General features: G+C 36.1%; 2 protein-coding genes across 5 annotated transcripts; one reads left to right on the forward strand and one right to left on the reverse strand.

The window, feature by feature from the left end:
- Positions 1 to 6,726: 6,726 nt before the first annotated feature.
- Positions 6,727 to 98,781, reverse strand: LOC145284415 (uncharacterized). 4 transcript variants are annotated; one of them, XR_013868822.1, is made up of 3 exons: positions 98,443 to 98,781; positions 90,059 to 90,234; positions 6,727 to 10,596 (listed from the first exon to the last, which is right to left on the reverse strand). XR_013868822.1 is itself a non-coding variant. In XM_080133175.1 (3 exons), the coding sequence occupies exon 3, from the start codon at positions 82,562 to 82,564 to the stop codon at positions 82,013 to 82,015; it is 552 nt and encodes a 183-aa protein (XP_079989301.1). In that variant the 5' UTR covers positions 82,565 to 82,619; positions 90,059 to 90,234; positions 98,443 to 98,781; the 3' UTR covers positions 81,860 to 82,012. The 4 variants fall into 4 exon arrangements, 1 of the variants encoding a protein (XP_079989301.1); XR_013868821.1 differs by lacking the exon at positions 6,727 to 10,596 and adding an exon at positions 41,352 to 45,247; XR_013868820.1 differs by lacking the exon at positions 6,727 to 10,596 and adding an exon at positions 75,178 to 79,008.
- Positions 98,782 to 101,060: 2,279 nt separating this feature from the next.
- LOC145285003 (uncharacterized) lies at positions 101,061 to 101,534 on the forward strand. The gene has a single exon (XM_080134092.1). It carries the CDS (start codon positions 101,061 to 101,063, stop codon positions 101,532 to 101,534), a length of 474 nt encoding a protein of 157 aa, XP_079990218.1.
- Positions 101,535 to 111,075: the final 9,541 nt, after the last annotated feature.

Consider the following 111,075-nt stretch of genomic DNA (forward strand, 5'->3'; position numbering starts at 1 on the left):
AACGCATTCCTTGACCCAAATGCGGAGATGTTGAATGGGTATGAATAAAAAAATAAATAAAAATTATTTCTCTATTAAAAATTTCCACAAGAGTTCATGGTTAGAAATTACCAGTCTTTTTACGAAGAATTAAAAGTCCACCGCTTACTTAGTGGAGAGATAGAAAAGGGTGGAAAAATGTAAGTCCATTAGGGTTGCAAGTCCGTGTCCACGTGGAGGAATTAAATATTGTGGCGCGTGCATGTTTAATGTCCAAACGTGGACGGGTCGATGTTGATGTTTACGCCATGGTGTTCAAATGTCGACTCCTCCCTGTGGGCGAAAAATGCCCTTTTTATACTTGTCCGACCGGCTCCAGGGAGGCATTCAGAAAAAAACATTTTTTTTAATTTGTTTTTCCCTGTAATCTGATTTGATGAAAAGAATAATTTTCTTATGACGTAAGATGCTTTAACTTATGGCCTCATGGTTTTATAAAAAGGATTAGAGGTGGAAAAGGATACCATAGAGGTCACAACAAAGAATACATGAAATGAACAACGTTGGAAGTGTGTAGGTTCTGACTCCATATACTTAAAGACAGACGAATATTGAAGGTTGAGAACCGATTTTATTTACTACCAACAATTTGTATTAGGAGAGGCAAAGTGTTCGTAGGATAGAATGTGATTTAACAAAGGAGATGAATGTTCGTAAAATGTTTGTAGGTATGTATGAATTGACAAGGAATGACTGTTCGTAAAATATTTGTAGGTATGTATGAATTGACAAGGAATGACTGTTCGTAAAATGTTTGTAGGTATGTATGAATTGACGAGGAATGTTCGTAAAATGTAACTTGTCTTTTGGACGATGGAGATGGTTAGGGTAGGTCGGTCATCCTGCTATCGGTGATGCGTGTCCTGGCTTGTAACTAGAAAGTGGGTGACTTTTTCATCAGCAGCTAGCAGCCCTGCGTCTTCATCTTCTTTTTCCTCCTCTCTTCTTTGGTTTGTGTGAATTAAGCAGTGTTTAGGATTGAAGGTGTTTGGGCCATAACATGAGATCGTAATCGGCTGCAGTTCACTGGTGCCTTAGTTCTTTTTCTTCTTCATTATGTCTCTTCAGGTTTGGTGACAGAATCCGTCCATACGTTCACTGATGCAGCGGGGCGAGTTCTCTTCTCTTCATCTCTTTAGGTCGGGTGGGAGAATCTGTCTGTGCGTTCACTGACGCAACAGGGCGAATCTCCTCTTCCCTATTTTTGGTTCCCTCAAATCCCTCGTTTTATAGTAGCACACCGACTCCCAGAGACTGTGATATTTGAGGTGTTTATTTTACGCGTGGGGCTCTGCCATTGGTCGATAATTATTTTGTGGTTATCTTATTTTTTTCTTTCCAGGTGGAAGCGATGCGTGGAGCCATGTGCAAAAGACGATTTTTCATTTTGTCTCTCATAGTGGATGCATTAACATCCGGTTCGTTGCTAATTCTCATCATATTCCTACAAACTGACGTCCGCACGAATAACTGAAATTTCGTTTAAGGAATACCGAATTTGCGTGGGTGGGTAAAGAAAATGTACGCTCAGCTGAAACGATGTTTATACATCCACGCGTGCGCAACTGGGTTTTACTGTTGAGGCAGCACGCCATTATTTTGTTTTGGAGTAGATACGACGCGCATGCGTCGGGGCTACGACAAAAATTTTAAGACATTTCAAAATGGGGGGGGTGAATTTACAAAAAAATATTTATCTAAAATATTATATTCGGCTTATTGGAAAGAGCATAAAATTTCACATTGACCCTGAAAATATCGTAAAAAATTAACCAATAGAAAAATTTTGATAGATTTTTAAAGTTTAAAAATTGAAAAAAAATTAACTCGTAAAATTCATTTGATTTCATTACGTAAAAAAATGGCTGCATGAAGGCGCGCCGGCACTTTGTAAACACTGTTTTTAAAAAAATAAAAAATAATATTTCTATTATTTTTTAAACAACTTTAATAGTTTATGTTGGAAGTAAATTCCATAAAGAAAATAACCCATTTTTAACAGAGAAATTACGAGTTTTTTTTTTATATTTTATTCGCAGTTTCGTGTTAGGGGTGTCAAAAATTCACCCAAAATTCTGATACACCTAGTGTTTCTCCTCATATTTTTTAGGAGTTAATTATAAAGAATGAAGGCAATATATAGTAGCTGGAAAACACGCATCAAATATAGACATGAAGCAAAAGACCCAGTTTTTCTTTTGCTATGCTATTGTAGACGGGAAAAATTGTTTCCATTTTATTAGTATAGAGAAGAGAAGATCGAGAAAGAGAATAGAGATCATACTTTTTAAAGGTTGTTCCTATTTACAATGCCTCCCAACAGGACAGAGTTAGACACCAGGGTCGTTTTTTCATGTGGAGAAAAGGAACAAAAATAAAAATTGTCTCAGTCGTGAAGGATTTCTTCTCTACTTACAGAGAACAAGAAATTGAAGTGCAGCATCTGAAGAACAGATATTACACTTTGATCTTGTCTCGAAGGCCAAGGTTGTTGTGCAAATAGTAAATCTAACTAAAAGTATCACAATAAATATTGGTTACAGAACAAATGTATGAAAGAAAAAAAAAATAAACGAATTAATTTATAAATAAAAAAAATCTTTCCTATGCACTTTGGGCATATTATTTTATTTCTGTTGGAAGATATTATTTGGAGAAACAAAGTTAATAGTTATTGCCCAACAGAGACATGGTAACGCTATTGGGAGTTTTGTAAAGGCTACCTGACAACACGTACCTAATAATCATATTTTATTCTCATTAAATGAAAGTCGATTTCTGATAGTTATGTACAAAATACATTTTAAAACTTTTTTGAAACATTTCTTTACATGTTTTTTTTTTATTTTAAAAAAGATTTTTTGGGATTACATTAATATTAATATTGGGAAATCTGTACTTAATCTTGTGTTTGCTCATATCTCAAATGTGGTCAAATGGCAGTATTTCTCTGAAAAAATATATTTTAACAAATATAAATTCCCTACAGCTTGAGTCCACGTGTGTCAATATATTGTATTTAACTTATATGTAGGACCAAATAATTCACAAAAACATTTCTTTTATAAAATTTGCCCATCTTTTTGCCGATTATGGGGCATCATATTTGGCTAAATAGTGCCATATTTTCACCTGCTATTTCAGAAACTCGGTGGCATCATTTTAGGATTAAACAGATTACATTTGATTCTTGTATTTGATGCATAGGGTATATTGCCAGGTAATTTATTAATTTTTTTTTTTATGGTCCTAGTTATTCAAATGATTACTTCAATTAACACCTGTATGTGTCGATATGTATTACAACTAATTTAGTTCTTGTATAGAGGAATAAGACAAATACTTAACAATAATATGGTGTTTCCTCATTATAGTTTTAAGTGAAAAAGAGCAACATATTTCACGTTCATGGACGCTTTTGTATGAACTGTATGGTTTCTCTTTAGCATCAACATACTGGATTTGTCTAAAAAATAAAAATTTGTCTAAAAATAAAGAACAAACTTTCTATGAAGTAGTTATTAGAATATTCTTTAGCATACTGTATCTATGTAAGAGGTCATAGCGATATTCTGCACAAGAATATTGTTTTACTTACAGTACATGTTCATATGTAACGTATGCTTCGCATCGAAGCACAGAAATTAGGAACCCCGGGAGTTCTGGAAAATCTACAACTGTAGTAAATAATGGGCAATCAACAATTCCCCCACTACCCAACAATCATGAGGCTGTTTGCTCAGCAACTGAGAAGGCTAACATGCTTGCCAGACGGTTTGCCTCCACACTGGACTCTCCTAACCTTCCCCTCCCTTACTTTCCTTTGCAGACAGACGCCACGCTAGACGATCTGAAAACCACCCCTGGTCAGGTGCATGCTATCATAAGAAAGCTTGACACTGTGAAAGCATGTGGACCTGATCGCATCCCAGCTGTACTATTAAAAACGCGCACCGCCAAAGTAGCTCCAGTTCTCTCCAAACTTTACAACAAATGCTTTAATGAATCTTGCTTTTCTGCCTGCTGGAAAACTGCTTCTGTAATGCCAGTTTTCAAGAGTTCTGGCGAAAGAACTGACCCAGTAAATTATCGCCTCATTAGCCTCCTCCCACTTTTTGCAAAAATATTTGAAACCATAATTAACCAAGTTCTAGTCCATCACCTTACAAATGCTAAACTTCTGACTGACCAATAATATGGATTTAGGCAAGCCCCTTTCAACAGCAAACATCCTAACTGTAATCTCAAAACGTATATACCAGTCACTGGACAAAGTGGGAGAGGGTAGAGCGGTAGCTCTAGATATATCTAAGGCTTTTGACAGGGTATGGCATGAGGGTTTTCTCAAGAAAATCAGATAATACGGTATCACTGGAAGAATACATAGATCTTAGATACGAGAAAAATCCGAGTTCTCCTTGATAAATGCGGGAGTGCCTCAGGGGTCTATCCTTGGACCTCTGTTATTCCTAATATTCATAAATGACCACCCTGATTAAAAATTATGTGAGATGGGTATGTATGCTGATGACACTATACTCTATAACAGGCACGACAGGAAGACGAATGAACACATATCTAAAGAAATGGCAGAAACACTAGAGGAAGACCTCCGATCCGTAGTGGAATGGGGACAAAAATGGATGGTCACCTTCAATGCTGCCAAGACTAAACTTGTTTCCTTCAATAATTACAAGAAACCTTCCCTACCGCCAATAGCAATGGCCAATGACTCTTTATCTGAGAGTACATCTTTTAAACTCCTCGGCCTAACGTTCACAGGAAACATGAGTTGGAACAATTACATTGAGAACATTGCCAGGACCGCTGCGAAGAAGGTGGGTTCTCTCTACCGTGCTAGAAAGCTATTAACGCCTGAAAGTATCCTATACCTCTATAAGGCCATCATTCGCCCATGTATGGAGTATTGTTGTCATATTTGGGCTGGTGCATCTGCCACTAGTCTCTCGCTCCTAGACAAAGTTCAAAAGAGAGTCACCAATCTGATAGGTCCTGAACTGTCAGCTAAACTTCAGCCTCTATCACATCGACAAAATGTTGCATCCCTCTGCCTATTCTACAAGTACTTTAATGGTGAATGCTCTGACGAACTGCAAGCACTTGTGTCCCCTCAACGTAAATACCCACGACAAACCCGACAAGCAGCTAAATCCCACCCACTCACAGTAGAGATCCCTAGATGCAAGAGAGCCTTCTACTCCAGTAGGTTCTTTCCCAGAATAGCTAGACTTTGGAATTTCCTTCCGGGTCTCTGCTTCCCCGACTGTACTGACATGTAGAAGTTTAATTGCAACGTGAACCAACATCTTGCTGCCCAACTTCCTACATAGTATCCCTGATGTTTATGTCCCTGATAGTAGCCCCTACACCAAAGTGGCAATGTGCCTTGTTTGGAGTGAAAAAAAAAAATTTTTTAAATATTGGATTTCTTTGCAAAAAAGACACTAATACTTAACAGAATATGTGAGATTTTATTAGTACAATTTATTTCTCTATATTTTCCATATTATGATTTTGTGTTAGTGTGGTCAGAAGCTAAGAAAAACAGAAGTGGGTGTGCAGCGAGTAAGTTCAGGCCAAGAAAAGGAAAAACAAAGATGGTGGCCAGCATTTTATTACGTGCACTCGCAAAATTTTGTGTGCGCGTGAAGCTGGAAACTACAAAACGAGCTTCATTTTTCGGTGCTGGAGAGATTCCAGATCTGGCAGGAGAGTAGGTGCAACGGGAGTGGAGATTCTACTTTCTTGGATTTATTCCCTTTTGTGTGTTTGAGGTGAACCCCCACCCTCGGGAGGCGCAGTTAGAAATTTTTGAATTAAACATTCACAAATTTTGCTTAAATCTTTTCTTTATTTAAAAGTTACTAGATCATTGAAAGTTGTCTTGAGTAGTGTTTTCTTATAATTAAAAAACATTAATAATTTCTGTGTAAGGAATAGGGGCATATTTCACAATAATATGGAGTTTCTTCAACATAAGTTTAACTGAAAAACAGCAACATACTTCACATTTCGGTTTCCATCAAGAACACTTTTATATACTTGATCTCTGAATATTTCTTGACTCTCATCGTATGCTGTAATATAGTGAATTTCTCTGAAAAAGACAAGTCGTGTATTTCACGAGAATATTGTCTGTGAATTTATTCATGTGTTATGTATCATACTTAATTTTTCTGTATATAAAATGAAGACTTCTCAATGATAGTCTCCAGCTAGCATGTATTTTCAAATGCAGCAGCATGCAAGACTTTTGCATAAATGAACCACATACGTCAATATAATTTTGTTTCACTCATGTATGTGTTCAACTGTGTTGTAAGATATGTTTTAATCAAAATACTTTATGAGAATATGGTTTGTCTTAAGCATCAGCCTAGTTAATTTGTTAGAAATAGAACAGATGCATACTTTATAGTAAGATAGCGTCTATGTAGTACATGCTGGAGATTCTTTAACCAAGTGCATCTGTGCAAAGAGGTAAAGCCATTATGCTTAAAAATATGGTTTTGTTTGCAGTATCTGTGAACATACACTATATTAGATTTTTCTAAAAAAGAATATGCAAATACTTAAGAAGAATATGTTTTCTCACCAGTAATCATTTTTATGTCGCAACATATTTTGTCCCTGAGAAAAAAGTTATGTACTTTAAAAGAATATGGGTTTTCTTTTTTTTATTTTCTCATCCTTTTGTCGAAGCTGGGAATGGAGCACCCTACAGAATGCCAGAAATGTATCCATTAGCTGATAGAATCCAACCAAGAAATCTTTTAAGGTTCTAACCGTCTTTTTAAGTGCAATTTTTGTTCTTCTCATGACCGTGGTTCAACGGGTATATTTGTCAGGATTTCAGAAATGATTGAGATCTTTTTTTCGAGTTTCTTTTCATGCTGTACATAATTTCGTGCATTCTAATATGTTGCAACAAAGATCTTTTCTATAACAAAATGTGATCAACACAGTTAACAAGAATGTGGTTTCTCTCTTTTTCTTCTATTTTCCATCAGTTAAAATTCTTAGAAATCAAGGAGCCTCTTTCTAGGGTTAACACTTTATCTCTATATGAGATACATAGATATTTGAAAATTTCATTAAAATTCTCCCTAACCTCACAGACACTGAGTTAGTAAAAGGAGTTGGTAACATATTTTTCTCTCAAAAAAAAAGAACATTAATGATTTCTGTGTAAGGAATAGGGGCATATTTCGCAATAATATGGAGTTTCTTCAACATAAGTTTAACTGGAAAACAGCAACATACTTCACATTTCTGTTTCCATCAAGTACACTTTTATATACTTGATCTCTGAATATTTCTTGACTCTCATCGTATGCTGTAATATAGTGAATTTCTCTGAAAAAGACAAGTCATGTATTTCACGAGAATATTGTCTGTGAATTTATTCATGTGTTATGTATCATACTTAATTTTTCTGTATATACAGTTGATCATTTAATTATGGTATAATATATCTGTCTTGTGGTATCTTGGTCTTACTGGATTCCAGGATAAGAATACATCTAGTCTGGTAAATGCCAGTGTATGTTGGCCACACTGAGATCTTATTTTGGGTTGTAAATACTGTTATGTTTACTATTTAGTCAGGGTTTATTGAAGGGAAACGTATCCTCATGGTAGGCTGCTTTAACAAACCTTCATATAAAGAGACAGACACTCGAGGATAGTATCTAGTAGGTATTCAAGTTCTCTCCAGTATGGGTTCACATATGTCAAAACATATGTGATTTCTAAGTAAAAGAGTCGCATATTTCATAAGAATATGGTCTCTCCATTAAATGTTTATGTTTTGCATGATATCATTTCCTTGCAAAAAATTATCCACATATTTCACAAAATATTGTTTTTCTACCGTGTGCGAACATGTTACAATGGATATGTTGGTGTAATAGATTCAAATACTTCACAAGAATATGATTCCTATTGAGTATGTGTTTTCATATGTCGTAACATAATTCTTCTTTGTGAAAAAGCAGAGGCACACACTTCACAAGAATATGGTTTCTCTCCAGTATGTGTTCGCATGTGTTCGACCATATATTGTTTTCTTGCAAAAGAAGATCCACATACTTCACAAGAATGCGGCTTCTCTCCAGTATGTGTTCGCTTATGTTCCATCATGTAATGTTTAGTTCTAAAAGAAGACCCACATACTTCACAAGAATATGGTTTCTCTCCAGTATGTGTTCGCATATGATCAACCATGTATTGTTTCCTTGTGAAAGAAGAGCCACATACTTCACAAGAATACGGTTTTTCTCCAGTATGTATTCGCATATGCTCTATCATATGTTGTTTAGCTTTAAACGAAGAGCCACATACTTCACAAGAGTATGGTTTCTGTCCAGTATGTGTTAGTATATGATAAGCTATATATTGTTTTGTTGTGAAAGAAAATCCACATATTTCACAAGAATATGGTTTCTCTTTAGTATGTGTTCGCACATGTCGCAATAAATGAGACTTTCTTGTAAAAGAAGAGCCACATTCTTTACAAGTGTATGGTTTCTCTCCAGTATGTGTTCGTATATGTTGCAAAAGACTATAATTTAGTGAAAAAGAAGAACCGCATATTTCACAAGAATATGGTTTCTCTCCAGTATGTATTTGCATATGTCGCAACATACTTTGCTTCTCTGAAAAAGAGGAGCCACACACTTCACAAGAGTATGGTTTCTCTCCAGTATGTGTTCGCATATGAATTACAAATTTGTGTTTTCTTGGAAAAGAAGAGCCACATACTGTACAAGAATATAATTTCTCTCCAGTATGCATTCGCATATGTTCCACCATATATTGTTTCCTTGCAAAAGAAGATTTACATACTTCACAAAAATATGGTTTTTCTCCAGTATGTGTTCGTATATGTTGCAACAGATTTTGTTTTTGTGTAAAAGAAGAGCCGCATATTTCACAAGAATATGGTTTTTCTCCAGTATGTGTTCGGACATGACGCAACATACTTGATTTTCTTGTAAAAGAAGAGCTACATTCTTTACAAGAGTATGTTTTTTCTCTTTTCTTTTGAATTTTCTGATCAATTTGTTCAAGCTGTGGATCAGCCATCTTACCAGATCACAAACATTCACCTGCTATCATATATATTCCAAACAAAATTTTTGTTTTTTTAATTCTGCCTGTCCCTATAAGTGCAATTGTTCAAACAATCTCTCTTGCACTTGATTTACTGGGAATATTTGCCAGATAATTTTTGAAATTCTTTTTTATGCGTCCAGTCGCTTCTATAATTACTGAAACAATAGAGATTTTAAGATTTCGGTTAATTTTAATGTCATACATGAAACCATGGAATTTCATTCTTTTTTCTTTTAACGCTTTTTTAACCCAGCATAATTGGGGATATTAACTTCTACTAATGTTACTTCTTTCTTCTTTTTGTCCTATATCACTTTGTCAGGTTTTATGCGTTTGTTTTTAAGGGATGTATCTGTAGAGATTGTGTAATGATAGTGGATGGTGTATGACATATTTCCAAATGTTCTCTCTGGTAAACATGTTCCCAGGACTAATTGCTGCATTCGATATTCAGCTTTTTACAGATCGTCCAGCCAAGATATTTACACACTCCATTGTGTTGTGTCATATACTAACCGTTCCCAAGCAGAACCTTACAGTTGTGTATCAGGTGGCTCACATTCTTTAACTCTATGTGACAGAACTTGCACTTGTTGTCAATGCTGAAACCACTCAATAGTATGCTTGCACGTGAATAAAAACCTGTTTACTTGTAAACGAAAAGCTACATATTCTACGAAAATACAGTTTCTCTCCAGTAGCACATTCATGTTCATTTTTGAGGTTTTGGATTGTTTCTCTGTATTTTCCATATTGAGATTTTGTAGTTCATTTTTGAAGTTTTTGACTTGTTTTTCTGTTTTCTATATTGTGAGTTTGTGGAAGAAACATAACTAATTATTAATCATTTACATTTTTTGTTTCCAACTTTTCTAAATTGAAATTTACGAGATTGGTGCAGTTGTGACTAATATTTTTCTCATGAATAAAAACATAAATTGTATTTAACTGTGAACTATAATATATATTAATATGAAGCAGCGACTCACTATTAGATCTATAGTCTTGAAATTAATGATTTTGTATTATACAGATACTTTTAGCAGTATGTGTTTTTTTAAAGTATTTTGATAACTGAATTTGTTTGTTGTTAAGTGATTCATGAATGCATTCGTCAGGTGCATCCCATTTGTGACAAATATTACAGTTAAGATTCTATTTTATAAAACCAAGAAGAGAAATACATATAAATTTGACAAGAAAATCTTTTACCAATATATTATTAAAAAAGTTTGATTTGATGAAACAAAAATTGGTGTTGTTCATAATAGTATAATCTCATTTCATGCTTTTAACTCTGGCAATGTACATCCAAACATTTCAAAACATCTTTCCATGTCATGTGCATATTTCAAGTCACAAAGCCATGTTGATCAATTACAATCCAAGAATACTGTTTTCTTTGTAATGTTGAATATTCTGCAAATATAAGAAAAATTGAAGGATAATTTTCAAGGAAAAGATAACTGAATGTAAATAATAATCCATTCGTTTTTTATTATTGCAATTTCTGCAATTAAGAAAATAAAAACACTTTAAGAAAAGATATTTTTAGACGTTCTTATACTGAATAAATATATATTGCTGAATAAGATTTGGAAAAAATCAAAATAGAATAAAACGTTATTTGAAGAAACAATAAAACGACAAATTTTTACAGTAAAAAACACAATTTTTACAGTAATTCGAAACATTGTGCACTGATTAGAAAACCAAAGAGCTATACTTGATTTTCTGTGAGCTGGCAGACCTCGAAATGGTATCACAAATAAAAATGAGGAAAGAGTGCAAGAGAGTGTGGAGCAACATCCTGAAACATCGATTCGACAACGTTCCAAACAACTTGGGATATGTCGAAGCTCAGTTCACAATATTCTGCACAGTTTAAAACTCTTTCCTTATAAAGTGCAGCATGTTCAAAACTTTAAGCATGAAGAGTTTTAAACAAGGGTTTAATATACAGTTCAAATGCAAGAAATTGTCCGAAATAACCCCAATTCTTTGCAAAAGTTGATTCTGGCAGATGTAGCTCATGCTTATTTGAATGGGTTCATTAAAAAAAAATTCAGATTTTTGGGCTCTGAAAATCCAAGGGCAACTCATCAAAAGCAGTTGAATCCCATAAAGTGAACTGTATGGGGTGCAGTAATGGAGGAGAAGATTACTGAACCGTATTTTTTTGAAGATCAAAATGAAAATGCTGTCACTGTTACTGGAGATAGATACTGGACCATGATTACAGACTTCCTGTGCTCACAAATTCGAAATAGGCACGGATTATGATTCCAACAAGATGGGGCAATGGCACATATGGCAAGAGACATCATGGAGTGTCTCAGGCAATGCTTTGGCGACAACATTATCTTTTGCTATCACAATGTCAAATGGTCACCACGTTTCCCAGACTTGACTAACACTGACTTTTTCTTGTGGGGATATCTAAAAGAAAAAGTCTATGTTAACAAACTCTAAACCCTGTAAGAATTGAAGGAGAGGATTAGGAACGAAATAAGGGAGTTAAATTGCAATCCAGAGATTCTGCAATCTGTCATGAAAGAGCACAAATATGCAGAACTGAAAATGGGCAACATTTAAAATACATTATTTTTCATAAATAAAGATTATTTGAATTTTGCATTTTTTAAAATAATTTCTTAATGTCTTTGTCAGATTGTGTTAAATTTACAGAAAGATATCAAAAATAAAGAATCTATTTCAGTCCAAAACTCTTCAGTGACTTTTTGGACACACTCTATCATCTAGCCACTGTCTCATCAATGAAAAGATTGCATCCCTCTGTCTGTTTTACAAGTATTTTAATTGTAGAGGCTCTGATGAACTACGAGCCCTCGTGCGGCCTCAATGGAAATACACCAAACAGATTCGACAAGCAGCAAAATCCAACCCATACACAGTAGAAATCAGTCGGTGCCAGAAAGTCTTCTCCTTTAATAGTTTCTTCCATAGACCTGCTAGACTTTGGAATTCCCTCCCGGGTTTCTGCTTCCCTGATTGTACTGACATGCAGAAGTTCAAGTGTAATGTAAAGACATCTTGCTGCTCAACTCCCTACTTATTACCTCTAAAAATTATGCCCCAGATAGTAGCCCCCTACATCAAAGTGGCACTGCTCCTTGTTTGAGATGAAAATGCAACAAAAAAGTAATGCAGTTAATGTGGTACTGATTTGAACCCAATTTGTGCTGGGTAGGTGCAGAAAAGTCAAGGAGTTGCCTATGACACATCAAACTCAGTGACTTCCATAGACAGAACATGCACCCGCATACTGGAAAGTGGGTTAGTGCATTTTGGGTATAAGTCAGTTAATGGGGGAGGGGGGCGTTACAACCCCCACAAATATACCCTGATATAAATAGAAACGCACATGGAATTTTGGAGTAGACAGTCAATTGGAGTCGAAGTTTAGTAGACAGTCAGACTTGAGTTAGTTTCAAGACCATGAGGATCAAAGAAAAGATGCATCAACAGAAATACAAGAAAGGTATGCAAAGGATCCGAGTTCACTCACAGATAAAATAAAGAAATCCTTGCCAGAAAATCAGCATCATGTTTTCGTCTTGAATGCTTTTTACAGATCATCGACCAGTGACAGGAAGAACCATATCCCAGAAGACAAGAGATAACAAAAAAAATTATGGTGAAGTCTTAACATGTATCTATGCACAATTAAGAACTACAGCAAATAGACACACAACTTAAGGGTCCTTAAAGGAATTCCCCATAATGTATACACACTGTATAAATGTATTTAAACTGTATATAAGACTTGTATATGGAAATAGATGCATGCGGACGAGTTAGAAGAGGTGATCACATGGACGCCATATTAGAACACACCCACACCCACATTAGAGCAAAATGTAGAGACACAGGTATATAAGGCGAGATGCAACATATCAATATTATTCCTTTGTTCTCATCATATATATTAGTTTAATTTTGTATTTTATTAGGTTGATGACAAAATTAATGTTTTTTAATGTTCAACTTCAAAATATCGTAACTCTTTTCATAAGAAATTTTATTAATTGAAATATAAAACCATTAGAATTGACACATTTTTGCCAACAAGAAACAATTTTATTTAACCCATTAGCATAGAAATCCAGAGTTCTGTAAGTGATGAAGTGATTGAAGTCCAATTCGGCATCATCTCTGCTTTTGAAGCATTTTCCGCACAGGAAGTTGTTCAGATGCTTGAATAAGTGATAATTGGTGGGTGAGAGGTCTGGTGAATATGGCGGATAAGGCAGTCTCATAGCCTAATTTGTTCAGCTTCTGCAGGGTTAGTCGAGCAACATGCTGGCAAGCATTGTCATGGAAGAGAATTGGTCAATCTCAGGCACATACGTTGGAGCTTCTGGTGTATTTTGTCAATTTATCGGCAGTAGTTCCTGGGCTAAACGCATCATAGATATCACAAGTTGTTTTGGCAGCTTTTCGGCTTAATTTGAACTGAAACAAGAAAATCATGCGGATTTGAATTTTGTCCATGCTGTCGAAAAACCTGCAAAGGAATGAATGAAGAGATTGAGAACGGTAACGAATAACATGATTCGATAGAGTGAAAAACGTGCTTCAAAATGATATATAACATGGCTATATATATCAATGAATTAATTCAAAAATCATATATAAAAGTAGCATATGTGTGAAAACGATATTGTTTTTGCACCAACCTAATATTTTCAAGAAGAATGTAAGCTTACATTACATAAATTTTGAATGTACAAGTAGAATATTATTTTCTTTTAAATTGTAATTTTTGTTTTTAGGCAGTTAATTCTCAAATATTCTCCCTTTTATTTCAAGTTTTTATTTTGATATTTCTTTTCTAAAGCGTATAAAAGTTCTAAAATAGTTTCTAATCATAAATTGTTACTTTCTTATATTTTCATTTTAAAACATTTTAAAAGGACCTGTGGTGCAAATAATAAACTACTAAGTAAAATTCAGCCCTAAGTGATGCTTTTCTGCAGGTTTGCAGTTAAATAGGCTCGTAAACAGCAAAACTAAATAAAATAAATACAATCAGCTAAAGTTCAGTTAGAATTCGTCACTGTCAATTTTCTCAACTTCCAGCACGTGTTCTCCCGACCACCTCTGCCAACAGGTGCTTTATTAGAAAACTGACCCCATTCCATTTGCATAGTGTGAAGTGGAAAATGAGATCTTGTGAGATTCCATGAGACTACAACTTATAAATCCATGGCTGCCATCTTTAATTTCTCTCTCTCTCAGATCCCATCCAAAGGTAAGTTATATAACTGCACAATACACACACACACACACACACACACACACACACACACACACGAGTGCTTTCTTCTTTGATTATTACATTCAACTCTACACTCCCACCTGGTCTCCAGACCACACATGTGGCATGGTAGACGTGGTCGTTTGTTACGGGCACTCCTGCAAAGGGGGATTGGCTGGACTACTTCATTGGAGCTCTCAAAAGAGGCGTCAGAACCATTACAGTCATACATAAAAAATATATCAGAAAGCAAAGCAGTTTTAGTTTAGTTTTTTGTTACTAGTATAGATTTCCATAGTTTAAAAACGTTTAGAATTCAAGATGGTATCTCTTAATTAGCTTATTGACTTGTCATAAAAAATGGAATTATTCGAAATTAAGGTATTAATATTTTATTATTTTTTTGCATATTCTTATAGCAAATCATCCTAAATCTTATTTAGACAAAAAAATTTAAAAGTTTATTTTTTTAAATCTTATTTAGACACCCTAACATTAGTTTTATTAATTTTTTAAAAATATTTAAGTTTTGTTCAATGTTTATTTTTTCAGTGAAAAATTTGATATTTAACCTTTTTTTAATTTATAATTTAAACTACTATTAAAAATTATGGAAAAAATATATTATTCTGCTTTTAATATGATAAAATTCAAGATTTTATCTTTCTTGAAAAATGAAAGTTCATTCAGAAATATTGGATTTTAATTTGTTAAAAAAAATGAAGTCAACTTGATTTTTTGTCCCTGTTTTACAGTTTGTCACTGTGCAGAGGAAGACAACTCTCATTTACTAAGAGATTTGTTCAGTTTTCTTCATCTCATAATTTCATATAATGAAACTATTGTGGGTTCATTCGTTTTCTCTTAATAGGCGCGTAAAGACTACCTTTTGTATTATTAATGTTATCAATTTTGTTACATTAAAAAAATTCGCTGCAGCTTTCTGTTTTTAATGTTTTGAGTTTAAAAAATATTGTGTCCTAAATTATGAGATGAAAAAATGAATGAATCTCTTAGTAAACGAGCTGTCTCCCTCTGCACAGTGGCAAATTGTAAAACAGCACATGGCCTACTATATTATTATAGTAGGCCATGAACAGCACCAATTTTTCTTTCAGTGTTTTTACCATGTCTACTTTTTTATGTACTTTTGGTCTGTGAGAGTTTTGATTAAAGGACTGTTATATTTCCGTTCAAGTAAAAGTTTCTATGGCACATGATTTTGCACATGTTCCTTTTCCTTTTTAAAAGGGCTGAGTTTTTTTTTTCAACATTTCGTTACTAACAGTTTCTGCGTTTACTGCTGCTACCTGCTCTTACGTTTACTATTTGCTCTTACGTTTATTATTGGCTGTGAAATTAGTTCGGTAAAGCCTAGTAAAGAGGTTTTGGTCTGTCTTCCGTTCTACGATAAAACACCACAATTTACCGAACTAATTTTTTATTTTCCTCATGGAGAAGATAATTTGTCTGGATAAATTTGATATTTCCTCGGCAGACCCTCAGGCCAACAAGTTTTGGAAATTATGGTTCCGCAACTTTAAAAAAAATTTTTTTATTACATTTTCATCCCAAACAAGGCAAATTGCCACTTTGGTGTAGGGGGCTACTATCAGGGGCAACAACTACTAGGATACTATGTAGGGATTTGGGCAGCAAGATGTCGGTTCACATTACACTTCAACTTCTGCATGTCAGTACTGTTGGGGAAGCAGGGACCTGGAATGGAATTCCAGAGTCTAGCGGTTCTGGGGAAGAAACTATTGGAGTAAAAAGATCTTTTACATCTAGGGATCTCTACAGTGTGAGGGTGGGATTTAGTAGCCTGTCGGGTTTGTCGAGGGTGCTCACGTCGTGGGGCACAAGTGATTGCAGTTCGTCAGAGCATTCACCACTAAAATACTTGTAGAAAAGGCAGAGGGATGCAACATTTTGTCGATGGGACAGCGGCTGAAACTTAGATGCCAGTTTAGGGCCTATCAGTTTTGCGACTCTCTTTTGAACCTTGTCAAGGAGCGAGAGACTAGTAGCAGATGCACCAGCCCAGATGTGACAGCAATACTACATACATGGGCGAATGGTGGCCTTATAGAGGTACAGGATACTTTCGGGTGTTAGTAGTTGTCTAGCACGGTAGAGAGAGCCCACCTTTCTTGCAGCAGCCCTAGCAATGCCTTCAATGTAATTGTTCCAACTCATGTTTCCTGTGAACGTTAGGCCAAGGAGTTTGAAAGATGTACTCTCAGATAAAGAGTCGTTTTCCATTGCTATAGGTGGTAGAGAGGGTTTCTTGTAATTATTGAATGAAACTAGTTTAGTCTTGGCAGCATTGAACGTGACCAACCAATTTTGTCCCCATTCCACCACAGATAGGAGGTCTTCCTCTAGAGTTTCTGCCATTTCTTTAGAAATGTATTCATTCGTCTTCCTGTCGTGCCTGCCATAGAGTGTAGTGTCATCAGTATATATACCCATCTCAGAGGCAATTTTGTCGGGGAGGTCATTTATGAATATCAATAGAGGTCCAAGGATAGAACCCTACTTATCAACTACTTATCAACTATCGGTTCGTTAAACCCTAATAAGCTTAGAAGTTCTCTATTTAAACATTGGTCCCTCTGTTGCTGACGTTATCGAAGTTTGCTCTGGTTTTGAACATGCCGTGGAATTATTGAAAGGCGTTTACAACAAGTCTCCAAGCATTATTCATGCTAGACATCTGCTTTCCACGCGTTTGCAACAAGAAATCGCGTCTGTTGACCAATACCTTCAGGCCTTGAATCGACTTGCCGCTGACTGCTGTTTTAAAGACGTAACGGCTACCATTTACAGGGATGAATCTGTCCGTGATGCATTCATTCGTGGTCTCTGGTCCTCATTGATAAGTGCAAGGCTCCTTGAAACAGGCACTCTAATTCTCACCGAAGCTACTCAATGTGCTAGAGCTTTAGAACAAGCTCACTTTCGCGCGGAATCATATGCCTCTCAGATTCTACTACAAGGACTAAAAATGTGCTGGTCGATTTTGCTGCGGAGGCCACTTGTATTTCTAACAATACACTTAATGCAGAAAATATAGAGAACTCGCAGAGATCGGCCAGTCCTTCGAATATTGAACTGCTTCCACGCTGGTCTAGCCGAATCCGTAAACCAGTCCAGCGACTGTACTTATAAATAAAATACATCGCCACTTTCAAAGATAACTTTCTACTTAGAAAAAAAAATCTACATCTTGCAATCTCTCTTACTAATGGGGGTGGGGAGATTGTTATATTTCCGTTAAAGTAAAAGTTTCTATGGCACGTGATTTTGTACACATTCCTTTTTAAAAGGGCTGAGGGTTTTTTTTTTCAACATTTTGTTACTAACAGTTCCTGCGTTTACTGCTGCTACCTGCTCTTACGTTTACTATTTGCTCTTACGTTTATTATTGGCTGTGAAATTAGTTCGGTAAAGCCTAATAAAGATGTCTTGGTCTGTCTTCCGTTCTACGATAAAACACCACAAGGACATTAATAACTAAACAACGTATTTGCAATGTTTTAATATCAAAATCGTTTGTAGGACACTCGCAAAAATAAAAATAAAATATCAGATTTGTGAGAATTTTACGATTTGTATTAACATCCAATGACACACAAAAAAGTGGTCAAAGAGTAATATATGTTAACGTGACATATATTGGTTGGGTTTCTAATAGTATTTTGTATATATTTTTGGGGGGTTGTATTACTGTACACATAGATTCGCAAAAGTTGTCACAAAACAAATATAGAACAAATAAATGTTATCAAAGGCAAGATGTTACTTTTCTACCTAACTGGATATATTTTTAGTGTTTATATTTAATGTAACATGTTTATTCAGCTCGAAAAACATACAGTGTTTATCGATGTATTGGAAAATTTTAAATGGCGGCCGACTCTCTCTTTGAGGCGGTAAGTTTGGGAAAGGGAGTTATAAATAAAAAACCAGTCAAAATACTGTTAGAAACTCGCCCAATATATGTTACCGTCACATAGGCTGACATATATTCGGCGGGTTTTTAACAGTATTTTGACTGGTTTTTTATTTATAACTTATTTTCCCAATCTTACCGTCTCAGAGAAAGAGTCGCCCGCCATTTTAAATTTTCCAATACATTGGTAAACACTGTATGTTTTTCGAGCTGAATAAACGTTACATTGAATGAAAACACTAAAAACATATCCAGTTAGGTAGAAAAGTAACTTATCTTGCTTTTGATAACATTTATTTGTTCTATATTTGTTTTGTGACAACTTTTTCGAATCTATGTGTATAGTAAAACAAACCCGAAAATTTAAACAGGCGCCCGACTCTCTCTCTTTCACACGGTAATTTTGGGAAAAGGAGCTATAAATAAAAAAAAAACCTAGACAAAATACTGTTAGATATATATATGATACCGTGACATAGGCTGACATATATTCGGTGGGTTTTAACAGTATTTTGTATATTTTCTTATTTTTAACTCATTTTCCCAAACTTACCGTGTTTTCGAGCTGAATAAACATGTTACATTAAATAAAACCACAAGAAAATTATCCAGCTAGGTAGAAAAGTAACTTATCTTGCCTTTGATAACATTTTTTTTTTGTTATATATTTGTTTTTTGACAACTTTTTCGAATCTATGTGTACAGTAATACAAACCAATTTTTTTTAAATTTTAATTCATTTTATCCAAACTTCACGTATTTAACAGTCAGCTGCCATCATTTACTTTTTTCACATTTCGTGAAAATAGTGAATAATTCCACCCCATCTTTCCAAGCTTATAACTCCTCGAAAAATGTAATTCAAGCCCTAATTTTTTTTTCAATTAAAGGAGTAAGGACCAAGGTTTTATTTAAAAAAAAAACAAAACAAAACAATGTGTTTTTTTTTTTTTAAAAAGGTTTTAAACTTCGGACTTTACAGGTAAATTTCTAAAAAACTGATTTTTTTTTGTTTTAAATTTGAATATATTATTTATTGACCTTTTCTCTTCAATTTGTGATATATAAAACTATTAAACATAAATTAATTATTTACTTTTTAATAGACATTTCAAAATGAGAGGCGTAAATTATTCGACCCCCTATCTTTCTAAGCTTATAACTCCTCGAAAAATGTAATTCAAGCCCTAATTTTTTTTTCAATTAAAGGAGCAAGGACCAAGGTTTCATTAAAAAAAAAAAAAAAAAGACAAACAGAAAAAATGTGTTCTTATAAAATAAGGTTTTAAACTTCGGACTTTACAGGTAAATTTCTAAAAAACTGATTTTTTCTTTTTTTGTTTTAAATTTGAATATATTATTTATTGACCTTTTCTCTTCAATTTGTGATATATAAAACTATTAAACATAAATTAATTATTTACTTTTTAAGAGAAAGTTGAAAATGGGGGGGGCGTGAAAATGGGGGGGCGTGAAAATGGGGGGGCGTGAATTTAAAAAAAACGTTTGTCTAAAATATTATATTCGGTTTATTGGAAAGAACATAAAATTTCACATTGACCCTGAAAATATCGTAAAAATAGAATCAATAGAAAAATTTTGATAGATTTTTAAAATTTAAAAATATTGAGTTTAAAAATTGAAAAATATTGAGTTCGGAAAATTCATTACTGTTTTAAAAAAAAATAAAAATATTTTTATTACTTTTAAAACAACTGTAATAGTTTATTTTGGAAGTATAATCCATAAAGAAAATAAATAACCCACTTTTAACAGAGAAATTACGAGATTTTTATATTGTATTCGCAGTTTCGTGTTAGGGGTGTCAAAAATTCCTACAAAAATTCTGATACTGCTAACTAATAACACTGTATGATTTTCACATCGAACCGATTAAACGTTTTAAAGTGAGTAAAACCACTACAAACTTTTCCCGATAGGTAAAAAACATTAACTTATCTTGCCTTTGATAACATTTATTTGTTATATATTTTTTTAATTTTTGACCACTTTTTCGTACATCTGTGGATTGTAATACAAGCTAGAATTTTATAATATTACCGTTCTTTTTTTTTATGTAGACAAAAACATGAAAGGTTGACTCATTTCTAGATGCAAACTAAAAAGAACCATAAAAGTCTGGTCGTGCCTCTGTAGTAAATAAATAAAATAATTAAAGTCAAATAATACGTACAGTTTGTTTTGCAATCTGCTTTCAACAACGACAAAGAAAAAAACATTATATAATGTGCTAATTAAAACGAGATGCGTTTGTGATGTGGAAATTGATATGTAAAATAACGACTAAAAAAGCAAATTCGCAGAAAATTAAAAGAATTATTTTCATTTATTGTGCTTTCAAGGTTGGTTTTTACTTATTTATTTATTTTTCTTATGGTATTAAATACAAATTTATGATTTTATAGTTAGCCACAAGTTTCGTATGTCTTTTTGTTTTTGTTTGCTTCCGGTTTCTGCTGGCCGTTCTGGTTAATGGTAAAATCCTCTGGAAAATCCCTGTTTATTAATGTTTTTGTTAAACTATAGATAAGCCTTTTCCAATTTTGATCAGAGTCTCTGAAATCAATATGGATGTCCAGAAGTTGTATAATATCTGGTCGGATACAGGGTTTTAGTTGAACGTTTACAAACTTTTATAAAAAATACATTTTAAAAGGAGTTTAGATAAAACGTCTGTATCTGAAAAATGTATTGATTTTATAAAAACTAAACACCGTAAAAATATCTTCTTTTTTATCATAATAATCTTTTTTTTAATCAAACATAATAAAAAATGTATTTTACAAACATAAATAATAAAGATCATAAGATATCTTTATCATAAAGATCTTTCTTTTTTGTTTTTCAACATCAAACAAGAGATGGGTTTGCTGACACACTAGCAGTATCAGAATTTTGGGGGAATTTTTGACACCCCTAACAGAAAACTGCGAATAAAATATAGAAAACTCGTAATTTCTCTTTCTAAAGTGGGTTATTTATTTTCTTTATAGAATATGCTTCCAAAATAAACTATTTAAGTTGTTTAAAAAATAATAGAAATATTATTTTTCATTGTTTAAAAAACAGTGTTTACAAAGTGCGTGCGTGCGCTCTGGGAGCCATTTTGTTACGTAATGAAATCAATTGATTTTTATGAGATGAATATTTCAATTTTTAAACTTTGAAAATCTATCAAAATTTTCCTATTCGTTCAATTGTTACGTTTTTTCCAGGGTGAATGTAAAATTTTATGCTCTTTCCGATAAACTAAATATAATATTTTAGACAAACGTTGTTTTATAAATTCACCCCCCCCATTTTGGAATGTCTATAAGAATTTTAATAATTAATTGGGTTGGCACGTTTTATATATCACAAATTGAAGATAAAACATGAATAAATAAAATACTCAAATTTAAAACAACAAAAAAATATCACTTATCTGTAAATTTACCGGTAAAGTCCAAAATGTAAATCCTTCTTTTTTCGATAACCACGTGTTTTTTTTTTTTTTTTTTTTTTTTACGTGGAAGCTTAATTTTTGTTTAGAATTTTCCAGTCATTAATGGTCGGTCAGTGTATATTTTTATATTTAATTCCTGGTTTCCTTTTTTTCGATATATAAAAAAAAAAAGAGACGAAACCCGATAATGCAGATTTATAGTATAATAAATAAAAGATTCAGGTATTTCTTTAAGATATTAAAAAAAAAAAATAACATTGCATATCTTCGTCATTTCGTAATCCGCGTAAATGCAAAAAATGAAAAATCCCAGTTTTCATGTACGATCGCGTAAAGGCGCAAAAATAAAAAAAAAAGGACAAGTTATCTTCCTTTATTCATATAGGGTCAATATGAAGCCACCCTCGAAAATTCCTTTAAAATTACGGCCAAATCTGTTCATTGCAATGTGGCCATAAAGTGGGTGCCCATTTGACGTCACATCATTATAGAAAAGTGACCCCCCACTTTGTGACCATTTGTATCTTGGAAACTACTAGTTTCGTTTGCCGTATATATAAATGGTTATTTCCGTTTTCAGCGCCTCCAAAAACCTTTAAAAGTGGAAAATTTGAAGGAATATAATCCAATATCGAGATTATTAAGGTTTCTGAATTAGTGTTTTTTTTACACTTATAGGCTTCCGTACATAAGTAAGTTATAATTTTCACTTCCGGTGTCTTTACAACTTTCTTGAAAGACACGCGTTGTCGCGATGTGTGTTGGAAAAATCCTTCCATTTAAAAAATACATGGATTATAATATATAAATATGAATAAATTCTCATACAGGAAGATTAAAAGAAAGCATATCTTACTCATTAACCAGGTAAGTTCTTTATTTTGCCGTTAAAATAATTATCGTAAGATTCAAGTAATATGTTAATCGACAATCCGTGTAATGTTAAGTGAAGAAATCGAAGGAAAAATAAATAAAATTGTTTATTTCTCTATTAAAGCTTTTATGATATTAAAATTTGGTCTGTGCTCGTTTTATTGAAATAAAATTTACGGGTTTAAATTACGTTTTCATATTATTAAAATCTGATAGAAATATAGGTGTCTATTCAAAATGGCGACTCGGCTGAAAATTCCCCCAAAATTCTGATAATGCTAACACTACACTCTACAACAGGCACGAGGGGAAAATAAATGAATGCATATCCAAGGCAATGGCGAAAACCCTAGAGGAAGACCTCCAGTCTGTAGTGGAATCGGGTCAAAAATGGGTGTTAATGTTCAGTGCTTCCAAGATTAAGCTCATTTCCTTTAATAATTACAAGAAACCTTCTCAACCAACAATAGCTATGGCTAAAGATACATTACCTGGAAGTACTTCGTTCAAACTCCTCTGCTTAACGTTTATAGGGAACAGGAGTTGGAACAGATACATCAAAAGCATTGCCATGGCTGATGCTGCAAAGGTGGGCTCTCTCTACCATGCTAGAGGGTTATTTATGCCTGAAAGTATCCTGTACCTCTACAAGGCCACCATTCACCCATGTATGGAGAATTGGTGTCACATATGGGCTGGTGCATCTGCTGCTAGTCTTTCCTTCCTCGACAGAGTACAAAAGAGAGTCACCAACCTGATATGTCCTGAACTATCATCTAATCTTCAACCCATCGACGAAATGTTGCATCCCTTTGCCTGTTTTACAAGTATTTTGATGCTAGGCGCTCCAAAGAACTACAAGCCCTTGTGCCCCTTTGATGTAAATACCCGCAACAAACCAGACAAGCAGCAAAGTCCCACCCGTACACAGTAGAGATCTTTAGATGCCAAGAAAAAAATGGCAATTAATGGAATCAGGCCTTTCAGGGGGACCAAGCCCTTCCACAGGATAGGGAAGTAGCCATCCATTGCTCAACCACACTTCAATTTACAGCAGTACTCCTGTCGAATTTGGTCAGACATTGAATACTCTGGTACTTTGTTGGTAAGTCCATTGGGTGGTTGATTACTTGACCATTTCCACAACATCGTTCAAGTTTTGGTTTTCTCATTGAACTCAGCACTAAAGTCTGGTTCCTCTATTCTGATGACAGTACAGGCACAAAGCTCCATTTTAGTAAAAGTGGCATTGCCAAATTGGTTTATGCGAACTCAACCCAACATTTAGATTATGTCCATTCCGATTAGCATATCGAAGCCCAACAGCAGTGTCCATGACCAGAACATCAACTTTCATGGGGCTTGCATCTTCTATTGCCAATGTGATAGTCCCAACACATTGCTGTAGAGGATTTCATCGTCGTAAAGACCTCTCATGCTGACTGACTCCAGAAGTCACACACATATCCAGTCACGAGGAACCGAGAGCATCCAGAATTTACAAGCGCCACAGGCTTCTTGTCATTAACAACGATTTCCATCATGGGGAGCGCCCTTTTTATTTTAAATGGGGAGAGAGTAGCACTGACACTGCGCGAGCCTTTTCTAGTCTCACACAAAAACACGGGTTCACATTTCAAGCTATATTACTTGTCATATACATACACGCACACAAACATATGCGCCCACGTCCACACACGTACATATATTCATGTTCGCGTACATACACTCACATTCACATGTATAGACACACACGCTAACGCACACACATGTACGTGCACACGTATGCACACATGGGCAACATCACTTCTCCTTTGAAGGAAATCCACGCATGCGCAAAAGACCACCACAAGTATAAAAGCAAGAGCAATAAGCTGCTTCTCCCTTTTCCAACTCGCCTTCCGAGTGAGTGGTCTACGAACCAGCCGTCTCTGTTTCGGCAGGCGCACTGCCTTGCATGCCTCACACCACTTGCTACTATATGGGGGCAAAAAGCTAACAAACAGTACGTACACTTTATATCCTTTCTATCTCCATAACCTGGATTGACTTTCTCTTTCTCTCTATCTGTTGCATATAGCTAAACCCCCACCACTGCCCCCACCTGCACTTGCTATGAACTCTCCGAAAAAGGAGGAAGACTGTCTGTATGAAAAAACATGGCGCTCAATAAAGCTGCTATTACATCCTAACTCTGTGTCGTTTTCACTCTGATATTAACCCATGGACGTAACATGGTGGCAGCGGTGTTTATGGAATTAATGACATCCAAGGAGACCGACAAATCATCAAAGAACGTGTAAGCAGTATTACTTTTGGTTTTAACTTCTGCTATGTTTTTCTTTTATTAGTCGGTCGCTCCAGTAATGGCTCCTTGTGGTCCCGGCAGTCTGTTATTTTTACGATTGTTATTATTGATATCGAGTTGCTGTCGCAAGTGATTCTTGCCAAAACCTTTTTTTTTCTGCCTCTTTGCATTAATTAACGTTCAAATCAAAACACTTCTGCTTGACGGTGATATCCGCCGAAGAGAATATGACTGCTGCAAATGATACCGTGTCATTGACTAACGATATGTCCGGCTTACACATAAGGCCACCAGAGCGACTCGTATTTAGTGGGAATAAGGCTGACTCATGGAAAATATTCCATAAACGATGGTCCAACTACTCGTTATTGACACGTCTGGACCATAAACCACGAGAAATTCAGATTTCCCTTCTGGAGAACTGTTTGGGCGATGACGCCATGAAAAAGTAAGGGCTATCACTGACATGCCAGCACCAGGAAACATTGGGACTTTCTGCAGATTCCTAGGTATGGCGAACTACATAGGGAAGTGTTTTCCTAATCTGGCAACAGTGACAAAACCACTCCAGAACCTGACTAAAAAGATGTTCCATGGTCATGGTCAGATTCCCAACAAGCAGCTTTCGACACTGTCAAAGAAGCAATTGTGAACTCACCCGTCCTTACATACTACAACCCCCAAAAGGAGCTGATTCTTGAGAATGATGCATGTGAGTACGGGTTAGGAGCAGCGCCAATGCAGGTGGACAAACCAATTGCATTTGCAAGTAGATCACTATCAGATGCCGAACAAAGATATGTGTTGCATATCGGGGGTTTCATTTTAAGAGTCTTAGGAAGAGTTATTAAGAGTCTTTGTCTTGAGAGAGATGCTTTTTCTTAGTGAGAGAGAGAGGCTTAGAGAGATTGTTCATGTTATAATTCTTATATATTAAAATGTTCTTTCTTAGATCTTGCTGATGGAAGAAGGAGAAAGCTCTTAGAGTGAAGGGATATAGTGTTCAGACAGTTCGGACATTGTGTAGACATGATGATGTTGAGACGTGTATGTAAATACATATAACACAAACATATAATACAATTGGACTTTACCTTTGTATAAGAAACATAAAACACAAGACGAGCTTTACAAAAAACACTTGATGGTTTAATCTTCACACGGCCGTGATTCCATCATCAAGAATTCAAAGTCTCACATTTTTTTCTTGAAGTGACGTCTCGCTTCTAGACGTCGGACTGTCCCTCTCCGAGTTTTCTCACTGACTGTCTTCTAACTAAAGTTTTTCTCTATCCCTCGAACTTTCTATTTTCCGTGACGTCATACACATGTTAAAACATGTGCATTCTTTCACGTGTCCTGGACATACGTGTCCAAAACTTTTCCTATTTCTACAAAAGGAATTTTAACCTATATTCAATATGTTAAAACATTATCTTATAAGCTGCATTCTTTCAATTTAAAATTTCATAATAAACTTGACAGCTCACATTCTTTTCTTGAATATTTATCTATATTCTAAACAAATGTTTCGTTTTACATTTTTAAATTCTCACACGTAATCTATTTCTAAACCAAGATTACAAGGTTCGAATTTTTCTATTGCCATCTCATTTCCATTTTAAACTAAATTCTCCATTTTTATACTTACATGAAAAGGGGACAGCCCTTATCATGTAACATATGCACAAATTGAGAAGGAGATGCTGGCAGTTGTATACGGCTTAGAGAAATTTCACCATTACATACATGGAAGAGAAGTAGTAGTTTTTACTGACCACAAGCCGCTTGTCTCAATCAGCAAAAAGCCCTTATCGAAGGCACCAAAACGGCTGCAGAACTTCCTGCTACTGGCGCAGCAATACAACTACACACTACGATATAAACCAGGGAAAGATATCCCATTAGCAGATATGCTGTCGCGAGCACCAACAAGCAAGCCAGAGTTGGAAGAAATAATGTCAGTGAATAATCTGACAATGCAGCCGATACAAGACCACAGGCTCGCAGAGATTCGCCAAAAGACAGTTGAGGACTCCACCATGAGAGCACTGGCAGAAGTAATCGCTAAGGGGTGGCCACATAATAAGGAAAGCTTACCCAACTCTGTCAAACTGTTCTTTGATTACAGAGATGAACTCACGGTACAAGATGGGCTAGTACTGCGAGGACAAAGAATAGTTATACCACATGCTATGCGGAGTGAGATGAAACAAAAACCACATGCCGGCCACCTAAGCATAAATACATGTCTATGACGAGCGAGGGACCTCATATTTTGGCCAGGAATGTCTAAAGAGATTAGACAATACATCGAAGCCTGTGGCACCTGTGCAACCTATGCAGACCGCCAGCCAGCAGAAGCACAGATCATAGCACCAGTTCCGGAAAGACCTTGGCAACAAGTAGCAGCATACCTTCTATCATGGGGAGGGAACAACTATCTGATCACAGTAGACAGACATAGCAATTTCTTTGAAATTGACAAACTGGATACGCCAACATCAGAAGCCATGATTGAATGCATGAAAGCGCATTTTGCACGCCATGGAATTCCAGAGGTGCTGACATCTGACAATGGTCCTCAATTTTCGTCGTATGGATTCTGAAGGTTTGCAAGTAAATGGCTATTCATACACGAGACAATATCGCCAGGCAACAGCCAAGCAAATGGTGCTGCCGAAGCAGCAGTAAAAATCACCAAACGCCTCTTCCGAAAAAGCAAAGCATTAGGAGAAGATCCATTCCTGGGACTGTTGAACATACGCAACACACCAACTGAAGGACTAAGTACCAGCCCAGCACAAAGACTCTTTGGTAGAAGGACAAGATCAACAGTACCAGCTGTCGAGTTAAAGCTCAAGCCACTTTACCCACATTCAACTGAGGAAGCATGGAGGAAACAGGAAAGGAGGATTAGGCACCAGAAGACGGGGAAAGAGCTACAAGGCCTGAACGTGGGGGATAATGTTCGAGTCCAGCCACCCAGTCCCTACACAAGAGAGTGGAGGGAAGCAACGGTCCAAAAACGAATGACTGGTAGATCCTATGAAGTGGAAGCAAGAGACGGACAACGAAACAGACGATTCCTGCGCAAAACACCTGAGTCAAAACATTCCTTCCCAGGACACCATCAAACAACGCACACAGCTGATGATCACCCTCAGTCTCAAATACAGCCTGACAATCCCATATCACAAAGAGAAAGGATTGCACAGGAAAATGAGCCGACTGAAGAAAACGTTTGTGTAAGGAATGACAGCCAACAAGTGACCACGCACTCAGGACGCATTATTCGAAAACCTGCACGCTACAACAAATGAACAATTCACCCTCCCCCATGTGGCCATTTAAAACCCTGTCCCTATCCCTTCCCCCTTAGAGGAAAACAAAATAAACAAACACCCTCCCCAACGGGGGGAGATGTTGCGTATAGCTAAACCCTTACCACTGCCCCCACCTGCACTTGCTATGAACTCTCCGAAAAAGGAGGAAGACTGTCTGTATGAAAAAACATGGCGCTCAATAAAGCTGCTATTACATCCTAACTCTGTGTTGTCTTCACTCTGATATTAACCCGTGGACGTAATACTATCTACAATTTGTGCCTGAGAACACCTCTTAATCACAAGAGGTCAACAGAAGAAGTCTCTGAGTATTCCAGTTGCTTACTCAGTGAAGGAACTAAGGTGTAGTATAACAGCGGTAGCAGAGCAGCGATCAAAAAAAAAAAATAGCCCAAGCACATGTATTCACTGATAGGGCGCCTCCACCTTTTGATAAAGAGAAGGATGATTACCAAAAATGGATGAAGAAATTTAATATTCAGAAATCAATTACAGATTTCGACAAAAAGAAACATGGTGGATTGCTGATTTTATGCCTAGATGAAGCGACTCGAGAGAAAGTCTTAGAAGCACTAGAAAATACTGATATTACTACAGATACAGGTTCAGATAAAGTTATTTTAGAATTGTCTAAACTCTTTGAAAAAAAAAAACTATCAGCGCTTTTGAAGCGTATGAAAATTTTGAACTCTACAAAAGACCACAGTCTCTTACTATTCCAAATTATATAACAGAATTTGAACTTAGATGGAATAAGGCAAAAACACATTGCATGACTATGTCAGAAAATGATAGAAAAAGTGTACAATATAAAGATAGCTATAACAAATTCAAGTTTGGTGATAGCAACTGGATTCGTGCTTCGAAGACTGCCTATATACCGGTCACTATTGGCAAGATTGAAACCTCTATCATCACTGATATTATAGATGCAGACATTCCCCTTTTGCTGGCTCAAGATGAGTTGAAATCTACAAAAGCAAAAATTGATTGTGAAGATGATACTGCTATAATTATGGGACAAAAACTTTGGCTATCTTTAGCTAGTAGTGGTCACTACTGTCTTCCTTTGTCTAAACAAAAGCAAATTCTTGTTCAAGCAAGTAGGAATCCAAAGGTCCAGGTTACACTTTGTAATAAGCATTTGTCTCAAAAGGATGCTGCCCTGAAACTGCATCGTCAGTTTTCTCACTGTCCTTCGAGGAAAATCATTGAACTGCTACATAGTGAGGGAAATGATAATCAAGAAATTATTAATGAAATCTATAAGATATCGAAGAATTGTAATATCTGCAAAGAATATCGAAGAGCCCCTCCAAGGTCAATTGTTGGCTTACCCATGGCAACTAGGTTCAATAAGTGTATAGCTGTGGACCTCAAACAATTTAGGAAGGTTTATCTGTTGCATCTGGTTGACCATGCTATCAGATTTTCTGGAGAAACAGTAATAAGAAATAAATCTCCATCTACAGTTGTCATAGCTCTTCAAAGTTTGGATTTCAATTTATGGTACTCCCTGTAGTTTACTTACTGACAGTGGAGGGGAATTTGCAAATGCAGAAGTTTTAGAGTTCTACAAACAACTGAATATTAACGTAAAAACAACAGCGGCTGAATCTGCCTGGTCAAATGGCTTAGTAGAAAGACACAATCGTATCATGGGGGAAATGATTCGGAAAACAGTTGCTGATTCTGACTGTTCACTTGAATTTGCTGTTATGTGGTGTCTCTGTGCAAAGAACAGTCTGATAAATGTTCATGGTTTCAGCCCATACCAGCTTGTTTTTTCTCGGAATCCTACACTACCATCTCTATTAACAAATAAACCCCCTGCGCTGAACGCAGAGGTTTCCAGTGGTATCATTAGAGAGAATTTAAATGCATTGCATTCAGCTCGGAAAGCATTTATTGCTATGGAAAATTCAGAAAAAACAAAAGAGCGCTTAGACACAATGTTAGAACTTCAGGAGACATCAAGTACTTCAATGGTGACATTGTATATTATAAACGTTTGGACAGAAGAAGGTGGAGGGGGCCAGCTACTGTTTTGGGTCAGGATGGTCAGCAAATTTTGGTGAAACATGGTAGCACATATGTCAGAGTACATCCTTCTCGCCTTCGACTAGAAAAGCCCACAAAATCGATGATAAGCAGAGTGAACTCAGCAACTTTGAAACATGAATCTACTACAGATGAAAAATCTAAAAACTCTCATTTTCAGGTAACAGAAAATAAAACATCATTTGAAGATATATCAGACGATGATTCACTGAGTGACAGCAATAGTGAAGAAAGCAAACAGTGTATCAATAATAATACTGCTCCAGCAGCAAGCATCAACAAAAATGAAAGCTCTGGCAATAATCTACAACTCCAAGATAAATCATTAAACGGTGCTGTGAACAAAACAATAACTTCCACCTCTCCAACACTTAAGAAGAATATGGAATTAAACATCAAAAAGAATAATTCTGAGTCGTGGGAAGCTATAAAATTAGTATCACGATCTGGAAAAGTAAGTGGAAAATATGGAAATGAGTGGAATGCTATAAACAAGGATGGTCAGAATATGGTTATTGACTTTGATAGCGACATTCAAGATTGGAAAATGGATGTCACAGAAGAAGTCAAAAGAGGAGGTTGGTAATGAAATTGGTGATGAAATCTTAATGTGCTATACTTATATTACTGAAGCTAAAGAAGAAATTCTATCAGCAAAACAGAAAGAACTAGACAGTTGGAAATCAAATAATGTTTACGACGAAGTTGATAATACAGGTCAAACCCTTATATCAGTAAAATGGATTTTAAAAACAAAAATTATAGATGACAGACACCTTGTTAAAGCACGGTATTCACTAGGGGCTTTGAAGAAAATGCCACCTTTAGAATAGACAGCCCTACCTGCCTAAAGAGGAGTGTAAGAGTTGCGTTATGTATCATTTCTTCTAAGGGTTGGAAATTGCATTTCCTTGATTACAAAACTGCCTTCCTTCAGAATCAAAAGCTTGAAAGAAAGATTTTTGTCCTACCACCTAAAGAAGCAAAAACATCAAAAGTTTGGCGCTTGAACAAGTCTGTGTATGGTCTTCAAGATGCACCTTGCGAGTGGTACCTTATCTTAAGAAGAGCTGTTCTTGACGTTGGATGTAGGAAGAGTTCGGATGATTCAGGTGTGTTCTTCTGGCATAATAATGACAATCTGGAAGGATTATTAGTCACTTGTGGGGTGGTACACAGCAATTTGAAAAGGAAGTTATTGAAAAGCTGAGGTCGTTGTTTGTGGTGGGTGTTGAAAACACTAGTGCCTTTATGTATGTTGGAATAGAGTTAACTCAATATGCTGATAAGTCAATCTGTATCAATCAGAATAAGTATGGCCAAAGTTTGTCTGAAATTGCTATAGTAAAAGACAGATCTGCAGATAAATCTTCTCCATTAAATACAGAAGAGATCAAAATACTCAGATCCACAATAGGTAAAATTAATTGGCTTGCAAACACATCAAGACCTGATCTAAGTTTCAAGCAAGTATTTCTCAAAAAGCACCAACTATAGAAAACATAAAAAACCTAAATAAATTAGTAAGAGAAATTAAGTCAAGGCCTTCCTCAATATTATTTCCAAGGTTTGAAACTCTGTCAAACTTGACGCTGAAGGTATATTCAGATGCAAGTTTTAACTGTACAAAAGGCGGTGGTAGTCAGGCTGCATACATTTTATTTTTAACAAATGGTGAATTATCATGCCCCATTGTCTGGTGTTCTTCGAAAACAAAAAGAGTAGTAAAATCTGTACTAGCAGCTGAAACCTTGGCTCTTGCTGAAGGTGCTGATCATGCATATTTATGGTCCAAACTAATTGCCGAAATCATATTTGGCGAAAAGGATGTCTCTCTACCCATCACTTGCTTAACGGATAACAAATCTTTATACGATGCTGCTCATTCATGCAACCATCTCGAGAATAGACGTCTTCAATTCGAAATCTGAGCATACGAGAATCCATAGACAAACAGGAAATTGATGTTTAGTGGATTGAGAGTGAAAACCAACTTAGTAATGTGTTAACAAAATTTGGAGCCAATAGCTCCAAGTTATGTGAAGTGCTCCAAAAAGGACATTTCTAACGAGCTATATCGATCAATCACTTAAGCAAGCTTGTGTAAAAAAAAAAAAAAATTTTTAAATAAATAAAAGAGTCAATATAAAGGAAAGGCTACTATGTTTAAGTTTTAGTAAACTAAATTTTTGTTTGGTGATGGAGCTACTTTACAAAGTGATCGGTGTGTAGGAGGATTTAATTTTTTAGTTTCACTGATAACTATTTGTTTCGGGAAAGATGTATGCAGGTGATATGAGTGAGGGGTAATGTGTGTTGCTCTTGGGAGCCTTTTGGAACGGACCAATCTGATGGGTAGCAAACAGAGAGAGAGAGGCCAGATTGTTAAAGTGTCTCTAATTCTCTCTTTTGTTGCAGATGCTTTGTGTGTAGAAGCACAGGTGGGCCTCTTCCAAGACATAACTTAATCACAAGAGGTTAACAGAAGAAGTCTCCGAGCAACAGAGACTATTCCAGTTGCTTACTCAGTGAAGGAACTAAGGTGTATAACAACCAGCACCTTGTACATGTTGATCCCGAACTTGCATGAAAAGGTAGTGATGTCCCTAGACTCCGGATTCAGTTCTATTTATTGATAATAGTAATTCAGATCGATTTTTGAGAAAATGTTTGCGTTGCCGATTTCACTCAATCGCTGTTCAACTTTTAGTATTTGATAGTGAGTGCGTTTCACTGCTTTGTTTGCTAAGCGTGGGTTTGCACCTATTCTAATTTCACCATTTGGTTTTGGCACTGCTACTAATGGTGAGACACACAGAGTGGGAGCTTCCACTCGTTCAATAATATCATTCTCTAGCATTTCCCTTATTTTCCCTCTACTGCTTGTTGGATATGAAATGGTGTCCGTCTTGGTGGTTGTGCTACCAGTGTAACGTTATCATTTATTCTAATTTTAAGTTGGAAGTTTTTCATCTTTCCTAATGCTTCTAGTGAGGGCAGGTGTTGCTCGAAAATTTCTATTGTTGATTTTGGGATATTTTTTCAGTAATTGATTTCACCTGTGGAGTGCTAATAAACCCTAGTTCGATGCTGGTCCATTTGCTTAATATGTTACCACCTTGATATGCCTTTGTAACGTATATTTCGTGGGCCATTCTTTTGGGACCGTTTGTTAGCATTGCAAAAAATTCTCCTTTTAGTGGTATTGGACATGTTCCCATAGTCTTTTCGTGTATAACTTGTTTCTTTTAATGTCAGTTTTGGCTGTAATTTATGGATTCCTTTAAATGTTTTTCTGTCAATGAGGTTGATGTTTGTCAGATTTTGGTTTCGTTGATATTGGTTGGACGTAGTTGTATATGTCTGACATGTTTGCTTTTCCTTTACTGTTGTTCTTTTTCTTCAGGCATGTTTTTTCAAAGTGATTTATTGCTCCACAGTAATTGCATTTCTTTCCAAATGCTGGGCATTTTGTTTGACCGTGTATGTGGTCTGAGCCATTACAACAGTAGCATTTTGTGACTGATTTCAAAGTGTTCCTGTTGTGTCTGGGTGGTTTTCTATACCCACTGTTAAGTTGTTGTTGTTTGTAGTTGGTTTTAATTTGGTGGATATCTGAGAGCCCTCTCTCATTCCCTTCTATATGCTCAGCCCGTGTTTCAGTGGATTCAAATATAAATGCTCTTCGAAGTGCTTCCTCTGCAGTTTCTTTCAAATATGCACAACGTCATTTGCTTGAGGTGCATTTTTCTATTAATTGGTCCACTATAGCCTTGACCAGGTTGTATTCGCCAAAGTTGCATTTTGCTTTTTGTATGCATAGATAGGTGACGTAATCGTGTGATGACTCCCCATTTTCTTGACTAAGTATCCAGAATTTATGACGCTCGAAGACCGAATTTGTTTTCTGTATAAAATATTCATCTAGGGCTATCTTTGTTGTTTAGTATATAAGCTCTACTTGGCCTGGTGGTATCTCCAGTGTTAAGGTTTGAATGATGTCTTTGTTTTTTTCCCCTGTAAAATAAAAGGAGTTGTTGCAGGACTGCGTATCGGTGTTAGCCCCGCAAACTCAAGAAATTTTTTTTAAATGAATTGAACAACCAAAATAAAGATGACCAAAGCAGACATTAAATTTCATATAAAATTTATTTCCTCCAAATTTAAAATAAATGGGAAAAGCCAGAAAGTTTCCTCTTAATTGATAGTATCTTCCTGCGACTGAGGTAATAAATGTTCTTTAGGAAAAGAGGAATATATTATGAGTTAAAATTCTAAGCAGTTCTTTTCAGAAATAATTAAAAACATAAAATTTAACAAGAAAGTCATCTTGGCTGGTGAGGTAATTTTTAAATGAAATTAAAACAATTAGAATTCAATTGTTTACTTCAGAAAAACATTAGATAAGGGTAAAATCTTTTTCTATGTGGAGAGTTAAATGACAGGTGCGCACGAGTTTAATGTCACAAGGACGGAGTTCATGTTGTTTGTCTACAGTATACTGGGCTGGCCTAAACTGCCTATTTTTGTCACATGGTTAGTTAATAAGGGTGCTGTCATGTGGAGATAGTCAGTATATTATTTAAAAACATACATTTCTTCAGAGCCACGATTGGACGAAAAGTCAACAACGCTGTCACGTGGGGTGGTTTCAACAACTTCTGCAATAATTACCAAGTTTTGCTATTTATGGTATATTATTTGTGCAGGTGTAGAAAGGCAAATGTGCGTGTAACCAAAATGTCCTTTATACAGCTGTGTGCACGCAACTAGGTTTTATGCATTTCGTCTAGAGGAGTCGAGGTGTCAACAATCGGTTGGCAGCAGACATACGTTACACACTGCCATTGTTTTAGTTGAGTAGTCTTTGCCGTTGTTTGCTAGGGTGATGGTGAGACTACGAAAGAGTGATAGCTGTCGTTCATTGTCTGTTATTTTGAATGCTGTAAATGAGTCTTTTAAGTGTTCACTCTATTCTCTTCATGCTTGCTTCAGGTTGGTGTCTTCCCAGTCTAGGAGTTCTATCGCATAGAGAGAGCCATTGTTTGAAATAATTATTCTTTCGTAATTTTCAACTTTTAAAATTGTGTTGCTTTTCTATTGACTTTGAGAACTTTTTTTGGAGGGGGAGGGTAGTGACTCGTTGCTGTTGACTTCAGGTACTTTCATTTTTTCTGTTCATGTTTGTTGTTTGGAGTTTTGTGACTCATTGCTGTTGACTTTGAGTACTTTTCCTTTTTTCTATTCGTGTTTGTTGTTTGTCGTAACATGAAATGTTTTGTAGTCATCCTTTGGACGATCGCATATATAGATATTAATAACAGACATGAGTCGGGATATATTTTAAGACACCGCCATGTTGGCATGCTTTATTTTATAAAAAGTGGTGGGGGCAAGGGTTCCTACTAATCTTTATTTTACTTAGTAGAGAGGGAAGATCAAAGGGAAATAACTCATAATATGACATCCCTCTTTTCCTAAAAAAAAAAAACAAAAAAACTACGACACATTAGGAATCTGGATGTCCTTTGAGCTTTATGATAAGTGTTAGGTGTTTTGAGGGGTGTATCTGGAACAGGTCTACCATCTGCAGTGGTGGGGCTGGTTTGTTCCACGGGTGCGCGACCCATTGCTATGCCAACTGTTGATCCTTCATTGGATTCTGAGGATGCAGATGCTTCTGGGTTCAGCCTTGCTGCAGACTTAACTTTTCTCTAGTGTTTGCGGTTTTGGTGAAGCGACTTTCCAGATGAAGTCTGCACCATGTAGGATCTGGGTTCCACACATTTCTGAGTGACAACTGCAGGGGACCATTTACTGGATTCCAGGACATATACACGAATGTGTTGTCCTTCTTGTATTTCCAGTAAATCTCTGGTGTGCTGGTTGTATTGAGACTTCTGTTACGACTGCCTTCGATATATGCGAGTTGCAGTATTCTTTTGTTGGGTCGAATTGTTGAAACACTTTACTGGTAAGTTTTCTACAAACTTTCGGTTTAATAGTAATTCACCAGGTGATGGAATTATATGGTCGATAGGGGTTGACCATAAACATAGCAATACCCTGTCTATGTCATGATTGCTTGAGGTAACCTTTTGAATAGCAGATTTGATGGCTTGCATGCATGTGGTTAGGCCATTTGATTGAGGGTATCTAGGGGATGATGTATAGTGTTCAAATCCCCACTTCCTTGCAAATTGCTTAAACAGGCTATAATGAGGACCACTGTCACTGATGACTCTCTCCGGGATCCCTTGTTCTCCAAATATTTGTTTAGTCAGTTTGATTACTTCTTGACTGGAGAATTCTTTTAATTTCCTCACGAAAGGTATGTGGAATAGAAGTCCACCATTAGTATGTAATTGTGACCTTCACTATGGAAAAGGTCTGTGGCCACTATTTGCCATGGCCTCACAGAAATCTTATGTGGCATCAGAGGTTCTGCACTCTGTGCCTTCCAGTGGTGTTGACATAGATGACATCATACAACAATGTGCCCAATGTCCTTATTTATGTTGTGCCAAAATACACAACTTTTGGCTCGGAGCTTACATTTTTCGATTCTCTATTCGATTCTGTAATGGATTTTTTGTATAATTTCCGGCTGCATCACTTTGGGTATAATCACTTGACCACCCTTCATTAAAATACCATTTTCAATGGCCAGCTCGTCCTGATATGACCAATATGGCCGTAGGTTTTTGCTAATTTCCCTGGCTGTGTTGAATGGTTTCCTTAAGCTCACAGTGTATAGGATCAGCTTTTGTTCCTAGTCTTATCTGTGTTACTTTTTATATGGAAAATTGAACAAAATCCACTCTTATATTGAGGTTGATCTTTTCCTTGTTTTTTCCGTTAGGTAAACAAGAAAATCCATCTGCCAGGGTCATCTCTTTGCCTGGGCGATATATGATTCTGAAGTCGTACCCTTGTAGACGTAACAGCATGTGTTGCAAATGTAGTGGAGCCGTGATTAAATTCTTTACGCTGATCATTTCTAATGGCTTATGATCGCTTTCTACTTGGAATTTACATCCATATAGGTAGGTTTGGAATCGCTCACAGCCAAAAACTATGGATAGAAATTCTTGCTCTATGTTGGCATATCTTTGCTCCATCTCCATTAGTACTTTTAACGCAAATGCAATTGGTTTCCCTTCTTGAAGGAGTACTGCGCCTAAACTTTTGTTTGATGCATCCACTTGTAGGCTTGTTTCTTTAGATGGATCAAAGTATGTGAGGGACATTTCCTTGCAAGTCAAATCCTTGATGTTTTTATGCAGTCCATTAGTAATCTGAATTTTTCTTTAGTAGGTCTCTCATAGGTGCAGTTAAATCTGAAATATGTGGAATAAAGGGAGCTAAGTAGGTGATAATTCCTAACACCTTTTGCAATTCTGTGACGTTACTAGGGCTGGATAGTTGTTTTATTGCATCCACCTTGCTTGGATCTGGTTTTACACCATTCTTACCAAAAAAACTGATCTGCTTTTGATCAATAGCACATTTTTCACTGTTAAAACATAATCCTTCAGCTTGTGCTATTTTCATTAACCTGCTCATGCTCCTGTTTAGTCTTCCCATAGACAATGACATCATCAATTAGTCCAATTGTACCTGGGCATTTTTCCAGTAACATGTCCATTCTCTGCATGACTACATCCTGTGAAAGGGCATTCTTTGAAAACAGTATCTCCCAAACAGTGAGTGGAAGGTTGTTAATAATTGTGATTCTGTGTCAAGTGGTATGGACCAATATCAATTTTTAGCATCCGACTTGGAAAAGTGTTGAGATTCTGACAGATTGTAGGAGTCTTATAATGGCATCTCATGATCACTCGATTAAGATCCTTTGGGTCAAGACATGGGCAAAGTTTTCCATTCTTTTTCCAAATGTACACTATGCTGCTAACCCATTCGGTTGGTTCACTAACCTTTCTAATAATGCCTTGTGATTCAATAGACATTAATTCTCCCTTAATTTCATCTTTCAAATGGATTGGACATTTTCTGGGTGCATGGATCACTAGTTGATGATCAGGCTTTAGGACTATGTGGTATTTGCTTTTGAAATGTCCTATGAATTTGATTTGGGTATGACTCCTCTAATTCAACAATGGAATTAATAGGTTCCTGGTTTTCTCTAATTGTGCAGTGGAGGCTTATTAGCTCCAAACTTCTGAGTGAAGGCAGTCCTATTATTGTAGGACCCTCTGTTGTAACCACAAAGAATTTAAGCGTGATCCATTTATTTTTGTGTGCTCATTGTATAAAAATCGAACCATGCTGCATTATACTTGAGCCATTATATGCAGTTAGTATGGTGTGCTCCTTTTTTGTTGAACCTGGGATAGGCTGTCCCCGATTATTTTTTTCTGGGAACATCTTCCAAAAATTTTGCAGGGGAAGTGTATTTCCTTTTGCACCTGTGTCCACTTTGGTCTTTAATAGATGGGTGTCTTGTCTATAAGGGAGCTTTATTCTCAGTTCAGTGAAGACTTCAGTATGCTGATCTTTTTGCTGTTGAATTGTGTTCAAATTTTCTATAAACTTCCCTGGGCTCTGATTTCAATGAACATATCCAGTTATTCCGTTTTTGTTTTTATTTTCGTGCCGTTGTTTACGGTCCTGCATGGTTCTGGTTTGGGTGAATCTTCTTGTGCATTCCTTTTTGTTTTTGCTCATTTTAGCCCGATGATTCTTTTTCCCACACACTGAGCATGTGGTGCTCCAGGCTGGGCATTTTTCTTTTTGATATGAGTTTCCACATCAGCCACACTGGCTCTGATTGAGTCTATTTCCCAACAATCACTTTCTTGAATCTCGGTCATCTGTCTCATGTAAGTTAGGAACGCTTCGTGTGTTCACCCACTGTTTATGGCTTCTTTAAGTGTCAGCTCCATGCCTTTAGATAGCAGGAGTTTCTGTAATTCTGGGTGTCTTGTGCTGGTAATTATTTATTCTATGAGATGTTCTTCAGTTTCCAGGTTATCTCTGAACCTAAATTTGTTTACTTGTAACCTGCACATTGCAATAAAATCATCAATGTTTTCTGTATTTTTTGTTTGTATTGACGAAGGTAGAAATGTGCAATACAGAAATTAACTTGAGGCTCGAACCGCTCCTCAAATTTTTGCCAAATAATCTCTGGACTCGTTCAGTCTGAATCGTTTTCGAATGTCTAGGCATTGTACCTTCTAAGTCCTTCCTCGTCAGACAATAGTAAACTGTAATCTACCTGTTTTTCGACGGATTTATTTTTTACAGAAAAATATAGCGAACAACGCTGTTTGAAAAATCTGAATGCATCGACCAGATTTTCTGAGTGCCAGTGCATAATCGGTTCGCTTGCGGTTGTATGCATTATAATTAATTTATTTTTTTAGCAACAAACAAAAATAAAATAAAACATCAGAAAATTATATTGATAATTTAAAATTGATGTACTTACTTTACGCTCTGTTCGCCATGACGATTTATTGTATACGCCTTTTTTTTTATATGGCATTCACGATTCCCATGTGCACCTCGGAAACATGAAGACTGACCACTTGAATTCATTTAGTTTGTTCGTCTCTGCATATTTTTGATGTTTTTCTTTTTTTTCAAAAAGAATCCCGTTCGCTGCCACCATGTCGTAACATGAAATGTTTTCTTGTCATCCTTTGGACGATCGCATATATAGATATTAATAACAGAGACGTGAATCGGGATATATTTTATGACATAGTTTAGTAACTCGCTGCTGTTAACTTTGAGTACTTTTCCTGTTCTTTTTTCCCTTTTTTTTGCTCTTCCTTGTCATCAGATTTGCTGTTTGTTGAAGAGTCCCGAACTTCCTCCAGTGAGTTAGTTCATCTCGATAAGGCCAATAAGGTCTCATATTTTTGTCTACTTGTTTGATTGTGTCGGGCCAAACTCTTAGAATAATGTCCCTCAATCCACATAATGTGGCATCCTCATTTGTTGCACAAAAACAAGTTCTGCTAGCAATAACATAGTTTCAAATCTAAAACACTAAGTAATATTCCCTCTAGTTTTTTGTCCACTGATTTGTCATTTTTAAAATCAAATATGTCATTAAATTTTACACATCTAACTTTTTTTATGCCATTTCGATCTGGAAAATAGATTAAGTAAGCCGGATTTGCTTCTCGTCCTTCACTCCCACCATCAAACGATCATATATGTGTTCATTTACCTTTTCTTCAAAGTTGTATCATGCTCCGGCATTTTTTGTAATGTGGCCACATATTCACTGATGGTGGACTCGCTTTCTCATTTGTCCCTCATGTTGAACAAAAAACGTTCTTTTATCTCATTGGGAGCTGACTCGATGTGTCTCTAGTTTTAAGGAGCATGATTAGTCCCATTAGAATAAGTGGTGTAAGGAAAGTAACTCTGCCCAATATATTACAGTTTATGAAGTGTTTTTTCCAATAGTAAAATGAAATGAGATTTTTTCTCATTATATATAAAGTAGAACCCTGAGATATAGTGGTTCTAGTATACATTTTTTTCAGGTTATGATGTAAAATACAATGATTTTCCGCACCCTGGTTATGGTATTTGCCTCGGTTTACAGTATTATTTATAATGTTATTTGATTATATACATGTGCCTTCAAAATGTAATGTATTTTGTTACTAATTTTTAATGTCATATCCTGGGGTTCTACTGTATAGGTAATGTTGACAAGATGTTACCAATTAATGTGAGTGCCAATCAAAGACAATCTTTTTAAAAATATTCTTTATTGGATACGTGTTTTTATGATTTTTTTATTTGAAAAAAAAAACACATTGCATAAATGTACTTTCATTATAAAAGTTCTATTTTTATGTTTTATTATTTATAAAAATTGCCAACACATGATGTTTGAAATATATATTTTATTATAAAAGTTTTATTTTTATGTCGTTTGAAAAACAGTTCATAATATATTATAAAAGTTCAACTTGTATGCTTAAAAGAAAATATATATTTAAAAAAAAAACAGTTCATAAATATTTTGTTTATAAAAGTTCTATTTTTATGTTTAGTGTAAAAAATACCAACACCTCTAATGTTTGAAAAAGCAGTTCATAATATATTTTTATTATGAAAGTAAAAAAAAAGTTCATAAACATTTTTATTATAAAGGTCATAGTTTTGTTATAAAAGTTCAAATAAAGTCTGTTTGAATAAAACTTCTATTTTTATATTCGCATTAGAAAGATATATTATATACAGTTTGAGTCATCCATACCTAAAAGTTTTTCTGATGTTACTTCTGCCAGATGACTTTGTAAAAAAACGGATGCGATATTTAATTAGATTCATATATATATATATATTAGTCATCCACAGACAGTGTTCTGCTGTATCACACCTCTTCAGTGTGGCTAAACTGTGAAGAAAAAAAATTGGATTACTTATGTTGGTGGTGTCAGCTTCAGGGGGAATAATCCAACTGATTGGAAAATGACAAATGAATATATTGACTAGGAGGAGGAGGCATGTTCCTTTTGTTATAAAAGACTGTGTGAAAGAGGTTGTAGACAAAAGAGCATCACCTACTAGGTTTCAAAGCCGGTTTTGAACACTATCAAGGCTGGATAGGACGCACCAAGCAGTTCCTGTCCAGATGTGGCAACAGTGCTTTATTTTAGGGTGTGCCTGGCTCTTATAGAGCTAGTTACATTACAAATATTAATAACAATCATAATAATAATTGTCGACCAGCACACTTTTCAGCATTGCCCGACCAATATCTTACATTTGGAGTTAAGGTCGCACCTACTATATTCCAGCAGGTGTTGACATCATACTAGGTTGTATAAACTTTGTGTGTGCCTTCCTGGATGAATCTATTGAGAAAAATTGCAAACAGAATACAAAAATTATTTATGCACCAACCTAATATTTCTGACACTTCAATGCCCAATTAGGTATCATTATAGCCTGTGATGCTAGCTCGACATCTTATGTCAGACAAAGCAAAAAAAAAAAACACCCATGCATAGAGCCAAATTGAAAAAACTCTCAGTATGCTATTCGCATTAAAAAATGTTTATAGATATTTGCATGGAAGGTTTTCCAATTTGCAGATTATAATATTTGGATTGAAAAATGATTACCAGATTATATATCAGATTTCTGAGACAGGCTATCATCATTCTGAACTATAATTTTAAATTGAACTATTTACCAAGAAATGCCATGCAGATGGGCTATCCTCATTAATCAATAATCAGATCTAACTTCTGGAAGACTCAGTAATATCAGCTCTTGGGCTAAACTGTTATCTTCTTTGGTCAGATATAGCGTTGATAGACACTGATTTCTGTACATTACTCTATACAGTATCATCATTTTCTTTTCATAGTATCTTTCTTTCTTTTTTCTTATTATTTTGTCTAGCTGAAGATGTGGCATCGGACTGGATACCATATACCAGGCATTTACCCACTATCTTACATATTCCAACCCAGAGATGCCTTTAAGGTTCTAATTATGCCCTTAAGTGCAACTGTTTGAATCTCTATTGTACTTAGTTCACTGGGTATATTTGCCAGGTTGTTTTGGAAATTATTTTTAATGAATTTTGTTACTTTTATAATTACTGGAATGCTAGGGTTCCAGTTTCTTTTTATGCCGTACATAAGAGCTTGCTATTTTGTTATTCTTTTCCTCTCAGCTCTGTTTAAACAAACATTGATGATACTAACGTTCCTTCTTTTCTTCTTCTTGTCAGATTTCACTCTATCAAGTTTAATAGCTCAGTTTTCTCGCTATGTAGTTGCAGGAATTGCAGTCAGAGAGGATGGTGTATGATTTATATCCAACTGTCCTTTCTGGCATATGTTCCCATGAGTTGCTGCTGCATTCAATATAAATCTTTTTACAGATTGTCTAGTGTAGATACACAATCCATTGTGTTGCACTGTATAGTGACCATCCCCCAGCAGAATCTTACAGTTGGATGACAGGTGGTTCACACACTTAAGTGTGTGCTTGTATATGTCGATTCAAATTACTTTTATATGAAAATGATATATTACATATTTCACAAACATATGGCTTTTCTCCAGTGTGTGTAATTAAGTGACGTCTTAACTTAGGTTTGGTAATAAAAGATTTACTACATACTTCACAAGCAAATGGTTTCTCCCCACTGTGAATTCGGAGATGCACATTTAAATGACTTGTACATGTAAAACATTTACTACATATTTCACAAATATATTTTCTCTCATCAGTGTGTATTTTAACATGAAGTATTAACTTACGTTTAGTAGTAAATGATTTACTACATATTTCACAAGGAAAACACTTCTCCGTCCTATGTGTTGTCAGGTGCATCTTTAAATAACTGTTCTGTGAAAAGGATTTACTACATATTTCACAAGCATATGGTTTCTCTCCACTGTGTATTTTTGCATGATGTTTTAATATATTTTTTGTATAAAATGAAAGGCCACATATTTCACAAAAAAATGGTTTCTCACCAGCATGTATTCGTAGATGATGAGTTAAACCATTTCTATATCGAAATGATTTATTACATATTTCACAAACATATGGCCTTTCTCCACTGTGAACTCTGAGATGATCTTTTAAGTTCTTTTTAGCAGAAAATGAACTGTTGCATATTTCACAACTAAATGGTTTCTCTCCACTATGTGTTTTCATATGTTGATTTAATTTTCCTTTTTCTGCAAATGATGAACCACATTGTTTACAAGCATATGGCTTCTCCCCACTGTGTTTTCTGATATGTAGTATTAAATTTTTTTTCTCTGAAAATGAAAAACCACATTCTTCACAAGCATATGGCGTCTCTCCAGTGTGTAAGCGTACATGAGTTGTCAAGCTTGATGTTTTTGTAAATGAAGAACCACATACTTCGCAGGAATATGGTTTCTTGCTACTAGGTTTACTCACTTGAATTTTGAAGTCTGACTTTTCTGTAAAAGTAGTTTCAGACATTTCACCAAAATGTAACTTCCCTTATCTCTGTTATTGGATTTTTTGTTCTATAGCTGAGGGAGATAATGGAAATTATAGTTGAAGTTAGTTGTGTGAAAGCAGGAGTTCGAACAAATAATTTTTGCATTTATCCGTTTTTTGATATGTCTAATTAAATGACTTTCCTGAGAAAATGACCTTCTATATATCTCACAAGGAAATGTTCTCCCCTCAATCTTTGCTTTCACATGAATCTTCAATTTTGACAGTTGAGCAGAATTTGGGTTCTTTTGTGAGAACAAGCAGATTTCTAGCTAAAGTATATATTTTAGTGTAAATATAAATGATTTAAAAAGCGATCATCTGTACACAACACAATACAACCTTTGTCCAAATTGTATTGGTATATACCAATTAAGTTTAATTTTCTAGTTAGAAAATCAATTAGCAGAGATATAATAATCAAATCATTAAATCATTCAATGGTCAAACTCTATATAAATAATATGCTGCAAAGTTGCCATATGACTTTGTAAAAACCTTATAGACATGCATTTCATCAACGTTATTTCCTGTGTTTCGTCAGTCAAGTGTGATCTGCTATAAAATCTTAATATTAAGAAAACCCGCAGATGACTAAATCACGATTTCCAAATCAATTTTTTAAAGTATTTTTTGAAACTGAATCATTATTCTTTTTACATTAAAAAGTTTTTGAATATTCCAGTCTGTGATATTCTTCATTTTCTACTTGTATCAGTAAGAAATCAATATCCATTTAATTGTTGAAAAAAAAAAAACAGTATCTTGCTAACTCGATTATCTGTAAAAAAAAATAAACATTATGATAGTGAGTTTTCAATGTTAATAAGATTATCTAAATTCAAATTAGAATTTCATTTTGTGATAATTTTACTATTAAGAAATATTTTGTATACATTTTTAATCAAAATGCACAAAATTTGACACTTATAAAATTGCCTGCTCTACTTTTTGTAATGAAAATGATATTTTGTATTTGTAATATATAATTTAGTAGTGAATATTCTTAATGTAATGAGTATTTGTAAAAATACACTTTTTGTTTTTATAATATATACAAATATTACATGTCGCTACACGAGGGAGAGATCGTCAGAAAAAAATGTATATATATATATATATATATGTTTTCACATGTGACGGCATGGTCCTTAACAAATTAGTCAACACAATTCTGAATACCACTGCTGAATCGACATGCCATGCCATGAACAAATACCGTTGAATAGACATACACATTCCCAAGCAGAACCGAACAATCTTGCCAAATTGACACGTCACAATATGAAAATCCAATAACGCGAGACAAGTTATAAAGTGTATTTCAAAACTCGCAAATCACTTATCGGCTTGTTCGTTTCACAGCCGTTGAGCAAAATCAAATCGTCACTTTGGGGTAAGATGGGGGTAGTTCATTAGTGAACTTGATTTGTAATCAAAAGTCTCGGGTTTGCTTTTCACCCCAGGTAGGCCCGACTCATATGCTTGTATGCTTTCGCACATGCTCGGCACATCAAATCAGTAGAAAAGGTCAAAATAATTGCAGTACAATGTTTTTGTGCTATGCATTCCTATGAGGTATCTATGTGGACATTTTTAAAATCTAGAATAATAAAAATCGACTAATGTGAAATATAAAAATATTACAATTATTTATCCTGAATTTGATCATGAAAATCAAAGTGAAGAAGACTTACAAGTGAACTATGTAACAGAGACGTCTGCCACCATTCAAGAAAGAGGTTAAGCAGAAAGTTGAATAACATCCACTAAAAGTACCTGCATAACTAATTAGTAATCAAACTATGATGGTAGATAATGAATCTATATATAAAATGGTGTGTCAATGACTTAGGCCTGCCTATGGCAAAAATGTTCATCCAAGGGCTATACAAAGCTGATGCCAGAGTCCTTCAGCAAGTGATCGCTTAGGTTGCTTTGGTACCATATCATTTTTGATCATGTCAGGTCATTTTGACAATGAAATTGTGCCAGACAGAGAACCTAGATCTGTCAAACATATTGGCACACACTCTTGACATTTTGAAGAACTGCACTAGAGTTATAGAGCAGGCTGCAGTTGATGGATACTTCCCTGCAGATATAATGTAATGAATCCAATGATAGGGCAAGCAATTATCTAAGGGATGGTAAGATAATCAAAGGTGCTGGTGTCAAGCCCCAGAGAAATAACATGTGTTACTGATGTCAGCGGTATGGGCACATTGCTTGATTTTGTCTGAGAAACCAACAGGGAGGGACTAACAATTCAGCACTTATTTCATCCCCCAAACTTGTAAATGGTGCATTGCCGGGTGTAACTGTTCGCTTCAATGTAATACCATGTACAGCTTTAATTGATACCAGATGCATGCAGCCTCTAGTCCACAATACGTGTTGTAAGCAATAAATGAGGAGAGTGATCTCTGTGTCACAGACAGAAGCACACATAATTGCTGTGGAATAGGAGTGATGCAAGTTAACATTGGTGCAAAACTGAGCCCAATTTCACTGTAGTGTATGAAAAGAATACCCAGAAATGGACCGGATCTTGGCAATGGGCTGGTGACCAACCTTAAATTACATTGAAAAATAAACTTGCAGAATATCTAGTCCTAACACAAAACTATGAAGAATATGATGGTGACCTGCAAATGTGGATCAATAATGGCTAGCTACCAATATCCGGAGGACGAACTTGGTCCCCCCCCCCCAAAGAGACTAATTCTCCTCATCGCAGTTGTCCAGGAAAACAAATAGAAAGTTAAATGAGTAGGTGGGCATGCATACGGCCAACACAGATGTTTGCTTGCAAAAATTAAGGGAATAGCAACAGCAAGGACCAAACATTGCAGTGCTAGACGTACACTGAGCCTATTTGCAAGTACATGTTGATAAGTCTCTTTGGTTGTTCCAAACAGTGGAGACCAAGGGACAACAATATTGTCTTACCTGCCTCAGATTTGGGCTCAATGTCACCCCTTTAATAAGGCAGGCCATTGGTAACACTGTCCACAGCCAGAATACGATCATAAACATGACTATGTATGCTTATATTAACATTTTTCAAAAGAGAGTGTGTGCATTCTGCAACCCATGTCAAGGAACATTTGGAAAAGTTTGGTCTGGCAAGCAGGATCCCAGAACAGCTGAGGTTTCAATTATGTGTCCAGGAGGAGCAAGGAAAACTGTTATGGCAGTGTGGGATTGATCTTCCAGTCGTCCCTGATATACTTACCTGTCGAATAGTATTTTCAGTGTACAGATGATCGAAGACATTTGTTTGATGGTGGCCAGTAAGATCCAGTGTAAGGTGACTGTTGTATCTGTGGACAAGAGGTTACTGCTCCGTTGCCACCAGTGTGGTTGTGGAAAGCAATGGTTCTGTGGCAGAAAATGCAAACTAGTTTTGAGTGGTGCATAATGACAAGTATATGAACTTGGCTGAGCTTGATGCTGTGCTGTAAGGTTCTGACCATAAATGTCAGTGGAAAGCCAAAACCATTTACGAATGGACTCTACATGTGTATATCAGTTGATAACTGACACATTGTCTGGACAGATGAGAGTGCACACTAAAATAACCTCTGAAATTTTAATTAGGCGCCTGTCCATACTCCAAGAGTTGACCATAGTATATGTGGCGAAAATGGCTTACCATACAAACGTCCTCAGGTTTGTCTGTCCTGTGAGTCGCACGCGTCGAGGAAGAAAGAAAGAGTCCATCAGGGCGGGCGTGACATTTTGTAGTGAACGAAGTCTCGCGGGATCACGTGTGCATGCCTCATAAAAACAAGTCATTTGTGGGTGGGAGAGGAAGGAGAAATCATTTGACATTTAAGAAGCGGCAAAGTCAGTTGGAAGAATTTGTGTGAGCAGTGATTTTTGCCTGTTGATTGACTGCAGTATATGCACTGAAGATTGATGTAAGGCTTTTAAAGTTTCATAATAACCAAGCTGACAAACTTACATAGGTACAACAGTGATGGTAAAATGAAATTTGTAAAATCACAGAAACCAGAGAACCTATGTGCCAAAGCCCCTAAATACCTCAAGTACATGCAATTCATCAGTCCAGCAGACATCCCGGTGTGAAGAGGACATTGTACTTTGTAAAGTTAATCAACCTAGAAATAAATGAAGCTGAGATGCAGATGGAAGTTGGAGATTGTAAAAACTGCCAATCCATAGAACAGCTCTAGTGCATTAGAAGCCAGGTAGGCTTGATGTCACAAAACTGTAGCAGGGATGCTATGGATATAACCAATTTCGGCCCTAAACTGTACCTGACGTTGGTAGACTATGGCCCTAGCCAATTTGGCCATCTGAAAGCAGTTGCCCCGACAAGACTCTGCTTGCATCATCAAGCAGTAGAAAATTGTGTTCTGTGAAAAGGGGTCACCAATTAAGTTGCTTGCTGATAATGGAGTCGTATTTTGGGGAAGAAGATTACATGGATCAAGGAGATTACTGCGTTTACATGGATGTGGGACGTGCATATACAATTTTGGTGCGCCTATCTGATACCATCTGGAATTGGAATAATTGAGAGATTCCATCACACAATAAAATACTGTCAAGATTACATGCACAAACTTGGCTGCAGTTTACTGACATCCCACTATGCCTAAGGACATCAAGACAGCTACAATTGTACCTGCGAACATAATATACACCTATAGGACCTGTGTAAAGGGTATCGATGAAGAGGTGGTGTCTGATAATGAAGTTGCTAGTCTGTACAAGGAGAGAGATGCGGTTTGGATGAAAAATCTGCAGGGAAGATGTAAAACGCAGTTCAGTATGGATACAGTGAGGAAAATCTATAGCAAACAGTCTCAGTTAATGAAATACCATGCCACATAAAATATATGCATACACTGTACCAAAATAATTGCTCCATCCATGACGACATTACCTCCTCAGATGATAAAGCCCCATTGCTATACAAACGCCCACATGACAAAAGCTCCTCAGAGATTGATGCAGTCAAGAATCTAGAGCAGGAGGAGTTCCTGAACCTGTACCGCTAAAATGAAGTACCAGGAAAACTAGGCTACCTTACATTGCCATTTCTTTGGTCTCAACATAAGGGAGGAGTGTGATGAGCATGTGCGGAAGTGCTCAGGAATGGTGTGTCAATGTCTTAGTCAGGTTTACCTAGAGTGAAAATGGGTTCATGCAAGGATTATAAAAAGCCAACACTTGAGTCGTTCAGCGAGTGACTGCGGAGGATGCTAGAAATGAACAGCCAACGTCAGTTGCAGGAAGTAACCTACATCCAAAAGGAAAATGTCAGTGGACTAGACAGGAGACTGGCTAGATGAAATAAGGCAATGGTCAATAGGTAAAGACCAACTATAGAAAAATTAATAAGGGTTTCGACCTTTTTCTTAGCTAACTGAGGGTGTGGAAAATCTAACGATCATGCGAACAGGAAATAGGATTGGTGTGTAGACAAATGTATGTCATACATTTGTGATAAAATAAAATCAAAGGAGTGTTATGTTGGTAGTCCACCAGAAAACACCGGAAACTATTAAAATGGTCAATTATTATGCTGAAATTATAATAGTCAATTAGTATGATCATTGTAATATTTGTAAAAATAGAATGTTATCATAGCAAAATGAATATTTACAGAGAAAATTGTTACGATGTTTAGTAAATTAAGAAATGTAGAACATAAACAACAATTTATTATAGATTGACCTTTAGAATCTGACGACTTCTACGGAGAAGTCATTTTAAAGTGACGTGGACTTTAGGTAGAGTTTTGGGAAAAGATACGATGATTTGACAGACGAGATCGGAAACGAGAGAAAATTATTTATGTTAAGATGTTTAATAAATTAAGAAATGTAGAACATCAACAACAATTTATTATAGATTGACCTCTAGAGTTTGATGACTCTTACATAGAGGTCATTATAAAGTGACGTGGATTTTAGTGAGAGTTTTAGAAAAAGATACAATGATTTGATGAATCCGAGATTGGAAGCGAAAGGGAGCAGATGCAGAAGGATCATGAGTGAGAGAGAGCAGATCAAGTCGGATGGTGATGGCTCCCAGTAGAAAGGTAAGAATGTGTTAGTTTAGGACCAGCAGCAGTTTTCCAATGGGGAAACATCGGAAATAAAAGTTGTAGAAAAGACAACTCAATATTTGTTGATTCATTGGGATTGAACCTTCTTTTTAGCTGTTCCCGAGGATCCATCAAACAAGATCAGGATTGGACCAGGTATGTTTCTCTGATTGGTTTGAGGTTATTCTAGGGAACTGTTATTTTTTATTTTTTTTTACATGGAAGTCACCACTTATCCAGGCCCGGAAGCCACTCGGGGATAAGGGTTATTGCATGTACAGTAATCAATGGGATAATATCATAGTGATTGTTAGTAATGGAGCTTTGATAAAGTGTCTTACTTAAGGGGGCGGTTTATCAGGAATTTGTTTATGTTGGAATTGAAGACATCCAAAAGTTAGTCAGGTGGGAAACAAGCAAACGGAAGAGAGTTCCACAGGCATGCACTTCTAAGAAAGAAGCTTTGTTCATGGAATCTACATTTTGATTTTGACACCGATAAAGAGTGGGGAAAATTATTAAAAGTGGTTTCAACTAGACGGGTGTTTATCATGAAAGATTGGCGAGGGGGGACCAGAGATTGGAGCTCAGATGAGCACTTGCCATGGAAATAATGATAAAACAAAGACAGGCTCGCAAGGTCTCTTCTTATTTGTCACTTTTGTTACATGCCTACTGTTAAAATGTATCATAATGTTTATACCACTAGACATTACACAAGTTAGACACACGTACGTAATATATCCATGTCCCATCCACGTCATACAGAACCCCTAACAATACATATTCCTTCTGGTGCTGTATAAATACGGTCATATAGATCCCCCCTTCAACATAACACTGGTACCATGTTGTTTCAACTGAGTCATTTGGGATCGTGTTCAATTACTTCAGTGGAGTTCAGGATCATGTTGGGTTGTTTCAGCAGATTGGTTCAAGACCATGCTAGATGGTGTGGATGAAAGTGTTTGGTAGTATGATGGTATTTCAGCTCTTACATCATATCTTTACAGCTTTTACAAACTCATTAGAACAAAAGAAATGAAAGCTATATTATGTCATTAAATCTAATTGTGGTCAATTAATGAAGAATATGACAATAGTATTTAAAATAAGCTAAACTTTATCAGCATAATAGTACTGATTAGTGGGATCTTTCCTTTCCGTGACTCCATATTTCCAAAGTTTTCAAGTGACCTTTTATCGTAGTATATAGCTATTATATAAATGAAAGTCAGATGTTTTGTGTATGCATTTGTAAACATACTAACAATCTTAATCTTAGTAATTGTCTGTATTTTTGAGATAAGGTGTTTTCATTGATTGAGATTGTCGGACTGACAAGATGAGGAAGTCAGTCCGACAATCTCAATCAATGAATCTTAATCTTATTCATTTTTAAACATTGTAGGTTATATCTAAAAAATAATTTAATATCCCTATACTAACAGAACCCAGATTTATGCAAGAAATAATCTATAGTGATAAAAAAGGTTCATTTCATTTTTACTGTTACATTCAAAAGTAATATTTTAAGTGAAATTTGTTGACTGACTATGGCGAGAGGGAGAGATAAGGAGTGTGTGGACTATGTTCTTATTCTTTTTTTTTTCTAATTCAACGTCTGCATTAAATCATATTTCTTTTTGCAACTTTATACATGAGTGAAATAGTAAGAAAGAAGATTGAGCAAGAACAATGACTTAGAGAGACAAGGTTAAGGAATAAAAACGAAAGAGAAATAATTCGTATATATTTACTTATTATTAGAGTGATGAAAAACAGCTGTCCAGAAAGCAGCACTGAAGAGTACATCAATATCTGTATCGACCCTCCATGCTCATTATGAACAAGGCAGCTTCATAGCTGAGGCAATAAACTCATCCGCTTAAATAAAATAGGAGGCCTGTAGTACAAAAAATTTCCTAAAAAAGAAGCAACAAAGTTGATTCACCTAATGAATAAGAAAATTATTAAACCTATCCTTTACATGGAGGTGGGGGCGGGTGAGTTATTGAACCTAGTTTTTAGTTAAGGACAAAATGGAAAAGTTTTTTCAGTCAATATAGGTGCTAATTGATTATTTGGTGACATCTGGGCCAAATCCTATCTGTTCCATAAATTGCAATCAAAAATGTTCAGAGCAATTTGGATCTCCAACTATAGAAGTACCAAACTATATATAAAAATTGAATAAGTACAGGTTGAGAAGAAAATTCTTGGCAAATTTTTAATTTTGATTTCAAATATTTATTATTATGCATTTTCCACTACGTGTTCGTTAGAATACCTTTACTTTATATATAATTTTAATTTTTCACTCTAATTGTTTAAATTACAATCGTTTTGAAACAATTGTTTTCTTTTCAGAACATTGATTACAAGATAGGAAAACACAAATTTGCACAATTTTCTTATTTCAACTTAGGCTAGGTTGAAAAGCTGCTGATACAGGTCATGATATCAACGAAGCATTTGGCCCAGGAACTACTGAACACACAGCACAATGGTGGTTTTAAAAAAATTTGTGACAGCAACAAGAGTCTTCAAGATAATGAGCATCATGGTTGACAATGATCAATTAAGAGCTCTAGTCAAAGTTAATATGAAAAGTAGGTTCTTTACAACAACCAGTGATGCTCAGTTCAGTGGTTAGATGCAGACGAAGCTCTATGACAGTTCCTGAAGCCAGAGTTGCACCAAAAGAAGGTCATGCTGACTGTTTGATAGTTTGTGACTGATCTGATCCATTAGTTTATTGAATGCAAGCAAACCCATTAGAGTTGAAAACTGCAGTCAACAAATGGATGAAATGCATCAGAAACTTTGACAGCATCAAGCATTAGTCAACAGAAAAGGCCCAATTCTCCTCCATGACAATGCCCAACTGCACATTGCTAAACCAACCCTGCAGAAATTGAACGAATTGGACTATGAAACTCTGCCTTATCCACCATACTCTCCAAACCTCTCACCTACTGACTACCACTTTTTCAAGCATCTTGCCAACTTTCTGCATGAAAAATGCTTAAATTTTTTTTTAGCAATATCAAAAACGCCTTCAGCAACTTCATCGCCACCAGAACGCAAGATTTTTACATTACTGACATAAATACACTTGTTTCGCATTGGTAGAAGTGTGTTGATTCTGATGGTGCTTATTTTGATAATTTTTTGTCGAGATAGCTCATCTGAATTTAAAACTGCAAGAACTTTCTTGTCAACCTGATAACTAGCACACTCCCTAACTCTGGGGTGGATATAAAAATGAAAATAGATGTTCGTTTTTGAGGCAAAAAACAAAATTTAAAACATATGCAGAAAAAAAAGGAATAATGTAAAAAAGCTTTTTCAGGAGAAATAAAATTAAAAAAAAATATAGGGAAAATGTATTGAAGGATGATGCATGATTATAGACTCTTACTGTACTGAGCACTCTGTGCAGGAGTAAGTTTATGGCAGTATGAAATTCACAAGTGGTGCACATGTATAAATGTATAGAATTTTACCTAAACATGAAATAAACTGGTGATTTTTTTTTATACTTGTGCATTTAACGACCTGTTTTTCTATTAATATGTCTCAGCATAACCCGGTAACTTTTGTTACCCATTAGAATATGACAAATCACTCAGGCCATGAAAAATAAAATTCTCAGGAATATGAAAAATAACATTCTCAGGAATATTCCCTTAGGAATCCCTGGTAAATCAGAGATCCCGGCTACACATTTGAAATTGACAAATTAGTTTTCAACAGGAAGAAACAATGTTGAAAGGCTCTTTGAACCACTCTTGGGGTTTGGAGTATTCGACTCCATCAAGGATGGTTTCTTAGTGACAATACCAAATCATGATGCTGGAACTCTAACCCTTACCATAAAAAAAGTACATGAAAGCCTATGAAAAAGGTTACTAAAAATTATGTGGAAGGGATGGGGAAGGAGGCAAAGCAATGCAACAAGAATGCAGAACTAGCCAGAAGCTACTCAATAGCTACTTATTAGAATTTATTCAGATACAAAAACTTATTTGTCTCTGTAGGGAAAATTGTGGAAGTCAAGAAAATGTTATGCTAAGGAGAGGAGAGCTAGTGCTTGAAAGCTGTGTAGCAGTAGGAGGATGAACTAGACCATGACCAGGTAGCCAATGTCTATTGTTAAAAGCAGACATCAGGATGTGAAGCGAACTCTGTACTTCACCAGATTAACCTACCTGCAAGTGTCCAAAGAGAATGTGAAATCGGTTGTAAAAGTGTACAAAATCTGCCAGTCGATCGATCCAGCACCTGTTCAACTGGAAAAGAAATTGAGTGCAAAAGACAACTGGAACAGCCTGACAATGGATATAACTAATCACAATGGTGAGAAGTTTTTTACGCTTATTGATTGCAGTTCATCTAGGTTTGCAGTATGCCGGTTGCTGCATTGGCAAGATGCAACCGCCATCTTCCTTGAGTGAGGACCACTATTTGAAATACTGACCAACAATGGCACTGTGTTTATGAGTGAGGTGTTCAAGAGATTACGTTTATGAGCGAGGTGTTCAAGAGATTTATGGATAATTAGAACATGTATCTGTGTGTAAGTAGGAACAGAATCATCAAATGAAACCACAGAACCAGCCAGGAAGGACTGTACAGTGTATTAGGCAGTCGACTGATACAATGTCACTCCAAAAAATGCTTCCACAGCATTAGCCGAAGCATTGCATAAGTACCATGTCAGAATGATGGGCATTGAAGCCAACCCACTGGCTGAACTGGAAGTGACCAGAGAAAAGTTTGAGACGTCGTTTGGATAAAAAATCTGCGCACCAGGTGTACGACAAGATATGGTACCAGATGCGTCACTGAGGTAACCAGCATGCTATCAGTGCAGGTTGATGGTGTGTCCCCTCACATTAAAGACCCATAGCCAGCAACACAATCACAACCACCATTGGATGATGAAAGCAAATCAAATTCTGAGACCAGTGAGCCACTGCTCTGGGTTACACCAGCTTTATCAGGCAGAAGTTTGGATCAGCCTCCCTGTGGACACTGTGATTCTTGACCCTAAGACTGCAGACAGAAAGTACACATGAGGTTGAAACCTCTTCAAAGGAGTGCTCAGTGAAGACCATCACCTCCTGTCTATGATCATGAAATCAATGGGGAGTGTAGAGAAAATTGTGAAAACCAAGAAAACGGCTTACCATATCATCCGCGTGCGTCTGTCGAGGGGGGAGAGAGAATCAAGATTGTCATGCCCACAACTTTTATAACAAGCAATCTCATAATGTGACAAAAAATTTCACTGCCCGTGTGCAAAATTTTGCTGCTCGACTAAATAAAATGAGGCTGCGGGGAAAACGCAGAGACTGTTATAAGAATCCTTTTACCTTTATTTCAATTTTCTTTTTTTCATCCATTTTTTGTATTACAGTTTCCATAACAAATTACATAAAAACTCCTAACAAAAAATAAATAACATACCCCCCCCCAAAAAAAATAAAGGATTTTTCAAAAAACTTTTCTCACAAAAAAGGAACTATTCTTATAAAAAAATGTTTTTATTTGTTGCTGTTTTTGAAAACTTTTCTTAAAAAAAAAAACAATCTTTTCTACCCCATCCCACTTTTCTAACAAAAAACAACTTTTCTTACAAACAAATGTATTTTTGGCAGATGTGTATAATGAACCTCTCCCTTATAACTTTTTTCTTTTCACTTTTTGCCAAGTTTTTCAGCGGATTATTATCGGTTGGACACTAATCTACCAGATTCTAACAAACAAAAAGAAAAAAGTTTATATTTTGACATTTAAAAGGGTGGTCAGTTTTTAATTACAATGCTCTAGTAAAGCAATCCCCCATATTAGAAACATTCGACAAGAACACATCATGTGGGAGAGTTATTTTTATTTCTTCATTTGCTAAAACTTAATGAAAATTATTTTTGAAGACAGCGGGTGCTGTTTGGGTTTTTTTTTCAGAGGTGGTGTCCACTATTGGAGAGTTCCATCTGTGCAAGTTTTTCTTTTATTTTTAGATGGGGGGGGGGCGTCATTTTTATTTCTCACTTTTTTAAGTGGGGAGATCATATCTAACTTTTATGCTCTGATTTATAATTTAATTTTTTGGGCCGTCACTCCTCTCCCCACATTTACCGCAATAAGTTAAATTATAAGTGAAAGAAAAAATGGTAGACAGGAATCCCCTCCCCTAAAAATGTTGCCAACTCAAAGAAAAAAATAATCGTTTTTTGAAAGCTCACGGTATCGTCTATGCATAAGTACCAGTTTTGTTTTAGTTTTTCACAATTCAAAATAATTTTTAATAATAATAAAAAAAAATTTGAAACATTTTGTTTTCTCATTGAGTGTCTCTAATATGGGGAATCGATTTACTATAATGTTGTAATTAAAAACTGATCCCCCCCTTCTAAATATTGACTTTTTTGCTTTTGGTTTTTGATAATCTGGTTAGATTAGTGTCCAATTGACAATAATCTGCTGAAAGATTTACATAAAAAACGAAAGCAATTATAAGAGGGTGCACATTGTACATGTCCACTGTATTTTCATTTAAACAGAAAATATTTATTCATGAAACTTATGTAGATTGATGTTATGTATTTATTGTATTTCCATTTATTTTCATCAAAATGACTATGCAATAATAGTTTCTTTTTGCTTGTTTGGTTTTTTTTTAGTTTTAAAATTTTATCATTACTCTGCATATTCCTGTGGTTTATGTAAACTGTCAGGATATACTGAGGCAACATCATGGAAAAGCGGTTCATTAAATGCTTAAGTACAGTTTTTTAATGATAAAAAAATAAATAAAAATAAGCGGGGCAAGATCAGCAAAGCTACCCTCCTCCTGCAGGACAACGCTCCGGTCACAACTCGCATGTCGCCAGATCAGAAGCACAGGGGGTGCAGTTATGAAATCCTTCCCCATCCTCCCTACTCTCCTGACCTTGCACCCTCTGATTTTCACCTCTTCCCAGCCATGAAGTTGTTTTTGAAAGGAAAGCGTTTCCCAGATGATGCAACCTTGATTTCTGTAGTCGCATCGTGGTTGGAGGACCAACCTGTGGTGTTCTACAAAAACGATCTCCAGAGCTGCATCAAACGATGGGAGAAATGCATAACTCTGTGTGGTTCCCATGTAGAGAAAGACTAATAACTGTGCCAAGTATTGTTGCTTTACTTCTATGGGAAGTGGGTAGGGGCATAACTTATTGCATGTCCCTCGTAGACACTTGAGGCACTCCCACATTTATATCATATTGTTTAGATTTACAACCGTCGAGGACAACCTGGATTTTTCTCTTATCTAAGGATTTAATTATGTTAAGTATTCTTCCAGTGATTCCGTATGATCTGATTTTCTTGAGAAGACCTTCATGCCATACCCTGTCCAAAGCCTTAGATATTTCTAGAACTACCGCTCTACCCTCCCCTGCTTTGTCAAGTGAATGGTATATATGCTCAGAGATTACAGTTAGGATGTCTGCTGTGAAACAGGCTTGCCTAAATCCATATTGTTCGTCAGTAAGAAGTTTAGCATCTGTAAGGTGATGGACTCAAATATTTTGGCGAAAAGTGTGGGGGGGGGAGGCTAATGGGGCGATAATTTACTGGGTCAGTTCTTTCTCCAGAATTCTTGAAAACTGGTACCACAGAAGCAGTTTTCCAGCAGTCAGGAAAGCAAGATTCATTAAGGCATTTGTTGTAAAGTTTGGAGAGAACTGGAGCTACTTCGGCGAAGCACTTTTTTAATAGCACAGCCGGGATAAGATCAGGTCCACATGCTTTTGAAGTGTCAAGATTTTTTCTGATAGCATGCACCTGAGCAGGGGTGATTTTCAGATCGTCTAGTGTAGCATCTGTCCGCAAAGGAAAGTCAGGGAGGTTGTGGTTAGCAGGGTCCAGTGTGGAGTTGGAGGCAAACAGACTGGCAAACATGTTAGCCTTCTCGGTTGCTAAGTAAACAATCTCATGATTGTTGGATAGTGGGGGAATTATTGATTACCCATTATTTACTACACTGTTGTAGATTTTCCAGAAATCACGGGTTTCTAATTTCTGTGCTTCAATGCATTTTTTTGGTGGTTTCAGTAAATTCTCTCTTAGCTGTCTCTATTTCTTTCTTACAGTTACTTCTGGCTTCTATATACTTCTGTCTGTTTGAACTGGACTTATGTCAGTTAAATCTGCGGTATGCATGCTGCCTTTTCACAATGGCAGCTGCACAAGTAGAAATAAGGAATAGGGGAGAATGGGGCTTGCTATAAAATTTCTGCATGGGGACATGTGCTTCAATTGCCGTTTTAAACCATTCAGCTGTCTCATTTGCACACTGTTCAGCAGGAAGTGAAAAGATATTTCGCCAAGGGGCATCTCTGATGAGATCACTGATGGCTTCCCAGTCAGCCTTTATATAATATCTCATTGTTTTCAGTAATGGTTCTTCGGTTTTGGCTCTAGATTTTAGGGCGATTTTAACCATTATCACTGCATGATCAGCGTTCCCAAGTGGGCTGTGGGCATTCGTAACACAATCATCGGGACCTGTGGACAGAAGTGGTGCGTGTTGTTCTTGCTAGTCTGAGAAACAGGTTGGAAATGTAACCATCTGTATTAGGGAATGAGATATAGAGAAGCTATGTGTTGTACTACCAGCTGCATCTGTGTAAGTAGAAAATCCAAGCCAGTTGCTTAGGTGGACATTGAAGTCACCAAATACATGTACTTGTGTGCTAGTGTGGAGGGAAAGTGCTGTATCCATGCTGCCAGAGACTTTGTTTATTAGGGTACAGTCCTGGGTCGAGGGAGAGTGGTAGAGAAAATAAAAGTAACTAATATTATGTTGCATGTAAAGTCTAAAGCACATAAAGGCTTGATTGTCCGATTCTAGTTTTGTTTCTCTAGTCAAGGGGAGGGTGTTTTGAATATAGACTCCAAGCCCATGCATATGTTTGTCAGAGTCCTTACGGCAGAGTGGAAGATATCTGAGCATGTTAAAGTAGTTAGAGAGGATGGAAGAACGTAGGTTAGTCTCACTTAATGCTAAGATATCCGGGGTATTTGTAAGGAGAAATGCTTTAACATCATTTAAATTAGTTCTAAGCCCATGGATGTTCATAAATGCAAGCCTCAAGGGAAGAGACAATTTTGTTTTGTTTGAGTTTTGTCTTGGTTTAAGCGCAATTTTAGATTGTACTGTCATTTTTTTTTTTTTAGAGTTTCAGTTTAGGTAAGGGGTGCTGAACAAGTTATTATGCAGAATACCAGACATGCAACACAAGTAGACCATCAGTTGACCTTCCATCTAATAGGATTGTTGCCTCAGGAAAGCCCACTGGGGATGAGTGCAGGGTCCCTTTCCATGCGCGACATGGCACTATCAACATCCCGATATTATTCAACTATTGATGGAGCAGCCGCTCTAAGTGCTACCAAAGAGTTAGGGCTCTGTACTACCAGTTGGAAACAGCAGCCAGGAACTGTCAATCCGGTTTACATTTAAGAATGTTTAATTGGACTAACTTTTAAAGAAATAAAAAACTTCGAAAACTTTTGATGATGCAAAAGCATAGGCGACACGAAGTCCGCAGCAAAAAGTGTCCGATAAAAAAATCATTTTATTTTTCTAAAAAAATATATATAAAGAAATCAATAAACATTTCATAAAGTAATATATATTTTAAGTGCTAGTGCACTTATTGATCTGCGCTATTTTTTAAATAGTATTTTTAAGTTTAATTAAAGTTTTATGAAATCTGTTTTTATTAAATTGTAAGGTTAAAATACAGAAATGGTACAAAACACCCTTCTCTACCCATGTTAAGAATGGCTTTCTAAATAATGTTATTATTTCAGCACGGATAAATAAGTGTACTAGTACCATATTTTATCATACTAAAAACAAATTCACAACAATGAAACGATCACATTTTATTATTTTATGAAATAAATAAGTAATTAAACGAATTTGTTTTTATTTGACACTGTGTGCTGCCGACTACGAGTCACCTACTCCTGCATCACCAAACGTTTTTCTTTGAGAATTTATTTTATATTTTCAAATGAACAGATTACAGTATATATTAATGAGAAAACAGATTAACATTTTCTCAAACAAAATAATATTGCCTTTTGTAATGCTTTTGCGGCGGCATAGGCCATCGTTCTAAACATTTGTTCAAATTAATAAAATAAACATAATAAGTTTGAGAATCAAATTAATTAATTGAAATAAAGGTACTTCTACAGTTTATCGCCGAAAATAGAGACGCCATTTTATTTCGAGCACCTGTCGATTAGAATCAGAGGGAGAAATCAGTATTTTAAACTATGGCCCAAGTAGGAAATAAATAACAAGAAAATTAAACTAGATATTAGTTACTTCCGGAAAGAACTATGAAAAAAGGTAAATAAAGAAAGTGAAAGACCATATATCCGTACTTGTTTAATTGGAAATGTTTCGATTTAATTAATGAAAACAGGAAAGCTTTTCAAGCGTATATATATATATATATATATATATATATATATATATATATATATATATATATATATATATATATATATATATATTATTAAAAACAGAAAATAAAAAAGACATTATTATTAAAAGCAGAAAATGAAAATGATATATTCATAATTATTTGAGCCGCGAGCGTCATTTGAAAACCAAAATATTTATTGTATAAAATTGTAGTAAAATATAATTGTACAGACATTTATTGAAAAGTCTGCGGTAGATTAAGAAAATATAATTTTAATAAAACAATTTTGTAATTTTTTTGTTATTTATTTCCTACTTCGGTCATAGTTTAAAATACTGATTTCTCCCTCTGATTTTAACAACAGGTGGTCAAAAAAAGGGCGTCTCTATTTTCGGCGATAAACTGTAGAAGTACCGAAATAAATTTAATATAAACACCATTAAAATGGTAGATCGAAATAATAACATTAAATCTCGAAGTGTCATTTTGAACTTCATTATAGAACAACAACAAATTAAGGAAGGAATTAATACTTACTTTTCGTCAAATCTTGTTAAGCTTAATTTGTTGTACAGAAACAACGTATATCGTTTGAAAATTTAAACTTAAAATGTTATGAAAAATGGTCTTACAAATAATTAGTTGTGCTAAACCGGAAAAGAATTTCGAATTATCTCCCCTTTTGTATTTCTTCTATTCTATTTTCCTTTTTTAATGAAAAAGACTTCGGGTTTGTGTTACTATACACATAGATTCGAAAAAGTGGTAAAAATCGAATATATGCCAAATAAATGTTATCAAAGGAAAGATAAGTTACTCTTCTACCTCTCTGGAAAAGTATTTAGTGGTTTTACTCACTTTAAAACGTGTAATCGGTTCGAAAATCATGCAGTGTTTATCGATATATTTTAAAAAGAAAAATGGCGGTATGCTCGCAGTCGAACACAGTAAGTTTGGGAAAACGAGTTTAAACAAAAAAAATTAACAAAATACTGTTAGAAACTCACTCTATATGTTACCGTGACATGGGCGGACATTAGGTACGGGCAAATTGAATACCGAGGCTTAGGGACTGCCAAAAGTCACCACAGAATTACCCCACCCTATATGTAACACGATGTAACTTTATTTATATCAATCAAAAAACAAATATATAACAAATAAATGTTATCAAAGGCAAACTGGATATTTTTTGTGTTTTTATTCAATGTAACATATTTATTCACCTCGAAAAACATACAGTGTTTACCGATATATTCGAAAATTCAAGATGGCGTCTCACACCCTCTTTAACACCGTAAGTTTGGGAAAAGGTGTTATAAATAATAAACTATATAAAATACTATTAAAAAACACCGAATATATGTCAACCTATGTCACGGTAACATATATTGAGCGAGTTTTTAACAGTATTTTATTCGGTTTTTATTTATAACACCTTATCCCAAACTTACCGTGTTAAAGAAAAAATCAGACGCCATCTTGAATGTTCCAATACATCGTAAACACTGTATGCTTTTCGAGCTGAATAAACATGTTACATTGAATAAAAACACGAAAAATATATCCAGTTTGGTAGAAAAGTAACTTATCTTGCCTTTGATAACATTTATTTGTTATATATTTGTTTTTTGACAACTTTTTCGAATCTATGTGTACAGTAATACAAACCCAACTTTTGTACCATTTAAAAGAAGAAGGGCAAAATAAACCAGTAATAATTTTTTAAAATTTTTTTCATCGAACGAAAATAGTGAAATTGCGAGACGAAAATCGTGTTTACATAATTGGCGCTTTAAAATAACGTTCCATGTAGTAGAGACATTCCGAACGTGAAAATATACCCGTATTTAATAAATCTAGCAAAAATCAACTAATGGTCAGATTTTCGTGAAATTTTCGATACTTATCCATTTTAGAATGAAATTACATATAAAATGCAGTTTTCGTAAAACATACAAGGGGAAATTTTTTCGAAATTCGAACAAAATATATTTAAATCTATCGAAATTTCTATTTATAATGAAACATAAGAGTTCAAATAAGTAAAAATATTTATTTTTAAAAAATTTAAATACACATATTGAACAAAAATTTACCTTGAAGTTGCAATTGAAAAATTGATATAAACGTAACATTATTGTTATTTTTAAATAGCGTTTTTTTCGAATTAATATATACTATAATCAGTTGAATTGCCAAGAAAAAGAAAATTCGTAAACATTAATTCATTTTTAAAAGATTAAAACGATTAAAATTTCATTATTTATTAGCTCTGATCCCCATCTGGCATCAATTGAAATGGATGACTCTCGTCTAAGAGAAGCCTCATGTTTTGACAAGCTTCTGGGTTTGATCTTTACACCTGATCTGAAATGGAACACGTACATCAAGTCTGTTGCCAAGGTCGCTGGAAAGATGGTGGGATCCTTCTACGGCTCCAGAAGATATCTCACTAATGCAATTCTCTATCTATATAAAAGCCAAGTACGTCCAAGGATGGAATACTGCTGCCATATCTGGGCAGGAACTGCTAAAAAAAGCCTATCCTGCCTTGACAGAGTACAAAATAGACTTCGTGGTTTAGTGGGGGATGCCTTTTTCTCTTCTCTGCAACCTCTCTCCCACAGAAGAGACGTTGCGAGCCTATCTTTGTTTTATCGTTATTTCCATGGCAAATGCTCGTCTGAGCTCCAATCTCTGCTCCCCCCTCGCCAATCTTTTACAAAAATCACCCGTCTAGCTGAAACCACTGTCAAAAATTTTCCCCACTCTTTATCTGTGCCTAAATCCAAACGTAGATTCCATCAACAAAGCTTCTTTCTTAGAACTGCACGCCTGTGGAACTCTGTTCCGTCTGCCTGCTTCCCACCTGACTACAACCTGGATGTCTTCAAGTCCAATGTAAACAAATTCCTGATGAACCAGGCCCCCTTAAGTAGACACTTTATTAAATCTCCACACTAACGTACTGTACATACAATAACCCTTATCCCTGAGTGGCTTCCGGGCCTTGATAAGTGGTGACGGTGACCACCTTGTAAAAAAAAAAAAAAAAAATTCAAAATGTTCCGTTACAACAGAGATTTTTGATTAATTGTGTTTAATTTTTTTTTAATATTAGGTTTTAATATAAACACGACTCTTGTCAGCTATTTTATCGCCAGATTAAAACCAATTTTAAAATATTGCACAAATATCAGCATTTTGTAGACCCCCCCCCCTCATATTTTGTTTGTCTCTTTTTACTGAACAAAATATGGAAGCCCCTAGGTAACCAAAAGAACATTCAGTAAAACCGTATTTCATATTTAATATACAAATGTTTATACTATTGTTAATCATTAAACTGTGTAAATCTTAAAACCTAACAAAATTATAACAAAGATTAATTATTAAGTGTAGTTTGAAGAAGATACACAAAGGTTTTAAAAAAATCATTAAGTCGCTTCTGCTTTTCCATAGTTCGTATAGTTTACACAACATGCGGAAACATGCGGTCCAATCTTTACAATCGTTTGACGTTTGGCAGTCCCTACCGAGGCTCAAAATGTATAAAACATTTTGAGCCCTCTCTTTACTTTTTAAAAATTCACCAAAAATCGGGAAATGAACCAATTTGAATGAAATTTTCAGTATTTATCAAATAATGATCATGGAATATAATGAACCCATCATATTTATTTAAATCTTAGTGGAAATGTATTACTTTTGTTTAAAAAACAACACCTTTATTAAAGTTATGATTTTCTGTAGTAAAAAAAGAATGAAAGAACTTATTTTTGCTTTTTTTATGAAAATAAAGCAACGTAAATTATAACAATTTTTTTAAAAATTATTTAATTTTTACAGGAACATTACGAAAAAAGCCCCTAAAATCCGTATTAATGAATTCGATATAACTCGAAGTAAAATGAATTTCTCGAACTACCGATAATACCATTGAATTAAGCATTGTTTGTTTAATATTTTCACACACACACACACACATATATATATATATATATAATAGCAAAAATATTTCTATTTTTTTTTAAATTACAGATTTCGCATAATTTTTATATGCAAAATTTTAATAATTTTCTTGCTTGCATGAATATGAAACTTTCTCCGTAACATGATTTTTATATAATCTCGAACAATAATTAAAAAAAAATTAATTTAAAAACAGGAACATAAAAAATAAATTAAAAAATAAAAATTGATACAAACGTTCAGAATAGGAATGTACGGATGCACGTCTGGGAAGGGGGGAAAGAAATCTGACACCCCTATCTCCCCTTTACTATCATGACTTCATTTTGAAACAGTGTTTCGATTGGCTGAAATTTTGGGCTTCCGTATAATCGTGTTTACAAACCTTTATTTGTTGCGTTTTGGGCGAACAGCAGAATTGCTTTTTGAGGGCTAATTAAGCTATTTTTATACAAACAAGGTGTTTTTGTTTTCGTGTTTTTTTTTAATTCAATATCTTAAGACTTTACTAATTATCTTAAAAATAGACCCAGAAAAATAATATTTATCTTTAAAAGGATTTTTACAATGAATTTATTTAACTTCAAAATTTAGCTGAATTGGTTAGTTCGCCGTGAAAACATTTTTCATAACTTTTTTTTTCACGCGTACAAATATTTTTTCCTTTAGGAAATTAACTTTAGTCTCTAATCTTTCAAATACAATCAAAAAGTAGTCAGAAACCTACAAACAAATTATGATAAATCGGCTTTCAAAACTAGCTCCCTCTATCTTTATCCGCCCATTTTTGCTTGTACCTAGCAAACATATATTTGGTGTGTTTCTAACAGTATTTTGTATAATTTGTTTGTTTAAACTCGTTTTCACAAACTTACCATATTCAACAGCGAGCATGCCGCCATTTTTTTTTTTTTAAATATATCGATAAACACTGCAGGATTTTCAAACCGATTACACGTTTTAAAGTGAGTAAAACCACTAAAAACTTTTCCAAATAAGTAGAAGAGTAACTTATCTTGCCGTTGATAACATTTATTTGTTATATATTTGCTTTTTTTTTTACCATTTTTTCGAATCTATGTGTATAGTAATACAAACTCAAGACTTGTTCAGAAAACATAAAAATCAAATCAACACACTTGTTGAGATTTTTGCATCTTTTCCAAATATATTCGGCAAAGAATATCTCCCCCCCCCTTCCCCCAAAATATTCCAATACCCCGCCGAAAAGTATAAACTCTGCAGATTAAGGAGCACCTAGCTACCAGCTTTGGAATATTCTGCCAAATAATAAAAACTTTTTGTAAATTTCTACTTTATATCTCTGTTCTTATCATTATTTATCGTAAGCTCTACTATGGTCAGTGAATGTATTGAGCTTTTTTATTTGGTTGGGATTAAGATATAAATAACAATATTTATATTGGATTTTGAAATTTGCTTCTTTTTTTTTATTAGTAAATTCCCCCTCAAAGCTTTTCTGCTTATATATAAAATAAAAATTACAATTAAATTTACCAAAATGATCTAAGATGGTAAAACTAAAGTATATTATAAATATTAAAGAATTAATATTTATAAAGTAATCTCAACCAGATGTAAAAACTTGATTAAACCAAATAGGAGATAGAGCTTATAATAAGAGCAAATAGTTAATAAAACATAAACCAAATAGGAGATAGAGCTTATAATAAGAGCAAATAGTTAATAAAACATGTTAAAAAACACTTTGAAAAAGAGTTAAAAACATATTTAATCTGAAAAGGAAACACTTAATAAGTGGATAGTCCTTAATCCGCGGACTTTCGAAGAAATACTTTCCTTCTCATCAGAGGGTAGGAATTAGCAAAATGCGGGATCGGATTTTGCATACAAAAGTATTTGATGAAACTGCAAGTAAGTCAAAGATTTTACTTGATAACAAAAAGTGAAGCAGAGTGAATATGGTGAAGAAAAAGGTGATTTCACATGAATGGATAGTCTGGTGAAAGGTAAAGTATCCAATGACGGTTAAATCCAAAAATGTAAATCCAAGAAAGTTAAAAGAATTTCCATTCGCACAAGTAAAATCCAAGGAAATCGCGTAATTGGAAAATGGTCCAAAATAATCTAAGAGGCCGAAATCCGTGGAATAATTCACAAATATGTACAAGGAAACGGGAAAAAATTCCAATAATATTAATAAAAGAAAAATAAGATGCGTTTAACATGGCTGCTGAGACAAAGTGTAATTAAGAAAAATCAGTGAAGAAGAGAGAAAAAAAAGATTAAATGGTGATAGAATTAAATATAAAATAGAAAAGCAAATGTCAAAATGACCCAGACAAGATGATGTTAAAAGGCGCAAAAAATATAGGGCAAAAAGAGGTCAACTGAAATGTACAGGTTATTACTTAAGAAAATGTCAGTAAGAGTTATTAAAAGACACTAAATGGAAACAATGAATAAATTAATAAATAAACAAATAAAATATAAAATAACAAATTTTAAAGGGGAGAGGATGGCCGGTATCTGCAAATTCCGGATAAAGCAAGTAAGTATGTAAGTAAATGCATATAGTAAAATATAAGTAAATATACATACAGGATATGAATGTGTAGGTAGATTGATATATTTCAAAATATTTCAAATGACATATTGTTTGAATTTGTCGAAATGATCTTGAAACAATTGGAACTAACAATGAAATACACTTTTTGTTGCTATCAACTCATTTCTTGAAGTTTTCGTTTTTGTTAAAACAGTATATGAATGCTCAATTATGAAATATAATAATTTTGTAGCTAACTTCTTAAGTCATCTCTCCTTTTTGGCTTAAATTTATTGGTATATGAACAATTACTGAATTATATTAACCCAATATAATTCGGAATACTACAAATTTTATATATATATATATATATATATATATATATATATATATATATATATATATATAGTAAACGTGTCCAATCTCTGAATCTAGTTGGGTTGCTGGACTCAAATAAAGGTAAATGTGTAGTTTAGTGGTGTAAATTATTTGACAGACGAAAAATTATAACTACTATTTATTTTTATATAAACTATATTATTAGACTCAAAGGCTGAAATAAAACCAGAAAAAAATTATTTTTATTTTTTCAGCATTTTTTTTTATTAAACTAAATGTACGACATTCAAGGCGCCGTTTACTTTTAAAATTTGTCCTTTCTAAGGTTTGACAAATTTTTTTTTTTTTTTACACTTTTTAATTACAAAAAAATATGGCGGCTACAAACATGGTTCCTTGAAAGAGTATAAAAAAGGCCAAATTTGGCCTTAAAAAGGCTAATGTGTCAAACATTAGAAAGGCTGAATTTTAAAAGCAATATGACGGCCTCGAATGTCGTACATTAAGTCTATTTAAAATGATGAAAAAATAATAAAAATGAAATTTTTTCTGGTTTTATTTAAACCTTAGTTTTTATAATTTTTTTGTCAAATAATTTACACTGTAAAATTACACATTTACTCAAATAAATATTTGAAGCCAAATCTTTCAGAAAAAAAGACCAAGAAGACAAAATTGATAATTGTAGCCAAATTTTCACAAACAATTATAGCCAAATTGAAAAAAAAAAAAAAAAAACTAGTGTGTAAAATATATAAACATTTATATATTTTCACATCATTATTTTTTGCGCTTGTTTGTTGATTGGTGAAGTTTTAAACCGATGCATTTGATATGTATTTATATATCGAAGAGTTTAACTCACAGATATTTGCATCTTTTTTATTAAGATTTTTTCCAAAAAACAAAACAAAAGGCAAGAAAATATAAAAAAATATGGAAGTTTACTTGTTCTAGTGCCTGCAGCTGTCAAGCTACCCTTTCCAGTGTCGGCCAACATCAGGCTACTCACTTCAGAGGCTGTCAATGTCCAGTTACCTCTACCAGTATATTGACGTCTAGCAGCCCTGGTCTAGTACCCACTGTCATCTGGCTACCTCCTCCAATTGCCTATTAACGTCAAGCTGTCCCATTTCAGAGTCTGATCTCGATTTGCTAGTACTGACCACAATTTCCAGGCCTTTTAAATTTGCCATTTGCATTTATTTCTTTTTGGTAAGTAAAAGACTTCAGCATTTCTTATTCTTCTTTTGCTATTACCATTATATTTTTGGCTCTGTGTCTACTTTATAGCTGTATGATTGATTGGCACACCTCCACACTGCCTCCTGACTTGTTGCAACAAGTGGTGACCTCCTGAGTGATCCTAAGATACACACATGAAGGAGCAGTTAGCAAAGAAGATGACAAAAAAACCTACACTATCTTTGGATGCATACTGCAGCTGTTGACATTTCACCTAGACTGGACCAACTACGACTATCAAACATCTCAACCAACTGAACCGAGAACCAACACTGAGCTTTTAACTTCATACGAGATGTAGAAAGTCAAGCTCTGCAAATATCTGCAACACCTTTCAAGGCCTATTAACTTTCTCCAACAACTGATTCAACAGCTCAAACCCTCATGGACATTCGTCAAGTATATAAAATCCACAGATATCACCAATAACATAGATGTTCGATGATTCAATTAACATACAGGGAACCCAATCAACTCGAACGATGCACACCAACACCAGCACAGACCCACTTGTACTTGGCACTGCAAGCTTTGCACAACTGACTTCCACCATAGTGTACCACCAATCTTGACAATTATCTACACAACATAGAAGACACAACCAACAAGTGCAGACTCATCTGTACTCATCTCTTGGACTCTCCAGACACACTTGCAGACTAAGAACTCAAACAATCATGCAAACCCACTTGCACTCACCAATCACTTTCAACCAACCATGCTGAGACATATATACAACAAAACTTTCTCAACAATCTTGCACTCATTAGAGGATAGTGCATTACATCATCATAATCTAACCATTAGCACATCTTAAATTAATCTAACAGATAGTTGAATTATTATGTCATACTCGTCTCACCATAATGTCATTGTATATTTCAAACCTCCATCATTTTGGATTAATAAAGTTGTTGTCCGAAAATAGCATTGACCTGCTTATTTATGATGGAGGTTGTAGAAAAATAATCAGCATCATTAATCAAGATTCATGTATAATACTATAGACCCCAACTTCGCAGGGTTTCCATAGTACATAGGATCCTCCGGGTTATGACGGCTTTTAACTGGAACATGGTATCCCCACAAAAAAAAAAAATGCGAAAGAAAAAGCTGGACAACATAATTGGCCGGGTAAGCAGAAAGTGTGGTTTCCAATCTAGAAAAACGTCAACAGAAAAGGTTGGGCCATTGACGAGCTGTTGTAGTGTTAAAACTAGCACAACAAATTGAAAGTGGAATGTCAGACATCCAAAATGATCTACTGCCCTCCTTGAGAGAATACCATCAATTCCGCAATGACCTTTCCACCGTCAATGGTGTCATTATATACAAAGACAGGATAGTGGTTCCACCGTTACTGAGAAAAGATGTGCTTACAGCGTTGCACTCTGCACATCAAGGCATTTCATCCATGATGTCAAGAGCAGAAACCTCTGTGTTTTGGCCTGGTATAAGCAATGACATCACCAAACTTAGAAACTCTTGCAATCATTCCAACCAAAATGCTCCATCTCAACCAAGTGCACCATCAACGCCACCCGTCTACCCCTTTTATCCATTTCAGTGTGTATGTGCGGACTTCTTCCACTACAAAGGCAGTAATTACCTGGTGATTGTTGATAGATACTCAAACTGGCCCATCATTGAAAGGGCACACAATGGTGCTTCTGGCCTCATCGACTGCTTACGACGCACATTCGTCACATTTGGAATAGCAGATGAGTTATCTTCAGATGGTGGCCCAGAGTTTACAGCTTCAACAACCAGAGATTTCCTGAAGACCTGGGGTGTGCATCATAGACTCTCATCTGTAGCCTTTCCACATAGCAACTGTAGAGCAGAGGTTGGAGTGAAGACCGTGAAACGCATGATTGCAGACAACACCGGACCAAATGGTGAATTAGACACCTGTGCCTTTCAGCGTGCAATGTTGCAGTATCGAAACACTCCTGACAGAGACACAAAATTATCTCCAGCAATGTGCGTCTTTGGGCGGGCGATCCGAGACTCCACCCGATCCTGCCTGGCCGCTACAAATCTCATGAGACATGGAGTGACACACTTACTCTGAGAGAGGAAGCGTTACGCAACCGACACATGAAAATTGCCGAACGCTTAACAGAACATACAAAGCGGCTACCACCCCTCAGAGTGGGAGACCAGGTCAGGATCCAAAACCAAACTGGCCCTTATCCAAGAAAATGGGACAAAACTGGAACTGTCATTGAAGTTCACCAATATGACCAGTATGTTGTACGCATGGACGGATCAGGCAGAGTGACACTACGCAACAGGAAGTTCCTACGAAAGTACATGCCGGTGTATTCCCCTCCTGAAAAACACACCATCAACCATGACCTGAGATACCACTTCAAAGGAGGAAATCCCAACCCACCTACACCAGTGAGTGGGACACTAATAACCCCAGCTGTTCCATCTCAGACTGTCACAAACTCAAAACTACAGAACAACAATGGGCTTGCACCAGTTTCACCTCCTGTCTGCATTACACCAGCTGAGCAGGGTAGACCACCTCATTTCACTCAGCCACCACAGGTCAGACCACCAACAGTAGTGGATGACAGTCAACATCCCACGCCTACATCTACCAGGCCACCTCCCACACTGCAGGCTCCAACGCCTTCACCCATGGTACCAACCACACCGAGAAGGGACGTGACACCTGGAGTAAGACAAAACCAACTTTCCTTTGACCAGCTTCCGAGATGCTCCAATCGGCCATGACAAGAACCAAAGTGGCTCAGGGATTATGAACATAACATGGGAAAGAATAATCCCCGAAATGGAGGGCAGTCTACCCAATGATGGTTCACAACCGTTTCTTTATTTTATGTACAAGCAGTACACCTATCATCTATTAATATGCTTTGCAAATAACATCATCCTATCCACAATCCTTACCAGCAACAAACATTAAATGAGTCATTCAGAACACTGTCAAATAACTCGGGGGGGGGGGTAGAGGATAGTGCATTACATCATCATAATCTAACCATTAGCACATTTTAAATTAATCCAACAGATAGTTGAATTATTATGTCATACTCGTATCACCATAATGTCATTGTATATTTCAGACCTCCATCATTTGGATTAATAAAGTTGTTGTCCGAAAATAGCATTGACCTGCTTATTTACTCATCATTCCGACAATCCTTGCAGATACATTCAGAGACATCTGCAGAGACCTTTGACATTGTTTCTTGGGTAATTGATAATTATCAACTATCCAAGGAGAGGGCCTTATTGCGATGCGCTTATGAACACTGGTATTTTACCACTTGAATAAAGAAAACTCGCAATGGAGGCATTTCCCGCCAAAAATGTAATCAATGCAATCAACATGTGATTCACATGTGACTCACATGTTTATGCTTGTGAGCATTCCGTGTGTGTGGATATTGTTTCAATGTTTTCATTTTATCCGCAAACAAAACAAAACATAAAATTTGATTTTTTTCAAATGATTAATTTCAAGACTTTTGATTCCAAACTGAATCGAACATAAAATCAATCAATTTATATTTGAAACCCTTATAATTGTTATTGATTTTGTGGAGAATCAATTCTATTCATTTGTTTTTTACTGAGAGCGACGCCTGCTGTAACAATACTACTTCATGAATACAGCACCAAAAAAATTCTCAACACAACCAGAGAGCAGGAAGCCTCCCAAATGCAGCTTTGATGTTTCTAGTCAAGTCGACAAGCCCAACGGCTGAAAGTTCTCCTAAGCAGCAGCAATAGTTCAAACAGTTCTTTTCAGGGCTACTTTTTATACTACTTATGCAAACAAAAATCTACTCCTACATGAACTACAAACTACTTCTATGCAACAACTACAGCCTGTCTGCTCCTGAGACTACCTTTCTTCAATTAGCTGACTCCTACAGTTTCAAACACCTCCTACCTTCTGCAGCCTTCCAGCACCTCCCGCAGCTTCTTGCAGCCCTTAGCAATATTCCGGTACTTGTAGCTGTCAAGCTACCCTTTCCAGTGTCAGTCAACATCAGGCTACTCACTTCAAAGGCTGTACACGTCCAGTTATTCATACCAGTGCCTACTGATGTTCAGCAACCCTGATCCAGGACCCAATGCCATCTGGCTACCTCTTCCATTTGCTTATTGATATCAAGCTGTCCATTCCAGAGTCTGATCCTGATTTACTTGGACAGACCACAATTTTCAAGCCTTTCGAATTTGCATTTATTTCTTTTTGGTAAATAAAAAACAATCCATCGCCTTTAAACATACTTCAGCGTCATTATTCTTTTGCAATTGCGTCTTTATCTTTTTGCTTCTCTGCCTACTTTATTGTTGCACAGTCGATTGGTGCACCTCCATATGGTCTTCAGATCTGCTATACAAGTTAAATGCAAAGGACTATACACTTGGAATTTATTATTTTCTACACTCAAAGGCTGTATAGCATTAGCACAAAATGAAATCATGACTTGTGTATGGAATACTTGGGCCGACAAAGGTCTTCCCTCTCCATATTCATGTGCCATTCCATATAGAAGGAGAACACATTGCAGTGTTCCTAATGAAATACAGAGATATGATTAAGATTGCCTATGACAATCATTTGTCAACCTGGCAATTTGAAATTATTCTTGACTAAGCTTTTAATGAAATCCTGTTTCAAGAAAATAGAGGAAAACAAGATACTAGTTATAGTTGCAGGCAGGAAGTTTTCGTGTTAGACCTGTTGGAATTGACTAATGTATGCCCCTCCAAAAAATTAACAAAACAGCAAGCAACGGTGAACCCTAAAAATAAGGTGAAGTTCACCTGAGGATTAAGGTCGGAGTACCCATAAGAATAGAATCATCATCAGAGACCACTCCCCAAAAGAACATAGACAACAACATCAATGAATTTCCCAACCTTAACACAACTAGACCATTTAGAGAACATGAGTGAGTACTAAGGACTGGAAAAAAGACCTCCGGGAGACAGACTAAGCATGGATTAACAGAGAAAAGAAGAGAGAATATTAAATATGCCAAAAAAAAAAAAATCCCAGGGGGCTGGGAATTCCTTGAATTAAAAAATTTTGAAAAACAGTTGAAAACAACAAAGACTAGTACCAACTTTCCCCCAAGATGCCCATACCCAAGTACTCCCTCAAAAATAATCACCAGTCCTGTTATCAAATCAAAGTCATCATCGAAGATCATGCACCCATAAAAACCAAGAATGTCAAAGCTGGATAGGGTGCGCCAAGCAGCCTCTGCCTAGATGTGGCAATGGTACTCCATTTTAGGACGTAGCTGGCTCTTATATAGATAAATTCGTTTTTTTACAAATATTAATAATTATTAATATTGATCATAATAATAATCATCAAAGCACACTTTTCAGTATTGTACAGTCAGTATCTAACATTTGGAATTAAGTTCGCACCTGCTATATTCCAGCAGGTTATGGACATCATGCTGGGTGGTATGCACTTTGTGTGTGCCAACCTGGATGACACTGTAATAGCAAGCAAATCTACTGAGGAACATTGCAAACAGATGTGCAAGGTTTTTGAAAAAAATACATAATTTCTGGTTTTAGATACATGAAACAAAATAAGTTATCTCATGTATATTATTGACAAGAACAGAAAATGCCCTGATCTAGAGTGGGTAGATGCTATCAAAAATATGCTTTCTCTAAGAAATGCCAATATAACTCAAAAGCTTTCTTGGACTATCTATTATCAAGTATTCATAAAGAACATTCATGAACTTAATTACTGAAAAAGTTGAAAATTTTAATTGGAAAGCTATGTGTCAGTCAGCTTTTGAAAAAATTAAATCTACTCTAACATTAGTACTATTTCTGACACACTTCCACACCCAATTAGGTATCATTTTCACTTGTGATGCTAGCTTGTATGGTATTTGAATGTGTATACTACATCATATGCTAGATAAAGCAAAAAGCACCCATGTATAGAACCAAATTGAAAAAGAAGTTCTCTGTAATATTTGTATTAATGAAATTTCAGATATCTGCATTGGTTTTCATTTTTATTTGGATCGAAAACATGACTACCAGTTTAAATATCAGATTTCTGAGATGGACTGCCATCCTTCTGAACTATAATGTTAAATTGAAATATTTACCAGCAAATAGAATTGGCTATGCAAATGGGCTATCCTTATTAATTGGTAATCAGTGTCGACCACTAGAAAACACAGTAATATCAGCTCCTTGGTTAGCCTGTTAAATAAAGTCAATCATAGCAAATACTGTTTGAGATCTATCTATAACATTGTTATAAATAAAAAGCAAAGTAGCAACCACCTTTAAACCCTGACAGAAAATGGAAAAGTCATGGTTATGCATGCATATTGACTTTGCTGATCCATTTGATGAGCATTACTACATTATTGTGGTAGACAATTTCTCCAATAATTCTAAGGTCCTAAGATGAAAGATGTCAACAACAGCTGTAACAATCGGTTTCTAACATGAACTATTCACAAGATTCAGAGTACCAGACTATGTTGTCAGTGACAATGACACAGTTTACATTTGTAGTATTGAAAGATTTTCTGACACTTTTCAAGTCAATCACATAATAACACCACCATTCCATCTGAACTCAAATGGGCAAGCAGAAAAGTTTACAAATACTTTTAATATAGCATTAAAAAAAAAAGCTCAAGGAACAATAACAAGTAATAATTAACAATAATCCATGCAAAACCAGTAATTGTTTTTGTTATTGATAATATTCATCTTCTTAAAAGCATTCATCATCAAGTCTTGATCTTGGGCAACCATTATCATCCTCTGCTTTCATAGAGTGAAAGTTCAATATATTTCTGGTGGCTTTTTGGCATATTCTCATGGGATGCTTGTTTCATGTTTTGTTATCAGTTATGAGACAGTTTTCTTCAAATGTTCACACAGTTTTGTGATAGTAGTTGTTTTACTGCAACCTGTTTCTTGATGTATAATCATAAGCTTATAGTTCTAGAATCACATTAGATATTGGCCAACACTCACAATAATTGCATGATGTTAATGGTTAAATTTTGTGAGATCGATGGCTCCTGCTTTTATAGCCAGATATAGCTTTGGTAGACACTGATTTCTGTACAGTATCAACATTTTCCTTTTATATTATCTCTCTATTTTCAGTTTTCTTATTATTTTGTACAAGCTGAGGATGTGGCACCATACCAGATACCAGATATTCAACCACGATTTCATACATTCAAATTAAGAGATCTTTTTAAACATTTTTACTGTCCATTAAAGTGCAATTATTTTCAATTTATCTTACACTTGGTTCACCAGATATATTTGTCAGGTAGTTTTTGAAATTCTTTTTCATAAATCTGGTTGCTCCTATGATTACTGGAATGATAGATATCTTCCTAAGATTCCAGTTTCTCTTTATGTTTTCTCCCCATGATTCCCATTCTTTTTATGTTGTTTCTGTTTGTTTTTATCAATTTCCTTTTCTTGTTAAAGTTGGAGAGGGTGCATCCTACCAGATGCCAAGCATTCACCGCATCCTTACATATTCCAACTGAGAAGTATTTTAAAGATTTTAACTGTGCCCTTAAGTGCAACTGTTTTAATCTCTATTGTACTTGGTTCACCGGCTATATTTGCCAGGTTGTTTTGGAAATTATTTTTAATTAGTTTTGTTATGTCTATAATTACTGGAATGCTAGAGATCTTCCTAAGATTCCAGTTTCTTTTTATGCCTACATAAGAGCTTGGTATTCAGTCATCCTTTCCCTCTCAGCTCTGTTTAATCAACTATCGACATTAAGGTTGCTTCTTTTCTCCTTCTTGTCCGATATCACTATATTAGCTCTGTTTTCTAGCTATATAGCTGTAGAAATTGCACAGATAGTGGAGGTGTATAATTAATATCCAACTGTTCTTTCTGGCATATGTTCCTATGACTTGCTGCTGCATTCAAAATAAAACTTTTACAGATTGTCTAGTGTAGATACACTAACCATTGTGTCGTATGGTATAGTGACAGCCCCAACACAGAACCTTACAGCTGGATATCAGGTGGCTCACACACTCAACTGTGTGCTTGTATATGTTGATTTAAATTACATTTATAGGAAAATGATTTATTACATATTTCACAAACATATGGTTTTTCTCCAGTGTGTGTTATTAAGTGACGTCTTAACTTTGGTTTGGTAATAAAAGATTTCCTACATATTTCACAAGCATATGGTTTCTCCCCACTGTGAATTCGGAGATGTACATTTAAATGACTTTTATTTATAAAAGATTTATTACATATTTCACAGGTATATTTTCTCTCATCAGTGTGTATTCTTACATGAAGTGTTAACTTCCATTTAGTAGTAAATGATTTATTGCATATTTCGCAGGGAAAACACTTCTCCGTCCTGTGTGTTGTCATGTGCATCTTTAAATTTTTGTTCCGTGAAAAGGATTTACTACATATCTCACAAACATATGGTTTCTCTTCACTATCTATTTTTGCGTGTTGTTTCTCTACACTGTGTATTTTTGCATGTTGTTTTAATATACTTTTCGTATAAAATGAAAGGCCACATATTTCACAAAAAAATGGTTTCTCCCCACTGTGTGTTCGTAGATGGTATGTTAAACTGCTTCCAGATCGAAATGATTTATTACATATTTCACAAACATATGGCTTCTCTCCACTGTGGATTCTGAGATGTTGTATGAAGTTATGTTTAGCAGAAAATGACTTGTTGCATGTTTCACAATAAAATGGTTTCTTTCCACTATGTATTTTCATATGCTGATTTAATTTTCCTTTTATTGCAAATGATTTATCACATTGTTTACAAGCATATGGCTTCTCGCCACTGTGTGTTCTGATATGTAGTATTAATCTTTGTTTCTCTGAAAATGAAGAACCACATTCTTCACAAGCATATGGCGTCTCTCCAGTGTGTAAGCGTACATGAGTTGTCAAGTTTGATGGTGTTGTAAAAGAAGAACCACATACTTCACAGGAATACGGTTTCTTGCTAGTAATTTTACTCATATGAATTTTTGAGTCTGATTTTTCTGTAAAATTAATTTCAGACATTTCACCAATATGAATTCCCTTATCTCTGTTACCGGATTTGTTTTTCTATAGCTGAGAGAGAGAATGGAAATTATAGTTGAAGTTAGTTGTGGGAAAGTAGGAGTTCAAACAATTTTTTTTTATCTCTGTTTTTGGATATGTCTAATTAAATACCTGTCCTAGGAAAATTACCTTCTATATCACACAAGGAAATGTTTTCCCCTCAATCTTTGCTTTTATATGAATCTTCAATTTTGACAGTTGAGCAGAATTTGGGTTCATTCCTGAGAATAAGCAGATTTCTAGCTAAAGTATATATTTTAGTGTAAATATAAATTCTTTAAAAAGTGATCATCTGCACACAACACAATACAACCTTTATCCAAATTGTATTGATATATGCCAATTAAGTTTAATTTTCTAGTTAGAAAATTAATTAGGCCAGATATAATAATCGAATCATTAAATCATTCAATGGTCAAACTCTCTATATATGATATGCTGCAAAGTTTCAATATGACTTTGTTAAAAAGCCATAGACATGCATTTCATCAATGTTATTTCTTGTGTTTCAACGGTCAGGTGTGATTTGCTACGAAAGCTTAATATTAAGAAAATCTGCAAATGACTAAATCAGAATTTCCAAATCAATTCAAGTATCTTTTGACACGGAATCATTATTCTTTTTACATTGAAAAGTTTTTGAATATTTCAGTTTTCAATATTCTTCATTTTCTACTTGTATCAGTAATAAATCAATATAATTGTTGAAAAAATTGTATCTTGCTAACTGGATTATCTGTAAAAGAAACAAACATTATGATAGTGAGTTTTCAATGTTAATAAGATTATCTACATTCAAATTAGAATTTCATTTTGTGACAATTTTACTTATTAAGAAATATTTTGTAATCAAAATGCTTAAAAATTCACTTATAAAATTGCATGCTCTACTTTTTGTGGTGGGAGGTTGCTGTAAGAGGAATAATGTGAGTAGAATAGTAAAAGGGGAACAACGGAATGAATAGCTAACATCTTTGGGTTTTACAAAAAATAAAAAGATTTTTAAAAAAAATTATTTATGTATTTGTTCATTGCCTATATCTGTTTGGAATTCCAATTGTTCCTCCCTCTTTGTTGTGAAATTAATTATTCTGTTTTGTGTGTGCTTTCTGATGCATTTTGTCTTTGACTGTTTTCTTCGTTAAATACATTTTTATAATTGTATTGTGTAGCTGAGATGATATATGAAGGAATTTTATTTATTTTTAAAAGATAATGTCTATTGCATCTTAGATAAATTTCCTTATTCCATTTTTGTTAAGTACAAATGAGGTTATTCCAATTTTTTAACTACATTTCCTTTTTCTGTGGAATCGTATGTGAAGTGCCATTTTTGTTTAGACTTGGTAATTCATTAAATTTTTGTTTGTTCAACACGTTTTTATTATTTTGTTGTGCAAAACATTAGGAAGATTTGTCCTATGAGTCTTTTCACCAACTGTTGGGTTGGTGGCAGCAGTTTGTCATTTAATGGAGTAATTCTTAATGCTAATATTGATAAAACATGAGCCTTGCTTCATGTCTATTGTCACTGATCACTATTTATGAAATACAAAATTTAGCAGATGTGTTTTATATTTTGTTTATTTATCACTGCGCGTGACTTACAGTTGTCAAGTTTATGAATAGGGAAATATCTCGTTGTATAGTCTGATTACTACATATGCCTTGTTATATAGATAAAAAAATATGTCACAACTTTTGTGATGTATTAACGGTTCTGATAGTTACTGGTTCCTATAAATTCTGAAGACTATGTGCATGTGCTTACCAGATCTTTTAATAGTTTATATTGGGTCAATATAAAACTTCCTCTGTCCTTGTAATGCACTTTTCTTTCCCTAACTGTCCAGTACGTTTTTTTTGTAGAGCGTCTCGTCTTAAAGAGTTTAAGACCATTATTCGTGTGCCTTTTAATACTAGTTTCTTCACAATCGATATCTCATAATAAACTGGAATTAATGGCACTATTCTGGGTGGCACATCTTTGTTTTCTGACCAAGTTGATTTTGCATATTTCATCAGCATCTGTAGCATTGAGTCTTTTCCATTTCCTTCTTGGTATGCATAAGGTTTTTCATTGCTCATTGTTTGAAAATTATATGAATATATATTTATCCATTTCCGTATCCGATATCTCTTGTGTATATACATTAAATATGCATGTGACAATGCATTTGCAATTACTGACTCATAATCCAGAGATATATATCATCTCAAAATTATGTTTCTGCAGTGCTAATAAAAATCTCTGTATTCTTGGAGGGCTTTGCATAATTGATTTCGGAAAATTCAATGAGAAAATGTCTTCCATAAATGAATTGGTGAATTTCTTTACAATCAAATACTATACTGTGTTTCAAATTCTGTTCTGCAGGAGTTGTTGAATGTGACACAGGATATGTCCCCATGTTTTTGTTGTAAAACTGCACCTAAACCTTTTTTTATTAGCGTCAGTGGTGATTTTTATTTCTTTACTTAGATCATAACATTGTAGAATTGGTGAACTTTATATAGTTTGTTTCAATTTCTCTACTGTCTCTATCTGAGATTTATTAAACAACCAGAGTGTTTCATTGTGTAGGAGTTTTCTTAACAGTCTAGGTAATTCCGAGTATTTTGGTATGAATTTACGCAAGTAGTTTGTCTTTCCCAAAAATTGTTGAAAGTCTTTTCTATTCTTGGAAAGAAGCATTTGTGTAATAACCATTATTTTTAAAGGGTCAGATTTTATTCCTTAATGAGTGATTAGGTGACTTAAATATGTCAGTTGCTTTGTTGCAAATTCACATTTTGCTTTATTTAATTTCAAATCGGCTTTATTTAGTTGACTGAATACGTTTTCATGAATTGTTATATGTTCTTCTAGGGTTTATAAACATATTATTATACCATCCTGGGAATTCTTTTTTTCCTTTTATGCCTTCTATTATTTTCACCACTTCAACTTGAAAAATAGGGTAAGCAATTGAATGAATAATGACCAAATGGCGAATTGAATGTTAATAGTTTCAAACTTTCTTTGTTAACAGGTATGTGCCAATATACATTTAATGCACCTTGTTTTATAAAAAACTTCGGGTTTTTCATTTCTGCAAGTATTTCTTTGACAATAAGTATTTTAAAATGCTCCCTTTTTATAGCTTTGTTCAGATCTCTGCCATTCTGTTTTTCCACTATTATGAGAGAATTTACCAGTCTGTTGGTTCCTGAATGCATTTTATTATTCCCATTTCTATTTTTTTTTAATTCCTTCTTTAATTTTGACATTATACCAAATGGTATATTCCTTGGAAGATTTACAACTGGTTTTAGGTCTGGGTTCACCGAATATACTAAATGACTGGTAATTTGCTGATGTCACCAAAACAGTCTTCATATTTTTCTATCGTTTTATTTTATGTCTATTTTGCTTATTTCATGCATCCTTTTTATTAATCCTAGTTTTTCTGATGTTTCTGTATCTATGACTGTATTTGCATTAGTATCTGCTACAATAAGGTGTGAATTAACTTTTACATCTTTAATACAGAGTAGAACAATAAAGTTATCACCCTAAAGAAAACAACAATACAGCTTTATTTTAAAACTTTTAGTGAAAAAATGAATTCAGGTAAATTATGCAGTACAGCTGACATCTATTTAATTTAGATGCCTTCAGCCTCAATCACTGCTTCGATATGGGCTTGGAACACAGAGCATGCCTTTTTCACAAGCCCCGGTAAGAGCTCAGCGAATACTCAACGGATGGTGGCAATCAGGTTGGCTTTGGTGTAACGGGAAGTTATGTTAGTGATGTCCTTGATGTATGACCAAACAAAGTACTTCAGTGGGTTCAGGTCAGGGAAGAAGGAGGGCCAATGAGAGAATAAGACAAAGTCATAGCACTCCTTCTGAAGCCAAATCTGGGTCTCTTTGGACTTGTGGGCCAGCGCAGAGTTTTGTTGCCACACCCAGGGTCTGCTAGCAGCCACCTCATTGCACCAGGAGATCACTACACTCTTCAGCACATCCAGGTACACTTTGGTGTTTGCTTTGAAGCCAACTTCAAAGATGTGAGGTGGCATGATGTTGCCTTCACTTGAAACCATACCAAAGGCCATAACCATGGCCAGAAACTTTGTTTTCATCACCTGAGGCATGTTCCTGTTATTCATGACAATCCAGCAATGCATTTTGAGGGTACTGGCAGTGGTTGTGTTGACATAACTTGGATTAATACAGAGACTGAGTTGTACAGTGGCACATCTCCAATCTTGCTTGATGAATATGGTGTCACTTTCAGACATCATAGAAGGTGCCTATCGCTCTTAGGATTTGTACACAACTGGCCAACTAGTAGATGGTCTGCAACAAAAAATAAAACGAATTTTCATCAGTAGGAAATGGAATCATGTTGTCTTTTCTATGGCAACAATTTTATGTTCCACCCTGTATTACGGGCATTTTTTTAGATGGAGAACTTAGACCTGTCACATGTACTGGCACATACTTGCGCCATTTTAAAAAACTGTATTGAAGTTATAAAGAAGCTAATGTAGTTGCATGGTCGGTACAAACTGTTTACATCAACAGAATACCACGTACAGCTCTGGTAGATACCGGATAAATGCAGTCACTATGTCTAACATACAGAAGCACATTTAATTACTGTGGAATAGGAGTGGTGCAAGTTAAAAGGGATGGAAAGCTGAGCATGATTATAAAAGTTTTAGTTGTGGATGGATACTTACGTGGATTTGATTTGTTGCTTGGGCTGGATGCACTCAAGCAGTTGGGAGGAGTAGCTGTGTCTAGTGCCAGCGAGGTAACATTTCCACAATTCAACAAACCGAATTTTGCTGCCATTACAATTACTAACCCTGATTTTACCACAGAGTATGAAAAGAACACTCGGAAGTGGACCGCATCTTGGAAATGGGCTGGTGACCAACCTCCAATTACAATGAAAACTATACTTGCAGAATATCCAACCCCAGCACAAATTCATAAGGAATATGATGATGAACTGCAAATGTGGATTGATAACTGCTAGCTATTGCTGCATCCTCCAAAGGGTCTAATCTTCCTTATGGTTGTTCTGCAGGAAAACAAACAGAATGTTTGGCCCATTATGCATTATTGGGAGCTTAATGAGTAGGGGGGGGGTGTATACGGCCAACACAGATGTTTGTTTGCAAAAACTAAGGGGATGGCAACAGCAAGGACCAAACGTTGCAGAGCTAGACCTATGCCGAGTTTATTTGCAAGTACATGTTGATAAACCTTTTTGGCTGGTTACGTTTTCTTATATTGACACTTTTTGAATGAGAGTGTGTGTGTTCTGCAATCCACATCAAAGAACACAAAACGGCTGAGGTTGCGATTATTTGTCCAGGAGGAGCCAGGAAAACTGTTATAATGGTGTAGAAATGATCTTCCAGTAGTCTCCGATAGACTCATGTATAGAATTGTATTTTCAGTGTGCAAGAAATTGACTCGCCATTTTGTGGTGTGTGGCTGGTTATGTGTCACCATGGTGTTTGTAAAACAAAGGACAAACATTGTGACAACTGGATGGGATGACAAAGTGCAAGACTCTCTTCTAGCAAAGATGATTAGAGACATTTGTTTGAGAGTAGCCAGAAACATCCAGTGAAAGGTGACTGGTGTATCTGTGAACAAGTTCTTACAATGTAGATAGATGCTAGTTCTGTTGCTACCAGCATGGTTGTGGAAAGCAATAGTTCCATGGCAGAAGATGCAAGCTGGCTCAAAGTGGTGTATGAGGGCAAGTACATAAATTTGGCTGAGCTTGATGCTGTGCTGCAAGGTTCCAAACTTAAAGTGCAGTGGAAAGCCGAAACCATTCATTTACAAATGGACTCTGCATATGGATATCAGTGGATAATTTAAGCAGCCTCTGAAATGTTTATTAGGTGTGTCCTCTCCATACTCTGAGATTTGGCTTTGGAACATGCACTGAAGATTGATGTGGGGGCTGTTTAAGCCTCACAATAACCAAGCTGACCAACTTACATGAGTACCACAGAGATAGTTAAATGAAATCTATAAAATTACAGCACCTGCATGTGCTATAGCCGCAGAAGACATTTCTCAAGTATAGGCAATCCATTAATCCAGAAGATACCCTGGTGTAAAGAGCACATTGTACTTTGTAAAGTTAATCAACCCAGTAATAACTAAAGCTGAGGTGCAGACAGTGTAGGGAAATGTGCGACTTACCTAACTAGCACGTGTGCATAATTCAACGGGTCAGTCATGGAATGAAATGAATGAAGAAGAAATAAACAAAAATGGCTGCCTTATCTCTTTATATGCCTGCAATGTGACCACCTGATATGCAAATGAGATGCTCCTGGTTGGAGATTAAAGAGGGTTGATTTTTTAGAGGGACGTTCATTTTGAAGTTGGATTTTGAAGAAATAAGTTGAATTAGCAGAAGTTCGTTTGGAGTTGAGAGAAGGTGCGTTACGTATACAGAAGTTTGGAAGTTGGAAGTTTGGACAACAGTGTCAACCTTACCGCGGAAATTAGCGGTGTGACGGGCGGAAAAAATAACACTCAAGTTATTAAATTATAAGCTATTTCGGCGCTCGGTGTGCGGTGACTCGAAAGGCAGAAAATGGACAGATTCAACTTTCGCTTGATACCTGAGTTTGATGGATCTACCACTGGACCGTCTGCCGTCGAATGGGTGGAAAAGGCTGAGAAGATCTGTACACTGTGCAGAATTAAAGAACCAGCCACAGTCACAATCTGAGGTTAACCGGAGGGGCTTATGCAGTCTACCAGCAACTCGGGGATGAACCAGACTGGGATACAATCAAACACAGTCTGTATACAGCGTTTGGTACAGATCCGTTTGTTGCATGGCAACAGTTCACAAGCCGGCAACTTCACCCCAAGGAAACAGTTGATGTGTACCTAGCCGACCTACGAAAGTTGTCGGTACCATTTGGTGGGGTCAACGATAAGATATTAAGATGTGCCTTTTTAGTAGGCTTACCTGAGGACTCCTCAAGTTATTAAAGGAGGTCAGCAAACTGTTGCGGGCATCAGCACAAATTGATGAATTAACAACAGACGAGTTATTAGCCTGAGCTCGAAACATTTGTAAGGAATAGGAGCCAATTGCAGCAGCAACTAGTATTCAACATGCAACAGTCAAACCGCATGGAAGCAATGTAGATTCTCTCCCAGGTAGTAATAAGCATGTAGGCCCAGTTTGCTATAAATGTGGGGAGGCCAATCATTTTGCTAAGGAGTGTCGGAGTGATAGGAGGTGTGTATATCCACGAGCACAGAGTATGCAATAAGTATGGGCACATATCTCGCAACTGTTCGGGAAACGATGTTGGGGGCAAGGTACTATCGCCACCCTTGCCCCTTGCAACCAATAAACACAGGATTACTGGTCATTGGCGTTAAAATTGACGATGTGCAGTGTTCAGCACTCATAGACACGGGGTCTATAGTTAGTGCACATTACTGTCAGATGTGGCGGGAGCAACCAGTCGGTATTATGAAGATCAATGGTTTATCCCGATCATGTTGCGGTGAAGGGATAGTCACAATCTGTACTGAGAAGGGTGACACAGCCAAAGTTGATGTTCTGGTGATGCAAGAAAAACCCCTTGGCTATGACATGTTGATTGGAATTGATGCAATACAAGCACTAGGAGGTGTCATAATCACAGCGACTGGAGGTGTAATGCTTGGAGAAGGAAAAGTCTGTGCAGCCATGTCTATTGAAGAAAAGGATTTCTGTGCTACATTTGACGACAACGAAAAGGTGTGGACTGCAAAGTGGAAATGGACTATGAGCCAGGCACCAGATCAGCTGTGCAACACCATTTCAGAGTATGCAGTTTCCATGAAGAATAGGGCCGCATATAAAGAAGAACTTCAAATGTGGATTGATAACGGATGGTTAATACCGTACCTACAGGAACGTCTGGGACCACCCAAAGGATTAATTCCGTTCATGGCTGTTGAACAACCTACTAAAGACAAAATTTGGCCCGTAATGGATTACTGAGAATTGAATCAACATGCTGATGCTTTCACTGGAAACGCAGATGTGTGCGCTGCTAAAGTAAGAGAGTGGCGTCAGAAAGGGAGTAATGTAGCACTGCTGGATTTGAAGAAAGCCTACCTGCAGATACGTGTCCATGAGTCATTATGGCCATTTCAGACAGTGATAATCAAGGGAAAACGATATTGTTTGACACGTTTAGGTTTTGGCTTAAACGTAGCACCCTTAATAATGACAACTATTATTAAAACTGTTTTGATGCAGGATGAGACCACAGCAAAAGCTGCTTCAGCTTACATTGACAACATCTATGTTAATGAGGATATAATGTCTGCAGATGTGGTTCGAGCAAAACTGGAATCGTTTGGGTTAATAAGCAAAGACCCTAAGCGCTTAAAGGACGGGTAGCCCGTGTTAGGCCTAGAGGTCTATGAGAAGGGCAATACTTTGCGATGGAAGTGAGGGAGTTCGATTACAGAGTTACCCAGTGTATTGACAAGATGCATTGTGTTTTCTATTTGTGGTTAATTAGTAGGACATCTACCTGTCTGTGGATGGCTCTGATCGGCAACAGGAGTGTTAAAAAGACGAGTAACTGCAGTAACCAAAGGATGGGACGACATGGTGGATGATGATTCTCTCCAGCAAATGATGGCTGAAATGTTGTCCAGAGTACATAGAAACGACCCTGCCCAGGGTGAGTGGCAAGTATCTGGAAACGAACTGAATGCATGGGTTGACACAAGTTCACTGGCTACAGGTGTCGTGTTGGAACAGTTGGGTGCTGTTGTGGAAGATGCGTGCTGGCTTCATCCGAAAAATGATGCCCAGCATATAAATTTGGCAGAACTTGATGCCACGTTAAAAGGGCTTAATCTTGCATTGCAATGGCAGACTAAGGTTGTGCGTTTACCACTGGTTGACCGACATCTTGACTGGAAAGGCTCGAGTTAAGACTAGAACTGCAAATGAGATGTCAGTACAAAGGAGACTGGCAATAATAAAGCGTATAGTTGACGAATACAGCTTGCAGGTGGACATTACCTTAGTTTCGTCGATGCAGAATTTGGCTGATAGCTTGACTAGAGTACCAAAGAGGTGGATTGATGTAATGAGGCAGGGATCTGATGCTCCACAACAGGCATGTGCAGCCGTAACGATCAATTAACACCTTACCAGATCCGTACAATACATCAGCAGAGTGGACATTCCAGAATTCAGGGGACAACATATTTTGTCTGAAAAGTGTGTCCTTCAACTACAAAAGTATCAATCAAGGCAGCTATACGCTCGTGTGAAGAGTGTCAGTGAATTGATCCGGCACCGTCCTAATGGCAAAAAGGGAAGCTTGAGGTGGAAAACAACTAGTATTGAGTAGGAATGTATGTAACACATTATGAGGGCAAGCATTTTTTGACCTTGACAGATTGTGGCCCGACATGTTTCACGATATGGCGCCTGTTGACACGACAGGATGCATCTAGCATTATACAACAGTTGACAGCTGTCTTTTTTTAACGTAGTGTCCCGCTGGAAATTCTGACTGATAACGCGACTACGTTTTGATGTCAAGAATTTCAGAAATTCACGCAGGAATGGGGGATTAGAATGTGTTACCGATGTGCATATTTTCCAGAAGGTAACGGTATAGTGGAGCGGTGTCACTGCACCATTTAAAGAATTGCGGCCAGGACTCAGTATTCTATTCCAGAAGTTGTGTGCTGGTATAATGTGACACCAAAGGATGATGCAACACCAGAAACTGCACCAACTAATGGGATTCACCGCTATGAACAGCATATAAAAGGAATTGATGTCACACCATCAGTGGTAAGCATTGTCAATACACCATATCAAATGGGAGACCGTGTTTGGGTAAAACCCCCAAATATTAGGTGCACTGTAAAATTTTGCAGAGGAAAAATAGATAAAATCATAAGTCCTCAGACCATGTTGATTAATGGTGTACCACGTCATGTAAAATATATTCACCCCTGTTATACTTCTTCTGATTCTGAGGAAGATCACATACAGTTCAGGGATGATCCTGATCACCTACTGCCCCTACAGGTGAGCATAGAAACACTACCTACAGAACCAGATGAGGGAATGATGGAACATACTAGTGGCAATAGTGATGAGAACGATGGACATGAGGAAGTAATACCACCAGTTCCTCATCGAAGTACCCGAGAAAGACGAATACTGCCCACCCGCCGTGGCTGTGAAACACCGCATATAGCACCATGAGAGGGGATGATGGAACATACTGAGGAAGATGGAACCGAGGAAGTGATGCCTCCAATTCTTCGAAGGAGTACCCAACAAAGACGGATACTGCCCCTTACCCTGATTGTGAAACACCGTATAGGGAACCACGAGAGGGGATAATGGAACAGACTGGTTGCAATAACGGTGGTAATGAGGAAGATGGCAATGAGGAAGTGCTTCCTCTGATTCTTCGAAGAAATACCCGACAAAGACGACTGCCCCCCTGCCCTGTGTGTGATCATGAGATCGGGGGGAGTGTAGGGAAACGTGCGACTTACCTAATAGCTCGTGTGCATAATTCAACGGGTCGGTCGTGGAATGAAATGAATAAAGAAGAAATAAACAAAAATGGCTGCCTTATCTCTTTATATGCCTGCAATGTGACCACCCGATATGCAAATGAGATGTTCCTGGTTGGAAATAAAAGAGGGTTGATTTTTTAGAGGGACGTTCATTTTGAAGTTGGATTTCGAAGAAATAAGTTGAATTAGCAGAAGTTCATTTGGAGTTGAGAGAAGGTGCGTTACGTATACGGAAGTTGGAAGTTTGGACAACAGTGTCAACCTTACCGCGGAAATTAGTGGTGTGACGGGCGGAAGAAATAACACTCAAGTTATTAAATTATAGACAGAGTTTGGGGATTGCAAAGAATGCCAATCAATACATCCAGCCCCAGTGGACTGGAAGTCAGGTAGGCATGATGTAGCAAGGACGCTATAGATATAACAATTTCGGCACTAAACTGTACCTGACGTTGGTAGACGCCTTAGATATTTTGCCATCTGGAAGCAGTTGTACTGACAAGACTCTGCTAACATCATCAAGCGGTTGGAAATTGTGTTCTGTGAAAGGAAGTTGCCAATTAAGTTACTTGCTGACAACAGCATGGCATTTTGTGGAAAGAGATTTGCTGAGTTTACACAGATGTAAGGCATACATATACAATTTCGATGCGCCCATGTTTCATTGAAAAACTGAATAATCAAGAGGTCCCATCACACTACAAAGTGCATTGCATCAAGAATACAGTGCACAATTTTGGAGGCAGTTTATGGCATAAGGTTATGCCTAATAACATTAGACATTTATGATTGTATGTGTGAATGTAATATATACCTATAGGACCTCTGTCAAGGGTATCGATGAAGTGGTGGTGCCCAACAATGCAGTTGCCAGTCACTACATGGAGGGAGATGCTGTTTGGATGAAAAATCTGGAGGGAATATCTACAACACAGTTCAGCATGGGTAAAGTGACAAAAATCAATAGCCAAAGCCCAGTCTCATTTAATGGAACACTACGCCACATAAAAGAGCTTTTCTAATTCAACATCTGCTTAAATTTTATTTCCTTTTGCAACTTTATACATGAGTGAAATAGTGAGAGAGAGGATTGAGCAAGAACAATAACCTAGAGGATGACAGAGAAACAAGGATATGATATAAAAACGAAAGAGAAATAATTTGTATATATTTACTTGTTATCAAAGTGATGAAAAACAGCTGTCCAGAAAGCAGCACTGAAGATTGCAACATCAATATCTGTATAGACCATTCTGCACCTCTCATGAACAAGGCAGCTTCATAGCTGAGGCAATAAACTCATCTGCTTTAACAAAATAGGAGGCCATATATGCTGTGGTACAAAAATTTCCTAAAAAAAAAAGAAAAAAAAGCAACAAAGTTTATTCACCAAATAATTTGAAGAAAATTATTTAACCTATCCTTTACAGGGAGAGGGCAGGAGGTTATTGAACCTAGTTTTTAGTTAAGGACAAAATGAAAAAGTTGTTTCAGTCAATATATGCGCTAATTGATTATTTGGTGACAGCTGGGCCAAATTATGTTGAGACACTTGTAGTCTGTCTAAACTGTACGAACGAACTGACTAAACCAAGATGGCCGACTCCTATTTATATCACCACAAGCAAGGGAGGTAACCATGTAACTGAAGCAAGGGAGGTAACCAATGTCTACATTAACATTGCTGCTGTCCTCAAGTGAATAATTTATTTCTGATTTAACAAGTCCCTTAGAAGCTCAGACGAAGCTCCTGCCTTGGTCAAACAATCAGAGACCTGATCACAACCCTTGATCCATTCTATCTGTATCTCTCCTCTACTCTTCATTTCCTTCAGCCTTGCTACATCTATTCTCAATCGTCGATCACTTACCAGATTGTTGGAATTCAATGTCTCCACAAGTGATGCATTATCTGTCTTGCAGAGAACGTCTGGCAATTTAGATAACTGAAATACCTCTTGTATCATAACCGCAGTCAAAACACCAGCATCAGCTCCCTCATTCAGAGCAAGAGTCTCTGAGGCCAATGGGCTTTTTGTCACTCTGTCCAATTTCTTTGACGCCCAACACATGGGGGCCATTTTGTCAGTACTTCCTCCAATAAAGACAACAAAACCACCCTGTGAAGATCCATCTTCCAGACTGGCATAAGAGGCATCAGTATAACACAAAATGTGTAAATCTGAGGGCTTTCCCAATTTTGGAAATGTTATAGAACCCTTCTTGGATTTCAATTTTGATAAGGCTTTATTCGCCTCAAATAAGGCTTTTACTTTGGGATGCTTTCCAGTGTTGCTCATTTTACACACATCAAAAGCTATATCAGGGCGTGTTTGAGTTGAAACCCACATCATCTGACCTGCAAGTCTCTTCAACTCATGCTTTTCTTCTTCATTCAGTTCATCATTTTTCCTCAGTATCCTCCCTTTGCTTATTTCTATTGGAGATATGGAAGATACATATAGATCTTGTTCTACAGTGATCCCATTTTCCTGTTGAATAACATTCAGTCCAACATATTTGAATGTTCCACTTTCATGAGATCCCACCTTAAATTTTTCTTTCAATGTTGCAATCACATCCCTTTCAAACTCTGTGTTTCCACAGAAAACAAAATCATCCACGTGCATAGCAAGAATTCCAGTCAAATTTCCTTTAATATTATGCCACAAAAACAATGCATTATCATAAGCACTTGCTACTCCTTTTAATTCAATCAAAGCCTGAGTAACTCTCTTGTACCATGCCCGTGGAGCATCATTCAATCCATAGATGCATCTTTTTAATTTCCACACTTGAGATTTAGGACAAACATCAGATGGTGGCCTCAGGTACACATCTCTCTCTAAAATACCACCTTGCAAAAAGGCTGAGGTAAAATCTATGGTCTGCAGCATCCAATTCTTTATTGATGCGGTTAGCATGACCATTCGCATAGCTTCACGGCTACATGTTGGGGAGTCCGTTTTCAGATTACTATTTTCTTCATAGCCTCGTGCTACAAGGCGAGCTTTCATTGTTTTCTGATTATCCTTGAATTTTTCAGTAATCACCCATCTTGTGGATATTGTTTTTTGACCTGTGTATGGCACACATTCAAATACTTCATAGGTGTTCATGTTTTTTATTTCTTTATGCTTGGCATCCATTACAGCTTTCGACTGCTCTTGTTCAGTGGTGAGCAGGACTACATTTTCCTGTTCAGTATATTGGGGCACTTCTCTCCAATGATCAATATGATTCCAGTTGATACAAACTTGATCCTCGTTTTCATCCTCAGGTTCTATATTGATCCAATGACTATATTTGCCAGTTGATTTAGGCTGTACTGACATAACCTTTCCTTTCTTCCACTCCCCACTTCCATTTATTTTATAAGTTATGGTCTTATTTCGGCCAGGTTTTTCAGTCTTATCTCTTAAACTGGTAGAACTATCAACAACTTCTTCTCTGTCTATATCTTCACTTTCTACCACTTGATTCTGCAACTCCTCCTCCTCAACTGAAAGATATTCATTCTTCCCTTCTGTAGTGTTTCCCAGCATTTCAGCTTTTTTTGTTCTTTTTTCGTTGTTTTTATTCACTTTCATCAATTGGCACGGATGCATCCTATAAAATGCTCCGCCATGTCTGATTAAGACAAACTGGCCTTCTCTGCCTAACACTTTTGCTGGACCACGCCATCCTTTAAAACCCTGCCTCCGATAATAGATTTGGTCTCCGGTAGCATAATCTTCATCAGCATAAGTTCTGACATTAGACCTGAGAGCTCTCCTAATTCTCTCACTGGACTCAGCTTCCAAAAAGTTTCTCCTTGCACTATGGAGAGCATTTAAATTTTTTCTCACCATGTCACTTGTAGTAGAGGACTCCATAGCAGGTAACTGGTCTGTCAGAATTGAGGGTGTATTTACATTGAAACCGAATACAAGTTCATTTGGACTGTGTCCAGAGTAATTGAGGAGGGCATTTTTTGCACAAATAGCCCATGCCAAGGCAATTTCAGGTTCACACTTCTCATCGTCAATTGTTTTTTTCATTGCCTCAGCAACTATCAAATTATGACGTTCTACAGTACCGTTGCTGAATGGACTTTCTGCGGCAGTAGTACAGGTCTCTATGTTGAGTTTTTCATTCATCTGTCTATAGTGTTCGTTGTTGAATTCACCCCCATTATCACTCAGAAAACGAACAGGAGATCCGAAATAGGTAATCCACATCATAAAGATGTTTTTGATGATCTCCTCCTTCTTCTTTGTTTTGATCAATGTTGCCGCTGAATACCTGGTAGCGGCATCAATGAGATGTAGTATCCACACCTCATTGTGGATGAACTCTTTCAAATCCATGCAAACTGTGTGATTAAATCTATTGCCAAGAGGCAATCCCACAACCGGTCGCAGTGGAGCTTTTTTAAATCTAAGGCAAATTTGACAGTTTTCACAAACCTCCTCAATCGCCTTTATAAATTCCTTGTCATTGAATTTGCCACTTTTTTTAACCAAGGAAACAAGTTTTTCCTTCGAGGCATGAGCAAACTGTCGATGAAGTTTTTCTGCTTTTTTTTTTTTTCTGTGAAAGAACACTGACCAAAATTCTGAACATGTAATACAATGTTCTTAGTACCACTATGATCCAACAACTTATTTGTTAAGGGGAGACAATAGTGCCCTGAAGTTGTGGTCTTTAGTTCAATACATTTATCAAAAATCCAGCACATATCTTTCCGGAAATCTAGCACTATTCCTGCTGTCTTCATTGATTTGTGACTTAATAGAAGAGGCAAGTCGTTTTTCACAATATCTGCTTCGATATAAACTCTTATACCTCCGAGTGTAACCGGAAATTTAGCAACTTTAATTGCTGTGACAGCCACTCCATCACCAAAACAAAAACTCCGGTCTGAGTTCGTATACTTCACTAGTTGCAGGTCACTTTCATTTAAAGTATCTAAATAAACATCAAGCCACACTTCGCCAGCCAGTGTGCGAGTACAAGCAGAATCCAAGACTGCCATTCCAAATGTTTCCTTTACAAGATTTGAGATTTTTTCATTTGTACTGTTCAAATAAATATTTTCTTGAATGAACAACGTAATGTGTATTTGTTCTGTCGCTTCCGTAAACCTGGGCGTATTTCTAGGACACTCTCTAATTAGATGGTTCGGAGACTGACATTTGTAACACAACAACACGTTTCCACTTCGGTCACATGGATTAGATTGTCCTCGACGAAAACGCCTTTTGTTGTTACCCGGTTTAGAATAATTATAGTTGACGATTTCGGGCTCTGATTTCACTGCCGGTACATTTTCATCACGATAAATGTCACCAAATACTTTCTTTATCGATTCCTTCATGTTTTGATACGTCAAAACAGAACACGTTGTCCGCGCTAATTTTTCGTTCTCTTCCAATATGTTAACCGCGTTCAAAACAAGAAAAGCTTGCACTCCTTCCGGTAGAATAATGTAGAATTTTTTTAATCTTTGGTACAAAAACTCATAACGAACAAGAAAGTCATTTATACTGGTACCTGACGATCTTTTATAAGTGTAAAATTCCTTAAAAGTCATGTAAGCGCGCGTGTGTTCATCCTTTAAATATATGTCATCCAGTTTCTTTATTAAGATCTTCAAGCCATCTCGTCCGCCGATGTCACTTGTTGGCAAATCACGGACACATTCTCTAATATTCGGTGGTAGCGTCAAAAACACTGCTGGCCCTTTTTTTTCCTCAGAAAGATCCGTGAACAACGACCACATTTCAACGTCTTGTTTCCAGTTCTCGTAAACATCCTCCCCCTCCAACAATGGAGGTTGTTTGTTCGAAATTGCCATATCCGATATCCGATCTGTCTAGTGCTACAGACAAGCTGTACAAAAAAAAAAATTTTTTTTTTTTTTTTTTTTTTTTTTTCGTTTTGTCGCACACAGAGGGATATCTCTGCTACCATTTGTTGAGACACTTGTAGTCTGTCTAAACTGTACGAACGAACTGACTAAACCAAGATGGCCGACTCCTATTTATATCACCACAAGCAAGGGAGGTAACCATGTAACTGAAGCAAGGGAGGTAACCAATGTCTACATTAACAAATTATACATAAAAATTGAATAAGTACATGTAAAAATAAAATTAATTTAATGGTAAATGAAGACGACAGATTGTATAGTAAAAACCTTCTTACTAACTAGCACAAACCCTAACTCTGGGCTGAATATATAAAAAAAGAAAACTAAAATAGATATTAATCTTTGAAGTTAAAACTTTAACAACATATGCAGAAAAATGCCAGGAATCATGTAAAAAAAAACCCTTCAGAAGAAAAAAATTAAAAAATATAGAAAAAAATATTGAAGGACGATACATGATTATAGATTCTTACTGTACTAAGTACTCACTCTATGCAGGAGTAAGTTTCACGGCAGTATGAAATTCACAAGTGGTGCCCAGTCGAATGTATAGATTTTTACCCAAACATTAAATAAACTGATTTTTTTTTGGTACTTCTGCAGTTAACGACCTGTTTTTCCATTAATATTGTCTTAGTATAAACCAGTAGCCTTTTTAACCTGTCAGAATATGGTGAAATGCTCAGGCAATGAAACATTGCTTGACCAAACAACATTCTAAGGAATATACTCTGAAAATGGGTTAAAAAAAAAAAATGGGTTACCATTAAAGTGTCTGCACATGTGTGCATCATGTGGAACTAAGTTGTTATGGAGAGGGATAAATAATGAATAACTATTATAACTCGTGGTCTTGCAAAATGATGAGAAATCTTGCTGCTCAATTGGATAAAAGGAGGCCATGGGCAGAATGCTACACACTTATGAGAATCCTGGGAAATAGTTGTACGATAATCCTTGGAAACTGTTGTAGGAGAACCCTTGTTGCTGCATATTACTGAGTCACTCTGCTATTTTGTCTTTTTTTATTGATTTTTTTTTACATTCCTTTTTTGTGTTACAAGCTATTTCAGTATTATGGACAATTTGACCTAAAGTCAATCTATTAATTTGACGGTTCCCCCACTGGCCCATTCGTCATCGAACAGGTTGAAAAGGCTAAACAGATTTACAGGCTGTCCAAAATAGAAGAGGTCATCCCAATGAGGTACACTAAAGGAGCCTACGTCATGTACCCGGAACTCAGGAATGATGTGGACCTGGAAAAAATTAAGCATGCACTATATGCAGCCTTTGGTATAGACGTTTTCATTTCCTGGAAACAATTTACTGAACAATGATTTGTGAAGGCTGCTGTACCGTTCAGTGGAGCAAATGACCACATACTAGAATACACCTTTTGGCAGGTGTTTCAGATGACACCAGTTGGCTACTGCGAGTGTATTTGAGGCTTAATGAGCTTGGACTAGACGAATTACTAGCCAGAGCCTGAAACATTCTGAAAGCTATAAAAGCACCTGAACCACTAACAGATGCTACAGATTTCTGGGGTTTTTTTGCAATTTTTTAGCAGATTATTATTAATTGCACACTTATCTACCAAATTATCAAAAACAAAAAAAGTCAATATTTAGACACTTGAAGGGGGTGCTCAGTTTTTAAATTTTCAACATCCAAGTAAATAGATTCTCTATATTGGAAACACTTGACAAGAACACGTCACATGAGAGAGTTTTTATTTATATTTTTATTTTTTCATTTGCTGGAACTTAATGAAAATTATGTTTGAAAAGAATGGGTGCTTATTTGGAGGGGAGGGGCACCAGTGGAGAGTTTTGTCCATGCAAGGAAAGTAATTTTTTTTTAGATGGGGGGGGGGGGTCATTTTTATTTCTCACTTTTTTAAGGTGAGGGAGGATTCATATCTACCTTTTTTGATTTCATTTATAATACCCCACACTCACTCGCAAAAATTAAATTATAAATGAGAGAAAACAAAAATATAGATACAAGTCTTCTCCACTAAAAAAAAAAAAAAATGTTGGCCCCTCTCCAAAATAAAATAAACTTGTGCATGGATGTTAATAAATTTTGGAAAGCTCACGGTAACATCCATGCACAAGTACCAGTTTTGTTTAAATGTTTCACAATTCAAAGTGATTTTTAATTAAAAAAATTTGAAACAAATTTTGTTTTCTCATTAAGTGTTTCCAATATGAGGAATAAATTTACTAGAATAGTGTGATTAAAAACTGAGCACCCCTTTCAAATGACTAAATATTAACTTCTTAGTTTTTTTGTATTTGATAATCTGATAATATTGGTACTCATGCAGAGAGTGATCCGTGCTTAAATAATAACGTTATTATTTAAAAAGCCATTCTTAACATAGGGAGGGGAGGGTATTTTGTACCTATTCTATACTTTAACCTTACAATTGAATAAAAAAAAACATATAAAACTTTAATTAAACGTGGAAATACGATTTAAAGAATAGCGTGGGTTACTATCTGCATTAGCAACATAATATTTCATAATCAAATAGATTAGTGTCCAACCGATAATAATCCACTGAAAAAATTAGAAAAAAAAAGTATAAGGGAGTACACATTATACACGTCCACTATATTTTCATTCGTTGCTACTACACATTATTTAAAAAGAAAAATTATTTATGAAACTTACTTAGGTTTATCGTATTTCCATTTATCTTCATTGAAATTACTTTACAATAATTGTATGAAATTTTCATAGAAAAGCGGATCGTTAAATGATTTTTAATAAGAAAAATAAGTGTTTACATTTAAGAATATTAATTGGACGATCTTTTAAAGGGATAAAAACCGTGTAAACTTTTGGTGATGCAAAAGAATAGGCAACACGACGTCTGCAGCAAAAAGTATCAGATAAAAAATTATTTTAATTTTCGAAAAACATATGTAAAGAAATCAATAAATATTTCATAAAGTAGTATATATTTTATAATACTAAAAACAAATTCATAAGAATGAAACGATCACATTTTATTTATTATTTTATGAAATAAATAATTAAGTAATTACATGAATGTGTGCTGCCGACTGAGTCACCTACTCCTTTGTATCACCAAACGTTTTTCTTTGTTTGAGAATTTACTTTATATTTTCAAATAAACAGATTACAGTATATATTATTAATGAGAAAACAGAGTTACATTTTCCAAACATAATAATATTGCCTTTTGTAATGCTTTTGCGGCGACACAGGCCATTGTTCTATATGTTTATTAAAATTAATGGTGCTAATGCACTTACTGATCCGCGCTACTTTTTTTTAATCGTATTTCCAAGTTTAATTAAAGTTTTATGATATGTTTTTTTTATTCAATTGTAAGTACAGATTAGGTACAAAACACCCTCCCCTCCCCATGTTAAGAATGGCTTTTTAAATAATAACGTTATCATTTCAGCACGGATCAATAAGTGCAGGACTGCAGGAGGAGTACCAAATTAATAAAATAAACAGAATAAGTTTCAGAATCAATTTAATTGAAATAAATTTAACAAAATCATCATTAAAATAGTAGATCGAAATAATAACAATAAATTTTAAAGCATTAGTTTGAACTTTATTATGGAATAACAAATTGAGGGAATTAATACTTACTTTTCGTCAAATCTTGTTAAGCATAATTTGTTGTACAGAGAGAACAAGAAAACAAGTATATTGCTTGTAAATTTAAAAATTTAAAGGTTATGAAAAATCGTCTTACAAATAAGACTTCAAAATGAACGTTTACTGTTTGAAGTTGTGCTAAATCGGAAAACGATTTTGATTATTTCCCCTTTTGTATTTCCTCTCTTCTCCCTCTTTTAATGATTTGTTTAATGATTTGTTTATGTAAGATAAAAATCAAGGTATTCATATTTCTCGAGACATTTCATTGTTAAATTACTTCCCTTGTATTCTAGATCGACAGATATTATGTATTGGCGCTGTTTTACAATTTGTCATTGTGCAGAGGGAAACAACTCTTGTTTACTTGAACTTGTACTAAACAGGAAGAAGGATTTCGATTATCTCCCCTTTGGTATTTTCCCTATTCTATTTACCTCTTTTAATGGAAAAGATTTGTTTAACATAAAAATCAAGGCATTCCGGCATATTTCTCGAGATATTTTATTGTTGCATTACTTCCCTTGTATTATAGACAATGATAACCCAACCAATCTAATAATCAAACACGTCGCAAATTTACCGTTTGCATGGTATTAACCCCTGAACCCGGGACTATTTTCCACATTTATGTGCTTTCACGTAAGCAAACTGTCTTCTTACATGGTGTACGAATCTTCCGCAGACAATTTAAAATTATATGAAAAAGAAATAAAACAAGAAGAAAAGAAAACCACTCTAAATGGGGGAGGGGGATAATGTCGGAAAGACATTTTTTTTTTTTTTTTTTTCAGAACATAGAATTTTCAAATTTTTTCTTCATTGGCGGACAATTTAAAATTAGAAGAAAAAGTTGTCTAAAACAAACCTTAAAAAAATACATTACAGCACTTTGGGGGGGGATTTTTTTTTTTTTGTCTTACATAGTTTTTAATGCATTTTAATTGATCTAAAACAAAGATTTCACAAGCGGTTTACAAAAAACATAAGCACCAAACATTTTTATGCTTTTTTGTTTTTGGGAGAGGGGATTCAATTATAGAACTTGTGTGGTTTAACAGGTGCTTCTGCAGTTTAATTAACCGTTTTTCCATAAGTAATGTGCCAACATTTACCGATTAGAATAGCATTTAACATTTTTAGGAGATTTTACTGGTTTCTATTTACATCGACTCTGTGCTTCCATACCTAAATTGAGAGACGCATGAGCCAACTTCCAGTGTATTTAAAAGTTAGTGTCTCCTTTTATTCACCATTACCAACTTTTATTAAAACAAGGATGAAAATATGAAAAAAAGAAAGGCTTATAATATTAATAACACCGGCGCACGTCACGTCCCCTGCAACTGTATGTGGGGCAAGAGCTAACAGACAGTATGTACACTTTATACGCTTTCTCTCTCCACCGCGCCCCATCGTTTGTTGCAGGCAAGGGTATAAATATCCTAACTCGCTACAAAAGAAAATAATGAAACAAATGGAAAGAAGGAAACAAAACTCAATTGCTGGATAAAATAAACATGTCGTTTATTTTCTGTTGAAAAATGAATGTTTTAGGTGTAACTCGTGGTCATGTCCGCGCGTGGAAAGAGGAGTGAGTAATGTAGTGGAACGAGAAATGGCAGTCCAGCGTGTAGACAAAGAAAAAGATAGAGGGTTGACATCAATAAAACTGCGTGCACATGTTGGTACTTGTCCACGTGGAAATGTCTTCAGGCCACATAGCTGTGGACGCAAACTTGTCTGGTTGATGGACCAAAGCAAAAGGAAAAAAAAAGTGAGAAAGTCAATCCAGTTCATGGAGAGAGAAAGCATATAAAGTGTACATACTGTCTGTTAGGAAGATCGATTAAAAATCTTTTTTCTGCAAGTAAATGTTGATATGATTTAGCTTTATCTATAAATTGTTGCACATCAATTATAATTTTAGGGGGTTTGCTCCAGTTTGGTGTGGTTGGAGTATGTTATAAACATCAAGTAACACAAGTTATCTCCTCTTGACTGGAATTACTTCCACCATCACCATTGCCTTTAACCTGCCACCACTCAATCACGTGGTATATTGTAGTAGCAAAAACTACTACTCCTTCTTAGTGTTAATAAAGTTTCTGTTACGTTCACACATGTGTCTCCCTCTTCTCTCCATATTTTTGCTAACCCTTTACTAATACAGGCCACATAATACAACGTGGTGTCAGAAAATAATTATGAACCTTAACACTCACAAACGTCAATATATATATATGAAAACAAAAAACTATGGAATTTCTGCCGCATCTCAAAGAACTCAACTTTTCATCAGACAATCTCAGACAAGAATGGGATACATGGAAAACCCCATTCAAGTTATTTTTACAAGCAACAGAATCAGGTAAAAAGCCAGAGAAGGTTTAAACATCGATATATTGACCTGTATAGAAAATGGAGGAAGAAAAATTTACTACACCTTCAATTTCGAGAACGAAGACCAAAAATACAACTTGAAAAATGTGATAGAAAAATTCGACTTGCACTGCCAACCAAGAAAACCCCCTAACTTTTCTCACATACCAATTCTTGACTTGCAAACACAAAGAAACGCAGAGATTTGACGAATACGTCACTGAACTATGACAAAAAGCAGCAAATGTAAATTTGGAGAACTTACCGAGAGATTAATAAAAGATATTCTTCTCTGTGGCATTAACGACAACATGCTTCGAGAAAGAATGCTGAGAGAACCATCGTTGGGTTTAGAAAAAGCAATTCAAGCAGGGCTCAGTGCTGAAGAAACAAAGAGACACTCTAAAATAATGGCCATGTCAAACACAGAAAATATATCGCTAATTCGGGACATGAAGAAAAATAGAATAACAAAAGACAAGATGTCTGCCCATGCAACTTTTAAACAAGACAAAAAGCCTGCCAAAACACAGTGCTGGATTGAAAAATGTACCTATTGCTCCAATTCGCACCAGAAAAACAACTGTCCCGCATATAAGAAAACCTGTACAAACTGTGGAAAGAAAGGGCATTATGCACGAATGTGTCAAAGAAAAAAATTATACAATGTCGGACAATCATACAACTCAGACCACATTTAACTTAACGCCATATTGAAAAAAAATATACATGTGCTCCAAACTGACAAGTGGAAAATAAAACTACAAGGTAATGAAACATTTATTAATTTTAAAATTAATACAGGAGCTGAAGTGAATGTAATACCAGTAAAGACTTACAAGACAATAAAACCTAAACCTAAATTAACGAAAACAACGATAACACTAATCGCATACAACAGTACACAAATTCCGATAATAGGAAGCTGCATGATACAGCTACAAAACAAAGACATAAAAATAAATACCCAGTTTATCGTAGCAGATACTAATGCAAATGCAGTAATTAGTGCAAACACAGCGGAAAATCAGGGATTGTTAAAAAGAATACATGCAATAAATAAGACTGATATAGAAGCCCCAATAGGAAGATACAAATATTGCTTTGGTGACCTCGGAAAATTACCAGTCACTCACCACATAACTATAAACCGAGATATAAACCCTGTTATAAATCCCCCAAGAAATAAAAAACACTTTTGCAAAATTTGGTATTCCACAAATAGTGATCAGCGACAATGGACCTGAGTACGCATTATCTGAATTTAGACAATTTGCTAAAGATTGGGATTTCAAACACATCACAACAAGTCCGAACTATTCACAATCCAATGGACTAGTAGAAAGAAATATACAAACTATAAAAAGGACACTAATAAAGTCATTTGAAAGCAATCACGACCCATAACTAGCAATGTTAGCACTACGGACATTCCCATTAAAAGATAAATCACCGCTGGCAGACGAGAAACTAATGAAAAGAACACTTAGGACAAACCTTCCTAACATCATGTATAATAAAGCAATGAAAAGGCATGAAATAGATAAAAAGTTTAAAGAACTACTAACACTAAGCAAAGACGACACTGTTCGTATTCGCTCCCAAGGAAAATGGAACCTGAAAGGTACAATTGTTAAAAAAATTAGAAGAGCCTCGTTCGTATTTAGCAAAAAACAGAACAATGAAAATATTTAAGACATAACAGGCGTCACCTCTTAAAAACAAATGAAAATCTAAAACGCAAAGTTACACACGACCATGAAAATATATTCAGTCAAGAAAATAGTCCAAGACAAGCCGTACCAGAAACGGGTCGGGAAAAGAGAACAACAACAAACTTCACAACGAGAGAGAACAATTAAACTTCCAGCCAGATACAGACATAAATTAAATACACATAAAATAAAAATAAAAACTTCTTTTTATTTTCAGAAAAAAACAAAACAAAGATGTTATATACATCAAGTAACACGAGCTATCTCCCCTTAACTGGGATTACTCCCACCATTACCATTGCCTGCAACCTCCCACCACACAATCACGTGGTATATCGTAGTAGCAAAAACTATTATTCCTTCTTAGTGTTAATAAAGCTTCTGTTACATTCACACGGGTGTCTCTATATTTTCTCGATGTACTTTCAAACTCTTTACTAATACAACAGAGTAGAGTCTCCCCCGCCCCCTTGGACATTTCTGGCTCCTGGAGGCTCATGGCTGCCATGGCCAGAAACGTAAGGTTAACTGTTCAAAACCAAAGTTATCAAAAGATAACAAAAAAAGCAGCATGTAGAAATAATCCGTTGTCAAAGTAAAAATAACAGGAAACAGCAATCAATAAAAATAGAAATCAACAATAACAATTTAAATACGTGTAGAATATTAGCGTATCGTTACAATGATTTCACGAGAACAAAGTAAACTATTCAATACTTTGACTGATCCAAGGCTTTTTTAACTAAAGGAACATGCCTCCCACCTCTCATCCTAGTTTATATATTTATTTGTCGTTTTTTAATCAGTTGGATTATTTTCCCCTACACTAACGCCACCAACATAAGTAATCCTGTTTTTTTTTCTTTTTTTCTACACATCTTAGCCGCACTGGAGATCTGTGATACAATGGATGACTCTCTCGCTCTCTCTCTCTCTCTCTCTCTCTCTCTCTCTCTCTCTCTATATATATATATATATATATATATATATATATATATATATATATATATATATATATAGAGAGAGAGAGAGAGAGAGAGAGAGAGAGAGAGAGAGAGTAAGAAATTCTGCAGAAATAAGCAAGCTTTTTATTGGACAGTTTCTCTGGCCACGGATTTATTTCAACCAAATCACTTGTTATAACTAACTGCCGAGAATGTTTTTGGCACCAAATTCCTTTTCAGATCAGAATCCAAAAGGCACAGCGTTGGTAACATGTGGATTTATCACTCGAATTGAGACAGCGGAACTTTATCATTGCAATTACCAATGCCCTTAAGTAGGGCGAATTTATGTTTGCATGCTTGTGCAACAATTTAATGTCTGTAAAGACGAAATTAAGATCTACGGTTTGACATGCCTTGTAAGCCATTGGACTGACTTTACAGGACCCCTCGTGGATGCCCAGCTAGCAGCATCCGACTTGGAAGTCACCTCAACATATCCAACCTGCGCACTACTTCGTCAGCGGGAATTCTACCCAGCCTTTATCGAAGATGAACTATTATCCCCTTCGGGAACGTTACCAGCCCATAGTCGCAGATAGCTGAAGATGACGCATCTTTTGCAACATGGACCTTTTTTACTTTAATAAAATTTACGTTGAAGCCTTAAGATGAGCTTGTTGTAATTTCTGTTTGGTTTTCTTCCATTCTGCCAGGGGCAAAAACCTTTTGAGAGAAATCTCACAAGCGAGAGAGAAATAAAAAGGAAAAAAAAAACGAGTTATCAACGTTTCGTCTTTATTTAGTTATTATTTATAGATGAAACGTAGATGGAGACATAACTCGGTTTTTTATTCCTCTATTTTGTTGGAATACTGTTTCCATTATTCTCATATATATATATATATATATATATATATATATATATATATATATATATATATGTATGTATGTATGTGTGTGTGTGTGTGTGTGTGTGTGTGTGTGTGTGTGTGTGTGTGTGTGTTATGAATAAGCGTATGGTGGCGAGAAGGAACCAGACAAACAATATGCATTTAAATTTTATATGATTGATTTCTCAATCATTTATTTATAAAAATTAAACTTAATGAGAAAGTAAAAATAAACAAAGTGTTCAAAGTTCGTAAGGATGATGCGCGCGTTTAAAAAGGAAGTGTCCTCTATAGTATCAGATCTGACTGAATGGTTAATTGTAGGCGTAGACCAATTCATACCATCTAAAAAATTACAACAAAAACCTAACAGTCAGCCATGGTTCTCCCCAGAATGTGCTGCTGCTAGCGCGCACAGAAATCACTTTTTCCAAAGCTACCAACGTAATACATACACTGGGACTAAAGCTGCTTTCAGGAACGCCAGCAACCACTGTAAAAGAGTAATAAAAAATGCAAGAGAGCTATATGGCCAGTCTGTTTGAACAGAAGTGTGCGTTCTATCCCAACCATTATCAACGGACCAGAGATCATCTCCTCAGCTTCAGACAAGGCCAAACTATTTGCCAAGAACTTTGCAGCTAATTCTACCCTATGCGACGAAGGCTATCAACTCCCCATATTTCCTCTTATAACACAGAACATGCTAGGTAACATACAGATATCTGTGCATGAGGTTGCCAAGCTAATCAAGAACCTTGATTCCAGTAAAGCAACTGGCCCTGACAGCATTCCAATTATAGTGTTAAAGAAGCTTCAACCAGAACTTGCTCCCATACTTACGAAACTGTTTAAGCGTTGCCTTAAGGAGAAGTGTTTTCCAACACCCAGGAAAACCTCATCAGTATGCCCTGTATTTAAAAATTCAGGGGATAAGTCATCTCCCTCTCAGTACAGACCAATAAGTCTCCCGTGTGTCATGAGTAAGTTGCTGGAATCCATATTAAATAGAGAAATAGTCAACCACCTCAGCAGAAAAAAACCTTCTTATTGACACGCAATATGGCTTCCGTTCTATAATATCTACAGCAGATGTGCTAACGGTTATATCTCATAGGATTAGTGAATCTTTTGACAAAGGCTTCCTTTCTAGGGCAATTGCTCTTGACATATCAAAGACCTTCGACAAGGTATGGCATAAAGGCCTACTTCACAAGATTTCCAGCTACGGTATAATTGGAAATGTTTTCTCTATCATTAAATCATTTCTCTTTGATAGGCTCATAAGAATAGTGGACAAAAATCAGAAGCCTGCAGTATTAATGCTGGAATCCCTCAGTGGTCCATCCTGGGCCTAACTCTTTTCCTAATCTTTTTTTTATTTTTTTATTACATTTTCACCCCAAACAAGGCAAATTGCCACTTTGGTGTAGGGGGCTACTATCAGGGGCAACAACTACTGGGGTACTATGTAGGGATTTGGGCAGCAAGATGTTGGTCCACGTTACACTTGAACTTCTGCACGTCAGTACTGTTGGGGAAGCAGGGACCTGGAATGGAATTCCAGAGTCTAGCGGTTCTGGGGAAGAAACTATTGGAGTAAAAAGATCTTTTGCATCTAGGGATCTCTACAGTGTGGGGGTGGGATTTAGCAGCCTGTCGGGTTTGTCGAGGGTGCTCACGTCGCAGGGGCAGAAGTGATTGCGGTTCGTCAGAGCATTCACCACTAAAATACTTTTAGAAAAGGCAGAGGGATGCAACATTTCGTCGATGGGACAGAGGCTGAAGCTTAGATGCCAGTTCAGGGCCTATCAGATTTGCGATTCACTTTTGAACCTTGTCAAGGAGCGAGAGACTAGTAGCAGATGTACCAGCCCAGATGTGACAGCAATACCCTATACATGGGCGAATGGTGGCCTTATAGAGGTACAGGATACTTTCGGGTGTGAGTAGTTTTCTAGCACGGTAGAGAGAGCCCACCTTTCTTGCAGCGGCCCTGGTAATGCCTTCAATGTAATTGTTCCAACTCATGTTTCCTGTGAACGTTAGGCCAAGGAGTTTGAAAAATGTACTCTCAGATAAAGAGTCGTTGGCCATTGCTATAGGTGGTAGAGAGGGTTTCTTGTAATTATTGAATGAAACTAGTTTAGTCTTGGCAGCATTGAACGTGACCAACCACTTTTGTCCACATTCCACCACAGATTGGAGGTCTTCCTCTAGTGTTTCTGCCATTTCTTTAGAAATGTGTTCATTTGTCTTCCTGCCGTGCCTGCCATAGAGTGTAGTGTCATCAGCATATATACCCATCTCAGAGGCAATTTTGTCGGGGAGGTCATTTATGAATATCAGGAACAATAGAGGTCCAAGGATAGAACCCTGGGGCACCCCCGCATTTATATCATATTGTTTAGATGTACGACCGTCGAGGACAACCTATATTTTTTCCTTATCTAAGAAGGATTTAATATGATCTCCTTAAACACATACTTAAATCATTCATTGACATCTATGCTGATGACACGACTATCTACGGCAACACATCAAAGGCTGTAAATGACAAAGTTGTCTCTGATTCTCTCTCCTCTGATCAGAGGTTCAGTGGGGGAAGACATGGCTGGTTACCTTTAATGCATTTAAAACCAAGCTCCTATCTTTACATCATCAACGCTCTGACCCCCATCTGGCATCAATTGAAATGGATGGCTCTCGTCTAGGAGAATCCCCATGTTTTGACAAGCTTCTGGGCTTGACCTTTACTCCTGATCTGAAATGGAACATGTACATCAAGTCTGTTGCCAAGGTCACTGGAAAGATGATGGGATCCTTCTACGGCTCCAGAAGATATCTCACTACTGATGCAATTCTCTATCTATATAAAAGCCAAGTACATCCAAGGATGGAGTACTGCTGCCATATCTGGGCAGGAGCTGCTAAAAACAGCCTATCCTGCCTTGACAGAGTACAAAATAGACTTCGTGGCTTAGTGGGGGATGCCCTTTTCTCTTCCTTGCAACCTCTCTCCCACAGAAGAGACGTTGAGAGCCTATCTTTTATTTATCATTATTTCCATGGCAAGTGCTCGTCTGAGCTCCAATCTCTGGTCCCCCCTCGCCAATCTTTTACGAAAAACATCTGTCTAGCTGAAACCACTGTCAAAAATTTTATGTTTTAAATCTGTTACAAAAGCTGTCGTTGGGGAAATGTCTGTATTGTTTTCGCAGAATTTCCTGGTAAAATCAGTGCTGATCCAAAAACTAATTCTGCAGGTGTGCTCTGAAAATCTTCCTTCACAGTGTTGCGAATTGCTGGGAGAATGAGTGGCAAATTGTCTGACCAGTTTGCTTTGTTTTCTTTTATAGCCAAGGCTGCTTTAATTGTTCTATGAAACCGTTCCACCATACCATTTGCATAAGGGTGGTAGGCAGTAGTTTTAATGTGCTTTGTTCCCAACAAATGGTTGAATTCAGGGAAAAGAGTTGATTGAATCTGTGAGCCCCTGTCCATTGTGATTACGGAGGGCACTACGAAAATCGCTATCCAATCTTGTAAAATCGCTCTGGCTATTGTTGCGGCTGATATGTCTTTCACTGGTATTGCTGTCAGCTATCTGCTGAATCTATCGACTATAGTAAGCGCATTGGTGTGTCCTTTTGAAGTGGGCAAGGGTCCAACCAAGTCGATATAAACATGAGTAAACCTAGCATCTGGTACACTGAAAGTTCCTGAAGGTGATTTTGTGTGCCTGTGAACTTTACGGATGTCCGTATTCATATTTGGCCAAACAAAACGTTCCCCTATTAATTTCACGGTCGCACGTTTTCCTGGGTGGGACAAATTGTGGAAGTGCTGGAAAACTTGTCGTCTGAGGCTGGGTGAACTATAAGGGCGAGGGTGTTTTTGTGAAACATCGCAATAGAAATTTGTTGTTCCGAACGGTATCAGCATTTCTTTCAGCTTCAGTGAAGTTTTGTCCATTATAGCTGGAAGCGTGGTATTAGCTAATTGCTCTTGTGCTATTAATTCCATACTTAGTGGAATGGAATTTAAAGAAACAATTGTTGTGCAAGATAAAGTGTCAGCTACAACATTTTCTTGTCCTTTTACGTACCGTATATCGGTAGAATATTGAGCTATATAGTCAAGATGTCGAATTTCTCGTGGACCGTATTTGTCGACATGTGTGTGTAGAGTAAATGTTAGGTGTTTATGATCCATGTAAATGGAAAATTTTCTGCCTTCGAGGAGATGTTTAAAGTGCTTAATTGCAAGGTAAATTGCAAGTAACTCTCTCGAGAAAGTGCTATATTTAGTCTGCGCTTTGTTTAACTTGGCAGAGAAGAATGAAATAGGGGTCATTTTGTTGTCAGAAATTTGGTGAATGACAACTCCTACTGCTATTTCCGATGCATCCATCATAAGTGTAAGTTCCGTTGTATCACTATCTTGGATATACGTAAGTTTGGTGAAGTTTGCCAAAGCAGTTTTCAATTGTTCGAAGGCCTGTAGTGCAGGTCCTTCCAAAACTAACTGTTGGTTTTTGGTTCGTTTTTTTAACAAGTCCGTTAAAGGTGCGAGTAACGTGGAACAATTAGGCAAAAAGGGTCGGTAATAGTTAATTATGCCTACAAAATGGTGTACTTGTCTGACAGATGTCGGTAGAGGGAAATTTGAAATGGCACTTATTTTTTCAGGCAATGGGGAGATTCCATTCTTGTCGATTAAATGTCCGAGAAATTGAACTTCCTGGTGGCCAAAAACACATTTATCAGTGTTTAGTTTCAGACCGAAATGTGACAGTCTTTCGAAAGTTTGTTCCAGGTGAATATCAACGGCAGACCTCTGAAAACTTTGTCAATCAAACGTTGGAAATTTTGACAGGCGTTTCTAAGCCCGAAAGGCATCCTTAGGAACTCATAAAGACCAAATGGTGTGGTCAGTGTAGTTTTATGAATGTCTTCTTCTGCGACTGGAATTTAAAAATATGCCTTTACGAGGTTCAGCTTGGAGAAAATTGTGACACCTTGGAGTCCATTGGCGAAGTCATGGATATGGGGGATAGGATATCTATCCAGAACTGTTTTCGCGTTTAAGCATCTAAAATCTCTGCATGGGCGCCATGTGGTGTTGACAGCTTTCTGCACCATGTGGAGTGGTGATGACCAAGCACTTTTCGAGGGACATATTATCGCCATGTGGAGTAGGTTTTGAAACTCAGATTTTGCCAATTTGTATTTATCTGGTTTCAAGTGTCTGGGGGTTGAATAGACAGGGGTCCTGTGGTCTTAATATAGTGCTTAGCACTATGCTTGATGGGGTCCATGCCTTTTGGCTGGAAAAGTTGAGGAAATTTTGGGAGTAAATGGCGGATGTGTAAATCTTCGGGTAAGGCAGCGTTGATTCCAGTGGTTAAAAATTTCGAGGTAGGTCCTCTTACCGAAATCTTTGTTTCGTTGTCGGTCAATGTGTGATGAGTTATGTCGACAGAAAGGTTGAAATGGGCTAAAAAGTCTGCCCCCAAAATGTGAGTAGTCACGCTGGCTATGGTGAAATTCCAGAAAAAATTCCTTCACATTCCCAGGTTTAAGTTTAAAGTTTTCTCGCCAAAAGTGGGTATTTTGGTACCGTTGGCGGCGTGTAGGCTGAAAAATTGGGTGGCCATGCGATGTCGGTATGATGCTGATTTCCGCTCCGGTGTCTATTAAAAAGTTATATCCGTGGATTTTGTCACGGATATAAAACAGACCTTTTTTCTGTGCTCCAGCTACCGTCGTTATTGTTACTGGCTGGAAGGTTTGTTCCCTGCGCTGGTTTTTTGAATGCGCAGGGTGTAGTGCATTTTCTCACGTCGACACTGAATCTCCTGTGGTAGAAGCAAACATCTTGTCTATCTCGTGACGTGGACCGGTTCCTGCTTAAACTTCTTCACCTGTAACTTTGTCGCGTGTCGTTGTAGTTTCTGGGATAATGTCAACATGTTTGAAGTACGTCGGCTAGCTGCTTTGAAAGCTTTTCAACTGTAGTCTTTAATTTGGCTAATTCTTCGTTTCTGTTTTGGTCAGGTTGCTGAATGTTTAATGCCATGGTTTTGTTGTAGGAGTCCGTCTGTTGAAGTTCCCTTTTTCTTTTTTTTTTTTTAGAGAAAAATTATTTTTCATGCATGCCGTGGATTTGTGTGGAAGAGTTTAGTTTACACTGCGTGTTTCGTTCAAACACATTTCATTTTTAATTAAGGGGGCACCATCGTTTATTGCGGATCAGGATATAATAATCCTAACTCACTACAAAAAGAAAATAATGAAATGAATGGAAAGAAGGAAACAAAACTCAATTGCTGAATAAAATAAACATGTCGTTTATTTTCTGTTGAAAATAAATGGTTTAGGTGGAACACGTGTTTAGTGCAGTCGTTGACGACTACGTGCATGGAAAAAGAGGAATAAAGTAGGGGAAAGAAAAAGGACAGTCCAGCATGTAGAAAAAGAAAGAGAGAGGAGGTAGACCTCAATAAAGCTGCGCGTGCATGGTAGCAGTTCTCCACGTGGAAGTGTCTTCAGGGCACAAGCTGTGGATACTAACTTGTCTGATTGACGAACTAAGGCAAAAATGGAATAAAGAGGAAGTTAAACATTGTTGTTCACTTTTATACCGGAGTCAGTGTTCTGACTGCGCATGTCTGGATTTCACTTAAAA

The sequence above is a fragment of the Euprymna scolopes genome, chromosome 9 (assembly GCF_053919585.1).
Source record: "Euprymna scolopes isolate OS-2025 chromosome 9, ASM5391958v1, whole genome shotgun sequence".
Lineage (NCBI taxonomy): Eukaryota > Metazoa > Mollusca > Cephalopoda > Sepiida > Sepiolidae > Euprymna > Euprymna scolopes.

Coding starts and splice junctions, on each gene's coding strand:
- LOC145285003 (XM_080134092.1), top strand. CDS start 101,061: ATGACAAAAAGCAGCAAATGTAAATTTGGAGAACTTACCGAGAGATTA.
- LOC145284415 (XM_080133175.1), bottom strand. CDS start 82,564: ATGATGTCTGAAAGTGACACCATATTCATCAAGCAAGATTGGAGATGT.